The sequence below is a fragment of the Vulpes lagopus genome, chromosome 8, assembly GCF_018345385.1.
Source record: "Vulpes lagopus strain Blue_001 chromosome 8, ASM1834538v1, whole genome shotgun sequence".
Classification (NCBI taxonomy): domain Eukaryota; kingdom Metazoa; phylum Chordata; class Mammalia; order Carnivora; family Canidae; genus Vulpes; species Vulpes lagopus.
The window spans coordinates 5,241,791-5,376,387 of record NC_054831.1 but is presented as its reverse complement, the minus strand read 5'-3'; the positions used below and the strand labels follow the sequence as shown (position 1 = coordinate 5,376,387).

At 52.7% G+C, this 134,597-nt stretch overlaps 1 protein-coding gene across 3 annotated transcripts; it reads left to right on the top strand.

Annotated features, from left to right (window-relative positions):
- The first annotated feature begins 29,184 nt into the window (after positions 1-29,184).
- On the top strand, positions 29,185-110,122 carry SH3BP4 (SH3 domain binding protein 4). Of its 3 annotated transcripts, XM_041766917.1 has the most exons (7): positions 29,185-29,368; positions 40,583-40,726; positions 65,742-65,817; positions 96,350-96,595; positions 100,913-103,269; positions 106,755-106,943; positions 107,973-110,122. In XM_041766917.1, the coding sequence occupies exons 4-7, from the start codon at positions 96,478-96,480 to the stop codon at positions 108,195-108,197; spliced, it is 2,889 nt and encodes a 962-aa protein (XP_041622851.1). In that variant the 5' UTR covers positions 29,185-29,368; positions 40,583-40,726; positions 65,742-65,817; positions 96,350-96,477; the 3' UTR covers positions 108,198-110,122. The 3 variants fall into 3 exon arrangements, with proteins under 3 accessions (XP_041622851.1, XP_041622850.1, XP_041622852.1); XM_041766916.1 differs by lacking the exon at positions 40,583-40,726; XM_041766918.1 differs by lacking the exon at positions 29,185-29,368 and having other exon boundaries at positions 40,568-40,726.
- Positions 110,123-134,597: the final 24,475 nt, after the last annotated feature.

The following is a 134,597-nucleotide window of genomic DNA, read 5'->3' as shown; positions in this document are numbered from 1 at the left end:
TCTCTTAAATTTTCTCTTCATCGTCTTGGCTTTGTCTTTGTCTTAGCATTGGTACAGGTTGAATCGCACGTCTCCCTCGCCCCCCAACCAAATTCACGCATTAAAGTCCTAACTCCGCTATGTTGAAATGCCACCTTATCTGGAAGGAGGATCATTGCAGATGTAATGAGTTACCATGAGCTCATATCAGTGTAGGTTGGGTGCTAATCTGACATGACCGTGTTCTTATAAAAAAGAGAAATTGTGACACAGAGGCACACACAGGGAGAATGCCGGGTGAACATGAAGGCTGGGAATGCGTAGTGTTTCTCCAAGCCAAGGAGCACCAAGGATGGAAACCCGGGGAGAAGGACAGACTCTCCCTCACTGCATCAGAAGAAATCATTCCTCCTGCGATGCCTGGGCGGCTCAGCAGTTGAGCATCTGCCTTCAGCTCAGGGCATGATCCCAGATCCAGGGATCGAGTCCCGCATCAGGCTCCCTTCGAGAAGCCTGCTTTTCCTTCTGTCTGTGTCTCTGCCTCTCTCTGTGTGTCTCTTATAAATAAATAAAATCTTAAAAGAAGAGGAGGAGGAGGGGGGGAGGAGGAGGAGGAGGAGGAGGAGAAGAAGAAGAAGAAGAAGGAGGAGGAGGAGGAGGAGGAGGAGGAGGAGGAGGAGGAGGAGGAGGAAAAGAAGAAGAAACAACCAGCTCTCCTGACACCTTAATCATGGACTTCTGGACTCCACAGCTCAGACACCCAGTTTGTGACGCTTTGTTATGCAACACTAGCAAACTAATACAAACTAACACTAATAATTTCATAATTTTTTTCACCCTTTACTCTTACATTTAGTTGTCATTCTTATGTCACATTTATTTCTTCAGTTTGATTTTAGCTCTCTGAATATTTCAATCTTTTGATATTCAAACTTTATATCTGCTGTTTTCTTTTTTTATTCTTCGGGCCACCTACCATCAGGTGCCTCTGGTCCTCTTGATAATGGATCTTGATAATGGATCAGTTGACTTTTGTCTCTGTCATCAACATGATATATTTTTTAAGATTTTATTTGTTTATTCATGAGACACACACAGAGAGAGGCAGAGACACAGGCAGAGGGAGAACCAGGCTCCCTGCGGGGAGCCCAATGTGGGACTTGATCCCGGGACCCCGGGGTCACGCCCTGAGCCGAAGGCAGGCGCTCCACCACTGAGTTACCCAGATGTCCCAACATGATTTTTTCTCATTGTAGTTGGAGGACAATGGTACAACAGACCTGTGACCCCTACAAGCACCAGGGGTAGCTGGTGCTTTTTCTTTTTCTCTCTCTCTCCAATTTTCCTTAATGGATCTTCCAACTCTTTCAATATTGATCTTCTCAATATTTTCAACCTGTTTATCTTGAGACTCTCAAGCCAAAATATTTTCCCTACCACCATTATGATTTTCTTTGCACAGATTAAACACTGGATTATTGGAATACGTTGTTTTGTTAAGTCATGGTTATGTTGTACACCAGCAAGGCCCTTTTAGAGAGAAAGCCACTCCATGGCCACACAGGGGGCTGTGCTCTGATGGCCAATGCTAGGTTTAACGCTCCAAGCTTGCATCTTGAACTTTTAAGCTTCTGCACTGGGCCCTGTAATCATGCAGCTAGTTCTGTTTGGAGAGGAGCATTTTCTAAAAGCCATAACTTTGTATCTTTAACTGCTGGGTGCCAAGAAAGTTATACACGTTTTGTGTTATATGATAGCAGGTCCATCAAGAAAGGAGTATCCGTGTGAGGTGTGGGAAGGATGTCCTGAATTTCCCACTTGATTTTCATGGGAAAAAGCCCAAATGAGGCTCTGGGGTCAGCCTTTTCAAGCATTTCTAGGCAGCCTGCCTTGAAAGCAGCATGTTTCCAAGAGGACTGGAGCTCATCAATACACAAAAACATGTTTTTACAATCTTCAATGCCTAAAAGGGAAGATTGAACAAAAAAGATTTTTTTTTTAAGATTTTATCTTTAAGTACTCTCTACATCCAACATGGGGCTGGAACCCACAATCCTGAGTTCAAGTTGCATGCTCTACCAATTGAGCCAGCCAAGTGTCCCAAACAAAAAAGAATTCTACAGTAGGTTGAGGGGCTGTTGAGTGTCATTTCAACTCTTACTGGGTATTTGGAAAGATCACCAGGGCTGTAGACTTGGTAAATTTCAGGACCTCAAACCCCAGAGCACGCCCCGGAGCAGCCCTGGGTCCCCTGTGTACCCCATACTACAGTGCTTCTTCCCCCACTTCTCTCCACAGACACAGTCCCAGCCACCACCAGCAGTCTGAGCCCACCTTGGCTTACCTCCTGCCCTGTCGCCCCGGAGATTCAAAAGTCCATCTTGACCTGCTGGTTAGATCCCTCCTTCCCTCCTTATTCTTTCCAGACCCTTGCCCTATGTGCCCCTGCCATAGCCAGACTGACCTCTGGAAACACAGCAACATCCACTTTCTCATCAGTAGTGTCCTCAAAGAATGTCTCCTTGCTCTGCCGGGATTTTCAGAATGGGCTTCCCTGTCCACTGTCTTTCTCCCCTGGATTTCTCACCGCTGAACAAAGCCAGTCTCCCCAACCGGGTGAGGGGCCCTCTGCCCCAACACAGGCTTTGACCCCTGACACAGATTCCCAGCATGCTCTAGTTTCCTCTTATAAAGCAAAGCGGAAAGGAACTCATCAATATGCAAAAATGTGTTTTCATAGTCTCTAAAGCCTGAAAGAAAAGACTTTTTTTTAAAAAAAAAATAATGCTGTAAGAGCTGTTGGATAACTTTTCTTTCTCTTTTATCCTGAAAGTTTCCTAAATATTTTGGTTTTGTGTTAACAAACGAGAAAACTGTGTTTTACTTGCCAAACATTGAAAAGTTCATTTGGCAAATAAATTCTTAAGAACATCTAATACATTTTTGGGAAATAAAGATAATGAAGTGAGACATACCCAAAAGAATATCACAAAGCAAAACAACGATGGTAAAAAAAAAAAAAAAGAAGAATTAAAACAGTACAGTGATGGCCCAGAAATAGGGCAAAACACATTATAAATAAATGTAACATGTTATAAAGGTAAAGTTACAAATTAGTGAAGAAGTGAAAGATTTTTCAGCAAAACCATATGTGTGAAATTGACTAAGAATTTGGGAGACAGAATTAAGTTCTTACTTTTCATCTTAAACTAAAATGAACTCCAGACAGTTTAAGGATTTGTATAAGACAAAGCCTTAAAAGTAATTTTTTAAAAAGTAGCAAAAGATTTATATCACATCAAGGTGAAAAGGGGACTTAAAATCTCAACACCAAAGACAGATGTGCCAACAAGACCATTTTGACCAGGATTGCCAGACATTTACGAGGCCAGAAACACAGATTACAAATGGCAGCCCACGTATCACATGTGTAAATATCCAAAAGTTATGTCAAGCTAACACATTGTTAAGTGAAATCTGTTTTAGACTAATATGACAAATAAACTGTCATAACAAACAACAAAAACAAAAATTTGCATAAAGCTATGGTTTTCATATGATTGGAAGCTGGCAAAATATCAAAGATGGAGTTTAATAATCATTATGTTGTGTCTGGTGTTCTGTTGCTGAGCCAGCAATATTTGGATGAGTCATGCAACAAATATGTACATAACAAATAAAACATATTTTTTCTATAAAAATGATTTCCTTGCCTTCACTTCAGAAAAAAATCACGGTACTATTTTTTTTAATTTCTACATAATTTAGATTCCATTGACATTAATGATTGAAGGGATTAGAAAGTAAAATTTAGGGGATCCCTGGGTGGCTCAGCGGTTTGGCGCCTGCCTTTGGCCCAGGGTGCGATCCTGGAGACCCGGGATCGAGTCCCATGTCAGGCTCCTGGCATGGAGCCTGCTTCTCCCTCCTCCTGTGTCTCTGCCTCTCTCTCTCTCTCTCTCTCTCTTTCTCTCTGTCTATCATAAATAAATAAATCTTTTTTTAAAAAAGTAAAATTTAATTGCATTCCAAATGTATAAAATTTGAATTATTTTTGTAAGCTTTCAAATAATATTTTTCTTGTAAAACATCCAAGATTATCTATTAAAGGGCCAAATTTTAATTAATGCCTATCAGAATTTTAAATCCTAATTATTTATGTAGAACAGCATTTTGAAATTTATTTTCATTAAATCGTACTAAGTATTTTAATAAAAAAAAAACACTATTTGCAATTCCAGCATTCACTGTCTTTGTTGCCAACATTAAAAAATGGAATCATGCTTCACACTTGGTATGTTTACACGTGTGTATGAGCTACTAATCCTTACAGAGAGAATAATGTGTGTGTGCATATGTATATAGAGACAAGGAGACTGTGAATTATTTAGTATTGCAACATGTTCCTTGGCTGCCATGTGCAATAAAAAAATGTCATGCTAATTTGGAAATACCTCCAGATTCAAGAACTTGCACATGCAAAGAAGCAAAGAAATGGACACAATCCAACCAATAAATTGTACTTCAATATGCAAGAATGCATTTAATTCATACCCTACAAGATGCAGGTTTTGACCAATCTGTCTTTTTCTCCCCAAATGGCATATGTCCCCTACTGCTCCCTACTCAGGAGCAGAGGCTGTTCCCAACTTTAGCAATTGCCTGACACACATCATCAGGACATGATCACCTTTTGCTTCAAGAATGTAGGCAAGAGGTGAGAAATCTTTTCCTAGGAACATGAATAGTGTTGGTCACAACAGCTGTCATTTAGGATATGGACTCCTCTATACCAATGGCAGGCATTCCCACTACATAAGAGGAATTGGCTTTGACTACATTTTTAAAAATCACTCTCTTATAAAACAAACAATACAAAATATCCATGAATAAAATAAAAAAGCAAACTGAATCTACATGTGCAACATATACAACAAACCAAGGATTAGCATCATTACTACGTTAAAAAAAAAAAAACAAAATTTCTTTTTTTTTTTTTTTTTTTAATTTTTTTTTTTTTTTATTTATGATAGTCACAGAGAGAGAGAGAGAGAGGCAGAGACACAGGCTGAGGAAGAAGCAGGCTCCATGCACCGGGAGCCTGATGTGGGATTCGATCCCGGGTCTCCAGGATCACGCCCTGGGCCAAAGGCAGGCGCCAAACCTTTGCACCACCCAGGGATCCCTTTTTTTTTTTTTTTTTTTTTTTTAATTTTTTTTTTTTTTTTTTTTCAAAATTTCTTACAAATGATCTTGCACATTACACCCCCCACCCCCAAAGAAAAGCATACAAAGATAATAGCATCAAGGGGCACCTGGGTGGCTCAATCGATTAAGCATCAGACTCTTGGTTTCAGCTCAGGTCATGATCTCGGAGTCCTGGGATTGAGCCTCATGTTCTGCTCTGCACTTAGTGGGGAGTGTGTTTCAGGATTCTCTCTCTCCCTCTGCCCTTCCCCTCACTCGTGCACATTCTCTGTCATAAATAAATAAATAAATAAATAAATAAATAAATAAATCCTCAAAGATAATGGCATTAAACAGTTCACAAAAGGAAAATAATATATATATATATATATGTATATATGTCATTCAAACTTATTAATAGGCCTTACCTTCCAAGTAAAAGGGTCTTGATGGAGATCCTTAGTAGTCCAAGCGCCTGCTATTTGTAAGTCTGAGAGAAGTGGGAATGGGAGCCCACAAGGACAGGGGATTTAGGAGAGAACTGTGAAGACACCAGGGATTCAATCTCAGGGGGGCAGGGAAGTGCAGGTCACAGGCCACAGAGAGACCCAGAGAGGAGCAGCCTACCTACTTCACCCTTGGAGTCCAGAGATGAAGGAACAAAGAGGCTGCACTGTTCCCCAGGGTGTTTGCTGGAGCAGTGGATGACTAACCATCATCATAGTTGTTCTGATGGTCCATAAACTCTCAGGGGGGCACTTGTTCGAATCTTGACAGACTCTACTCATTTTCCCAGAGACAAAATATACTTCATGTCTCTTGGGAGGTCACCGGGGCCTCTGAAAGAGTGAGTCAGTAAACTGATGGCTTTGCCAAATGCACATTTGCAAATCAGGGACCCGATGCTATTTTAATTAGCCATGTCCTCTGCTAGCACAGAAATTAAAATCACCCGCTTTTCAGTTATTGGGCTCTACATCTAAAGTGTCACTTCTTTTTTTATAAAACACATAGCTAAAAATTTTCTGCTACCACTATTAATTTAAACTAGCAATAAACATTTAACTAGAATTTCAGGACAAATAGCTAGTGAACCTAAAAATAACTTATTTTTATTTGACATTAACTGTGCTAAGTACCTTTTTGTTTAACAAAGGACTTTAAAAGTCATTATTAAAAGGAAATATTACAAAAGCTAGTTCTTGGAAATCAGCCCATTTGTCACCATATAGATTTATATATTAAATAATAGCAGCCCAGATAAAATTATAACACACTTTTCTCTAAGTCATCCTCTACCTAGCCACATTCTCACTGGAATATTGTGCTAAAGAAAGTAGCATTAATTTTATACTACATTTTCCTAAACTAAGATAATTACAACCCTAGATTTTAGTTTAAAAAAAAACAACAAAAACTATTCTCCATTGATCCAGCAGATTATTGCACTTTGCTACTCTTCTCCCAGACCTCCCACCCACAGACTATCATCTGTACCTCATAAAGAAACACTCTGTGGAAGTAACATTTGATCTTGGAAATAACAGACAAATTGCAAAAAAAAAAAAGTGTTTATCACTTGCCACCTTCAGAAGTGGAAGACCAATCTATTAAAAACTACAAGACACTAATGAAAGCAATTGAAAAAGACATAAATAAATGGAAAGGTATTCCATGTTCGTGGGTTGAATTAATTAATATTGTTAAGATGTCCATACTACCCAAAACAGTATACAGATTCAGTGCAATCCATACCAAAATTCCAGTAGTATTTTTCACAGAAATAGAACAATCTTAAAATTTATATGGAACCATAAAAGACCCCAAATAGCCAAAGCATTCTTGAGAAAGAAAACCAAAGCTGGAGCCGTCAAGCTCCCTGATTTTAAACTATATTGCAAAGCTATAGTAAACAGTATGGTACTGCCATAAAAACAGACACATAGATCAATGGAGCAGAATAGAAAGCCCAGAAATAAACCCATGCATAGATGTTCAATTAATTTACAATAAATGAGCCAAGAATGTAAAGTCAGGAAAGGACAGTTTATTCAATTAGTATTGGGAAAATTGGACAGTCACGTGGAAAATAAAGAAACTAGATTATGATCTTACACCATATACAAGAGTTAACTCAAAATGAATTAAAGTCTTAAACATAAGACCTGCAACCATAAAACTCATGAGCTCCTTGACACAGGTCATGGCAATGATCTTTTGAATCCGGTGTGAAAAGAAAAAGCCACCAAAAAAAAAAAATAAATAAGTGAGACTACATCAAACTAAAAAGCTTCTGTGCAACAAAGGAAACAGTCAACAAGATGTAAAGGCAACTTACTGAATGGGTGAAAAGAATTGCAAATCATATATCTGATAAGGGACTGATACCTAATTAATGTATCATATATACAAAGCAAAAAAACAACTTAAAAATGTGCACAGAAGACCTGGATAGACCGTTTTCCAAGGAAGACATCCAGATGGTCAACAATTGAAACCACAATGAGATAACACCTCCCACTTGCTATAACAGCTAGTATCAAAAAGACAAGAAATTGACAAGTGTTGGTGAGGATGTGGAGAAAAGGGAACCGAGCGCACTGTTGGCAGTAATGCAAATTACTACAGCCATTGTGGAAAACAGTATGGAAGTTCTTCAAAAATTAAAAAGAGAAATACCATAAGATCCAGCAATTCAACTTCTAGGTATTTAACCAAAGAAAATGAAAATGCTAACTTAAAAAGATATCTGCACTCCCATGTTCATGGCAGCATTACTTATAATAGCCAAGGGATGAAAACAACCTAAGTGTCTATTGATGGATAAATGGGTAAAGAAATTATGGTATGCACACACACACACACACACACACACACACACTGGAATATTACTCAGCCATGAGAAAGATGACCTGTCTTTTGGGACAACATGGTTAAACCTAAAGAGCATTGTACTAAGTGAAATAGATCAGATAGAGAAAGACAAATACCATGTGATCTCTTCTACATGTGGAATGAAGAAGAAAGAAGAAGAAGAAGAAGAAGAAGAAGAAGAAGAAGAAGAAGAAGAAGAAAGAGAAAAGAGAAAAAAGAAAAGAAAAGAAGAAAAGAAAGAAAAGAAAAGAAGAAAAGAAAAGAAAGAAAAGAAAACAAAAGAAAAGAAAAGAAGAAAAGAAAAGAAAAGAAAAGAAAAGAAAAGAAAAGAAAAGAAAAGAAAAGAACCCAAGCTCATAGATACACAGAATAATGCATACAAGAGGCAGGAGATGGGGGTAGTAGAAATCAATGAGCTGTTTTGTTTTTAGTTTAAGTAAGCTGAAAAAAATAAATAAATACATACAGTCACTGAAATAACACACACACACAAAAGTCCCAAGATGCTGTTTCACCTTAGGTCACACTGCTGGTGCTGATACACGGCTGTCCTTCAGCAATTGGTCAAAATTCACATCACACCCAACACTTCTGTTTCCTAAGCGTTAAAGATAATAAGCCTCAGGTGCTGGCACATAGTAGGTGCTTGTTAAGTATCTGTTAATGACATGTGTGTTCACTAGACCTGTCGTTATGACTGTTTCTGAGAGATAACACAATACGTTTGTGAGACCTGGAACTGCTGATTTAGGACCAGTTCCACAGGAGAGAAGCCCGTCACCTTGTCACCAGACTGCACTGGGGTGGGGCAGATACCCAGGGAACCTGGGAGATGCTCATTCCAGTGGGAATGTGCCCTGTGTCGAAGGGATGCAAAGCTCTCCAGACATTGCTTGGGAAATCTCCGAGACCATAGAGGGAGGCCTGTTGATGTGTGATGGGAAAAGGTCAGACATCGGGCAGGAAGTGGACACTGGTCTGTGGATGGAGGGGACACAGGGATGTGTTAGGTTTTGCTTGCCGGGATGTACACACCCAGACCCATGAATAGGACAGGGCCATGAATGGACGTGGAACAGACAGACTCATTACAGAAATGAAAATAAGGCCCAAAGCCAAGGTCCAGATGGAATGGCTCAAACCTGCAATGGGCACAGGGTCTTGGGGTTCAGAAAGAAAGGAGGGGTCATTTGTAACAACCCACCTAGTCGGTCAGACTAGTTGCAAAGAGCAAACCTTGCTAAGCCTCTCAGGGTTGGTCTGGCCATGTTTAAATATCTGTCCAAGAAGTAAAATGAATGGGGGCAGAGGGTAGGGGGGCAGGGATGTCCTTGGGACCCAGGCTAAAGGAAGAAGAGGCTCTTTGAGGCTGGGCTACTGAAGTGGGAACTGACCCAGAAATTTACCATTAGACTGATGTCATCCCACCAAGGCTATCACATCATTTACTTTGACCCAACATGATTATAAAAACAGGGAGAAAGGGCAGGAGGCAGTAATTAGGCTTTGTTCCGTACTCGATTGCTTTTAAAATCAAATTTCTCAGTGTACTGCACAAATACACCAAGAGGAGACAATTACAAGGAGACTTTTTGTAAAAGTCTGTTATATAGATTCTCAATTCGCAAATTGCACCTATCACTTCCTACCACTGGTAGGGTAGAATTTTGGAAGACTTTGAAGTGGACAAAAAAAAAAAAAAACAAAAAACCCAAAAAACGACTGCTGTGTGTCCTCTCTAGCACACCTTTCCAAGGTCCCTGCTCACTGTCTTCGAGCTATCTTACAACTCTGTAAGCTGTAGAAATCAATAGCAATGTAAATTATTTTTCTGCCCATAAAAATGCAAATAAGTTGTGTCTCATGGAACGCAATTGATTGCTGACCCATATGCAACTCTGTAAAATCAGTTCTGCATCTTGCCCGCGTTTACCTGCGGGGTGGTCTGAATTCTCCTTCTAACGGGTTGTAACATCCTCCTGGTTCCCTCATTCACTAAGGAGTTGACTAAAACCTCGGGCATGCGTTCATTCTACAGCGGGATGGGAGTCATAATGAAAAGCTTTCCTTTGAAGATTCTGTTTTAATGCCACAAAAGGGGTGAGACTACTCAGTCAATTGGAAAGATGGAAGCTTGTATTTATGTGTCCTGGAACAGAAACAAATTAAATAAAAAGAAACAGCATTTGTGACAGAACTTCTCTGAACCAGTCATTGGGAAGACCTGGCCCCCATCACAGGGCTGACACGGATGGTGAGACCCTGGGCAAGTCCACTTAGCCTTTCCCTGGGCCTAAGTTCTCCCCTCTGGGGAAATGAAGGTGAACCACCCTAGCTCCAATTTCTGTGATCCCACACCATCAAATTCTACTCGATTTGGTTTTGAATACGTGCCTCATGATCAAACACAAACGTAAACCCCTTTCATATCCTAATGCATGAATCCAAACCATCAAATGTTGAGTTGAAATACAGCTTTCTAAATATAAAGCAAAAATCTCTGTTTCCCATCACTGAATGGGAGCGCAGAGTGCTGCCAACAGCCAGACTTCAGTGCAGGCTCTCCTGAGCAAGAGCTACTTCTACGGCTGAGAGATGCTCACAGGACTTTGGACAAAGGGGGCATGTGAGAAGGAGAGGCCCATGCAGGCCGTGCCACAGGCCCAGGGTTCTGTGGCTGTGGTTACCACATCCAGAAGAGAGGTTCTAACTCAATTATCCTACACTAGACCCACAAATTATCATTAGTCAATTATATAATCAACAGACATGACAGCCCTGGCCAATTTTGTTTTCAGAGAGAGAGAGAGAGAGAGAGAGAGCAAGCACATGTACTGCAACAGGAAGCAGAACAAGGGGGAAGAGAGGGGCAGAGGGAGAGGGACAGAGAGAAAATCTTCAGCACGGAGCCCAACACAGGACTCGATCTCATGACCCATAAAATCATGATCTGAGCCAACATCAAGAGTAGGATGTTTAACCGACTGAGCCCCCCCAGTGCCCAAATTTTAATTTGGGAAATTAAATGGCAAATTTTAATTTGCAATGAAAGAGAGGGTATGACTAAATTGTCAAACTGAAGTCCATTAACCTGGAATATATAAATATAAATATATATATATGTATATATATCTTTATATATATGTATAAATATTTGGAACTGCTAACAGTGAACTGTTCCAAATATCCATGAAATTTTTGAAAGTTACTCATTTGCGAATCTTTATTGAGTATTTATAGGCCTAGAATTCACTGGGCAGGAAGGAGGGAGTGGGTGTAGAGAGGAGTTACCAGCTGGCCGCCGCTTTGGGACAGGCTGCCTGTCTCACAGGACAGCTTTAGAGATGCTTTTAGAGGGACTACAGATCTGAACCGTCCACCCACAGGGAGGAGAGAATGGAGCTTCCAGTTTCCATCCCTATTAGCTAAAGCTCTCCCACCAGAACATGCTGCCCTGAACTTGGGGGTTGGGTATGCAGGCACCTGGTGGGTCCTATGTGGTCAATCCTTGGTGACAACAGGGATGCCAAAGGCAAGAGACACGTGGTCCTGCCCTCGGACCACAGGAAGGACTAGACAGCCACCTCGGTGGGTCCCTAAAGCGCCCATGGCCTGGTTCCCTGACCCTGCCAGTGCCACTCTGGTCAGAAATCAAGGCACGTACATAGATGGGGGAGGCACATACATGGTCCAAACACATGGTAACGTTCCCGTGGTCTTCATACATAATTCTATTTGGCTCTGTTTGCTCTCTTCCTTTTTCCATGAGAAAAATGTCCAATCACTCCCATATTCATGCCTCAGAGGAGAGGTCTCGATTTTTTATTCCTCACTTGGCTTCATGAATCAACATGAAATATATTTTAGAACAGTTCTGTAAGGAGAGTCACATTTCCAGCACATTCACAACCCTGGAAAAATCACCTCTTATACAGAAAAGTTCACTGTCATAAGTTTAAATTGTCCCTAGAGCCAGTAAAATCCTGTTCCTAGAACCTGTAGAGATTTTATGACTCGCTTCCTGTTACCGGGGCCCTAAATCTTCCATAAAGGAGTCATTAAAACAGAGGAATGCTAACCAGCAGATGGGCCTCATTCTCCAGCGTCTGGCACAGTGCACGTTTCTATTCGGATGAATGGCAGTGGTTCTTTCTCACCCCTTCCAGGTCCCCTTTGACATGAGTCTACAGCTGGGTGCAACAGAGGCCTGGCCTAATTTCCGAGTCGTTTCTTCAGCAACACTTCCCTCCTTCTTTGGATGTTGACCCTGGTCTCAAATTTTAGGTGTTATGCTTTTGGTACTTTTCGTTGATGCAAAAAATGTGGTGAAGAGCAAACATGAGCTTCCTGGCACATGTTCATCATGGTGGGGCAGATGACTCAGCATGACAAATGAAAAGTACCTTGTCAGTTTTAAAGAGCTGCACAGGGTCAATGGTCCAGGTAACACCACCCTGGAGATAAATTAAATTGCATGCAATAAATCATTCACAGTGATTTTTTTTGTTTGGCCACCAACTGCCACGTGAGCTCCCAGCCTTTCCTTGCACCCACCTCACCTCAGTCTTGGGTGTGTGTCTACCAGGGAAGCCTCATGTAGACCATGTGCAGGTTCTCCTTTCTGTGCTGACCTGCCGCTGAGTGTCTGGTTATGGGCAAACGAAGCTCAGATTCATATTTCCCGCTCCCAAGTAAAACTTTGCAATCTGTGCAAATTTTTCTTTTCTTGCTCCAGGATCCTTTTCTGCAAGGAGGCAAGGAATGATGAACAGTCTTTGCAATGGGTTCTCAGCAGCATTCCGGCACTGGCTCTTGGGTTTCCTAACTCTTGAACAAGGTTGGCTGAAGAGACCTTGATGAAGCGACTTGCATCCCCTTGCCTAAACCATGGCCCATACAGAAATTTGGCTCCTTACCCCAAAGTTCAATCTTACCCAGCTGTAAAGAACCTCAAGGTTGGAGTGTCCTGAGTCACACCTGGATGGCCAACAGTTCTGAGGATCCCTGGGGGAGGACTGAGCTTTGGGAGAACAAGGAGTTTCAGCCTGTAGCCTGGGTCTCCATGCAGATTGACCAATTTGTCCTGATTTGCTAGAGACATATCCAGAGAATTGACTTAGTCTAGGAAAAATGAGACAACTGGTCACCCTACCTGTATTTCATGTCTTCTTCCCTGCTTTAGAGACCATGGAAGGGTGGAAGATACCCTTCCAACCTATTTGCTCCAAAGTCATTAGAGTATTCCAGGGAAAAAATATCTCTTTTCTGAAACAACCTCATCCCTCATCCACAATCAATACGCATGTCCCTATGACCAAGCAAGTCTTAATAAATACAGAAGGGTTAAAATCATACAGTTAGTTTTATTTTCTGATGTGCAAAATATTTGAATGGGCTCTTCACAAAGGAAGATATGTGCATGAACAAAATAATCACGAAACATCCATTAATCATTATTCCACGGGAAAATGGAAATTAAAACCATCATGAAGTACCAATTACACTCACTGAAATACTTAAAAATTAAAAAGACCAACAATACCACATGCTGGAGAGATGGTGGGGCACTGGCATAGGGTCAGCTCTGCACCCTCTTTGGAAAACCAACCAGCAGTTTCTTGAGAAGTGAGACATACACCACACTACACCCTGCAGTTCCACAGCTGGGATTTGTCCAAAATCAAGAAAAGCATTCTTTGACAAAATGTGTGCAGGAGTGTTCATAGCCCCTTTCTTCACAGTTGCCAAACTGTGAACTACAAAACTCAAGTACCCATTAACAGGAGAACCTAAAAAGAGAACACTGTGGTGTATTTATACACTGACTCCTACTTAGAGATAATGTACTGATTCACATAATATGGACAAGTCTGACAAGCACGTGAACCCAGATATGCATTGTATGGCTCATTTGCATAAAGCTGGAGAACCGGCAAATAATCCACAGTTTCTAGGAATTGGCTCCATTAGTGCCTCTGTTAGGCAGAGCATTGACCAAAAGGTGGCAAGAGGAAAGCTTCCAGCTTGATTGAAATGTTATATATTTTGACTGGAATGTTCATTTTGCAACTGTCAAGCTCATGAAACCCAACACTTAGGATCTGAGCACTACATTCCACATAAATTTTTCCGGAGGATACTAAGCTATATTTTTAGGGATGCAAAAGTCAAAACAGAGAAGAGTTCATCACAGAATGAGGGTAGCCCATGTGTTAGAGGGGAGGTAAAGAGCTGTGCTGGGCCAGACACATATTTGGGGGGCAGCTGGGTGGCTCAGTCGGTAAAGCATCTGCCTTTAGGTCCGGTTGTGATCTCAGGGTCCTGGGATCGAGCCCCACATTGGGCTCCCTGCTCAGCGGGGAGTCAGTTTTTCCCTCTATCCCTCCCCTTTGCTCTGCTGTCCCTCCCTCTCTCAAATGAGTAAATAAAATCTTAAAAAACAAACCACAAAAGACACATTTGGGGGCCTTGGAATCCTGGAGCATCCTCCATTCCCCACCTTGGACAGGATTTTTGGTTTCATCATCATTTTAAAACACATATTCACATTTTATGCTGTTTTCTATATGTAGGTTGCATTTGATAATTTTAGACAATTTTTAAAAACTATAGTGGCTAACGCTCCAGTTCTTAGAGGTCCTGCATCTACTTCCACGACTCACACACTTCAGCAACACTGCCATCCCCTCTTACTGCTTACTCACTTCCTTGTACATTTTAACAGGAAGCCGATTAGCCACTAGCTTTTTGTTTCTTGTACTTTACCCTGCAACACCCTCAGGGTTTTAGATTTTCATCAAGTAGTTTATCAGTATTTTCTTAAAGAGTTCCCTAAGAAAATCTAGGCGTTGGGCTAATACAATTGACACATTCCCTCACATATGAACACCAGTAGACAGGTAGATGGGGGGGGGGTGGTAGATGGAGACAAATATAGACATTCCTTAAGGATACTGCGTTTTCAGGATTCCAGGATAATACAATCCTAATTATTTCACTCTGTTAAAAAATCCCAGTTTCTATGGCGATGTACTACCCCAGCCATAACTGCCTTTTCCTGAGATCCCTTATAATTGGACTATGACATTTGGTATCAAATCCGTGATTTGACTGAATAGTACGTCAACTTGACAATGGCTTTTATGGCGAAGTGCAAATGGCTATGCATTCAGATTGTACATCACACACACTTGTAGGGTGTTAAATACTCAGAAAATGGACGTGCTTGTTAGCACTCTCCGGAGCTCAGAGCTGTCCTCGGGAGAACAGAGATGGGTATAAGCAGCCTCCATCTCCAAGTCCAGTTTAGAGGCAGATTCCTGGAAGTACCAGGGGACCATAATTAAAACTTGCTTCCCGGCATAACCCGAAATCATAGAGTCTGTTACTAGTACATCAAGATTCGAAAACACGATGTTATGTTCAGCCTATTTTAGGACACAAAGTATGAGGAATCGTGAGCATTTCTACGTGTTCCTGATTTCTTTCCATCTCTCTAGAAATTGCATTCATCTGTATGTTTTTGATCCCTGAGGAATTAAACAAGAAAACAAGAAAAAGCACAAAGCATAGGTCTCCGCATCTGAAAGCAACCTCGGGACTTGTCAAAGCTAGTCCCCTGGGACTGAGCTGCGCACACGGAGGACCGGGCTCCGGGAGGGTCAGGCCAGATTTGGGAGGCCGTTCTAGCACAACACGATCTGCCATTCTCTGCAGAAATACCTTTGAGGTCCAGGTGGGAAGAGAGCCCCAGCACGGTTGACTTAAGAAAGCAGCCCTTGTTTCATTCAGCATTCACGGGCCAGATCGGCCCCATCTGCCTGGCCTTCCGTATCAAGGCCTAGAGGCACAGGCAAGTGAAGAGCCCATCATCCCAATGGTGCATCTTACAGTGAAACCCCATGGCTCCCTGTTGTTTAGAGACAAACCACGAAAGACAGAGAACAGAGCTGCTTGGGGTGAGCCAACAGGGAGCCACTGAGTAGAGGAGGGCGGTGTGGAGGGCCCAGTCCCCCCACTGCCCTGTGAACCATGAACACAACGTCATCCCAGTGGGCCAGGCTTCAAACAACAAGAGCAACAACACATCTCCACCATCCTGGCCCCATCCTATGGTCCATTCTCTGAGCACGAGGGCATGCTCTTGGCACCCCAGCTCCGGGCATGAGTCCTGTCTGTATAAAGAGTAGTGATGGTACTGACCTTTGCCTGAAATGTTTTCAGCACCCCAGGTGTGACTCCACACTCTCGATTATGACATTTGTGAGGGGCTGAAGTGTGTCCCGTCAAAATGCAGACATTGAATCCTGAGTACCACAGAACATGAGGATGAACCCCCACCCCCCCACCCCCCGCTGAGAGCTCTATGAATATAGGATCTTAAAATCTGTTCTGTCGCTCTGAGAGTAGCACATTGAATCAAAATTTCCGGATAGGCACAGTTCTTGGCCCACGAGAGGGGTGCACTTCGTAAAAGACATAGTCCTTATAATTGAAAAGATGAAGAACGATGATGCAAAAAATTGAATAATTAAATTTCTGAGTAACAGCTAAAGGTAGCAGTCGGGTAGACAGCATCCAAGTTTGCAGTTCAAGAACAATCTCCAGGTGACTTGAAAGAGAAAATTGTTATGGGAAGAATATCAAGTTTTAGAACAACTCCCCCAGACCTCGAGGAAACCTATTTTTCAGAGAATGAATAATTAGGACCAATAGGTTAGGTGATCAGTTTCGCAAAATTTTGGTGACACCAAGCCATTATTGGGAATTTGGTAAATTATGACATTTCTGTACCTGGACACAGCGTTGGTTTCTATGTTTTTAACCGACGTTCAACTCAGAGAATAGAGATTACCCAATTTGTGGATTTCTATTATAAATAGTAGGTTCCGGTTTTTCTTCCGGTTTTTCTTCTATGGCCACGTTGGGACTGTTTCCTGTGACTAGCTAGGGCTGGCTCAGCCCAAGAGGAATGAGCACTCAGCGTTAATGCCCACCTAAGAAAATACAACTGGGTGGGACAATTGGTTGGAGACACACGGAGACACACCCCAATGCTAAGAGTAAAGACCATTAAGGTTCGTGCCCCTTTTGCATTATCCTTTCATTACCTCCCCCATCAGCACAAACGTCTTAGATTTATAAAGTACATCAAAACTACTATGCAAGCATGAGTCTTATAATAAACTATCTCCTTAGCTCTGCTGAGAGGTTTCCATATCCCAATCCGACATCAAGTGCTTTTCCCAGAACTGCCTCTTTCACTTCAGGGAGAAAGGAACGAGCTGGAAGCATTGTTGGAAAACAAGTGACATAATGCAAGCCTTCTCGAGCTTGACTCCCCGGGTTACACTTGACCAGATGATGCTCACAGGCGTGACACAGCCTGGGGGCTTTGCAGGGGCAAAGGAGCAAGCCACTGCTTGCTGGCTGTCACTTCAATTCTTCTCTTTTTCCAATCAAGCAGAACAGACGCCAGTGAGCGAGGATGCCGTCCTGGAGGAAGCAGCTCGAATTTATTTTGAAGTAAATCATTAGCCAACTTTGGTCCTTTACGTATTGGTAGTCACAAATTACTTGGGGTACATCAAAGGTGTACGAACTCCCAGTGGGTTGCAACACCCCCAGTGGAAAGAGCCAACGTAGAGCATGGAATAAAACAGCCCCCCATCATGTGAAGAAACACACTCCAAAGAAAAGACAGGAGTGGCATTTATTTTGCAAACAACCGCATCCTCAAAACTTCAGTGCAAAGCCTCGGAGAGTTGGAGGTAGGCACGCTTTAAGAGGACACATTCTCTGTTACTGAGTAAAGTGCTGATGGCACCAGTTATGGAGGGTAGCAGTTTTCACACCAAAAATCAGAATACACCTGCTACACGCAGCCAGCAAACAAAGTATTAAAATTACAAACGGTCCTATAAGGTCTAAGAGAGGTCATGAAGCCAGACAAAGGAAGGGACAGGTTGTTTGGCCCATATGGGGACGAAGGTTGGACAATCATAATGGAAGACGTTCTGGAGAGGCAGCGAGGCCCTGAGGACCTGCCCTCGCCGTGTGGGCATGTGGAGTGTGCGCTGTGTGTCCTGGTGTCCAGCGCGGCCACTTTGGCTTGTGCGCACAGGCCGCAGCTGTGATCCAAGAATAGGAATCTCCATCTGTGATTTCCAGGTGCTTCTCTGTGGGACTCCGAGGAGGGCCCCTCCTGCAGATGTTTGCGTGCATCTATTCTTGGGTCAGCATTTCTCAACATAAGAACCACCGCACAACCCATGACAGCACCGGATCTCCTCATAAAATAGCCGGGATGCCGATGGCCAAACAAACTTTCATCACCCTCGTGAAAACCGTTCCAGGCCTGTGAAGTGATGCGGCCCTCATTTTCTCCTGGCAATTTTCTAAACTGAACTATGCAAGAGAGTTCCTGAAAAGTAAATATTTAGGAGGCACGTTCAGTGATAAAAATACTCCATTAATAAATATTTAGGGGAGTGGAAGTGTTTCTGTAAATGGTACCAAGACGAGGAATTTTTACAGCAAGAGGAAACAGGTCTTCGGTTAGTAATGAGTGGTGATGAGCCTATTTTCATTCTTTTCTTTCTTTCTTTTTTTTTTTTTGGGAATCCAAAGTTATTCGACAAGGTTGAAGAAATCCCAAAATATAGGAAACTGAAATGTATGCAAAGGTAAACCTCTGGGAGGCAAAACAAAGGGAGGCGGACAAACTGAAAGGCAGTGGCAGGGTTTTGAGGAGTGGAGGTGTTCCAGGATGGTCTCTGGAGAAGATGGCCAAATGGCACACACACACACACACACACACACACACACACACACAGTTGTGTTTTATCATTTCATACTAGTTTTCAAAATATATTTAAAGGAGCAAATTTTTGGAAGCTGCCTTGCGTTATCTGGTGCTGTTACACGACACAAGAAGGTTCCTGATGATTATGCCACCATCCGCATGTTCTTTCATTCAACCAAGAGTGATGAATGTGAGACAGCGTGGGAGGAGGTGTGATACAGACCACGCGAGTGCAGGCTTTGCCCTCCTGGGCGTGGAGACAGAGGGAACACACCCGGGCCTGGAGTTACAATCTGAGCCTCACGGGGGAAGTAGCAGGGTATCTCCCTTCTCCGGGACAGAGGGACCCTGGCGGACCACCCCTCCTGGTGTGCCCGGGACAGTCCAGTCCCAGCCTCGAACCAGAAGTCCCGGGAGCTGACCTCCAATCCCTGGAGATGTGTTTTACCTCCAATGATGATGCTAACACACCCCGCCTCCCTTTCCCGCTGTCTCCTAGCCGCAGGTGCACATTTATTTGCCTCTGCTTGTCCCTTGTTCACCACGTTTTAGGCCTGCCCTTTGGGAGGAGTATATCACTGGATTTTGTTTTTTTTTTTTTAATCCAATTTCTTTTCCTTTTACTTAGAAAATGAACCCATTAGTACTCATGGTCATCATTTCTTTCCATTGGGTGTTGTTTCTGCATCTTGTTTTATGTTCTCTGATCGTTTGTTTTCTGATCGTTTGCCTTCTATTCTATTTTGCTTGGGTAGGGGTGTTCCTCCCTTTTTTCTGTTGCTGTACAGAAGACTTCTTCGTGATTTATAGGGCAAATAGCCTTTTAATTCCGTGAATTGTTCCATCCTGGAGCTTAAAAATGCATTCTTAACCTTAAGGGAAACTGGCCCTCGAATTCAGCAAGAAAGCAGGCGTTGCAATGTCCTCAGGGGGAGACAGTGGGTTTGTTTTAAAAATGGCCTCGCTTTATCTCAATATGTTTAACTCTGCTCACTGCCTGCTCTTCCCAGCCATGATTTCCTCAGCTTTGAGGGCTCCTCGAGGGCGATTTGTATTTGAATGCCCTATTTTTTTCATTATTGGCTTTGGTCCATGTCCATTCTGGACTCTTGTCTCGGAAATGCCATGGTCCATAATCCCAAGAGCCGTCCCCCACAGGGTTGTTTTTCTCTTCCAGTCAGCTCGGCTGCGACCACAAACACCACAGACATGACTTCTCACAGTTCCGGGGAGCTGGGAGTCCTCGATGGCCTGGCTGGGTCCCCTCTAGTGAGAGCCTTCATCTGGGTTTGCAGCCTGCCCCTGCCCTCTGTGTCCTCATGTGGTGGGGAGCAGAGGGGCAAGGGAGCTCCCCCAGGGCTTCCCACTCAGCCACTAATCCCACCAGGAGGGCTCCACCCTCATGACCTAACTACCGCCCAAAGGCCCCACCTCCAAACACTGTCACGCGGCAGTGAGGGGTTATGATTTCAACATACAAATTTTGGGAAGACACAAACATATACTTACGTCCTCCTCTATCAGACAATGGGCTGTGGTCCTATTTGCTTCTATCAGCACTCTCCCTGGCAGAAAACAGATATTTACTGAAGCCAATTTTCTCAGGATACCACTTAATGGGAACCAGGAGCAGTGGAAGTGATGAGGCAAGAGGAGAATCTCTTCCAGACTTGACCTCAGACAGATGAATGGCTAAAGACTGAAGAAACAGAGAGAGGTAGAGCCACTGTGGTATCTCCCATCACCCCACCTTTATGGCCACACCGTGCATCCAGCTCTAAAATGGTACTCTCCAGACTGTCATCCAGGCTGCGCCCTCTCATTTATCTGAATGCACCCCAAACCAGCATACAGCAAGTTGGGGGGGAAAAAAAGTGGTCGCCCTCTAGCTATTGTCCTTTTTGCCTTCACACATTCATCGCCAAGTTCTTGAGAAAGTCCTGAACGCTGGTCATCCATCTTCACCTCCCACACCTTGCCCAGGCCCCTGGAGTGTGCCCACTGCCCCACTGCCCCTCCGCCAAGGCTATTGCTAAAGTGATCTATTTTCCTACTGCCAATCCAGTGGATTGGCACAGTATAGTGTTACACATTTTTAGTACGCTTCAGTTCTGGATCCATATTTTGAGAACAGTGCTTTTGCTCCTGTCAAAAAGAACCCCTCACATTTTACAGTCCAGAAACAGAAGGCTCCTCTCCCTCAGGCGAGGAGAGTTCAGATTCTGATGCTCAGACAGGAAAACAAGGTGGCCCCATTCATCCTCTTGCCAAGTGGATCCTCTCTGAACATGCTCAGTTAGCTGGAGGCGGAGCAGGGTTATCTCTGCAGGCTAACTGCCACCTGTCCTATGACCTTCTCGAACCCTAACGGGGCCTCGGGGTCTCGGGGCCTCATCCCGGGAGACCAGCTGGAGCCCCTCAGGCTGATAAAATGACTAATCAGTTTAAAGGGAGGCCACTGGAGAGAGAGGTCACCCCAAGGCCAAACCCAGAGCGGCCACCTCCTGACATTGTCCCCTCCTCCTGTGTAATGGCTGCAGTGGATGCTTGACACTCTGCTGACCAGAGCAGAAGGCCTGCCTGACAGCTTCTGGATTCATCTCTAGGACTGAGCTGTCAGCTTGCAGATAAGCAGTGAGGTCTGTTAGCAGCCAGGGAAGAATGAATCATGAGGGAAAGACCAAGACTGTCTTAGAGTCACACCAAACATGACCTCCCCTTGATGCCAAGTGGACTAGAGAAACAGGTCTCTGGGCACTGAACAGAGGCTGGAAATTCAGATTCTGGATTGTGGCCCACCTACAGCCGGGTTCTACCTCTGTTCTAGCTGTGGTCTTATCTGAGTCATTCAAATTCTCTGAGCCTTCTTTCTGTATTAACCACGTCTTTTATTTTCTGCATTCTGATGCTTTGACATTTCTATCCTCAAGATAGTGAACAACTTGCCTGCAAGCACATTTTCCAGTCAACCCAGAGCTCATACTCATCAACATCCTTTACCAGGCTATCCAGTGGCCCTGATCACTTCACAGCCAGGGACCAGACGGCTGGGGACAGCCCTTCACCCCAGAGCCTGCTGCAGTTATTCAAAATAGCTGATCCCAAGCCTGCTTGTCCTGTCTTGCCCCTTCCTTCCTGCTGTTTGCCCACATCTCCCCACTTCCTCTGCCTCCCAACCCTGGTGCTTCCCCACATGGCCCTGTGTGTCATGCCTCTTGTCTCTAGGGAACCGTATGATAAACTGCTTCCTTCGTGACAGTCCCTTCCATGTCCGTGTGTCTTACTATGCCTGATAGAAACAAATCCTGGGCATTTTTAAAACAGTTCCCATAACTTTGAAGTGGGGATGCTGAGGATTATGCCCACCTCAGAGAGTGTCTATGGAGATTGCGTATAGTTATGCACCTAAGGTACTTGGCACAAGGTCCCTGCCAGGACCCAATAAATGGTGATGATGATTATCATCATTATCACCTGGAAATTTCTATATCTCAGGGGGAGGGGGGGAAAGGGGAGCAGGAGGCGGAGGAGGGAAGGGGAGGAGGGAAGGGGAGAAGGGAAAGAGGAAGAGGGAAAGGAGGAAGGGAGAAGGGGAAGAGGGAAGAGGGAAGAAGGGAAGGGGGAGAAGGGAAAGGAGGAAGGAGGGAAGGGGAGGAGGGCAGGGGAGGAGAGAAGGGGTAGGAGAGGAGGGAGAAAGGAGGGAAGGGGAGGAGGGAGAGAGACAGAGAGAGAGAGAAAGGGAGAAGAATCTCCTTCCTAACATCTTATACATAGAAAAACCCGCTCCACCAGTGGACATAACAGCAAAACAGAAGAAAAGCTTGGAGGCCTTGCTAAGGAATCTCTGTCTACATCAGCGCTCTGTCATTATAGGAAGAGATTCAAATGCCACCTATGGCCATCTGTCTTCCATATAAATTTAAAAATTTATGTTGGTAGTTAGATTTTATATATATTCACCCTCTCTTAAAAGTCATTGCAATAAATGACTTGTAAATAATGATTTCTTCCTGTAAGGTAAGGCTGTAGATACCTAGGAGTCTAAGGGTCCCCCAGACTCTCCTTCCCACAGCATGGACTCACCTGCAAACCTCCTAGGTGTCTCTCCTAACTGGCTCTGAACAGGAGGGGTAAGCCTTATGTTTCGTGGTGAGGGCACTGCAAAAAGGAATTGGCAGCATTTTGATGGCTTTCGCAGGTTCTGGAAATTCTAACCCCAATTTAAACCCAGATTTAAGTACAATTTAAACCTATGTTGCCATGACTAGCAGTAACTGATTTTTTTTTTTTTTTTTGGTAAAGAAATAAAGCTACTCACCCCAGGCCATGTAGAAAAGCCATGTGCACACTGGAGAATAGGTCCAGGTAAATATCAGACCTCAGGGCAGACTTTTTTGCTGTTCATGCTCTTTCCTTCTCACAAAATTGGCCATGGGTTGCAAAACTGTCATCGCTCCCGTCTATTCCCAAACTAACTGAGCACTTTTATTAAATTCTCACAGTTTGACATTGAAATTCTCCCCGTGGGGAGGCCTGGCCTTGAGCACTTGGGGTTCCAGGCCCCGCAGGACTCCCCACAGGGTTGGAGCTGACCTGCAGGTTGGGCCCACAGACACATCCTGCCCATGCCACATGCGGCAAGGTGCTCCCTCCCTGCCCACAGCCCCCGAGGCCTCCAAGCTTGGCACCGGAGACCCGCCTGGGATGCCGCCCCTCCTCCTGTTTCTATGCCTGAAACAATAACACTCAGCCTTTGCCATCTAGCCATGAGGATGCCCACCCCACCTGCACCTAGGCTGGGTCAGGTGACAGTCCTGGCACTTACTTGACTACTAAACACTCTATAGCCCGATTGCTTCTTCCCCAGCTGGGTGCTTCTTAGATAGAAGGATCGAGAATGGACTCATTTTTTTTTTTATCCCCAGCGTCTAGCATACCACCTGATAGACAGGAAGCATTCCAGACATAATTGTTAAATGAGTAACTGAATAAACGACTGAGAAAATGAATATTCATTTAGAAGTATTTCTAGAAGTTTCCTGAAAGTCACAAAATTCCCTATTTTGTCCGCATCCCTCCTGGATGCTATGTGAGAGAATCGTGTGCTCCCGTGATGCTCTAGTTATGCCCCCGCCTGTATGGATTAATTAAGGACAACCAGCAAGATGGAGCGCTTGGTGTCTCAGCCTCTCAGGGTTGCAAGGATGGAGGCTTCCCAGAACGGCAAACGGGTCACCCAACATTTTCTGACAACAGACACTCTCTCTTGTAAAGCTAATGCCTTATAGAATTCTTGGCAAAGCAACTTTGTCCGAGCTGCTCCGGGATCTGCAGAGGATGGAGCAGCATCTGAACACCCCACATTCCTACATAGGCAATGGGCTTTGTAGGCCCAGCCCCCAGGATCTGTCCGTCCTCAGTGGTCCCTGTTCTTCACTTCACTTCCTCACCCCTTGGAGGGGTACATTTCAGTTTCCTGAAGTTTTTCTGACCTCGGAGTCTTCACATATGCTGTTCCTGCTGCCTGGCTGCCGTACATAAGGCAGGTGTCTCCTTGCTCATACCCTGGCGCTTGCCCTTTGAGCACGTACCACCAGCAGGAGGGCCCCCTCCTGCCTCAAATCACCGCTGCGCTCTGGGCTCCAAGACAGTGGAGGCGATTCCATCTCTACCTGCCTCATAGAGTCAGGGCCTGGCACACAGTAGCGGTCAATAAATACCTCTCAAATGCACAAATCTCATTCCTTAGGCTTATGTATCATGCAAGGCCCACCTCCTCCCTCAACTTACATCCACAGAAGGCATTTATCCAGGCTACGGTTTTTATATTCTGAGTCACAGACGACAAATAATGAAATTCCGTCCAGGCACGTTGATGATTCACTGTGTTTGATGGAGCCCACTGAAAAGCTACCCTACGCTCTATGCTCTCCTTTTCTCCCGTAGCTGTGCCTTGTACCTTTTTATTCTATCTTGCTCTCATCATGGGCATTTGGGTCATTACTAATGTCGCACTTCACCAAAAGAACGGTATTCTTTTTATCTCCTCGTTGAGAATGCCCTGGTCCACAGACAGATACTCTCATGATGGGTCTACATGTGATTTCAGAGTCATTGCACCCTCCTGGGAAGGGTGTTTTACAGGTGGTCACATTGCCATCACACGAGCAGGCTTTGGCAGAGTTCAGGACAGCAAGGAGCTTTCTCGTTTGAGCTGCTATCTCTGGGCCTGCTGTGTCTATTTTGAAAAGCCCGTGGCATGACTCTTCAGTGGTGGCAGCTGGGATGCATCCAGCTTAACCTATTGCTCGTCAAAATAACAGAGGTGCGGGGCACCTGGCCGGCTCAGGGTTTGAACGTCTGCTTTGGCTCAGGTCCTGATCCTGGGGTCCTGGGATTGAGTCCTGTTTCAGGCTTCCTGCATGGAGCCTGCTTCTTCCTCTGCCTGTGTCTCTGCCTCTTTCTCTGCGTCTCTTATGAATAAATAATAAAACCATTAAAAAAAAAAAAAGAAAAGAAAAGCAGAGGTGCATGCTGCAGTCCAAACCCATCCCACTCCCTTCCTCTAACCTACCTGCCTATTTTACCTTCCTACACATGAGAGACCTCCTAACATGGCATTTTTCCTGCACACAGAGTGCACGCCCTTATAAAGGAACCCACACTCAGAGAGAAACCTGGCAGGTGACCCTCCTTTTGTAAAGTTTGAAGTTCACATTCTGGGACAGTCCCTTCAACCCTTTCCCCTTGGAGCCACGTGGTTGCCCCCTCCATAACTACAGTGGCTTGAAAAAAAGGTATTTCTGCGTACAGCTGATGCAAAACTAGGATAATTCTTTCATGTTCTATGTGAATCATAGAACAAGTTGTAAGCCTGTATAGGCAATAATGACAATGGTGTATGTATCTAGATGATTTCTGCAGCACACCGAGCAATCTGCGCGCATTGTCTCACTTAGTTCTTTCTAGCAAGCATTGCTGTCACTGTCAGAGAGGACACACCCAGCCATGGGGTAGACATGGCGTTGGACCACAGGCAGCCTTCGTTCAGCGCCCATTACAGCCAGTCTGCCTCTCTCAATGCGTGTGAGCATGTGTCCCCACGTATGGGAGTGTATGTATACAGACATACATGTGAGATAGACACCTGTACAAACACATACAAGATACACGTACACACAGATAAGATAGATTCATGTACAAACAGGCTGACACACTGTAAATGCTTAGGAAAAGTGTCTGAACGGACACATGATAACATGCCGTTTGCTGTGGAGTCTTGGGAGAGGGTATAAAACTGGGGATTGATGCCCCTGGTTCCACCACACACCTCTCTAATTATTTGTATCCTTTGAAACAAACATGCATTAGTTCTGTACCTAAAAAAAACAAGTTATTGATTTTGCTGTGCGTGTTCCCACTAGAAATGCTTACCGAGTAATTGAATGTTATGAATATCTTACGTTTTTTTTCTTCTCTTTTTGTCTTTGGAAGGGCAAGTAATAAAAACTGGTGGAATGAGAAAGCATACATTCAACAGGAAGCAGCGCCTTGAGACCTCCTTGCCCTCCAGAACATGCAAGATGAACGATCCGCACACAACCTCCACCGAAACGTGTAATGTTGACACCCAGCAACAAGGCTCGAGGGCAATTCAAGCTATTGCAGTGACATCATGGGTAGTATGTTCACGCCTTTGCCGCCACTGCCTTCAGAAATTCGGACCTCTGAGAATTCCTCTCCTAGGATGTGGGGTGGTCTAAAGATGCTGATAGCACCATGAAAGCAAGTACCTTGGCACAGGTATGGACACCATCAGGCAGGCTCTCTGTAGGCCCCCAGGCAAAATGCCCAGGTATTTGTTGTTTTTTTTTTTTTTTTCACACACTGTCTCCTGCATGTCTGCAGCACTTTGTTCTTTGTGATTTTATTGTCTCTTTCTTAACCGCTCAATGAACTCAGCTTCTCCCAGACTGAACTCTGGCTTTCGTATTTTATTATTTTTGTGTGTTGCTCTTGCTCCCCATACTAGCAAGAGCTCTTCATGCTTTGGACCATTTGTGGCATTGTCTTTTCACACCTTTTGCTTATTTTCTAATTTTCTACTGCTCTGTCTTTTCCAGTGCATTACAGACATTTTTTTTACACGTAAGGATGTCATTTGGAATAGCGGTAATAACAGTAGCTACAACTTATTGAATGCTAATCTGCACTAATCTGCTAAATGCTTCACACACAGCACTGAATTTTCATACTCACTTAGGAAACTGAGTCACAGAGGTAAACTAACTCACCAGTTTGAAGCCTAGCAGGCTGGCTTCTGGGTCAGTGCTCCTCAAATGTCCCTCTACCATTGAGAGCCCCCATCATGCCCCTAGACGTCCTCTTCCTCTCTGAGGCTTCTCTACGTGCCCTTTCAGGGTGACTGCCTCCTTTCAAAGCCTGCAGCACACCTTCTAGGGCTAAATGTATTCCATTTGCAGGAATTCAATCGCCTACACCTAAATCAGAACACGGATTCCACCCTTCTTGAACCATGTCTATCTTCCTTTGTCTCCTGAAAATAGAACACGGACTGCAAATCAGGAAAACCAAATTCCTTAGATAAAGGGAGATCTCCAAGACAGAGGGAGCAGCAAAGGCTTGGGATTCGGAACACTCATGGGAATTTAGATTCACATGCCCCGTGAGATCATAATACAACCCATAAGGCCTAAAGTCACCTATAAAATGAGAAGAATGATGATATCTGCCTTGCTAGGTAATGGTGAGAAACGACTCCAGGGATGTCTAGCTCTGGACCTGGATCAATGAATGAGAGCTCTTGTCCCAGGAAAGACCCCCCATGCTTGCTCCAGGTTCCTGCACTGTAGGGGGCCTTCAGTCCTGCAGAGGGAACCCCCACGCCCACCCGCTGGCAGTCAGGCAGCTGGCAGTCCCCCCAAGTGGTTAGAGCCCAACCTCCAGAGTGGCCTCAGGTCAAATTCTGGTTCTACTACTTTCTTGCTGTCAAATCAGCCCTCGGAGCTTCAGTCCATTCATGTGTGAAATGCACTAAAAGAGTAGCCGAGTTCGGGATTTTTTGAGGATTAAGTGTATCACTCCGTGGAAAGTGCTTGCCTCCCAGTAAATGGTTGTTCGATTTACTGAGCATTTATTGAGCATCTACTGAGGGCTGACGAGGTGCCTGGCATGGGGACACAAGCTAGACCGCGCGTAAATGGTTATGATGCTGTGCAGGCCGCTTGCACCCCGCTCAGCAGGAAGTCCTCCTCCTTTGTCACGTTGCCTGTGACCGCCTTTCTTCTCGCCTTACTTCCAACTTTGCGCTGGCCCCCGCGGCCCCGCACCTGCCCTCCTTCCACCGTCCTTGACAAGTGTGATAGAAGCAGGAGTGTCACACCGCCCTCCGCGACCTGGCCGGCGCTCCCAGGGCCGCACCTCACCCCGGGGTTCCCGTCCGGAGTTCCCAGAGAAGAGGTGCGAGGAGCACAGGAGCGCGACCCAAAGGTAACGAGGAAGCTGCCGCACCTCGATCTGCGTGGTTCCAGGGACCACGACCCCGGGGGCGCCTGGCGGCCGGGACCCCATCGCCCTGGCTGGCGCCTGGAGGAGGAAAAGGAGGAGGCACCGAGGCGGGGTCCCAGCCCCGGGCTCCTGCAGACGCGGCGCCACCCCCTGCCTGCGCGCTCGCTCCCGGGCCCGGCCTCGCCCCTGCGCGCTCGCCCCGCCCCGGCCTCTGGGTGGCCCCAGCTCGGCCACGCCCCCTGAGCCAGCGCCCCGCCCCTGAAGCCACGCCCCCTGCGCGCTCGCCCCGCCCCCTGCAAGCCACACCCCGCTCCAGCCTCCGGGTGGTCCCGGCTCGGCCACGCCCCCTGCGCGCTCGCCCCGCCCCCAGCCTCCGGGCAACAACGGCCCGGCCCCGCCCCCTAATTGTCCACATTTCCCCCGGCCCCGCCCCGCCCGTCGGCGGCCTCCGCGAAGCCCCGCCCCCCGGCGCTACCCCCGCCCCCTACTTATCTCCACGCCGTCTCAGCCTATCAGGCGCCTTGGCTCCTCCCCGCCCCCTCCGGCCGCGGCATCTCCCCCCGCCCCCGCCCCGCCCCTGCCTCTGGGCCGGCCCGGATCGGCCACGCCCCCTTCCGCGCTTGCCCCGCCCCCGAGGCTCCGCTCGGCGCCCCCTCCCGGTCCCGCCCTCCCCCGCCCCCGGTCTCCCCAGCGGCCTCGGCCCAGGCTCCGCCCGGCCCCCGAGCTCCACCCCGGCGCGGAGACCCCCCCGCCCCGTCCTCCCGCCCGGGTCCCCGCCCCCCGCCCCCGCGCGCCCCGCCCCGGCGCGGGGACCACCCTCCGCCCGCGGAGGCGCGGGCTGAGCGCTCGGGGCACTCTCGGCGGTCCCGGCCGCTCGCCGCCGCCGCCGGAGGTTCGCGCGGAGATTCCCGCGGAGCCGCGCGCGCCCCCGGCCGGGCCGAGCTGCCAGCCCGCGAGCGGAGCCGCAGGAGCCGGCGGGGACGCGATGCGAGCCAGGTAGGCAGGCGGCGGCCCCTCGTGCGCACCGAGCGTTCCCCGCCGCCCGAGTTCGCGGCTCCGGGGGCCCGAGCTCGGCCGCCGCCCCGGGGGCGGGGGAGCGCCCAGGTCACGCCCGGGGCGGGCCGGGGATCCCGGAGCCCCCTCCCCCGGGTGCAGGCCCTGCGGGTGCACGCGACCCCGGGGCGCCCCCTCGCGCGGTTCCGGGGCGCACCGAGGGGCGCGCGGTCCCGGCTTAAACTTGTTGGTGACAATGCAAATTTGAACTTCGGAGGTCCCGGGCTTTCGGGTGGAAATGCACCCCCCGGGGTGCACCCTCCGGGCCGGCCGGAGAGCGAGCGGCGGCGAGCTGCCCGCGCGGGCTGCCGGCGGGCGGAGAGGCTCGCTGTGCTCCGGGGGAGGGTTCCCGGGAAGCCCGCTCGGCGCTGCGGATTGGTGGCGGCTCCTGGCCCGGGGCCGCTCCTGCAGCGCTGGCCCTTCCCGGGTGCGCTCAGGCCGGCGGAGCCTCCCCATCCGCGAGCAGTGGCAAGGGACGCCGGGCTGCATCCTCTGCACGCTCCCTCTTGGCAAGTTAGTGCAGCAGATTTGCACCGCGCCCTTTATCAGCCATAAGTTCCAGTAACTTTTGATCACAAAAGCAGTGTGTGCTTTGGGTAGAAAGCGTGGTAACAGCGCGCGAGAGAGAAGCAGCAGCAAAGCAGAAACCGTGCGTGACCCCCCCACCCTCCCCCGTTACCAACCGACCTTTAATATTTACATTCTTGGGGGTCACAGTCTCGCAGATTGAATGAGTAGGTCACAACTGCAGCCTCTCTTGCGGGAGAAATCAAAGCAATCCCTTTGTGCGACTCTCCCCTCCCCGCCCTTCCAAGCGTGGTGGTCTCTGGACCCCGGAGTTTTTAGCTTTATTGGCCTGGCTCCCTTCTCAGCGGGCCACCGGTCGGTCCCCTTTCTGTGGGCCTGAGATGCCCAGAGAAGGGAGCAGTCCCCCCAGAACATGGGGTGAGACTGCATTGGCCTGGTGCCTCTCCACCTTCCCCTGTGGTTTTCGTTCCTTGCCTCGTAAAAATGAAGGTAATGATTCTCAATCTGCTTCTCAGGCCGCCATAAACATTAATGGGTGGTTGGTGAAGCGTTTTGACATCCTCGGATGGACAGCGACTGTACTTTAAGGGGCTTGGGGAGCATTTTGCTGTTCCACGTTGTTGTCGTCATCGTATTAAACAGTCTGCCTCCTACCTGGCCGTCCTGACCAGGAAACAGACTCCAGGAATGTCCAGCGAAGCCTGAGGAACGTTCCTGGTTCCCTGCTCTGTGCCTTCCGTCCAGTAAACAGGGTGGCGGGAGGGGTGGGGGGAGGCCTGGAGGGACAGACCGCACTCCCCCGTCGGCCTCCCCCTCTGCTCTCTGCCTGCGGGCGGTCGTGGAGAGGGGAAGGGGACTCTGACGTGAGGGCAGGTCCCACTGTTGCCCAGGCCCGATGCTCGTCCATCTGCGGAATGCCAAGGCCATGCCGATCCTCGAGGGAACAGTTAGTTCTGGGAGGACTCAGAAAGTGAACAAACCTGGCTTCCGAGGGATTTGTCTTAGGGCTCACTTGTTTACTAAATGAACAATGAGCAGCTCAGATCTGCGGTGCCTGAGAAGCTTCTGTGCGCTTTATTTTTTTTCCTGTTGTTCTAGAACTCGGGCACCACACTCTGCGGCCTTTAAAAACAATTTACTAGGGACTCACACTATTTATTGACCTCAGGTATGCACGGCGGCCGTGGGGAGAGGCGCACACGGTGCCTTTTGTTCCCCTGGTGAAGAAACCCTGGTGGAAGAGTCTCCCGGTAGCAGGTCTGCAGGGCTCCAGTTTGTCATTTGATAGTTTCATTTTTTTTTTATCGTCGCTCTCACCAGCACTTTGATCTGCCCAAGGTCTAGTGGCTGATCACAGCTCAGAACACAGGGGGATTTCCAGAAGGACCCAGAAAGGGGGCTGGACAAGTTGCTGCTAAGTGTCCTTAACTGGGCTCTCTGCCAGTTAGCATTATGCTCTTAATTTTCTCGGTGGAGGGAGGAAGAGGGAGTCTTCCTGGATTTTCTCCTTTGCTGTTGTTTGCTAACTTGACTTCTGGTTACCCAGCAGCCTGGAAGCACTTTCCTGCGGCTGCGTGAATACTTTTCTCTTTATTCTAATGGTTCCTCGTCTGATGATAAGGAATGCTAATGTGAATGGGGTTTATACCCTTGGGTCCTGGGAGGCCACGCCCGCATTTAAATCTTCCAATCCCAGCCCGTTGCTTGTGGGAGGAGGCCACCTGGCTTCCCTCAGCTCCTTGGCCCAAAACAGGGTTAAGAGCCCAGAAGTTCGACCCCTGCTGACCTCATGCCTGGCTCCAGGCAGACCTCTATGCTCCCTGGTGGAGGTATCAGCCTTGTTTTGTCAGAGTAGAAGCTGCTATTTTAGCAAGTGGGCCTTGGGCCAGCCATGTGGGTTTTCCTTCGCTTTGTTATTGTCAAGTTCAGCACCTGAATTGGACCGTGTTGAGATTTCTCTTCTGAGAATTGGAGGCAGGCCTCTGGGATATTTTCGAAGGCTCTGGAGATGGGCACTAGGACTTCTTTGTCCTGAGGCCTTTGCCTGACGCCCTGGCACTGGGAAGGGTCACCAAACAGCTTACACAGACTTCACCCAGAGTGCGCGGGCCAGCCTCGCTCCTGGCCAGGAGGGGAGCCCAGGGCCATCCATCCACTGTTTACACTCAGCCCGTGCTCCGGGCCTCCTGCCTTCCCAGCTATTGGCACAATGGAGGCCCCACATTCCGCTGTCCCCCTCTGGGGGAGTGACAGAAAAATAATTCACGGGTCCCCAAACACCCAGGGAACAATCCTGTTCCTTATTCAGGATCTCTCAGGAAGCCTGAGCCTGCTTTTCAGTGGGCCCTGGGGGCATCCGTGTGTTACATAACAGCACCTGATGCCATCTGGCCAAGCGTCTTAAGGGAAAGGATGTCAGTATTCAGCCCTCCGAAGGCCGGAGAATGCAGAAGGTATTTTAGAAATAAAGGGGTGGGCGGTGTGTCTCCAGGAGGGAGGGCTGACTCCATGGAGTGCACCAGCCCCCGCCCTGTCCGCCAGGTGACCTGTGCCTGCTCGGACCGAACCATCAGTAAGCCAGTAGGACTTCAGGAAGGAGAGTGGTGTACTGAGTTCACCTAATCTGAGTTGAGATTTTGGGGTGTCTTTGTGGTAGAAAGGGGTATCATTTGCTGAGGGCTTCCGAAGCAGCAGGCCTGGCGTGCCCGCTTGAAGATCCTCACAAACACCACGAGGGGGTCCTTTATCCAGGGAAGCTATGGGAAGGTGAGTAGTCCCCCAGCACAGCGGCCCAGGCAGTGCTAGAGCAGGGAATCGAACTTGCACCTGCCTGAACCCAGAGCTCCTGCTCGCATTGCCCAGTGTGCTCTAGCTGGAGGCGTTGGGTAGCATGAAGACAGGTGCACGGGAGGAGCAGCTGCCTGCCTCCCTTCCGTGGTTTCAGAACTGGTACTCCGAAGGCGACGAAGTCTTGAAAGCCCGTGTAAGGTCTGCACCTTCACTCCCCGGGGGGGCTGTGTCCTCGCCCTGTCTGCCGGGTGAAGGTTGGTACCTTGGGAAGCCTTGAGGTTTTGCAGTTGGGCTCAGTCCTGCAGGAGCTGCTGGGAAGTCTGTCCGGGCAGCTGAGGTCACCAGAATAAGAGAAAGATTACGGGAAGCCTCTCAAGTAAGCGTAAGATAAGGATTCCAACCTTCCACTTCACAGTCAAATAAATGACACACTCATGAGATTATTCTTATCTGCTCATTAAAAGCTCAGTCTCGGGAGAAACTTCCCGTTGGTTCCTGTTAGCCTCACTCTTCTGAACAAATTGAAAAGAATACTTCCTGTGGAAGGACTTGCTGTGGTTCCAGATTCTTGTGATTCATCATCTCCTCTACTCCCTCTCCCTCCTTCCCCGGTCTGTGGGACTGAGGGAAACCCTGCCCCATCCGTGGGAACACGGAAACCTGCTCTGGCCCCAGGCCTGGAGGGAATACAGGGTCCTTCCCTGGCTTCTCAGCGTAGGGGGCCCTGCACCTGTGATCTGCTGGTAAACCCGCTCGGAGGGAACGAACACGGACCTTGACCGTGGCACCTGCTGGTTTCCGAGGTCCTGTGTAAACCTCCCCACTGAGGCCTACTTGAAGCTCCCAGGGCTGGTGCAGGCAGCAGCACTGAGTGTTGAACCACCGATGAGCGGGGAGAGCTGCCTGCAGGTCACCTTTCTGGCCCTGCGGCCGCCAGCCGGCCTCCTTACGGAATAGGCCAGTCGGTCGCCCAACGTCTGTGGGTACCGTGTCTGCCTGGCAGCTGGGTGGGGAGAGGGTTGGGTGTCATTGGGTGCCCTGATCTGGCCAGCTTCGGCACATACTACATGTTGAAATCACCTGGGGAGATTTTTTTTTTTTTTAAATCCACCTTTGCCAGCGTGATCCTCCGTGGAGTGCAAATATCTGATGCAGGGGCCCAGACATAGACACTTTCTAAAAACTCCCCATGAGAATCCACATTCTAAGATGTATCCGGGGTTGCTCGACACGGAGGTGGGGAATCTGTAGACAGGAAACAGGAGATGTGGTTTGGGACTAGACACGGTCGGCCCTATGAGTTGCAACTTTCCCCTGAGGGGCCAGGGAAGGTTTTTAGGGCTAGGTTGTTGGGAAGGCAGGCAGAGGCCCAGATCTTTCCAGTTGCCAGTTGGAGACCTTGCTCCATTGGCCTTTCTGTCCAGGCGTGGTGTGCAGCACACTTGTACTGCCTCAGTTGCCCTTGCTGGTCTAGAACAGAGAAGGGTCTTGGTGGAAGAAGGGGTTCAGGATGAAGCCTGGAGCTCTGTCCTTGGAGAGATCGCTCCTTGCGTGGGTTTGATGAGCTGATCTCCGAGGATGAAGCACAGAGCCAGAGTCTAGAGGAGCTCCCCGGGACCACCCAAGTGAAGGAAGGAGAAACATGCTGGTTAAGGGCTTTGTAAGTCTGAGCTCGCTTGCACACATAATCTGATTATTTTCTATTACAATTAGCAGGAAAATTATTTTAAAATGTGAGAGCTCCTTGGGAGGCAGCAAGCATGTGGCCAGGGGGGCGGGGAGTGTCTTTCGATGTCTGAGCCAGCCTCCTTAGCAGGTCTGACACTAGGAAGACGGATGCCAGGCCCCTGGGGTGCAGAATTTAAGGAGGCGTCCCTGGGGTCGTTCATAGGCAGGATCCGGGTGCGGTCCCTGGGGTTGTTCACATGCAGGATCCCCCTTGCTGATCAGAGGAGGATCGAGAACCCTTTCAGTGGGCCGATTTGGGCCTCCTTTCCTTAGGGTTGAGCCCATGGGTGTGGAAGAGCTGTCTGGAGATCTGGGCATGAGCCGGGGGCCCTGGGAGCACGCTTCTGGCTCACCTCATGAGGTTGGAGCGGGAAGGCCAAAGAGGAGTGAAGAAGCAGCCGGAGGAGGGAAAATTTGGGGTGCGTGTCCCTGAAGCAGGCAGGAGAAGGTAGGGGTGTAGAGGAAGGGGGTTGGGAGCCCCACGCAGACAGGACAGTTGTGGGGTTGATCAAAGAAGCAACGGCGGGAAGACGGGTGGCCCACTGGGCATGGCTTGTCAGAACTGTGTGATTGGGGTGGTTGGAAGCTTCTAGAATAAAAGAGACCATGGAGATGGACCACTGAGAAAAACGTTAGTGGTGAAAGAAATAGGGCTGTCATTTGATGGTGTCGAGACAGGAGGGACCCAGGGCGGGGTCGGAGGGCCCGGGATGCGGGGGGCCAGCCCACAGTGGGGCAGGGCAGTGAGTGCCTGAGTGGCCCCAGTTCCTGTGAAGGAAGGGGACAGATGTGGGTGGTTATCATGGCGAAGAACAGGTTAAAAGACTTCCCCAAATGCCTTTTCGGGCTCTGTGGCTGGGGGGACAAGTTGGTCCCTAAGACCCAGCTCAGGCCCCTTCTTCCGAAACCTTTCCTGCGCCCCCCGAGGCCGGGAGCTGACCGCTGCTTCCTGCATGTGCTGTCCCCCGAGGCCGGGCGCTGCTGGGCGCCGGTTACATTCTACTGATGGCCACATCCTCAGTGCCAGACAGCACGTCCCATGGATGAGCGAATGGACAGGCGGCGACCGGGGCTGCCCAAGGTGAGCGTGTCGTGTGACCATTCGGAGACAGCATGAACAGTCTCTTCTTAGACGTCTTAACAGTTCAAGACGCACAATATGTGACAAGTAATTTCTGGCTTTTAAGAATTCTGGCCTGTGAATAGTAATCAGCTTACTCACAAATGCTGTCAAGTGGCACTCCCCGTCACTCTGACATTTAACGTTTCATTCAGCTAGGCTCACCCCACCTGTTTACCCTTTTTACGCCGCTGCGCGCTTTGAAAGGATTTGAATTTTTAATGGGTTCTGGATACAAAAGTAGTAAGCGGAATGTTGTTAAAAGATGCACCGACTCTCAGATATTTTCTGTTGCCCCCAGAATCGTAGCCTTGAGAAGGAGTATCAGATATTTGCGTGTGTCCTTTGTGTGTGAATGGAACTTACGGGCACTGTGTTGAAATTTCGCTGGAAATAACTATTGGAGCTGATATAACACATATAAATAATTCACATAGAGGGCCGGGCCCGGGGCCTAAGACCAGAATCACTCAGGCGACGGTGGTGAGGCTGGTGGTAGTCGTAAACAGGGTTGTCTCCTCTGGGCCGGTCTCACTCTTTCTCCCCCGTCCCAGATACCCCTGGTGGAAATTGGGATTTTTTTTTTCCCCTTTACAATTTCAGAAATCAGTGTTCAGGACGTGTACAGGAGGAAAGCCCTATTCCTGAGTCCTGGTTTTGTGCTGGTAGGCAGCTGGGGGATGTTTTACCTCCGTGGTGCTGGACGAGGAGCCCAGAATTTCCCACGTTGCTCACATCTCAGGCCTTTGTCAGAGGACGCCAACTCGGGGTGATGTCACAGGAGATGGGACACCGGCCCTACGTCAAAAATGAGCTCCTTGGGGCTTTTGTAGCGCACATATTTTGCTTGTAGCTTATTAGAACCCCCTGTGATTTGAGGGAGAGGGTCTGTTGGTCACAGAGACAGATGTGCGAGGAACGGTCTCTGTTCTGGGGTGCTGGTGACCCCAGCAGCAGCATGTGGCACAGCCAGCCCTGGGGAAGGAGGGGAGGGGCCGCCAGGAGTTCGTTTTCTCTGGGAGGGAGCCTAGTCAGTTCCTTCACTTGGCATTGTTATTTATTTATTTTATTTCACTTTATTTTTAAATATTTTATTATTTATTTATTCATGAGAGACACAGAGAGGGGCAGAGACACAGGCAGAGGGAGAAGCAGGCTCCATGCAGGGAGCCCAATGTGGGACTCGATCCCGGGACCCCGGGATCACGCCCTGAGCCAAAGGCAGATGCTCAACCATTGAGGCACCCAGGTGTCCCTCAGTATTTTATTTATAAATAGTTTAAGAGCTTGAGAAATTGAGTTTCAGGTCATTTGGACACTGAGATGCTAATCTGTCAGGTGCTATTTGGGGATGTGTGCACGCAGACCCTTGAGATGCTCATCCCCAGCTTTTCACATGGGGATTTTTCTGTGGTTTGATGCATCTATTGGGCTTTCCCGCGGTGTCAGGCATGTGCTGGAGCCTTCTGTAAATGGCCCTTTCAATCAGTCAATGATGAAATTGTCCGATTTGCACCACCGAAGGCCCTATGTGCTTCGAGGAAAATCCTTAATAAGAATTAAGTGGCTAACCCTGGATCTTGCTCTTTTAGCATCGTTCTTGGTACCCAGGCCACTGCTGGGGAACAGAAATAGGTGAAATCTAAGTTTCCAGAGATGGGGATCCGATAAGTTCCTTTCTGCAGTGATGTCCTCAGTGGCCCCGGGGGACATCTGGGGCTTCTCAATCCCACACACCTGTCTGTGTTTGAATCTTGGGCTTCTGGTTACCTTCAGTTTTGACATGGGACCACTTTTTGGACTCCTTCGAGACCCGGCTTTGTGGTGGTGCTTCCTCCTGGGGAGCAGGGAGATGTCAACATGGAGATGTGGGTTTTACTGCATCATCCTCCTGTGTTGGGCTTTTGGTCCCCCCACCAATCCTGGGGAGTTGTGACTGTGGCTTCTTGAATCTTGTGTGCACTGCAGATTTTTCTTAAATACTGAGTAAACAGGTTTTCTGAGATGTTTCACCATCTGAATTAAACAGGAGTGCAGGGCTTTGATATTTTTAGCTGTTCAGTCTGACCTTTGAAATGTGTACAGGTGCACACTAGTGACATAAAGTATTGGTAAATGTCTAAATAAGGATTAGCTCCCCCATTCCTTAAATTTCTGGAAGCAGGAGGAAATGCAAGGGTTAGTGTCAACCGATTGTGACCCAGCCTCACACCTGAGCCGGAGTGTGGTTCTGGCCGGCAGTGTGCACGGACCAGGGGACCAGCAGCCAGTCGCCAGGGGCCACTGAACCCGGGCGTTCCAAGGCCTGACCGTGAGCTGGGGATGAGAAGCGTGTCGTGTTCAATACAAGTGCTTTCTGGATTAAAGGTGCCAGTGTTGTCACACGTAAGTCTAGAAACTTCCAAGCAAAACCAGGATCATAGAGTGGGGACGTGTTATGTGCACCACGCGTAGCAGTTCTTTTAATACATATCTTTCAAACGGATGCCATGCTTTTTAAACACTGCTTTTTACCTAAAATTGTTGACATATTTTCACGTCAGTAAACACAGATTTGGATCCTCAAATGACTGTCAGATGGTTCGGGGATGCACCCTATTTAACAAGTCGTTATTCACAGACAGCTGAAATTATAAATAGCACTGCACTGGACATCTTGAAGTTTTTCCTTTGAATGGGTTTTTTTTTTTTTTAAATCGCCATGGTGCTTAGAATCTACGAAGAACTTCTAATCAGATTAATAGTTGAATGAATGTGTAATCGCTACTCAGAAAAGTGTCTCCAGACACAGTGACCTCGGGAAGAGTCTTTGCATCTGTTGAGTACAACTGGGCGAACTTGGAGACCAGTCTTGGGCTTGCCCATACCCTGTTTGTGGGGCTTGATTCCTGACCGTCCAAATCTTCATGTTCAGCAGCGTGAGCTTTTGGGGTAGGGTTGGAAGAGCACAGCTCAGTTTTAGGATGTACACTTAGACACTGGCTTCAGAAACATTCACATCGGGGTTGGGGGTGGGGGGGATGTGTGTGCCTTAGAACACGGGAGGTGCTTCTGTCGGGAGGTCCTCAGGGCCCCCTCCCTCCTAGAAGCGAATGGCTGATGACTTCCCTGCGGTCAGCGTCTCGAGCTGTCACTGTAAAGCACCCCCGGGGGCGCGTCATTCTGGGTGTCACCGGTGCTCTGTGGGGCGGCCTCTCTGATCCGCTCGGGCGAGGTGGACTGCAGTTGTTGGATCCAGCTCAGGGCAGCGCCCCCGACTTGGTTTACACCTGCCAGGTTCATTAAGAGGAGAAAGTGGACCAGGGAGGCCATCATTTTGATTTCTGACTGCGGTCTGGTGTCACAGGACGTCATCCTGGCAGGAGAGGAGAGCTGACTGGTGGGTGGAATGTATTTTGGCCCGTCTCCTGAGCGTGGCTTTGCAAAGGGGCCTGGCGGCCTCCTCTGGTCTTGGCACTCAGCGCCGCGCCCATGAGTCACCGCTCACCTGTTGTAACATGAGGCAGCACTTTGGGGGCTGCCGGGAAGGATGGAGGAGGGCTCGTTCACTCCGGTTGTTGGTTTCGGGTGCCAGGTCCACGTCACGGAGTTCAGGGGGCACAGGGAGCCCCTAGATTGGGCCTGAGAGCTGAGCCTTTTGTAACTCTCTGGGATGCCGTCCCTGGCCCTCTTCTCCTGGTGATGAGCTGCTGTTGGACTCATTCACTTACACTGAGCCCACTGTATTCCAGGTGGGGTAGGGGGTGGGGTGGGGTGGAGACACCACTGGGCAAGGCCTCTGTCTAGGCCAGCGGCCACCAGTACACAGGAGGAGAGGTCAGGCTGGGGGGGTCGGCCCCTACAGGAGCCCCACTGAGTGAGAGATGAAAGAATTGGGCAGGCTCCTGCAGGGGGCGGGGGGCAGCAGGTGGTTGGGTGAGTGCCAGGTACCAAAGGAGGTGACCGCTCTCTGGGAGCACCTGGCCGGGGATGTGAGGGGCAGGTGGCCGGACGGAACAGTCCTTCTGGGCTTCATTCAGCTTTGAACTTTCAGACACTGTAAAAACTCAATTAGACGTGTAGGCATAGGGGCGCCTGGGTGGCTCAGTGGTTGAGCCTTTGGCTCAGGTTGTGATCCCGGGGTCCTGGGATCGAGTCCCATATCGGGCACAGGAGCCTGCTTCTCTCTGCCTGTGTCTCTGCCTCTCTCTCAATCTGTCTTTCATGAATAAATAAATAACATCTTAAAAAAAAAAAAGTGTAGGCATGACTTGAAAGGGGCCAGGGAGGTGCTCTGACACCCGCCCCTCATCCTGGACACCTCCTCACATCCTTCATCTTCCTCACTGCCCCTCCCCCCCCCCAGGCTCCTGTGACCCTGTGACCCACAGGGCTGCCTCTCCCTCCTGACTTACTAGGAGAGTCTCATAAAACCATCTGATTGAATGACCGCTCTGCACCGTGTCAGAGTTACCTTTGTTTAACAGAATGACACCGGAAACCAAGCCAACTGTCAGATTATTAAGAGAGCCACAGCAGTCGAATATTCCAGAAAGGAAAAGGTATTAAGAAGGGGAGGTTTTCCAGTGAAAGCAACATTAGAGGGACCCCAGATAGATGGGAGCACCTCTCGGGGGTGGGTTTCTCTGACCTGTGCACCCAGGCCACGGCAGGATGGTCCCTGGCTTTCCTGGTCGGGTCCTGAAGCCCCCCCGGCTGGGCCATCCTTCCCGTCCCGACGGCCCCCTTCTCGGGCTGCAGGAGCCGCGGGGACCGGGCGGGGGACTGGGCGGCTTTGCGGGCCATCCACGGGATTTCTGCGTTTAACCCACACTGACCGGGCTAATCCCGGTTCTACCTGGGGAGGAACTGCAGGGCGGCCCTCGGCCCCGGGAGGACAACCAGCTGTCCTCCGCGTGCTCGGACTAAAACCATGACTCTTTTTCAAGGTTAAAAGAACATATCTAAGAGCTGGAACATGATGTCATAAACGCCGCTTTTTTTGTCATTAGCGGAATTGTCAAGAAATTGGCCGCGTGCTAAATTGGGAGCCTGATTATTTTTCTGGGAAGAAGCCGGCTTATTTTGATGAGCGGGAGCACGGAGAGAAAGGCAGCGATCCCCGAGGGCAGAGCGGCGTTGGCCGGGAGTAACAGGTGAGCGAGGCGTGCGGGGCAAAAAATGCCGATTTCTGGCTTCGCAGAGGACTGTAAATTAGGCACTATGGGAAGACGCTGGGCGAGTGTGACTTTGAATGTGTCAGGTTGTTTGCGGTTGTCCTTTGCCTTCAGAGTTTACTGCCGGGAATTGCAAATAGGCAGCTCTGGGGAGCCCCGCAGACAGGCCCGGGAGGGAGTGCCCAGAAATCAGAGCTGTTTGGATGTGAAAATTGGAGGGCGGGGATGGGAGGTGTCGCCACCCGTCCGCCCCCAGCCCCCTCCATCGTCTTCGGCCAAACCAAGTCATCTGTACATTTAAAATGGGGAGAGAAGGGGAGAACCAGAGGCTAGTGCTGTAAGCATCTGCAGGCAGCCACTGCGCTGGGGCCTCTTGCCTGGTTGAGCCTCGTGGAAACCCAGAGGGCCAGTGGCATCGTTCCCATCTTACCCATGAAGACACCGAAGCCACGAGGCTCATGAATGTGTCCCCAGACCCAGGGAGTCCAGAGTTCTATGGGGTGCTGGTGCCTGGGTGCTAACCGATGGGTTTCCCCGAATACTCCAGCGCAAACGCGGGCCTTCCACTAGGCAGCTGTGGAAGGGCTGAGATCATTGAAAGTGACTCCACCCCGGACGTGTCAGCAAAGGGCATTTGCTCGTGAGCACTTCTCGGGTCAGCACCGCCACGGGCTTGACTCAGTTTGACCACCTGCCACATGCCGCGCGCTTCTCTCCCAGGCGGTGCCTGTGTTGGACACCGGTGTCTCATTTGCCCTCTTAGGGCCAACAGGGCCGCATCCCAACTGGGCCGCGTCTGCATCTTTGACTCCTGTGTCTTGCTTTGAACCGTAAGGATGCTCAGAAACGTCAGAAACAAAGTTATTTTCATCGACGGCAAATAGTCCTGGTGTGGAATCAATGTGAACATCGATCGCCTGGCAGAGAAAAGAGGAGCACTCTCTTTAATTAAATTATACTGGAGAACAGAAGGATTAAAAAACTGTGGAATGGGGGCGCCTGGGTGGCTCAGCAGTTGAGCGCCTGCCTTTGGCTCAGGGCGTGATCCTGGAGTCCTGGGATCGAGTCCTGCATCAGGGTCCCTGCAGGGAGCTGCTTCTCCCTCCGCCTGTGTCTCTGCCTCTCTCTCTGTGTCGCTCATGAATAAATAAATAAAATCTTAAAAAAATCCCCCAAACTATGGAATGCCCCTTTGCTAATAAATCGTGTTTATGTAGTCCCTCTCTTCTTCAGATTTTTCCTGGGCGTTCTTGTTTAACACAGATGTGTTATGCTTATAATAGTAGTAATTAGTTAATAGTAGTAGTTAAGACATCCCTAACATCTGCTCTGTGCCATCCCATGGCTTCAGCCCTTGCCTTGTAAACTCTTTGCCCTTACAACCCCGTGCGGGGAGGGACTCTCACCATCTTCATGGAACAGGGGACAGACAGCTAAGCCACCAGGTAGGTGGGTAGGGGACTTGTCTGAGTTGTGTGTGCAGAAGCCAGATTGGAGTCCAGGCTATCAAGGGCTACACTGCTGTGCCCCATGCTGGGCGCCCGGTCTTCCCGGGGTAGGGAAACCCCTGGGGTGCACCAGGTGCTAACCAGAAAAGCAGGCCAGGGAGCAGTGTGGGGGGTATGCTACGGGCAGGCAGGCAAGGTGGGGTCCCTGGTGAGATGGGAATGGGCAGATGACAGCCACGTGGGTCGTCCGATGATTCCAGTCCACCGGCAGGAGCCAAGGCTTGAGGATGGGGGTGAGGAGGAGACCCTAATGCCAGGAGGGTGGGCCCCTTGTTTCCATCGAAGCTGTCATTTGTCGTGATGTACACCACATCGGGCACCGTATGGCCCTCTTGCTTGAGATAATCTGGAATCATGGATCCTGACGACTCTGAGTGGTAGATGTTCAGAGATACGTCTTTATACCCAAGAAGTTTGCCCTCAAATATCTCCCATTTTGTGGTGCCTTCCTGATTAGCCTCTATGAATTGAACTAAGAATTAATACAATATGAGAACCCCCCCCCCCCAGATCAGTGAAGGCGCCTCCGCTTTTCCTGCTACCCATGGAGAAGCCCCACTGGGCCTTCCCTCCATGGGGTGGGGGCAACCACACCCAGGGCCACCTAGTCCTTCGTAAGGGGGCCACAGCTGATGGAATGAATGGTGGGCAGGATCACCCCCCACCCCGTCCCCAGGTCTGTGGTCTCCCAGAAGGTCTGGAACTCAGGTTCGCATTATGGTGAAGGTGATGACTGATGGAAAGTTCCAGAATACTTGAACCCAGAGGGACTAAACAGAAATGGCAGCACCGGTAGAACGGAGATGGGGATGCGTGGTTACAGTTGTGTTTTCATGGGGGGGGCGCCCCCAGAAATCATCACGTGGTGACTGCCTAGAGCCAGCAGTTAGGAAGGACCCTGAGCTCTTCTCCCTCTTTCCGAGGAGGAGTCTTTAGCTCTTACTTTAATATCCTCTTTAACCCAGGAGGTTTTCAAGAATTTAGTTTTTCTCCTTTTCCATTTTTCCCTCTTTCTTCCTCCTTGTTTCCTAGTTAACTTCTGGTGTGACCGCCTTAGGGCTCAGATAAGGCTTCAGGAATGCTTCCAGCGTTTTCGAGTATTCCTTGGACACTTGCACGGCGATTGCATTTTCTCCAGGACTGGAAGTTTGATGTAGGTCGATTAAATTAAGCTCGTCGACGATGTTGTGTTTTATGTTGGGTGCCATATGGTCCATCCGTGGGACTATCGGATTTCGGGAGCTGGGCTCACGTTCCCCCAGATGACTGTGGGGAGCATCCTTCTCTCTGGCTTACCGCTAACCGTTTCTTCCGCATGATAATCAGATCTGTTTGTCACTTTACAGTTTTTAACCTCTTTTGTGTGTGTTCAGCGTTTCCGGCCCCCCTTTTTCTGATACTCCGCTGTCCCCCTTCATGGGCCGTCTTAGTTTTTTAGACGGATTTCATGCCGTGGGTGAGCGATTCTTTTCACTGGGTTGAAAGCCTCCTTTCTGGAATGTTCGCCTTTGGGGTAATGGCGTTCCCGTTGGTTTTGTCACCACCTGATCTGAAGAGTCTGCTTCTCAGCCCTCTTGGTGAGCTCCTTCTCCTTGATTTGGGAGCCAGTAAAGGAGAACATGCCCGCTGGAGTCACCTGATGAGTGTTAAGGGTGTGCATGAGGTTGGTTCTCATGGAGACACTTGGCCAGGCTCCCGCCCCCCCATCCCCATCCCTCGCCTTCCTGGGGCCTGGTTTTTGCTGAGAAGTTTGACTTGTGTGTCTCTGTGTCTGCTGTACCCAATTTTTGTTGCATGGGGATATCTAATTAGTTGAGTTTTGCAGTCTTGCGTGCCTGTGGTTTTGATTGTGTATGGTTAATGCTTTCATCGGGGGATGATCCGCCCCAGGGCTCAACCCCCCCACTTCTCTGCACTGGGGATGTTATGTGATGCGTGTGCTGGTGGGTTTCTGTGGGACTCCACAGTCATGTCACGTCCCACATGTGCGGATGTCAGCTGTGAGCAGTGTGGCTCTGTGACCCAGGCCGCCGCCTCCTTCTTCCCATCCATTCATTCATTGATTCCTTCACGGGCATCGGTGGCTTCAGCCTGCTGGACATGGTTCTCCTGCGGCCTTTGATCTTTCCCAAGAACCAAAACCACGATGTGGCCTGCAGACTTCTGAGGCTGTCCTGGCTTCACAGAGTGAGCCTGGACTTCTCTGTGTGGCGTGCGTACGGGGCCTGGCAGGCTGGCCTCTGAGCAGTTGTCTTCAGCTTGCTCTGCCCTGCATCCTCCAGGCCAGTCGCTAGGAGTCCACAGTGGTCCCCTAAGGGATGTGTGTTTGTACACAACCGTGATCCTTGCTTTTGCTGCCTTCTACCCCGTGGGATCTCCTTCTGAGGCCTTAAGGCTAAATGTTTCCCCTCCCCCCCCCCTGTCTGTCTGTCTCTTTGTCTCACACACACACACACAGTAACCCTCGGCGTCCTGGTGTCTCAGTTCCAGCTGCTCTGGGCAGACTTCCTGGGCCACTGGCGTTAGCCCTGAGGCCTGATGCAGGCAGCCTCCTTACTTTTCTTATGACCATAAGGGAGGTCTTGGTGGATCTCTAAACCTCAGCAGGTTTAGAATACCACCTGTGAGGGTTAAAACTATTGCACAGGTCCCTCCCCTAGAGGGTCATTTGGACTGGAGCTGGGGTTTCTGCATCTCTAATTTTTTTAAAAAAAAATTATTCATTTGAGGGAGAGAGAGAGAGAGTGCGCACGAGCAGGGGAGGCTGCCGAGGGAGAGGACCCTGAGATCATGACCTGAGCCGAAGTCAGACACCCACCCATCTGAGCCACCTGGGTGCCCCTGCATCTCTAAATTCAAAAGCAACTTGAAGTGGCTCTGCCCAGCTGAGACGGAAAATCACCAGGTTAGAGTGACCTTCCCCCCCACCCCCACCCCCTGCAATACATGTCTTGGTTATCATTCCCAAGATGATGTTTTTTCTAAGCATTTGGTGTGCCTGAATCCGTATTAGAAGAGTAACACGTGCTTTTGTGCTTTTGTAACAGTTTCAAGTATTACAGACACATAGAGGGTGAAAAGTGAGTCTCTCTTCTCCCGCTGCAGTGGGCCCATCTCTCAGGGTCTAGAGCACTTTCCTCGGTCAAGTGACCTTGACTGACCTTGACTTCTGGGGCTGATTCCATCGGGCTGCCGTGGATTCTGCTGACCTGTACCTCTCATTTTCTGTGTTCCCAAGTGGCATTTGGGCACAGTTGTCTTTTTTGTATATTAGCTTTGGGGGACCGGGGACACTTTTTGCCACATAAAACAATTGGAGTAGAGATTTTTTTTTTTTTTTTTAACAGCTTCAGACCTGTCTTGGGTACCAGGCCCAAATCGAAAGAGTTTGGTATGTGTGTTGCTGTAGGATGTTGACAAACATTTGTTCAGAAACAACCCGAGCAAAGTAGGCTACTGAGACACCTCCCTCTTTCTCTTTTTAAAGATTTTATTTATTTATTTGAGAGAGAGAAAGAGACAGAGCGCAGAGTGGAGGGAGGGGCAGAGGGAGAGGGAGAAACAGACTACATGGTGAGTGCAGAGCCTGATGCAGGGCTTCATCCCAAGATCCTGAGATCATGACCTGAGCCGAAGACAGACGCTTAACCAACTGAGCCACCCAGGCGCCTCTATCATCTCCTTCTCTTTAAAAATCTTCTTTTTAATGATTTAAAAAAAAAAACCATATGAAATTCACCATGTTAATGGTTTTTAAGTGTACAGCTCAATAGTATATAGTATGTGCACGTTATTGCACAACATCCTACACCCTTTTTCATCTTGCAAAACCGAAAGACGGTTCCTACCTTCCCCCAGAGCCCGGTAACTGGCTTCCTACTTTCCAGCTCTATTATGGACTTGACTGCTATAGCTCCCTCCTATGGGTGTAGTCACGCAGCATTTGTCGCCTTGTGACTGGCTTATTTCACTTGGCGTAAAGTCCTCAAGGCTCTCGTCCGTGTTAGGGCATGTGACAGGATCCCCTTCCTTTCGAGGCAAAATAATATTCCATTTTCTTTATGCGTTCATCTACGCACAGACATTTAAGTTGCACTTCCTGGCTGTTGTGAATAATGCTGCTATGAACGTGAGTGTGCAAATATCTATTGAGACCTTCAATTATTTTGCATGTATACCCAGAGGTGAGATCGCCGGATCATATTGGTGGTTCAGTTTTTAATTTTTCGAGGCACTGCCGGACCGTTTGCGCAACGATTGCTCCTTTTTACATTCCCAGCAATGGGGCACCAGGGTTCTGGTTTCTCCACAGGGTCCCCAACACCTGCTGTTTCCTGTTGGTTTGATAGTAGCCACCCTAATGCAGGCGACGTGATGCCTCCTTGATTTGCATTTGGTGATTATTGCAGTGTCTTTTCATGCTTGTTGACTCTTCGGCTCCTTCTAAGTGGCATTTACTTAGGTTTTTCCATAGAGAGTTTCCGTGACAAGGCTTTTTCTTTATTAGATGGGTACAGACACTGCTTAGGGTAAAAAATGAAGACTCCATTGAATTGTTCTGGATGTCTGGGGTTTTCTCCCATCACACACAGTTGCTGGGGGGCTTATTTCTGAATAGACCATGTAGAAGGAGGAGTTTCTTTGTGAAAAGAGGGAACAAGCCCTCCCCCGACATTACTCCCAGAAAGCCACCTTCCCTCTTGCAGATTGCTTAAGGAACCCATCTAAGGGAAGTCCACTGTGACACATAACATCTCAAACACCCACATCGCCCTGGGGACCTGGAACCTGAGAGTCGCAGCTGCCCGGTGCCTGTGAAGGCCGGCCGGTCGCTGTCGGAGCTGTTTGTTTATGAGCGATCCGTGCTTATCAGAGACTTCGAAAAACGCAGCCTGCAGAAGAAATTAAGTCATCTGACTTGCCTATCGCTCCATCACCGTGAGATAAATCACTCGGACATTATTTCAGAAATGGGGTCATTTGCGCTCAGTTCTGCAAACCTGCTTTTTCACTCAGCGGTGGTGGAAACAGCGCTGGCCACATGGGAGTCACCTGTACGTCCTTGGGTGACGCAGCCATCGTGGCGTGAGGTGGGATGCTGTCTCCCGGGGGTGTTGTGGGAGGAACCTCTTCACGGCCCCCGTGTTTACTGGAAGCAGGAGCAGCTCACGCCCACCCCCCGCACCCCCTGAGGGTCCCCCTTGCTCTGGGCGAGCATCCCCAGCCAGACCGCAGCCTCGTCTGGCAGAAGCCGTCGGTGCTCTCTGTTCTGCGTACAGGGCGGCGAGGCCACCTTCGTGCGCCAGGTCCCAGCCTAGCAGCCATCCCAGCTTTGGGGGAACAAATACACACTTTGGGCCCGCGGGAGCGGACTGGATGCTTTGTGTCACTTCCCCCAGCCTTGCTCCCCTTTCTGCAGCCTGGGTTTGGGGGGCACTGCGGGTGGCACTGCCCACGTGGAATGTGAGCCCTTGCAAAGGGTTTTTCTGGGTCTGGCTTGGCAGGTGTGGTTGGGAAGCTTCTCCTGAACCCGAGAAGGAACGTTTTCCCTTATTGTGGGTCAGCTCCTCGCCAGCCGTGGGAACCCGCCTTGGGAGAGCCGTGAGAGGAGTGAACCTGACTCCACGTGCCCCCCCCGTAGGACACGGTGCCCAGCGGAGTGGGTGGGGTGGCTCGCCCTGGGACACAGGGCCCTTGGCTAATGGTGATCCTGAGTCACAGCTTTGAGGCGTCAGGATCCTGCAGCTTCAGCCCGACTCAGCCCTGGGGCCCCTGCTGTAGTGACAGGCTAGCCTCGCATGCTCAGGGGGACCCTCAGGGGCTCAGGTTAACCCGGGGTTGGGGGGGTGGCCTACCCTTGTCCCCATGGATGAGCTTTCCCAGCTCAGGAGAAACAAGGGGTTCATTGCTGGGCACAGCTTCCCCGGCTCCTTGCTACGTCCCCCCTCCCCGTGGCACCCCGTGTGTTCACCGGGTGGTGTTGGGGTGCTTTTTGGCCGTCAAGTGGGAGGAGGGAGAGAATGAGGTGGATCGGAGCCAGTCCGTGCGCCCACACCAGAGGGGGATACAGTTCGTCGTTAACCACGGCGGCCTTGCCTGGCTGGGACACGTGGCGATTTGTAATGGGGATAATCATAAAACTTCGCCCGATTACGGCGCGTGTGACATGCGCCTGGCACGCATCTTGGCCTCGCCTCTGGGAGCTGGCCGTGCGTGGCCCTGCCAGCAGCTGCCTCGCACTCTGCAGAGTTCGGGGCCTGAAGTGGAGGCTGGGGGTTGCGGTGCAGGAATTCAACTGTCACAGCCACGAGGAGCCTCGGGAGACCAGACTGAGTGTCTCGTGGTGTCCTGGATGGGATCCTGGGACCGAACAAGGGCGTCAGGGGAAGAAACCTAGGAAGTCTGGATAAAGCATGGACTTCAGTTCATTAAAACGTGGGTTCATCCTTGGGACAAATGAGGCACCCTGTGTAGGAGGCTAGTAGGAGGGAACTGGGTGTCGGGAGGTATGTGGCAACTCCCTGCGCTATCTTCGCAGCTTTTTTATGACTCTAAATCTATTCTAAAGAAAGCTTATCTTTAAGGATTGACAAAAGAGAGACACCTGGGTAGCTCAGCGGTTTAGCAGTTTAGCGTCTGCCTTCGACCTAGGGTGTGACCCTGGGGTCCCGGGATCGAGTCCTACATCGGGCTCCCTGCATGGAGCCTGCTTCTCCCTCTGCCTGTGTCTCTGCTTCTCTCTCTCTCTCCCTCTCTCTTTCTGTGTGCCTGAATAAATAATAATAAAATCTTAAAAAAAAAAAAAAGCATTGACAAAAGAGTGGCAGGCAAGTGAGTGGGCAGCAGGGGGTCCCTCAGTGGCTCTCATGCCCGACTGACCCTCTGCATGAGTGTCTGCGTCACGAGGCTGCACCACGGCTGGTGTCAGGGTGCGGGTGGACTGCCAGGGCCGCCAGTGGTACCAGGCACCCCCTGCCAGGAGGAGCCCGGGGCCCCCAGGCCCTGGCCAGAAACAGCCCTTCTCTGCAAAGCACAGTGCCGTGGGCCCGGTCCACCCCGGTCAGGCCGTGGCCCGTCTTTCTGCGTCAGCCCGTTCTTTGTTTGCTCCTGGACCAGACATTGAGAGGTGAGCCGCTCTCCCGGCCAATGAGGGAGCCGACTTCTGAACACAGACGCGGATCATCTTTTTGCCAGGTGAACTCGAGAAGGGGAGCAGGGCAGCGGAGACAATGGGCCCATTTATAAGCTGCTCTGACATTCAGAGTCGGGAACATTGGGCTTCAGAGCGGAGCAGCAGGTGTTGGGGTGGGAGCCCAGGGCCCCGCTCATCCTGTTAGCAACTCGAGGTGGACGCATGGACGACAGGATGGGATCGTCTCCTCCGAAGATGCCCGATTAAAACGCGTTCAGAGTACACACGGCTGCTTCCAGGCATCTGTTCCTTTACATGCTTTCCGTTTTTGAATCTGGGCACAGGGAGCAAGCCCTGCTAACACGCCTGGCACTGAGGAAGCCACCAAGCACGTTTGCACGCGTGCACATTTGCATGCACTGGCTCCCAGGCAGGGGTTTCAGAATCTCAGGCAAGAAGTCTTATGGGACCCGACTCGAGGGGAGCTTGGGAACCAATGCTGGTCTCCGGCTGCACCTGCTGTCCCCCAGTCTCAGATCTCAGGTGCTCGGGAATCACCCGGGACCTTGTTAAAATGAAGGTTCTGGCACAGACGGTGTGGAGTAGCTGCGTTTCTGACCGGAGACTGCACTTTGAGTGGCTGGGCCCCCGCGATGGGCAGAGTGCTGGGCGGGGCTGGCAGGGGTGTGCCCAGGGGAGGAGAGGGCTCGGGCTTCACAACTTGTCAGAAATATGGTCAGAAGGATGAATTGGGGCATAAGCCTGAGCGTGAGTAGAGGGAGGAGACTGAGCCTGGAAGAGACGAGGAGGTGGCGGCTGGGAGGAGCAGGAGACACGTGTGTGTGCACGTGGGGTCCGTCCCGTGAGCACCGAGGTGGCTCTGACGGCGGACCTGCCTCTGTTCTAAGTGCCTCACACACGTGGTTCGCTTCCACAACAGCCCCGTGGGGTGGACCCCGTTTTTACCCCTTTTCAGAGATGAGGGCGATTCTCCTGCTTGCTCAAGGCCCTGCAGGCCGGTGAGGGCGGGAGCTGGGTCCTGAACCCTGGGCCACCCCGAGTCTGTGCAGAAGCGCTCGGGTGGGATGGGTGCCATTGCCTGGCCCACCTGTTCGCACTCAGGTGCATCGAACCAGAGCATAGGGGTCCCACACTGGGTGAGCCCAAGCGACCTGTGTGCTTTGGGGGGTCCCGCATCTCAGAGGTGACCACTGGGGTCCTCAGGGCTCCAGTGAGGTGACACAGCCAGGATGGCCCCGTTAGGGTCCTGACTGCACTGGGGACCCCCTCATGGCTGGCCAGGCCCTCCAGGAGGTCCTCCCCCTGCCCCCCCTTCGCTTCTCACGCCCAATGGGTGTCTCTTCATCCCCAACCGAGACTCCCTGCACCTTTCAGGGAGAAGCTTCAACATTCCCTGTACGGTCACGGAAGAAACTCTTCGAGGTTCCTTACATGCTTAACGTATGTTAAAGAAAACACATTTTCTGGGTCCTTCTCCAAGAGGAACAGGCTGTGCGATTGGTAGAGGATTTTCCCAAGGAAGACCAGGCTTTAAGGGGGGTGGACTGCAGAGTTCGTTATTCCTTTGTGTCCCTTCCTCCCTTCCAAGATGTTGCCTGGCTGTGGGACAGGAGTCCGGAGAGCAGGGTGGCCGCCACCGCCGCCGTGGGCCTCCCGGTGTGGGGGGAGGTTTTGCTCTGCTCCCAGGAACCGTTTGGTCCTCAGCTACTCCAGTGAGAGCCTGCATTTCCTCACGCCGCCTGGAGAAGCGCTTTGCTCACTCATTCCCTCCACTACTACCCGAGAGCCTGCTGTGGGGGGGCCAGGGTGTGGAGGGCCGGGCAAGAGGCAAGGTCCCAGGCACTGCCTCCCCTCGCGGCCCCTGGGCCCAGGGACCGGGTGCTCAGGCCCTGCACCCCCCGTAAGCCTCGGAGGCCGAGCTGGCGTGTGCTCGGGCGGCTGGCGCCCGCTGACCGGTGCTGACCAGTGCTGACCAGTGCGGGGACGCTGGCCGGGCTGCTTCCCTGCCTCAGACATCACGTCCCTCTTCTGTAAGCCTGCGTAGCAAGTCCTTTTGTTCGCCAATATTGGCACGATTGAATCAATGCTGCAGCCAAACAGGATGTGGTCTGGGTGACTCCCAGCTCCCAGCCATCGATGGTTCTTGTTTTCAGTTATCTCAAGAAGTAACACCCGCCACCACCACCACCACCACCAAGCACGGGGCACTTTGAGGCCCTGGACGGAGCCCCTGGCCTGGTGAAGGGGGCCTGAGCTCTGAAGGGCCGCCGATCCCACCTTCAACTGCTGGGAAGGGAGTCGGGGAGGAGGTAGAGAGAACTGAGTCATACTCCAGTCCTTCCAGGTAAAGCTTGGAGGCCTTTGAACTTGGCTCGCTAGCTGGGGAGGGAAGGGTTTCCAGGAGGGCCCTGCTTCTGGCTCGAGGCTGGTCTATTTTGTTGCAGGGCAGGGCGAAGGGGAGGCGGCTGCGGCGTGCAGGACACTTGCCCTTGCTCCTCCATGAGGGGCCGGAAGGCCAGCCTTGTGGTCCCTAAACCTTGAGGAAATATAAAGAACATTGGGGGGGGGGGGGGCGATGAACAGAACATCACAAAAACGACAAACGCCTGTATAGACTTGTGTAGCCACCAGCCGTGCCAAGAAGTGGAACTTCACGTTTGAAGCCCTGAGGCCCTCCCCAACGCCAGGGTCCTCTCACCCCGCCCCCGGTGTGGTTTTTTTTTTTTTTTTCCAATCTAGTGTAAGCATTTAAGTAGCCCCTAACCTGAACTCTGTGGTTTTCCCCCTGCTATTTATAGTTTTTCCACGTAGCCAATAAACACTGGGTCCTTAAGCATTGTCCATTGTTTTCCACGTTTGTAACGTACACATACGTGGAAGCCTGTATTTCTGCCTGTGGCTGGCCAGACCCCATATGGCCCCCGGTGGTCCCCACCCTTGTGTCGTCCCTCCCCCTGCTGTGGCCGGCCTGGCAAGCCAGCCCTGATAGAGTTCGTCCAGGGATGGACGTCCCTTCATGGTGAGCTTACGTAGGAGATTAACTTCCCTCTGGATGACAGACTTTGTCTCCTGCCTGCCTCGACTGAGCACGATGCCACGCAGGCAGTCCAACTTGGCAAGGACCTGCGGTCCAGTAGCCAGCCGATGGCAGCTGAGCCTTCCGATGAGGCCCAGCGCTGGCCGAGGTCTTGACCGTGGCCGGAAGGAGAGGACCCAGCGGAGCCACATCTGGATCCCCCACCTGCAGAAACCGCGACGCAGGTGTGTTGCGTGTGGTCATTTGTGACGCGGGGCCGGGTAAGCGACGCGTAGCCCTCCCGGGGTTCCTGCACATCCTGTTCCTGCAGTTCACCGGGGTTGATGGGTAGAGCTGCAGGTTTTCCACTGTGCGCTAACACCTCCGTTTACTGCCCCGCCTCCTCTCGAGGACCAGAGCTGGTTTCCGACCCTTGCTGTTAGGGCCCGCCAGCACGCAGATGCCTCTCGGGGAGCCCTCTAGCAGGGGGCTGGTGGGTGTCCAGCATCACTTCCCACAGGCAGCGTTCCGGATCATTCCGGTTACTCTGCATCCCCACCACCGCTCCCTGTCGTCGGACTTTTTACTTTGGGAGGAGGCCCGATGGAAGGGAAAAGGCTATCGACTTGTTTTAGTGTATACTTTTTTCTCCTTCTTTTATTAAGATTTTATTTATTTATTTATTTATTTATTTATTTATTTATTTATTTAGAGAGATTGAGAAGCAGACTCCCCACTGAGCAGCCAGCCATCCCTGGGGCTTGATCTCAGGACCCGGAGATCATGACCCGAGCCGAAGCCAGATGCTTCCCGATGGAAGGGAAAAGGCTATCTGATTTGTTTTAGTGCATGCTTTCTTCTTCTTTTATTAAGATTTTATTTATTTTTTTTGAGAGAGATTGGAAGCAGACTCCCCACTGAGCAGCCAGCCAGCCAGCTCCGGGGCTCGATCTCAGGACCCGAGCCGAAGCCACATGCTTAACCGCCTGAGCCACCCAGGTGCCCCTATGCTTTCCTCTTGACTGATGGCCATAAACCCATGTTTATCAGCACTCTGGGTTCTTCCAAGGTGAAGGTCCTTTGTTCATGGCTTTTAACTCCTTTTCCTTATTGAACTGCAGGACTTCTTTGAATTTTATGGAAAAATGAGCCCTCCATGGCAGGCTGTCACTTGGCCACGCAGTCTTTCACGGCCCCCGAAAGTCCCATTCTGCATCCCGTCCCAGGCAGATTACTTTGGAGGGTTCCAGGTGTGGCCTTGTGGTCAAGTCTTTGGGTTGCGGCTGTCCCTGTGAAATTAGGCCCACACTCACCCTAATCGTTTGACCAGCCTGCCCCCTGGGTCTCCTTCTGTGGGGCACCCCCTGGCCTGGGATTACTTTCCTGTTCTGGGAGCCAGAGAGAGAGAGAGAGATAGAGAGTCAGCTGGGCCTGGGGCTCGAGTCCCGCCAGCAGCTCTCAACCTGCATTTTGCTCCGCGCCCTGGAGGTGATTGCTACTGCTGGAATGTGGGTCCGGGGAGACTGTGCCCTGCCTGTTTAGAACAAGTGCATTTCTAGAGAATGTTAAAATTAGAAAAAGCGGCTCCATTTCCTGCCATTCAGTGGCAGTTGGCTTGTGTTTGTTTGCACAAGGATTTTTCTGGTAACAATCTGTAGTCGGTTTCTGGTGGAATGTGAGGTGAAGTCATGATTTTCGGGATGGAGGTGATCCGTTTCCATGGCGATCTTTGTGGTTGGAGAGTGACTGCTTTGTTTGTGAGTTCTTGCGGATTATGCGGCAATGGAAAAAATATTACTGAAACAACCCTTTTCTCTAGGCAGCAAGACTCGTTTTTGATTTTTATTTTTTTAAAGTTCTTTAGTGGGAAGTTACTATCTTTGTTAGTGAGGTCCGGAAGGAGTGGACCACAGAGGGCTTGGCTGCTGATCCCCCCTCCTCCTCCCTGGGAGGCCACCCCCCTCCTCCCTGGAGGTGCACAACCTGGGGTGACCACCCCTGTAGATCCTTCCACCCCCTCACAGTGCTAGGTTCAGCAAACAAAAATGCACGGCATCCAGGTGTATTTGACTGGGACACATTTACACAAATAAAAGTATTCGTCATGGTTCAAAATTCAAATTTAACTGGGCGTCCTGTATTTTCTTTGGCAACACCCCCCAGCCTCCCCAGCCCCCCCCCCCCCCCCCAGCCCTCTATCCTTTGCAGCCTCAGTCTGAGTTTCTCTCGGTGCCTGGCTGTCTCTCCCAGCTGAGGAGGGGCATCGCCTGCTCTTGGCTGCCTGACTTGTGGCACCTGGGGGCCCACCTGTGGCTTCCCCAGTTTTGTTCCGTTCCATGCGTGGACACCCGCCCCAGGTGCCGGCCCCAGGCTGGCTGCTGGCAGCACCGAGGTGGGGCTCACAGCCTGCCCTGCAGCAGGTACGGCAGGTAACTGCTGAGTGGGGGCTTGGTTTATTGGTCTGTCCAAGGGAAGGCCCAGGAGCAGGACACTGGAGAGATGTAGCATCATCTTCTCTGGAGAGCCTAAGTGCCCATCAGAGACTCACCCCCGGGAACCGGAAGGAGCTCACCTGTGCTTAAATGGCCTGGAAGTGCCAGCCTCTAAGTAGGGGCAGCGGGCGGGGGTGGGGGTTGTTGCCAAGAGCCCAAGTCACAGGCTTTGTGAGAGGGGTGGGTAGGAGCTGGACCTTGAGTCCTTTTTGCAGGGGCAGGCGGATACCAAGGAGGCATTCCCTATAGGCGGAAGCAGGTGTGTGTGCAGGAGTTTTAGGGTGCAGGTGGCTGACGGGTCGGTGAAGGGAATTGGCAGTGGGTACTAAGGAGGGAGAGCCTTGAAATGGCTCGGGGAAGCCAGGCCCCAGATGGGCAGGTGGCAGGGCAAGCAGGGCACCTTGTGTTCATGAGCCAGGGGAAGCAGGTGAGTCAAGGGAAGCCGGGGACCCAGAGGAAGTAGGGGAGACAACGGGAGGGTAGGTTTGATGGAAGAACAGGGCAGCTGGGACCCCCTGGGAGTTGACAGTTTGCTCCAAAATAAAACTGCAGGTCTCAGGTACCCTGGGGGACTTTCTTTTACGTGTAGGCGACAGGTGCTAGTTAGTAATGGAGCATCTTACTCTGGGCTAGGTGCAGGCCTGGGGCTGGGGACAGCGAGACTGGCGGGTCCCTGCCCCCGAGCACGAGCAGGTTAGCCTGTTACAGTGTCGCCTGAGCACCTGCTGTGTTCCAGGTGAACAGGATGGAGTCCCTGCCTTCACGGAGCATTTCTTTCTAGTAGAAGGGAAAGGAAATAAAACCATCCTCGGAGAATGTGAGGAGTGAGAAGTGAGGTCAGCTGAGGGATGGGGGGTGAAAGCAAGCTGGTTTGGATGCAGTATGTGCTAATCTGAATAATCCCAGATATTCCCACCCTAATCCTAGAACCTATGCATGTTACTTTATACGGAAAAAGGACTTTGCAGATATGATTAGTGTAAGGAGAGATTACCCTGGGTTAGCCTACGTATAACGTAATGACAAGTGTCATTTTAAGAGAGAGGCAAAGGTGCCCTGACCTCAGGGAAGGCCTTGTGATGAGGGAGATGGATCAGGATGGAGGAGGGGCCACAGGCCGGGACCACTAAAAGCCAAAAAAGTTGGGGAAATGGATTCTCTCCCTAGAGCCTCCAGATGGAACCAGACCTCCTGGTACCTGGACTCTAGGACTGGCCTCCAGACTGAAAGAGAATTGAGTTGGTGTTTTGGGCCACCAAGATCTCTTGAAGGGTCGAGGAAGTGACATTTGAGCAGAGGCCCGAGTGCAGGGGACTGGAGGTCGTAGCTCCTGGTGCTTTCACAGGCGGGGGTGGGCGTCCCTGCTGACACGTGGTCTGGGACCTGAGCCGGGTTCCAGGCCTGACCTGGGCTCAGGAACTCCGTGGGAGTCACGAGCTCTCACGGCTTTGGTCTTCAGCCTGGACGTGAGCCTCAACGAATGTATTTATTTTTAATGTGAAATGTCAGTTGGAGCGTGAATACCATTTGCTATTCTCCAGTTTAGCGGAGTGTAAATGTATCTGATTATTTTTGAGAGAGAGAGAGTGCGTGCGAGGGAGCAGGGGGCCGGAGAGGGAGAGAGAGGATCTTAAGCAGGCTCCACGCCAAGGGCGAAGCCGGACACGGGCTCCATCTCCCAACCCTGAGGTCATGACCTGAGCCGAAATCAAGGGTGGGATGCTCAACCAACTGAGCCACCCAGACATCAGTGTATCTTATTAATGGAACAGAGTCTTTCCTTGGCTTTCTAAATTGGGAGTATCTAACACTATAGAATAGCCATCTGTTCTGGTTTGGCCCTGAATGCAGAGCCTGAGGTAAGGATTTGGGGACTGGTATGGAGAGGTGGGGGAGTGAGGGTTGGTCCCTGGAAGCAGGAGTGGGCGGCAGGGGGGGCGAGGGCAGGAGATGAGGAGGAGGAAGGCAAATGCAGGGTGACTTTCTGAGTTGAGGGCCACTGTGATCCTGGGAGCCATGTGGATATGCTTTGGTCGTCCCTCTGGAGGACGGGAGGCTGGGGCCCTGACCCCAGGGCCGCCCTGGGGAGTGTGTTCCGACAGGCAGAGTGAGGATGGGGGCCGCACCTGCCCATTTGGAGAGCAGCTGGACGGCACAGCGAGGGGACAACTGAGCCAATGCGGTGCTGCCTTCGCGAAGGCCAGGCTCGGTGACTGGTCTCGGGGAATGAGGACGGCCACTGTGTCAGCCCATCCAGCAGGAGCTGAGACAGTCGGCGGGGTCTGGCTTAATGACTCTCCACCAGTGTGGCAGGTGAGCGTTCGGGCACATGTGGCGCTCAAGGCGCACGGACACCCCGGGCCGCTCACCCGCCGAGGGCCTCCTGTCCCGTGCAGACCTCGAGACCTGCGGGGTGGCGCCTGCCCCATCGAGAGTCCTGGCACCGCGAGCATTTTCCCTCTCGGCGCCTGCTTTCTCCTCCTTCCAGTTCCAGAAGGCAGGAGCCCAGTGTCTTGCCGCCTTGCTGTCCCTCTGTGCTTTACGGGGAGCAGAGGCCCGGTGGGGAGGCCGCAGCCTGGCTCTCGCTGACCTCCTGTCGCCTGAACCCAACGAGCAGCGGCCACGGAAGCTGTGCTGAGAGGCCTGTTCACCTCTCATGCTTCGTTTTTGGTGGTTGATGACAAAAGGGAGCCTGAGTCGATATCCAGATCCAGAGCAGCCCCTCAGAGGGACGGATCGTGCCAAGCGTGCGTGCCGCTGCACGTGCTTGGCTGGAAACGAGAGACGCAGACGGAACCCGCCTTTGCGGCCCCGATAGTGCCCCCTGCACTGCTCTGTTCCGCCCAGGACCCGGCGCCACACGTTCGCCCCGCAGCGGGGACCCAAAGGGACGTGACCCCCCCACCCCATGCCCTTGGCCGGCCTTGCTGGCGGTCCCCGGAACCTTTCCCCAGGTGCGCACCGCTCTGAGAGTGGCTTTCTCGAGCCCGCAGGGGTTTGGTGACTTTTATTCACTTTTTGCAAGATTGCATTTTTTTAAAAAGGCCTCGTTTAAAAAGTAGGATATTCCCTGAGGTTGGGGACTCCTTCGCATTTCCGGATAACATTGTGCTTATCTCAACAAAGAGATTTAGAAACTGCAGATTCATTTCGGATGAAGAGTTTAAAAAAATACAGAATGGTCCCCTTTTTTTACTTTATTCAGGTCTTGGGCTTCAGAAAGTGTTTGTTCCAACGATTCCATCCCTGACCCAGTTTCTGTATGGGCTTTGTGGGTCTGGCTTGTTCTGGGAGGCTGGTTGGGGGGGGCCGGGGCGGGGAGTGGTCTGCGATGCGAAGTCAGATTAACGCATCAGGAATCATTTCATGCTCTTAGAATGTTCCGCATCCTCCCTTTGCTCTACAGCTGGGTTTTCTTTTTAAAGATTTTATTCATTTATTCATGAGAGACAGAGAGAGTGGCAGAGACACAGGCAGAGGGAGAAGCAGGCTCCCTGCGGGGAGAGCCTGATGCGGGACTCGATCCCAGGTCTCCAGGATCACCCCCTGGGCCGAAGGCGGCGCTAAACCGCAGGGCTGCCGGGGCTGCCCTGACAGTTGGGTTTTCTAAACCTCGAATGTCACCACCTTCCAGCAGGGAGGCTGGTGGGGGGCGGGGAGGGGCACCCCCCACACACCCCCTTTACAAAGCTGACTAGGGAGGGGGCTTTCGAGGGCCGGAGTTTGGGATCTGTTGGAAAAGCCGACCAGGGGTTGGGGGGTGCAGGGGGCTTCCAGCCACATTTCTCCCTCTCTTGCCTTTTAAACTGTTGCCCAGGTGACAGGCTGCCAGGGTGAAGATTTGACCCCAGGAAGGAGAACCCAAGAGTTCACACGGCTGGTGGCCCTGCCAGTGGGGAGGGCAGAGGTGGCCGTGGGGCTCTAGGCAAAGGCCCCCCCGGCATTCAGGCCCAGGCCCTGTGGTCCCCGCTCCGTGACCCCAATGAGGAAAGAGGGCAAGACTTTGCGGTGGGCCCAGCTGTCACACAGAGCCGGGACTCTCGAGTCCCCGTCCTAACCGGCTCTGAGCCTTCAACACACCACGTCGTCCTAAATATCTTCAGGCTTGTCGGCATTTGTGGGGTGGCTCTTGACTCTGCACCCTCTCCCCGGGACTCGCACCTGAACAGGGCAGGGTGACTCCCTCCTGCTTTAAAAGCCTTTAAAAAAGCCTGAGGAGGTTTTATAATTTATGTCTCGGAGGAAGGAAAGAAGGAAGAAGGGTGATGTTGGAGCCCAGTGTGGCGTCTTAGGGGCTCACTCCGGGACATCTGGTCTTGCTGCAGCCTTCTGTGGGGTCTCTGTTCACCTTGCATCGGTCACTGGTGCTGGGCCGCCACCATGCCTGGCGACCCCGGCTCTCCACTTCCTGACCTCAGGCCAGTGGCCGAGAGGGTCCGGTCTCAGTTGTCTCCTCAATACGTTCTTGACCATCACGCATCATACAGTGGTTCTCAGAGTGTGTGGGCCAGGGACCAGCAGCATCACCGTCACCCGGGAGCCAGCGAGAGGATCAGGGTTTTAGTAGGAGAACCACCCCCTGATACCCATGCTAGCACTTAGGTTCTCAACCTTTTATTCATTCCCTGAGCGTTTTGTGTTTTCTACTTGAAACCAAGGCCCAGATTCAATTTGGGTCCCTCAGCCAAGGCCGTCGAGCTTGCAAAGGGCAGAGTGACCTGTGAACCTGCAGAAGTCCTCCATGTACCTGGCTGCCTCCTGCCGTGCGGCTTGTTCCCACACACAGCTCCCTGACCGGGGTCATCTCCCATTTATTCGGGAGATGTTACAGGGTCAAAATCAAAGGGTTATAGGGTTAAAGGTATAGTTATAGGGTCAGAATCAAAGCCCCAGGGTACCGCCTGTGGGCAGCTCTCTCCTTCACTGTCTGGACGCTGGACTTGAACTTCCAGCCCCAAGGGGGAGGCTCAGGATTGGGAGCCGGGTCAGATGCCCCACATCCTTAAGTGACCACCCGCTAGTTGGAAAAGTTAGTCAAAGCCTGGAAAAATAATGTTCCTATGTTTTTCTGAGTTTTTTTAAGATTTTATTTACTTAATAATTTTAGAAAGAGAGAGTGTGGGAGTGGGGGGAGCAGAGGGAGAGGGAGAAGCAGACTCCGCGCCGAGCGTGGAGCCTGACCCGGGGCTCGATCCCACGACCCTGAGATCATGAGCCGAGCTGAAATCAAGAGTCAGATGATCAACCGACTGAGACACCCAGAGGCCCTAAAACTTTGCTTTTTTTTTTTTTTTTTTTTTAAATGCAACAAGCCATGTCTGTGACTCTTTGGTTGGGTGGAGGTCTTTTCTGAGTGTTCGAGAGCAGCGTCTGGCTTGAACCACAGCACGTCCTTCTGATTTCTACCTTAAAGTCAAGTAACAGCACAAAGATGCTGATGAGGCCGTCCGTGTTCAGGTTCTTAAAAAATCTCCCGCAACAGTGCAATGTTGTCCAATGCGGCGGCCCATTTTTAAGCGATTCTCCTCAATCGAGACTGCGCAAAACCCCCCGCTTGGTGGCTGGGGAAGCCGCTCTTGCCTCACATGTGACCACTTGTTCCTGCGTTAATTAAATACATAAAGAGTTCCGTATTCATAAATACCTAGATACATAAAAAGGAGTTCTGGAACAGGGCCCACTGGCTGCAACCAAAGGGGTCAGAAACCCAGGGGAGGAGCAGCCGCGTCTGGACGCAGGTGTGGGAGGGAGTCCGCGTGCCCAAGACAGGCAGGTGGCACCGAGTCCCTCTGTCACACACACAGGCAAACAGAAGCCTCCCCCCGGGGGGAAGGGCAGCCAGGAAGGCCGGCCAGCCGCACGCAGTGAGTAAAATCACCGGCTTATTCTGCATCAGGCACCCCACGGAACCCACAGACGGGGAGGGCACGTATATAAACCACCGTGGGTGCCTGCGTGTCCGTCTCAATAAGCCCTTTTCCCCTTGAGCTTCATTATCAACATAGGTGTGATACAGGAGAGGGGAAAGGATGTTCCTGACCGCATACGTAGTCTGTAAAATTCGAGATGTGTAATTCTGGAGAAGGTAAGTGCACCAGCTCTGCGTGTGTCCGGGCGGGGTGAGAAAATTTCGCCACCTCAATCAGGTGTGATTTCAGACACTTTCCCTTGGCTGTAATCGTCCACCACCTGCCGAAATAGGTTTGCAATTAACAGTGTTGTGTGTGTGGACTTTGATTAACACTCCAGATGAAGGCGATGGCCAGTCTACCAAAATACTAATTTATTTAATTAATTAATTAATTTATTTTTTAGTTTTATTAATTGGTTCTCTTAGAGTGGATTGATTTTTCTCTCGGAACAATGAAAAATGCAGGGTGAAGTCTGGGCATGAGATCCCATGAGATCAAGACTAATTAATGGTGCTCAGCTGCTCTTGGGGAGGGGTGGGGGGGGCACTGCTGCCTGGGCGAGGCCTCCCTTCCTGAGGGGTAGCATCTCGAGACAGCCATTGTGGCTTGACAGGCCTTGCCTCCCTGCCACCTGTCATCCTACCTGCCGTCTTGGCCGGCACGTCTGGCATTTACCCAGGCACCTGTGGCTACGTGCCCACTTCCCTGTGCCCCGACCCTACCACGCCTGGCCTTTTGCCCCATTGCATAAGTGGGCTGGTATAGAAATAGGGTCAGCAGACTCTCTCTGCAAAACGTCGGACTGCATATATCCGGCCTCGTGTGCTACTCTGTACTGGACACGCGTCCTATAGACAAGACGGAAACAGGTGGGCTCGGCTCTGTTCAACACGACTTACGGACACTGCGATTTGAATTTCGTATAATACTCATGTGACAAAATATTTTTACCCCCCTGCTCCCCGACTCTTTAAAAACATCAAAACATTCTTTGTTCATGGGCGCCGTGCAAAGACAGATGCGCACCAGGTTTGGCCCTGGTAGAGACAAGAATTTATCTGGTTCTACTTTCTACTCTTGTCCTACGCTTTTGGTGGCTTTCGGGGCAGGGGTGGGGCTGAGGGAGCCCCCTAGATCCTGCCACCGGGAGACTCTAGAGATTGGCAGACACAGCGTAGGAGGGATCCTTTGGCTGATGGATCCGTGCATGTCCATCATGGTGGCTTGGATTGATCATTGAAAATTGATCTGTCATCCCACAGCAGCCCCTGAGACGGGCGGGATCATGAGAATTCCTTTTCCCGTTTTGCAGATAGAGTGTAATAGTTTCCTAGGGCTGCCCTAGCAGAGTGCACGCTGGGTGGCTTAAGTCCAGAGGTGTGTCATCTCACAGGTCTAGAGGCCGGAAGTCTAAGATCGAGCGTCGGCGGGGCTGGTTCTCTCTGAGGCTCTGGGGAGCATCTGCTCCGTGTGCATCTCCTGCTCCTTGCTGGCGATCCCTGAGCCCCAATCTCTGCCTGCATCTTCACACGACATCCTTCCCCACGTGTACGTGTGCGCCTCCAGATTTCCCCCTTTTTAAAAAAAAATTTTTTTTTTTTTTAGATTTCCCCCTTTGTAAAGACACCAGTCGAATAGGATCGGGGCCCACCCTAAGGACCTCATTTTAATTCCATTACCTCAGGAAAGACCCCACTTCCTCACGTTCTGGGGTCCTGGGGGCTAGGGCAGGACTCTGACACTTTGTAACTGGGGATCTGGAAAGCCCGGCTGAGTGTCTTGTTGGTCGCTGTCCTGGAGCGGGAAAGTAGGACAAAGCTGTCACCTCTGTCTTCGTATGAATATAGTTACCTGTCTAAATGTCGGGAGCCTCTCCTTAGGATTTATGCACCCAGACTTCCAGGCCTCCTCAAGTAGGGTAAACCCTCCAGAGCTGTGTCTTCAGCTGAGACTATAAGCTGTTAAAACAGCTGGTGACAGATGCGCAGGGGACATTGGGCTGCAGGCAAAGACCCTTGTGTTCAGAGACTCCCAGAGACCACAGCATCGTGCCTTCTCCTAATTGCTCGTTGACAGCTTGGTGGTTCTTGAAGATTTCCCTTAATTTCGTCCAATGACACCACTGATGTTTCTGGAGACAAAAATCAGGGAGTTAGGCATCTTCCAGACTTTGGGACTTGATGCCAACCTTAATGTAATGAGCCTACTTTAAGTCCTGTGGTTTCTTCCGGGGGCCTTGGGGACTGGGGAGCCCACACCGGTGTATGGCCGCTCGCTGGGGACGACAGTGCTTGGCCAAAAGAACACATCTGCTCTCTTCTCAGGGAAGCTGGTCTTTGTACAGTTTTTGGAGATGTGGACCATGGAACTAGGAGGTTGGAGAGGGGCCAGCGGGTTATGTCCACCTAATCCACCCACCCTGGACCTCACCGGTGGGACCATTCACAGCCAGACCCCCTGTCCTCCTTGTACTTGCAACACTGAATTACCAAAGGGTTCGGGCTGTGCGTGCATGTGTGTGTGTGTGTGTGTGTGTGTGTGTGTGTGTGTACGTACCTGCCCAAAGTCCAGCATGGCCATGTCTAAGCTTGTTGGGCAACATTGGGTCATCCCATATTAGGTATGAGGTAGGAGTTGACCCAGTCACCCTCCCCACCCCCATCTGAGGAACCTGCCAGAGATTCACGTCATGAAATAAAAACTCCACCTAAATGATCCTCTGGAAGGAGCGAGTGACAAGCCCCAGAGAGCTTGCAAGGCCCTTTGCGAAAAATGCCAAGTTGACTCAGCCCTAAAGCAACAGTGATACGAGTGTTGTGCTAAGGTCTCCATAAAGGAAACCTGGCAACTTCTTGGAGTTCGGACGAGGTAGCGGTCTGCGCTTTCTCAGCAAACATCTATTTCATGCCCCGGGAGATGGGTTTGGGGAGCCTGGGGTGGGGTGAGCGGCAGCAAGGGTGTAGGAGGTGCTCTTCTAGGGAACTCTGACGTCTCCAGCTCCCCCACCACCTGGCCCGGCGTGAGGGGCCCACGCGGACCAGAGCAAGGGGGAGCACGCCCAGCAGAGGAGAGAGTCCCACCACCCCAGCCGACATTTGGATGGGGGTGGGACGGGGAGAAGGAGGCACCCCAGTTTCACAGAGGCTGGTGTTGTGACTTGGGAAGAGTGACTTTTTACAATCAAAAAGCAAAAAAAAAAAAGAAGTGCGGGCCACACTCACCGCAGAACAGATTAGAAAGAGTAGGGAGATAGTGCAGAGGCAGCAGCCCCACCAGCCCGCTGCTGAGGGGCCACGTCTGCAACACTGTCACCGCCTCCTGCCCCTTTGCAGCCCATTTCCCCCTCTGTACTCGTGACGAGGGCCCTCGGTGACAGCAGCCTCTGGATCACCAGGAGCACCCCGACGGCTGTCCCGGAGTCCCCGAGTCCCCGAGAGACGTGCCCACGATCTCGCGCCCGGTGGACCGCGGCCTCTTGTTTCCTGCGCCTCGAACATCCGGTCTGCAGCCTTTTCTGTCTCCTTTGGGATCTGAGTCTTTTGTCGTGTTCGCGTCTATCTTGTCACGCTGTTGCCTTGTTCCTGGCGTCCGTTGACTTCGATGCAGCTTTTGGCCTCTGCCGGTTGGCGCCGTGCACGTCTCGGAGCCGCGTCCACCCAGACGGTAACTGCGTCCGGGCCGCGTTTTCTCTTTGCTTCGGGATGATTGCCGTCCCGACCTCACGCCTTTCTGTGCATCTGGAGTTCGTTTTACTGTTGAGGCCCCAGGTGGGGGCTGCGGGAGGGGGTACGGGGGGGGGCGGTCAGCGTCCTGAAAACCAGCCAGCGGCCCCGGCGTCCCAGGGACTGATGCTTCACGGTGCTCCTTCCCATCGCATGTGAAGTATTCACGCGGAGGAGGGTCTGTGGTCTGTACGGGGCTGTGTGTCCCCTGGGAGGGGAGGGGGCGGGAGTGTCGCAGGCCGGGTGGCCTTGCCCTCAGGAGGGCATCCAGAAGGCAGTTTCAGCCGCACATTTCACGATGTGAAGGGCCCAGGATGCCCGGAAAGCCCCAGAGCTGCAGATCCTCCTGTCCACACCAGGGGCCGGGATCTGGTGGCCGAGGGGGCGTCACGCGGTGGTGACCTTCAGTCCCCTTCCTCTGTGGTGCCATCCTGGCTTATGGACTCCTTCAGGGGTGTGGCCTCTGTAGTGTCACGTTCCTTAAGTGGGACCCGAACCCCCACCCGAGTCACGGCGTGTGGTGTGCAAGGAGGAAGCCCCACTGCTGGCGGGGAGACTGGAATGTGTGTCTGGGGGTTTAGCTGATAAGATTGTTCTGTTGAACTAAGACTGCTGGTCTCTGCAGCAGAGGTAACAGCAGGTGAGGGAAGACACAGACTTGGGGGAAAAAAATAGTAAAAAAAAAAAAAAAAAGCTTTAGGGGCAGGCTGGGCTGCCCAGGGAGCTGACTGTGACACTGGTCTCTGTGTGAGACACTTATTGGGGTGCATGCTTGGGGCCAGCGCCCTTGGAAGGCCTGGGCAGGCCTCTGAGACCTGCAGGAGCTCCGGATCTAACCTTAACCCTGAAGGCCTGTGGCCCTGCATGTTATCAGCAGGGTGGGGTGGGGACAGTGGCCTGCCTGGGGAGGGAGGGGGGGGAAGGGTTTGGGGAATGGAGAGACGAGCTGGGGACTGACGATCCAGACAGGTCTCCAGGGGGTGGTTCCAGACCCGGGCCCTTCTGCAGGCCTCGCTCCAGCAGCTGGGATGGGAGGTGCATCTGGGGCCGCATCACAGCACCCAGGTCCCCACCTTACTGTGACAACGTGGCTCGGGGCGCGGTTCACTCTAGACGTGGAAGCGGGGAGGCACCCACGTGAGGTGTTGCTGACCGAGGCTCTGAAGCCTATGTTCCCCTTTCTTCTTGCAGCCTCTGCCTTCTGTGGACGGGAGGCCAGGTCCTGGGACTTGCGCTCTGACGTCAGGAAGCCGGTGGCCTGTCGTAGGTAAGCCATGCGGGCTGGGTGTTGGCTTCAGTAGCTGCCCTCGGCCTGTTGCGTGGGGACCGCTGTGTCGTGGCCGATGTGCACAGACCGGAGTGGGGAGATGGACCCCATACGCCTGCACAGTGGCTCAGAAGGGAGGAGTCCCTTCCAGAAGCTTCTTGGCCTCTTAGGGCACTGCAACCATCTCCCTCATGGCTCTGTCTTCATATCCTCGTCAGCTCTCAAATGTCCCCAACTCGGAAAGGTCAGATGGTACCAGTGACTTCCCTTTCTGGTGCCACCAATGGAACATTCTGGCTTTACCCAGAAACCAGACGGGCAGCTTGTTCTGAGCCCCAACTGCCATGGGGCAGAGCCCAGGTTGGCTGTCCCTTTTGTGTTTGCACAAAGGAGTTATTCTTACAACCCGAGGGGTTACGAGCTCCCGAACAATGGCCACCAGTGACGAGGTGCAGGTCGACAAGCTCACCCACCCCGGGGCCCTGGGAGGACGTCTGTCCCGGGAACACAGCAGCAGAACAGACTTTGTGCAGCGGCCCCGAAGAGTGAATGGTGTCCTCCTGGGATGTTGTCGCGGATTTTCTTGGCTGTTCCCCACCCCCCTTTTATGATTGAAGGGCAGTTGACCTACGTTCCGTTGGTTTCGGGTGTACAACCTAGTGACGGGACAAGTCTGTACGTGGCCCCGTGGCCCGGACTTCCCCCACAGGTGAGATCGTAGCGGCTCTTGATTCTTATTCTGACCCCCTTGGTCAGCAATAGAACCCTCACCTCAGTGGGGTCGTCTACACAGCCTTCCTGGGTTGAAAAGCCACACACCTGCATCCTCACTGGGTGAAAGGATCAGATAAAATTAAATGGATCCTCTGCACAGACTGGGTAGAGGAGGGGCAGTTCACGGGGAACAGCTCAGTTGCCCCTTCCTTCCGCATCAAGTTTGAGTAATAACAGCCCTTCAAATAACGTGAGCGGGGCTTGGATTGTTCCAGGCTTCTCTTTAAGTCTCCTGCATCCTCTGTTCCCCTTGACAGACAGATGACTGGGATCCTATTCTGGCTTCTTCCCCTCCCCACCTTTTCTAGTAGGTCTCATTGTTTTCTGGGATCTGCATGAGCTTTAGGATGGAATGTTTGGGATGCCTGCGCCTCTGGCCCTGGGGGCTTTCCATATAGTGATGTGAGGAATTCAGGAGCTCTCTGGTCCCGGGTCACTCCTCCCTGCCCTGCACTGAGGTCTCAGGACTTAAAATACTTCTGTCCTTGCCTTATAAGTACAGCCCCTTGCCCTGAAGGCAAACCCAGCCGAAAGGCATCCAAATTCCTCGCATTCTTTTGGCCTGGCACTGGCCGGAGTGCCAGGGTTTCTGAGATCCACCAGCAGATTGGCGCCTGGTTCCTTTTCTCTAGATAAACTTGATCGACACCAGGGGGTTGTACAACATGACTCGCTGCCCGACCCCCATGTGGTCTCCCCACTGGGTCTGGATTTAGGGCACAGCTTGGCAATGCAGGCCACCCCGTCCCGAGTCAGGCCTGGAGGAGGTTGATGGGGGCGTCTGCCTGGGACGCGTCGCCTGCTCCAGCAGTAACCTGAGCGGTATTTATGTGGCTGGTTTTTTCTGGCACTGAACCAGGGTTGCCGGGGTGGCAAGATGCCTGGGAAGAGGAAGAGGTTGGTGGGACAGGGCCTCCTCTCTGGAGATGAGCCCGAGTGGTGCCCATTGTCTCCATCCCGGTGTAAAGGGCTCCCAGGAGCCGGGGCGGGGGGGGTGGCGGTCCACCCTTTCTTGTTTGGGGGTAGCAGATGTGCCATCAGGCTGAAATCTTATGGACATAGACATGTGTCCTCCAGTGCTTAAAGAAATCGTCCACTGACTGTGGCAAAAAAAGAGATCTCGTCTCGACACATGTGACATGTGGCCAGTTTTTGTGGCCCCCCCCCCGGCCCGACCAAGAACATAAATGCAGTTTTCTCTGTGCATCCTTAATAGTCAAGATCTGATTTATCTCAAGTTCACTGTGAGGTGGGTGAGGCTTCCCAGGGTTTCAACGTGTGCGTCCCAAGTTGTGCTGGTGCCTGATTTTGTGATTTGCATGTACTTCCAGCAAATTCTGGGTTAGAGCGTCCACGTTAGTGACCTCCTTGTTACCACCACCAGAAATAGTTTATTAAAACACCTGAAAAAAAAATAAAAAAACACCTGCTTTAAGGCCGCTGCTAAAAACATTAAAAACGGACCACGTGAGGCAGCTGGAAGGAGCCCTGAGTCTTCCTCTCAGCTTGAAGACCAGTGCGAGTGACTGGGTGAGCGGCAAATACCAGCGCTCGGGCCTGCAGCTCCTCGGGGAGTGTGCCAGCCAAGGCCACAGCCCGGGTCCTCCTCCCTAGGGGAGGCCGAGGCTCCTTCCCACAGTTTTGCCACTGCCAGGGGAGGAAGCTTCTGTCCTGCCCATTTCACAGAGAAGAGGTGAGGCTCCAGGGAGCACCTCATTCAAGTTCAGGGCGTTATTTCTAAGAAGAGTCACGGGGAAGTAGAGAATCCCCGTCCTGGAGCCCACGTTGGATGCCCAAAGCCACCACCTCTGCTGGTTTCCCACTTTTCAGCACCCCAGAAGGATACCCTGTACCCGTGAGGCAATTATTCCCAGGGCCCCTGCGCCCGTCCCCCAGGCAACTACGGAGCGGTGACTTTTGAGGATGGAACTGGCCCCTGGGCTGTACGTGGGACGTGGGGAGATCCTGCTTGCGGATGTCCCCGACTCCGGGCAGCTCAGTCCAGCATCCCTCATGGCATGACCCCCAGGCCTGCTTGCACCGTCACTGGCCAGATGACCCAGAGGTTCCAAGTCTGCACCTGCTGAGGCCTGCGTGGATGCCCCCGGGGGCAAGGTCTGACCTCACATCGTCCCAGGGTCACCCAGTAGCCGACAGAGGGCAGCCCCCCAGCCAGGCGTCGAACCTGAGACGTTGCCCGGCCTCTTTGAAAACCTCTGCCTGAAAATATCTGCCATCAGCGCCACCTCATTAAGCGGCGAGTGCAGTTGACTGTGAGCGAGGTCACGGGGCAGCTACGTGGAGCCTGGGGAATGCGGACAGGTGACAAGGCCCGGCTCGCCCGGGCGGGCGCTGAGCTGCCCTGGCCATGGGGGCTGCGTTCTCGGAGGCCCCGTGTGTCAGCCTCGTCCCCTATCCCCCCCATCCCTGCCATGTGTCAGCCTCGTCCTCCATCTCCCCCCCATCCCCCCCATGTGTCAGCCTCGTCCCCTATCCCCCCCATCCCCCCATGTGTCAGCACCCCCCCCACCTGCCCTCCTCAGCTGCCCTCAAGCAGGGAGGGCTTAGGGACAGATGAGAAATTTTTGACATACTTGAGGGTTTGGAGATAAAAGTGTGAGTGAAGGGAGCCTCCACCAATTGTTTATTTCAAGCGCCTCCCAGCCTCTTGCTGAAACCGGCTCCGTCTACAAAGAGCTCCCCGGGTCTAATCAGAAAGCCCCAATTTGCCTATCTCTCCGCCTGGATCTTTCCCCATTATTTAACGCCGATGGGGCCTTGGGAAGGGCAGAGCGATTGTATTTTATTCTTGGGTCAGAAAAGTGTGCAAAGAGCTTAGCCCTTTGGTCTTTTCTAAGTGTGGACGAATTTCGAGTCCATGAGCGTATTTTGCATAAATTAATTTCCCTGGACCTCAGTTTCCTTGTCTGTAAAAACGGCACCCGTGTCTAGAAAGTTCTTAAAGATCCATAGGAATTAAATAGGCTCTCGGATCTCGCTCAAGAGAAAGTGAAGTGATTGGAAGGATCCAGACTGAGCACAGCAGGTCCCAGAGGACCTGAGAACCAGGATTTTATTTTATTTTATTTTATTTTATTTTATTTTATTTTATTTTATTTTATTTGTTTGTTTGTTTATTTATTTATTTATTTATTTATTTATTTATTTATTTATTTATTTATTTTTAAAGATTTCATTCATGAGAGACACCGAAAGAGAGGCAGAGACACAGGCAGAGGGAGAAGCAGGCTCCCTGGGGGAGCCCGATGCGGGACTCCGTCCTGGGACCCCGGGGTCACACCCTGAGCCGAAGGCAGACGCTCAACCGCTGAGCCACCCAGGCGTCCAGAGAACCAGGATTTGAGCAGTGCAGCTGCTTTTCAAGAATTGCACGTCCCAGTCTCCTCCTCCACCCGCCCCCCTCCACACACACACCTATGCACCTGGCCCAGGAATGGCTGCCAGCCAACGCGTAGCAGTCCTTTGTGGGACTTGCCCCCCACAAGGGGGTGAGTGAGGTGACCCTCACCCCTGCCACAGCTGAAAGTTCACTTTTGCATTTCCTGGGCTCCCAGCACTCAGAGGCGGCTGGGGCCAGGTTACCCTTTTGAGCCCCGTCCTCTGGGGTTGGGTCAGCAGGTGGGCTGTGGATTGGCTCCCCTGGAGGGGTGTCCATTGCTGATCTAGGGCTGCGGGGGTGTCCTGGAGCCAGGCCGTGACAGCTGATGGTACTGTCTGGTACTCCCGGGCACCGAGCTGGTGACCTGCATTCATCCTCACCTGGGCTTGTGTGCAGCTTCCTTCCCTCCCCTCCTCCCTCCGCCCCTCCTTCCTTGGGAATTTGGTACCTCCCCATCATTTTGGGGGCCATTTAGTGTCTCTGGAAATTCCTTCTCATGTTTCTTGATTGAGGGCCCCCTGAGCATCAGCATCAATCCTCTGAACATGTGGATGATGTGGTCAGGAGGACGGCCCTCCACTGACGTTCGGTTCGTGCCATATGCCAAGCACCCTGCCTTCCCCACCTCACGTCGTCCTGGGGGGTCCCAAAGGTCAGAAGACGGATTAACATGCCCCGTTGGCCAGAGTGAATAACTTGGGGCCCCTCTTTCCAAGAGGTGAGCAGCTGCCTGCGAGATGGCTGCGTGGAGGGACCAGCCTGCGTCTTCCCGGTGCACTCCGGCCGTGTTTTGTAGGGTGCCAGGCTGAGAAGCTCCCACTTGTGATGCACCCAGAACCCTGTTTCCATTCTATCAAGAGAGGCAAAGCTTTGCACTGGGCAGAAGGAGAAGCAGAGACTTAAAAAGCCAGCATGTGTCCAAGCTCAGCGTCTTCCCAAGGTCACAGCGTCTTCCCAAGGTCACAGCATCTTCCCATCACAACCTGGCCATCATCTGTCCCTGAAGGTCAGGGGGCTGCCCCCTCGGCTGTCCACCCCGGTGAGAGCCTGCCGTGCTCCGCACCTTTGTGGTGTGCTTGTCGCCCTGGCTGCTTGTGAACAGGGAGCCCACACCCCCACCCCCATCCACCCCTGGGCTGCCCTGGACTCTGCTCGGTAAACACAACTTGATCCTTTTTCCTTTTGTCCTTGTCGTCACCATAAATACTATTTACCGTCCCTCTTCCCCGTAGGAGCTGGAATGTGCAGCCCTCTCTCTGCCTTCGGTTGTGGGCGAAATTAATGGTCATTGATTGATGCCTTAGGTTGGCCGGGGTGTCCTCGGATCGTGTCCACCCTCTGTGTGGCACCTTGTCCTGCCGAACGTCATTTTTTTTGTCAAGAACGAGCAGGTGTAGTTACCCAGGAGCCCGGGGCCTCCTAGCAAGGTCCTCCTGGAGGGTCCCAGCAGAACGTCACAGGTGCGGGTGGTTTTCTGCAAAGAAAATGTAGCTCTTACTGCATCTCTCAGAGTATCTGCACCCTCCCAGGAGGCGGTAGCTCCTGACTGGGAAGAAGGCCCGAGACAGGCTTGCAAATAAGTGGGCGGTAAGAGCAGCGGGGTAGGGCCCAACGGGGGCACCGAATGTCGCCCGGGGGTGCAGTGCTCAGCTGAAACCCACGTAGAACTGGACAGGAACCAGTAAAATCTCTTCTTTCCATGTCCTTCTCATAGATTCTTTGGCTTTTTGTGAAACCCAGAGGTCGTTTGCCCGTTGACAGAATGAGGGAGCCTTGGCTTCTGGAAACTTTTTAGATTTTAGTTGAACTTGGGCTTACTGCACGCCCAAGGCGCTCCACGGGTGGTCAGTGGGAACCCAGCACCCAGGCCAAGGCGCGGCGTCCACATTACCTAACAGGCCGTCCCCGGGGCCCCCCGAGTTGTTCAGGCCACACGGTGTTGAGGTCTCGAAGCCTCGAAGCGGCGTAGTTCTTGAAGCTGCTTTCAGAGGAGGCTGGCTTTTTAACGGAGGGTGCCTGAGGTTCTGGGGCCCGGGGCAGATCCCGGAGAGAAATGTCCTCGCGCAGCGTTTGAAGAGCTCCTCTCCGTAGCTTCGTGTTCTGTCTAAATTTGGCGCAGCGCTTTACAGTTTGCAAGTGCTCTCGGGAGATTTGTCCTTGATCTTCTCGGGGAGAGGTGGGGCGAGCCAGCCCTTAGTCGCCAACTTCATGGCTCAGGGGAGGGAGCTTGGGGCCTCGGAGAAGCCGAAGAGTGATCAAAGCCAGGTCAGACAAAGTTCTGACCCCAGTACCCCCACGCAGGGGCCCCCAGCAGGCCATCTGGGGTCGGATGGTGCCGGGCTGAACAGGGTTCTAGAATCGTCCCATCAGTAGAAGTGACCCAAGCGTAGCAGAGTCCACTGGCGCCTGGTTGGACCTGACAGAGATGTTGCTCACCAGGCCCCACCTGCCTTGGATCCCTTGACCTCAGAGGGATTCGGCGGAGGGGCTTGAGGATCCAGCCTCCGCCGGCCCACGTATTCGTCGCGGGCAGGTGTGGGTAGAGGTCACCAGGAATCCGTCCGCCCACCTTGGGATGCCAGGTTACGGTGGAAACTCCTCTGGGTACCACACGTGAGCAGGCATCAGGGTGAATGTGAACGAGCGTGGGGGTGGCCCGGCCCGTGGCGGGGAGGGGCGGGCGGCAGGAGCCAGCAGCACCCCGACTTGGCAGCTCCCCAGTGAGCCCGGGCCAGCGGGCCCCCTATGGTGTCTCCCGGCCCCGGCCTGGCCCGCAGGTGCTGGCTCAGGCCGGGCTGAGATCCTACAGACCCAGCCCTGGTTGCCTGCCGGGAGGCACACGGTGAGCAGTAAGCGCACCCCAGGGTTGCACACGGGGGTGGGCGGGGGGATGCAGCAGCTAGGTGTCGCTTTAGAGGGTTGGACAAGGACCCTCTTGGGGGAGAACCTGTCAGAGTGCCTCACAGCCGTGCAGCCCCCACCAGGCGGCCCTCGGTGGTGCCTCAGTTTGCTCCTCCATAAAATGGGAACGAGAAGCTGCAGTTGCACGTGGGTGGCGCCTTCACAGTTATGCTTGTGCTCCCACGCTGTGCACAAGTGCGCTGTTGCCTCGGGCCCAACCCGCGGGGACGGTGACCTGGGCTGGAGCCGGGAGGCGTTGAGCGTCTGCGTCCAGGGGGCTCCAGGGCCGGTGCACCCTGTCCTCCCTCGGCTTGCCTGGGGTAGCGCCCAGTCTGTTCTGGTTTTGCTTAGGGAGCTGGAGTTGGGTCTTTAGAGCCCTAAAAAGTGCCCAGGGTGGTCCCACCCCGACCCTCCCCTGGGTGCCCTGCTGCAGCAGGAGTGCCTGCCCGGGGCCCTCGGTCCCTGCCTCTGACCAGCACTGCCTCCCTCCTCCTCCCCCTTCCTTCCTCCCTCCTGCTCACTCATCCCTCCCTCCTCCTCCCTCCCTCCTCCTCCCTCCTCCTTCCCCTTCCTTCCTCCCTCCTTCTCCCCCATCCCTCCCTCCTGCTCACCCATCCCTCCCTCCTCCTCACCCTTCCTCCCTCCCTCCTCCTCACCCTTCCTCCCTCCCTCCTGCTCACCCATCCCTCCTGCTCACAGCTTCTTCCATGGGCTTCTTCCATCGCCCCCTCTTCCTCCGACTCCTCCTCTCCTTTCCCTGACTGCACATAGGTCCCTTTGGTCCTCTAGGGGTTCACTCCTGCTTGTACCTGAAGTACAGCGTGTACCAGCTTTTTAGTGAAGGTGTCTCTTCCCGACTCCTCACTGTGCCCCGTAACACAGCCCGTTAGCCCAGCCGGGATTCCGATGGGCACGATTTAAAGTGTCCCCGATTCCGTGATATTTAGTAGATTCACGACGTTGTGCAACCACCACCACCTCTATCTGGTTCCAGAGCATTTTACCCAAAAAAAGAGACCTGTGGGCAGTCCCTTGACGCCCCTCCGTGCCTCCGGCTGCCGCGACCCCTGTGCTGCCCTCCGGGGTGGCCCGTCCTGGAACCCTGCCATGTGTGACTTCTGTGACGGTCGTCTCCCACTTACCGTGATGTTCTCAGGGGTCACATGTGGCGTGGGTCAGAATTTCCTCCTCCGTATGGAGAGGACGACTCCGTTGTGTGGCTAGACCACGTGGCGCTGGCCGCTCCTCTGTTCCCGGACACTGGACCGTGTCTGCCTCTTGGCGACAACCCACCGGATGTTGCTGTTCCAACTAAATTCTACGAGCTGTCTTCTCTGGTCTCCCAGTTCTCGGGGGGGACCCCTGGCTTTGGGCTCCAGCTCCCCCCAGCCCCCTGGCCAGTCCCTAGTATTTATAAAACCTCCAAGAGCCAGGATGGACCCAGTTGCGTCTTTATTAACATTCCCTAAGATGATGCTGATCGGAGCCTACCGGCCCCTCTGGCTGGACTCTTGAGTGACAGCTCAGCCTGTCCCCACCCAGTGAGACCCCAGGGCCGGCCCAGGACCCTGCGCTCCGCAGACCCTACTGCCCGACCTGGCCGTCCGCTGCCGTTGTCGGCTGCCTGTGTCCACGCGTGTCCTGACCCCACCTCTTGGAGGACCGGAGAGAAGCAGCAGGTGTGGACCGAACCCTTGCTGACAACCAGGTTTTGCAGGTTTAACACACATCTCACTGGCCGAACAGGAAGGGAGAAGGGGGAGCCAGGGCCTGTTGGCTTTCGGAACGATGTGCCACTCGGGGTCCCCGAGCGTCTGAGCACTTAGCTTCCGGTAAGCAGCCGCACTCGGCATCCTAGGGGTGCATCCCGGTGTCCGGGGGCTTTGCCCCCTGGGTGGGCGGGGAGCAGGCAAGGCCCCTGCAGCCGTCCAGCTCTCCCCAGCCTGGCTCCAGGCACCGATCCCATCCCGGGCTGGCCCGAGTGGGGAGGCGAGGATGCTGCCTGCCCTGGACTGGGTGGCGCTGGGCAGGTGACGCAGGTACAGATGGAAACGGGACAGCAGGTAGGCCACGTGGCCCTGGACTTGGCCTCCTTTGTCTTGTCCTGCTTCGTGCCAGCAGCGATTTTTCCTTCTCTTCTCTTTCCTCTCCCCTCCTCTCCCCTCCCCTCCTCTCCCCTCCCCTCCTCTCCCCTCCTCCCTTCTCCTCTCCTGTCCTCCCCCTTCCTCTCCCCTCCTGTCCCCTCCTCTCTTCTCCTCTCCTGTCCTCCCCCTCCTCTCCCCACCTCTCTCCTCCTCTCCCCTCCTCCCCTCCCCCCCCCCCCCCCCCCCCCGTCCCCTCCCCTGCCGTCCGGTCCTCTCCTCTCCTCCTTTGGAGATGCTGTGTCCACAGAAATCTCGGAAGGGCTCCTTGCTGCTCTAGGCAGTATCCTGACATTCTCAGGTTTGGGTAAAGAATAGATCAATCAGAAATCTGCGGAGCAGCATTTTTATGGGAAATGACGTGTATTCCTTTTCATTTTTAACGGATTTTTAAGTGTGATACAGAAAGGAACCTGTGGGATGAAGGCAGCCAGTCCTGTAGGATCCTCAGGACCAGTGGTCTCTGTTTCCAAGCTCACCTCCCTCCACTTTGCCCCCTGGGGCTGTCAGCCTGGATTCCTGCTCAGCCAGTGCACAGACCTCCGAGGACGGGTGGGCCGGTCTGTGCTGCCCGAGGCGTCCAGGGCCACCTCTCCATCCTGCGACTGTGCCCAGGGGCCCAGAGAAAGGGCAGAGACGGAAGTAGTGGGGGAGGGCTCTGGGCAGGTGCAGTGTCGACGGCAAGTGGCCTGTGTGCTACCAAGGTGAAGGCGAAGGCTCGGGGTACCACGCACACCTGCGTGACCTGGGACGAGTTGCTGGTCCGAATCAGTTTCATCATCTCTACTCATCGAACCTGCTTGGGAAATTTAAATTAGTTGTTAAAGCACTGGGCACAGGGCCTGACCAGAGATACAGCCCTCCCAGTTAGAGCTGACGTGAGCTCTGCTTTTCTGGGCACGGGGTGAAGCCATACCTAAGAAATCACGTGTTGGGGCGGCCAGGCGAGGGTGGAGGTCCAGCTGAGACGAGGGGATGCCTGAAGGAAGGCCAGAGGCAGGGCAAGGAGGGGGAGCTGGCCAGGGAGCGGGTGCAGTCCAGAGCAGCAGCCAGTGAAGTATGGCCCTGGGACGGGGTACACCAAACCCTGCGTGCACCCTGGTTTTGTAAAGGTTTGGGGACCCTGCCGCGCCCACTTGCTTGGTGTCTGCGCGGTCTCAGCCTTTCAAGGCACAGTTGAGCCCACCAAGCTTGGAAACCTCACCACCTGGCCCTTGACGGCGGTGCTGGCACAAGGACGCGTGGCTGGGCCCAGAGGCATGACCGGTGGTCGCAGCTGGGCTCGGGGCTGCTGTGGGCATCCAGGGGCAGAGGCCTGCGATGCTGCCAGCCGGCCCACGATCCGCGGAGCAGCCTCGCCGCAAAAATGGCCAGGCCCCAAGTGGCCGTGGTGCCGAGCTTGAGAAACACTGCTTTCCAGAAACAGTTTTCTGTTCCAACTGGGGAATCGGCTGGTTTGGAGGGAGGAGGAGTCTAGGATGGGTGATTTCTGGGCGGTGCCCGTTGCCAGGATGGGGATGCGGGGGTGCGGGGTGGGCCCACTGGGTGGGGGGAGGTGAGCGTCTGCCTTCGGCTCAGGGCATGATCCCGGGGTCCTGGGATCGAGTCCCCCATCGGGCTCCCTGCATGGAGCCTGCTTCTCCCTCTGCCTGTGTCTCTGCCTCTCTCTGCGTGTGTCGCTCATGAATAAATAAATAAAATTTTTTTTGAAAAAATGAGAATAAAAAAAATAGGAGCAGCGACCTGAGCATCCTGTTAGCTGTGCCACAGCAGCACAGCATTGGGGATCCCGTTCTGGTCACCAGGGGCTGGGCTGCTGTTTGCCCAGTGGGACAGGTGGAGAGGCAGCTCGTGTTCTTGGAATTGTCTAAAAATGAGCTGATCCCTCCGGTCCTTGTGCTCAGCTCATGCCGGCCTCGGGAGGAGGGCATCAGGCTCCCACCCTGGGCCCTGGAACCCCCGGTGCTGCCTCTCGGGAGCTGGACCAGTTGCTTAGCTTCTCTGAACCTCAGTTTCCCGACTGTACAGTGGAGGCAGTAGTCGTCTGTCCGAGGAACGCGTACACGGAAAGCCCCTAGGAGAGTGCCTGACACACGCGCAGGGTCCGCCGTGTGTGTGCCACTTCCCAGGGCCGTGGAACGGTGACCAAGGACTGCACGGCCTAAAACAACAGAAATCCACTCTCCCAGCCTGGAGGCTGCGGGGCCGCCGTCCCGGGGAAGAACCCATCCTTGCCTCGTCCACGTTTTCCCCCCAGTCTTCCCGGTCGGCGGCCGGGGGCTGGGTCTCCGATCTGTCCCCGTCTTCACTTGGCCATCTTCCCTGTGTGTGTCCGGGTCTCTACATCCAGATTTCCCTCCTGGGCTTGGATCTAGGGCCCACCCCAATCCAGAAAAACCTCATTTTAACTTGCCGACATCTGCCAAGAGCCTGTTTCCACATGTCAAGTTCACGGACATTGGGAGTCCGGCCGGATTTAGTGGATCTTTCCAGGGGAGACCTCCCGGCTGCCGACGGTGGCTGTGGGTGTGCTGTCACCTGCGTCACGGCTTCTGCTGTAGCTCACGTCCTTGTCCTCAGCACTTCGGTGAGCTGGCTCGGAGCAGGAAGGGTCTGGCCTCTCGCTGTGCATTTGCAGCCGCTGCCCTGGAACGTGGCAGGTCTCCATACCTACGCAGTTGACTTAGGGAAGACTCCCCCTCCGAGAACCTCCGTTGTTTCCAGAACAGCAGTCTGGGCCGGACAGACCTCAGGAAGGCTGTGAACATAAGTCTGGCTTTGAAAGGGCAAACACGGCATTTACATCGGCGTGGGTGGAACTGGAGGGTATTGCACGCCGAGCGAAATAAGTCTGAGAAGGACCGTTATGAGGGGAAGCTCCATGGGAAGTCACCAGAGAGGGAGACAAACCATGAGAGACTCAGCTCTAGGAAGAAACGGAGGGTCACTCGAGGGGAGGTGGGTGGGAGACGGGGTCACTGGGAGGGTGGGCATTAGGGAGACAGGGATGTGATGAGCACTGGGGGTTATAGGCAACTGATGGATTAGGAACACTGATGATGTACCATGTGTTGGCTGATTGAATTTAAAGAAAAAAAAAGGGGTGTCTTATTTTGGAGAGGCAGCCACGGTCCTGGACGGTGAGCCTGGGACCACCCATGGGCCCTCCGCTGGTTCCTGTATCTACCGAGGGACGGTTTCCGTGAGCCGGGCACTGCAGGGGCTGCCGAAGGACACCGTCCTTGCCGGCCCAGGGTGACAGCCTGGCGGGAGAGACACGCAATTAAATATAGTCACAGTCCAGGGATTAGGTCCTATTGTAGGGGAGCCACGGGCGCCAGGGCTGGTGACCGCAGAGGGGGCGGTGACTCAGAGCGACGCCTCCTGGCTTAAGGAGCCGGGCCAGCCCCTGGCAGCTGCTCGGAGCCCCCCGAGGGACACCCGGCCGAAGGAGACAGCAAGGACGGTGACCGGGACGGGAACGTTCCCCGGCCTCTGCAGACGGGTCCCGAGCTGTCCCCTGCATCGCAGCATGTGCCCTGTGGTGGGTGACCCAGTTAGGTCGTCAGAAGGGGCTCCCGTTTGCACCGGTTGAGAAGGTGCCAGCTAGGAGCGGGCTCCCCAAAGTTCCTCCTGCGGGAGCTGCAGGAGAAACCAGAGCTCCCTGTCAGGTCTCACCTACTATATTCTCACCTAAATGCTACAGGAGGGTGACCCCGCTCCTCCAGGAACGTGGGCTCTTGCTTTTACCCCCTGTGGGTGCAAGGCCGGGCCTGCTGGACCCAGGAGCCCACGCGGCTGCTCGGACAGGAGCCAACCTGAGGCCTCCCCCTACCTGCATGGACAAGGCGCACTAGGGTCCTTCAGAAGTCACGTCCACCAGGAACCTCGAAACGTGAACTTAGTTGGAAGCAGGGTCTCCGTTCAGTTACGCCGAGGGCCTGTGGGAGTGGAGGAGGCCCCGACCCCGCGAGTGGTGTCCTTCGAAGGCAGCCGTGTGAAGTCGGGGAAGAAGGCCGTGTGGAGCACAAGCACCCACCAGCCGCGGAGAGACAGGGATTGCCCGTGACCCCACAAGCTGAGAGGGGGGCCTGGAAAGAATCTTCCCTAGAGCTTTTGGGAGGACGTGGCCCCGTGACGCCTTGCCTTCAGGCTGCCAGCGTCCAGGATGGGAGAGGGCAGCGCCTTCGTTTAAAGCCGCCCTGTTTGTGGTGATTGTTCTAGACGCACCCACCGTGTCCCAGCCTCGCCGAGCCCAGGGTGGTGCCGCCCACGGGACAGCGTGGGCCGTGTGGGGTGTGGGGTGCTAACCGTGCTGGCCAGGTAAGCCCCTGTCTGAGGTTAGGGAGCCTTCACCCCTCAACCTGGACCGCTGCCCTTGATGGATGTGGCAAGTCGGGCCGGGCTCGGGCCATCAGCCGCAGGTGAGTCTAGGTGATACCGGAGGACCCTGTCGACTGCAGGGGAACTCTCCTGGCATGGGAGGTGCCATGCTGGGGCTTAGCTCCCTCTGAAGGAGCCCCAGGCTGGGCCCCGGAGCCCCGTGTCCTCAGCCCAGCTCTGCGTGTGATTAGTTAGTGACTTTGGGCAAAGCTCCGTGTTTCTGCTCTCGTTGCTTCCTCATATGCTGGTCTTGTACCCACACGTGTGGGTAGGTCCTAGGCGCGTGAGCTTGGACACATGCTTCCACCTGCGTGATGCGCTCCCATCAGGCTGTATTCTCGTCCCCGGGGAAGCTTCACCCCCCACCTCACCCCCCACCACCACCAATCCCACCTTCCCCCCTCAACCGCTCTTCTGGTCTCTGGAGGTCCATTTCACCTGCTCTTGCACGTCATGTGACGTGTGTCCTCTCTTGTGCTTGGCTTCTGTCCCCCCACGATGCCTGTGGGGTTCCTCTGTGCTGTTGCATGGATGAGCATTTCCTGTCAGTGGTACCACCGTTCGTGCATCCTCCTGTTGGTGGACACAAGGGTCGTCCCCAGTTTGGGGCTATTATGAATAAAACCAGCACAGACACCCTTGTACGCACCTCCTTATGGACAGACCCATCCTTTCTCTTGGGCGTGTGTGCCAGGGGGTGGAACTGCCCCACGTGGTGCACGTGAAGTGTTCCAGAGGGGTGGCTCTGCCTCATGCTTCCAGTGCGTGGATCTTTTTTTTTTTTTTAATTTTATTTATTCATGAGAGACACACAGAGAGAGGCAGAGACACAGGCAGAGGGAGAAGCAGGCTCCCTCCTGGGACCCCAATGCGGGACTCAATCCCAGGATCCCAGGATCGCACCCTGAGCCCAAGGCAGATGTCCAACCACTGAGCCACCCAGGTGCCCCCAGTCAGGTGGCTCTTAAGTGGTTCCTCCCTCCGTGGTGGGAGTGGGAGGCACTGGGCAGGTGGGCGAGTGGGTGGGACCCGACTCTTCCTGCAGGCCCGTCCGTGTGCCCCCTTCCCACCTTCAAGGAGATCTGAATTTCTTCGTATTTACCTCGCCTTTGCTCTGGGTTTCTGCAGAGCCCTGAAGAGCGGGTTCTGCTTCTCAAAATGAAAGGCTTGTGTGCTGCTGGGCCCTCCGGGCCCCGTGATACACAGTTTTCCCACCTGCTTGATTGTGTGTTTTCTACAGTGTGGTTCGGCTCACACTCACACCCTGGGAAGTGTGGCTCGCGCTGTTCTGCAGGCAGATGGCAGGCTCATCTGAGCACCGCAGTCACCACCCCAGGAGAGGGGCCTGGGGTTCCCGAGGCCACTTGGGCTGCTCCGCGGGGGCCCGCCGTGTCCCTTAGCTCTCAGGACACACACCGATCTTTTCAAGACAGGGTCACAGAGCTCACGTCACCTGGGCGGTCGGGGTCTGCGGCCCCTGGGGGGACCAGTCGTTTCAAGAGTCCTTCTGTGTGTGTCTTGTGCAAAACTGCAAAAGAAATCCCCCTCCAAGAGTTGAGGGTGGCGGGTGTGTAGACTCAGGGCCAGTGTCTAACACCGGGAAGGTGCTGCTTTTGGGTGCCTTTGTGATGGGGGGGGGGTCTGGGGGGAGGTGGTCAGTGACAGCAGAGCAGCTTGGGAGGCATTGCTTGAAGGGTTTGGCCATCAGAGGCAGGGGGGAGAGCCTTCCAGACAAGGGAAGCAGCACGCCCCATGGAGGATCAGAGGGTAGACTGAGGCAGGCAGGGCCAGTCATGAGAACTGTCACACTTGGGGGATGGTGCGGATGGAGGATGGTATCTTGGGGTTGAACTAGTGAGGATTTTTCCCAGTAATGAGGCCGTGCAGGTGGTGGCGGGGTTAGAGGGTGCTGGAGAGGAGCCGGGTTCTTACAGGTCGAGTTTGTTTCCGTCTCGGGGAGGCCAGGCGGGGGCCCTGCAGCCTGCCATTTGCAGTCAAGGGGAAGGGAATGGGATCGGGGCTCTACGGAGGGACTGCAGGCGATTCTTTGGCCGGTGGCAGTAGGCCTGGGCTGTGCGGTGATCCTGTCCTGTCCGTGCATCAGGGTTTTGTGAGAGCCCTGACCCGTCTCTGGATTGGGACATATTGTCCCAACGCCTCCAGAGGTGCCTGTCATCAGCATCAGGGTGGAGAAGCTGCTGCGGGGAGCCCTTGGAGGCACAGGCGCATGGGTATGGCGCGATGCCTCTGGTTCTTAGTGGGGAGATGCCAGGGATGCGTCCTCCAGGGCACGCGACTAGGATGATCCCGTCCAGGGGTTCACGTGCCAGGAGGGGGACCCCGACCCAGGGTGCAGAGGTGGGTAGCATTATCCCCGTTTTATAGAAAGGAGCTGGAGGCAGGGGCACCGCTGATTAAACGGGAGGTCATCCAAGGTGAGGGAGTGGTGAGTAAATGATGTTTCCGAGTGGAAATGCAGAGAGTTTGTGGTTTGTGGTTTGTGGGAGACCATGAATCGAGTCCCCGGTACAGAGCGGTTGGGGGGACCCAACCCACGTGTCTGCACTCTGCAGGGAAGACGGTGAGGGACGGTGGTCATTGAGCGCCTGCCGTGTGCTCATCTGGCAGGGCAGGGGACAGAGGCTCAGAGAGGCTAAGTAACTGGGCCCGGAGCGCGCAGCGAGAGCTGGCCTTTACACTCAGGTCGGCCCCAGGGCCCCGTGCCGTGGCCCCAGTGCAGTCCCCACCGTGGTCCGAGGGGGGAGGAGGAAGACACGAGTGATCACCTAATGGTGCAGCTGCAGCACGTGTGCAAGAGCGAGCAAGGGCCCCGTGGGCTGGTGCATGGCGTGGGGCTGGAGGCAGGTTGCTGAGCGTGCAGACGGCAGCCTTGCTCCGAGAGAGGGGGGAGGGGGGCCCCGCTGGCGTGCCAGGCCGCAGAGAGGGGCCTCCGCGGGGAGGCGAGGGCCCATCCCCTCACCAGAACAGCAGATGTTCCCGGAGAGCCCTTTCTTCCCTGGTCTTTTTCCAGAATCACTGTTTCTTGATGCATCAGTGAAGGCGAGCTCCAGTTTGGGCCAGAAGACATTGAAGCCCTAAATGCCGAGTCGGGGGGGCCTCGGCTCCCAGCAGCTGCTGGAAGTTTCTGTCTGGGCTTTTGCCTGTGCGTTTGACCTCAGCCACCGTGAGCCCCTGGGGTGTTGATTCGTATTCCTGAATGTTGTGTCAGGTGGTGTGGACGGCTCCAGCCTGCTCAGGCCCACCTGGAGGCACCTGACACTGGCCACCAGCTCCAGAGGTGGCGCCCTGGGTGACAAGAGGAGCCACCATTCTATCCGTCCTCCCATTTCTGCCTTCGCCTCCTATTTTCGAAGGGTCCGAGCATGTTCTCCGTTAACCCCGATGCCCAGGCACCTCCAGCTTCCTAGTGAGAGCAGCTCGTTGCAAAGCCCCAGTTACTTGGACGCCACTAGGAAAAGCCTTTGCAAGGGCCCTGAGGTGACTTGGCAAGAATTTTATAGGAACGCTCAGGATGTACAAGTCCAGCTACCCATGCGTCACCTGCCAGCATCAGACTCCTTCAGGAGTGTGAGATGAGCGGCCATCAGTGCTGGCCTGGTGGTTTGGGAGCCTAGGATGGAATGTTCCAGAAGTGTGGAAACAAGGTCACACTTTTCAGTAGCGGCCGTGGCTCTCTGTGTTGGGAGCCTGACTTTTGTGTCTTGGCGTTCCAGTCTTAATGAGACGTGCCGGATCGAGAGACACACACACACACGGAGGAGAGGCACGCCGGGTGTGTGTATTTTCCTGGGGCCGCCGTAACAAAGTATTAACAACCCGAGCGGCCGAAAAGAATAGAAATTCGCTCTCATGGTTCCGGACGCCGCAAGTCCGAGATCTTGGTTGTCTACAGGCTGGTTCCCTCTGGGGCTGTGAGGGGGAAGCTGTTGCAGGCCTCTCTCCTTGGCGTGTGGACGGACGGCCACCTCCTCTTGTGTCCTTATGTGATCTCCCTCTGTGTCCAAATTTGCCCTTTTTATAAGGACACCAGCCATAGTGGACGAGCCCCACCCACCCACACCCACCCACCACCCACCCAATCACTTCATCCGACCTCGATCATCCACGAAGATCCTATTTCCAAATAAGGTCATATTTGCAGGTAGGAGAGGTGGGTCCATCTCAAGGGGGCCCTCGCTCAGTGCAACCTCTTTACAGGGGGTATTAGAAAAATGGGGACATATCGATAGGGCTTCACGGTGTCATCCCCTCCCTGGCCTGGTGGCATTTAGGTTTTTGTCAAAAGGTGCTTATTGCTGTGCACGACTGGCGGTGTCCTCCCCAAGCCTGAACTCCCTGCTGGGCCTCCGGTAGCTCCAGCCGGGGAAGTAAGGTGCATGGAGCACTGTCAAACCGTCACTCTGCGGAACCCGGGGTTAGAGCAGCGGAGGTAGACCTCAGGAAGCCGTTAGTGGCTGATAGACAAAGGATCCCAGCTCCTTTAATAAAGCACCTGTGAACCCAACTAGATGCAATTCTTTGCCGCGGCAAAATCTCAGCGTTCCGGACCACAGTGGTGCAGTTGGGAAGCAGCGAGGCCGTGTTAAAAAAAAAAGAAAAAAAAAAGAAAAAAAAAGATGTGTTTTGCACAAACTCAGAGCACTTGCTGTGCAAACACGGGGCTTGTGTGGGCGCTGGGTCATGGTAACAGCATCGCTTCTTGCCTCTGTGGACCGTTTCCTGTGCCCCAAGGCCCTGCGCACGGTGTGTGTGGGCATCATCTGTTGTGCAAGCCCTCAATACTCTTGTCCCTTCCTCTTGTGGGTGGAGACAGCCAGGCACAGAGAGATCCGGCTGAGTGTGGCCGCGGTGGTGAGCGAGCGGTTAGCTGGGGCCTTCCCGAAGCACTGAGCAAGACCAGAGTGGCAAAAGCTGTCAGCAAAGTGAAGTTTGCAGGGACAGAGCTTGCCAGCCAGCGGGAACTGCCAGTGCCAAGGTCCTGGGGCAGAAATGAGTTACACGTGGAAAATGAATATACTCAGAAGGAAAAGAGGTCATGGAGGGCTGGGTGGGGCCAGATCCGTCAGTCCAGGGCGTGAGGCTAGATTTAAGGGACTCCCAATTGGCCGGATAGATTTATTCTAAGCGCAGGGAGATGGGGAGATGCCGCTGGAGAGACTTAACTTGTTAAAAGGCCCCCCCAGCTGTTCGAAGGAGAGGGCTTAGCCGTGTGTGTTTGGGGCTGGGGGGTGAGGGGAATGGGAGGTGGGAGACCAGGGGGGAGAGAAGGTGCTCAGCTAGAGGCCGACAATAGAGAGAGGGGGTCAGATGAGCTCACTCTGGAGGCAGGATTGCCTGGACTTGAGGGCGGAATTGAGTCCTCGTGACAAGGGAATGTGTGGCTCCCCAAAGTCCAACTTCTTCTCTGTTCCTTTACAGAAAGAGTTTGCCAGTCTTTGCTCTACACCCACCGCCCTGGGGCCCGTTTTTAAATAGATGAGACCTACCATGTTTCTGGAAGAAAAGAATAAAGTATATAACGGTGGGTGTCCCTTCTCACCAGGGCCCGGCCGACGGGGTTGCTTGCCTCTGGGGGTGGGGGGGAAGATGTTTTATTCAATTACTTTAATTTTCAATTATTTTAAAGGTCATGGAGAAGGGGGAAAAAAGAGGTGAAAATAGCTGATAAGAGACTTTGAGATAAAGGTGCTAGTCCTACCAGGGAAGCAGATGTGGTCAAACCACCACGGGAACTGGGCCCCTGTGGTTCTCAGAGCATGCAGACCAGTGACACAGAAGAGGCCCGATTCAAACCCGCACGGCTGCCCACGTCCCGCGTGCAGAAGGCATCGGGGCGACGTCCCCACAGTCGGGCCCCGGCGGAGGGCAGGACTGCTTCGCCCCGTGGTAAGGAACTTCGTGAAGTTCCTCGCTGAGCAGCGAAATAAGTTCTGCACGTTCATGTCGGCATACAGGACCCCCCCCCCTTTTTTTTTTTAGATAAAGCAAAATAGATGTGAATGTTTATCCGATTTTTCATGGAGGTGGGCCTCTCTGTGTTTCGAGGCAAAATCACGAAGGAAAGATTCACGGGGCTGCGTAATGGAGACGTGATCGAGTTAGCAGATGGATCTCTGTGTGCGCGGGCAGCGGAGTGGGGCAGGTGTTTGCAGCGGGGACCGTGAAATTGTAGACTCGTAATGGAGCAAAAGATACGAAATCATGGTCCTAAAACAGGAAATAAGAAGTAGGAGGGGGGCGCCTGGGTGGGCTCAGCGGTTGAGCATCTGCCTTTGACTCAGGGTGTGACCCTGGGGTCCTGGGATCGAGTCCCGCGTCGGGAGCCTGCTTCTCCCTCTACCTGTGTCTCTGCCTCTCTCTCTCTGTGTCTCTGATGAATAAATAAATAAGATCTTTGAAAAAATAAAATCATGATTTTCATTAAAAAGAAAAAAGTAGCAGTAGGTGTCTGAGAAATTTCTGAGTGTCACAGCCAGAGGATATGACTTGGAACTTCGGGATTCTGTTCCCCGCTGGTCCCGTGAGCAGGGCTTTTCTGGAACTGCCGATGACCCCGTGACGGAGCAGGGGCCAGGCACCCACGGCTGCCGAGAGTCTGTATTGCTGGAACTTTCCAGGAACGCGTTTGGCAACGCTCCGTCCTCTACTAGAAAGCTGTCCTAAGAGGATAATGCAGAACGCCGAGGAAGTCGGGTTAGGAGGATGGTCTCTACCGCCGGCCCGGCCCTGTGTTTATAGCAGCCACGATCTGGCTCCCGCGGGGAGCGGGGTCAGGGCGCTCTCGGGGCGAGCCCGGTCACGAGGCTGGGCTGGCTTTCCCTTCTCACGCTCCCCCCGTCAGGCAGCCTGCATTTCTGGGTTACTTGGAGCATAAAGGCCGGCGGGGGGGGGGGGCGGGGGTGAGCACTGGCTCTGTCCACCCCCGGACACATGGGTCTGAGCCTCAGGCACATGGCACGCGTGTGTGTCATCAACGAGAGCGGTCGGGGGCGGCGGCGGCGGGCGGCGGAGAACCCTGGAAGCTGCGCCCCGTCCCTTCCTTGTCTCTGTCTGGCCTTTGAATCTGAGTCTCAGAAACAGACCTCAGGGGAACACTCCTCTCGCTAAAACCAGACAAGCCTCAGTTTACTCATCTGTGACATGGGTGGCACCAGCCAAGCGTTGGCTTCCCAGAGTGCTACCTAAGAGGACCTCTTTTTAAAATTTTTACTTATTTGAGAAAGAGCATGAGAGGACGGGGAGGGAGAAGAGGGAGAAGCTGAGCAGGGAGCCGGACGCGGGGCTCGGTCCCGGGACCCCGAGATCACGACCCGAGCCGAAGGCAGACAGACGCTCAACCGGCTGAGCCACCCAGGTGTCCCTAACGTGAACTTTTAAAAGGCATTTTTAAGTTAACATATACTCGCAAAGGTCTCCACGTATCTAAGGAAGGTTTTTTTTTTTTTTAAAAGTATAGACTGGCTTCCTCTTTAAAGCAATAGAAAGCTGCTTCATTTAAAAGAACTTCCTTAAATAAACTTCAGTTTAAAAAAAATGTGTTGATCTAAAGAGAAGTATCTATTTGGGTTGAGTTTAGGCTTTTTTTTTTCTTTTTTCTTTTTTTTTTTGGAAGACAGTAAATCGATGACTAACATCTACAAGTCACAGCTGCTTTTTAGTGCGGGTGTTTCGCCGTTTCGATGAGGGTGTGGGAGGGGAGTCCCGTCCCCCCCCCCCCTCCGGAGCAGCAGCCCCGGTCCAGCGACTGGACCTCCCTTCTCGTTGCCGTTAGACCATTTCAGAGATAATGACCCTCGGTCTTTCCCGAGGTCACTGGCGGGGGACCAGGGTTGGTAAGCCTTTCTCGCCGGGCTGATCACAAGGCCCCACCTCACAGCCTGTCTGCCGCCAGCCCGGTCACACGGAGGGGCTGGCCTTCCCGTGTGACTCAGTGGGGCAGACCACAAACCGCCCGGCCTCCTGAACCCCGTGCCGGAGGCGTGACCTCCCCACCGCCTTCAGCCGCGGGTAATGGGACAGATGAAGAGCAGCCGTCGGAGCACACACGGTATGACGGGCGGAGCGAGGTGTCCGCGGGCTCCCGTCTCGTCGCGCCAGGGACCCACGAGGGGGACCCACCTCGCTCTCCTCGCCGTGGCAGGGTCCTGTACGCGCCCGACGCCGCACGGCAAGCAAGAGAGGGAAGGGACGAGCTCCTCCATCCGCTTGCACCATTGGTGGTCCCCGGTGCCCCGCGGTGCCAAATAATTGCTCGGGTGAGACGTTTGTCCGTTCAGCAGGTGGCGCTGGACAGCGTGGGCCAAGTGCTGGGCCGCGAGAGAAGCCGCGTATCCAGCTCTCCGGGAAGTGAGTGTAGCACCTGTTAGGGACCCAAGAAACAGCGTGCGTCGTGACAGCTGTGGCGAGGGGGATCAGAGCCCTCGGTGCCCAGAGGTGCCCAGAGGAGACAGTGGGTGGATCCCCGCGGGGCTAGGAACAGAGATGGGGTTCCCTTGGCAAAGGCGCCGTGGGACGGGGTCCCTTGCAGATGTGCGGGTTTTAATGGGCGAGAAAGTAGGAGCCCTGTTGGGTCTTCGAGATCAAGGTCGGGGTGGGGGGCGGCAGGGTTCAGGAGGTGGCTGGGAGGGAGACCAAGGGCACAGCAGCCGGGTTTGGCCAGAGTCCGGGGAAGACAAGGGACGTGGGATGCGGTGTGCACGGGGGTGCGTGTGCGGAGCGTCTGGAAGCATGAGCCGGGGGGTCTGGATGGTCCTCTGCGGCCTGGAGAGAGGAGCCGAGACTGTGGGGCTGGACCCAGCTGGCCGGGAGGGGGCCGGGCCCTGGGACGTCCCGCACCAGAGGGTCCTCCGATGTCCCTGGCCCGTGAAACCTCCCGCGGTGTTGCTGGCTCCCCCGGCCCTCGCCCCTCGGGGGGTGGAAACAGCGAGTCAGAAGTGCCGACCCGTGTGGGCACGCCACACCCACGGGACCCCCGCCGCCCCTGGGGCCCTGGGTGGTGGCTCTTGAGCTTTGGATGAACAGATTAGGACTTGAGTGCGTCCCAGCCCAGTGTCCGGTGCACAGAACCTTCTCTCTCCTCCAAGCTTTAGGCTCCGCGTTGCCTCGGGCCTGGCCTCCCTGGACGCATCTGCTGCTTCCTTCTGCTGTGTGCAGAGCCTTGCTCCTGGACGCTGGGCTCCGAGGGTCTTCACGGAGACGACGGGGCCCCCTGCCTGGGGGATGCCCATGTTCCTCGGACAGGCTCGGGACTGGGGTGCGTGATCCTCACAGCCGGCCTGCTGGGGGCTCTGAATGGCAGCAGGCCACCGCCCGAAACTAAAACTCGGTCGTCAGACTTGAAGCTCACTCCAGACCCTGGTGAATGAAGCAGATTCCCCTGGAGGGGGCCATGCCCTTTGCCCCCCAGAAGGAGGCAGCCCTCCTTGGAGGCCGCAGGGCAACGTTTCCATCTCGAGCTACAGGGGCACCCAGCGGGTTCTAGAGATGAGACTCCCGAGGTAGGAAGCCTCCTGCCACGGTGGGTGGTGGGGAAGGTTCGGGTTTCTCTGGGCCCTGCTGGGGCTGGTCCTCGTAACGGGAGCCAGGGCCGTCCCTGCCAACAGGGGGTGGGCCTGGAAAGGGGACACCAGTCACGTGCTGGCTGTCCTCTTGGGGTATTGCCCAGACCGGTCCGGGGCAAGGGTCAGGATGCAGAGAGCTGGGAGTTTGCAGGCTGAGGAATCGGCCTCCGAGGGAAGGGATGTCGGAGACGTTGGCAGCACACAGAGGCGCCCTCTGGCCTGGCCGGGTCGCAGCGGGCTCCCCCTGCGGGGTCCTCAGTGTGATTGCTGAGAGCTGGGAGTCCCCACGGGCCTGCAGGCTGGCGGGCATGTGGCCGGCTTCTCTGCGGCTGGCCCCGGGGGTCCGGGCCCGGGGTCGGTGGGCTCTTGGTCGCTGCTTACGGGGGTGCAGGCGGGGGGACAGGCCAGCGGGGAGGGCGTCTTTGAATTATTTTGATTCTCTGAGCTCGCTGCTGTTTGGGGAGCGAGCCAGGTGAGCAGACGGGATGGAGCCTCTGTCGACAGTCTGGTGATCGGAATCACCCAGAGCGGGTTGAAACCCATGCTCGCTTCTCAACCCGGAGGAAATCTGATGCAATCAACGCGATACTCGTACTCCAGAAATTAAAATCAAATGCGGAGATGAGTCATCTCCAGTGAGGCACGGACAGACCTCGCCGGGGAGGAGCCCGGAGCGGTCTGCGGGCCCCGTGCTTCCTGCACGCGGGGCCCAGACCCAGCAGCTTTCCCCCTGCCCCCCGGCTCGGGGGCCCCCGGGGAACCTGGCACCCCACAGACGCTCAGGTTCTTTGGTTTCTTCCTTGGTGCCTTTGTCTTTGGAAACGTTCTCGGGTGGAACGTCGGCAGAGCCACCCGAGTCCGAGGCGAGGGGCGGGCGGGCCCAGGTGGCCCAGGGCTGTGTAGCGGCTCCCGAGGTGGCCACCGGAGTCCGTGAACAATTCTGTGCGCGTCCAACGATGTCGCGTGTGCGGAGGCCAGCCTCTGGTTCCCGGGGAGGAGCTGGGAGCGGGCTCTTTTCTCCGCGCATGAATCAGCCTTTATACTAAGGAAAAGAAAAACTCATTAGTTGTGAGTCAGGCACAAGCAAGCTTTAATGCCCCTTCCTGTCTTCCCAGACCTGACTTCTAGGGAGGGGGTGGAGGGGGGCTTCCCGCGGGCAGGCGTGGCCTGGGGAGGATGGGGGGGGTGTGCAGGGGCTGCCCCCCGCCCTTCGGAGAGCAGCAGTGGAGGGCGGCTGGACTTGTAGGCCCCCACCCGGGGAACCCATCAGCCGTTAGGAACGTGTAACTTAGATTCCCACCAGAGGCTACGGTTCCGGAATCCATCCTGCTTTGTCTCATCAAGTCATGAGGCCATCTGGGGGGCACTAGACATTCACTGGGGATTTTGGCTCTTCAGAGGAGAATATCGCAGCGATACCTGTTAAAATACCTCCGAAGCTTTTATCCTTTTTTTTTTTTTTTAATATTTTATTTCTTGGGAGAGAGAGACACAGAGAGAGAATCTCAACCAGACTCCACGATGAGCGTGGACCCCGATGCGAGGCTTGATCCCACGGCCCTGAAGTCATGACCTGAGCCAAAATCAACAGTCACATGCTTAACTGATTGCACCACCCAGGCGCCCCACCTTTGTCTTTTTTTTTTTTTTTTTAGGATCTTATTTATTTATTTGTGGGATTACAGGCAGAGGGAGAAGCAGGCTCCCCGCAAGGAGCCCAATGCGGGACTCGATCCCAGGACCCTGGGATCACGCCCTGAGCCGAAAGCAGACGCTCAACCGCTGAGCCACTCAGGTGCCCCCCCCCCCCCCCGCCGCCTTTGTCTTTATTAAAATAGAATTCTTAGGGTGCGGGGGTGGTTCAATCTGTTAAGCATCTGCCTTCAGCTCAGGTCGTGATCTCAGGGTCCTGGGATCGAGCCCCACGTCGGGCTCCCTGCTCAGCAGGGAACCTGCTTCTCCTTCTCCCCCCTGCTCATGTGCACTCACTCGTGCTCTCTCTCTCTCAAATAAATAAATAAATAAATAAATAAATAAATAAATAAATATTAAAAAAAATAGACTTCCATCCTTCATGGTCCGTGTAGGTCTCACAGCAGAAGAGGAACAGAAGCAGAGTGAGTCCTGTGGCTCTCAGAGCTTACACTCTCTTGGAGAAATCCGGCTGGTGACAGGAAAGCACGTGATCTGTCATGTTGATAAGGGAAGTAGGGAAAGAGGGTGGAATCAGGGATGTCGGTGGAGCAGACGCCTGTCCCTGCCAATTAGGTGACATTTGAGCAGGCCCTAGATAGAGATGGGGCATCGTGTCTGGGAAACATGTAGGCATGGGCCTCCCAGGTGTGGGAATAGCAGGTGCAAAGGCCCTGAGGAAGCACTTCAGAAGGGTCCACAGAGCCAGCAGGGACCCACAGTGTGGGGCCTCAAGGTCACCATAAGCTTGCTAAGCACTAAGCAGCTTTCAGAGGGTTTTGAACGGTCGGGACTTTTAAAAACATTCTGATTGCTGAGGGGTGGGCTCCCGGGGGGCAGAGTCAGGCACGGTGGACTTGCGGGGAGGAGCTGATGCCTGCGACCGTGGGGGTGCCGAGGTCAGGCGGAGGTCAGGTCCTGACCGGGGTGTGTGTGGTGGGGCAGGGGCGGGGGGGGGGTGCTTTTGCCTGGTTTCATGTGACCTTCAGAGTTGGTGAAGCCTGGCAGGGGCTCGAGCTGGTTTTGGACCCAGGACGTTCAGGACAGACGCCTGTCAGCCCTGAAGGGCCCCTCGGTGACCTGGGTCTGGGGTCCGGGGGTCACTTGTCAACTGAGCAAGAACCGGGCCGTGTCTCCTTGTGCTGCTCGGGCGTGTGACCCTGTGGCTCCTTAGAGCTTCCCTAGTCAGAGGGAGACGCCTGCACGTCATTCCTGATCCGTGTCTGGGAAGGCAGGTGACAGATGTTCCTTGATATTACTCTCCTAGGGTCTCTTTGATTGCAGGCATTTTTGAACCATGTACGTAATTAGGAGAAGAGTAAAAATAAAGTAGTAAATAATCTAAAAATATTAAAATAGGGAAGAGGGTAGAAAATGCAGAGGGAAGGCAGCCTGACGTGCAGCAAATATAGTAACAGAGAGCAGTCGAATCAGGTACCACCAGATACAGTCTCGAACCTTCACACACTCATTGTAAAGCAAGTCAGAGCGTCGCTGTCACTTACCCCACCGTGGCTTTTCGGACACGGCAGGGACCCATTCAAGGGGCCGTGCTCCTCGAGCCCCGGCGACTCGAATTTGGAGCTCGAGGACACGGACTGCAGATGTGGGCCCAGCACATGAGTCACCCGGGAGGCGGCAGGCCGATGGGGAGGCGGGTGGGGCGGGAAGGGTGGAGGGAGAGGACCGTTTCCCTGGAGGCGCAGGTGGGGGGGTGTGTGTTCAGGGTGCGGACGCCCGGCTGCCCCGGGCATGCTCGAGAGGCAGCAGGCCCACGTGCGGTCACCGACTCGCGTGGGTGTGGAGGTGAGTGACAAGCCTGGAAGGGCAGGTGGGAACCGAGTCGCACGGGGGCTCCGAAGGCCGGGGCAGGGAAATCGAACCTCACTGATTTGAAAGCTGTGAGCAAGGGTGTGCCCGGGGTGGGGGGCTCAGGGGTTGAGGTCAGGTTCGGCTCTGGCCGTGATCTGGGGTCCCGGGTTCAAGTCCCGCATCGGGCTCCCTGCAGGGAGCCTGCTTCTCCCTCTGCCTGTGCCTCTTTCTCTGTGTCTCTCATGAATAAGTAAATAAAATCTTAAAAAAAAAAAAAAGCAGTGAGCGACCCTGCCCAGTTTGGAGCTGGGCAGTGACCTGACCTGGAAGGGCAGCTTTGAGAGGAGAGGGCCCCGTGGACGGGGCGGCGGGAGGAATCAGGCCTGCTGCACTCGGGCTTTGGAAAGAAGCGCTTAGCAGGGTGCTCGAGCACGGAGCGTGGTGTTGGCCGCCGCCTCCCGGGCGAGTTAACCTCCCGAGATCTCTCGGCGCCTGGCTCTGGGGTGGGTGGAGGTGCCCAGCTGCTCTGTGAGCCATCCCCCTGATGGTATCTCCTCAGGGAAGCTTCCAGGTTCCAGGAGGAGAGTCTGCCCTCTTTGCTGTAAAATAGCATCCCCAAGGGGCAGTGGTGAGTGTCAGGACTTGTCTGAGGACCGTCCCCCACTGTCCCAGAAGAAAGATTGCCATTCTGGGCTTCACACGGGGCATTGAGCACCAGGGACAAACGTCCCCCGTCCCGCGGAAGAGGCGGCATGAATGAGCGTGTTGATGCTCGGCGGCCCGGTGCCTCGGCTTCTGTCTGGCTGATGATAACGTGAGGCTGTCAGAACCGTACAGTTGGTGGCTTATCTGCTCCTTGAACGGCACCCCCTGGGGGGGAATCTGTGTTTCTAAAAGGACTGCAGATCTCTTTGTGGAACTGCTAACACGCCTTTTGGCTCTGCCCTGGCTCGGGGTAAAAACTACGTCCCCATCAACAGTAAACAACTTTTAAACAGTGATCCAGATGCAGAGGATGCTTTCTCCTTGCCCTCCCCTGAGGCCCTGGTTCACCCCAAGCTACCTTCTTGGTCATGGCAGGGAATGCAAGAATCACATCGCTCTGAGCGTGTTTATCTGCTGGTCTATCTGCCAGCCTCCAGATTCTTGCAGGTGCTCGTTGGAGAGCCCTGGCATGTTCTGTAGGTGTCTCAGGTGCACAACTGGCTCCCACTGTCCACCCCTCCTCCCCCATCCCCGGATCACATCAGCCTCATCCGACCTCACCAACCTACCCTACAGGACGTTGAGGGAGTTGGGGCTCGCCCAGGGGCCTCTTGCCCATCGCCACCTGCACCTGCATCCCGCGCCTTCCCCGCACCGGCTCCCACGGCCTCTCCTGCCCGGTTGGTACCAGCACGGCTGCTCCTCTTTCCCTCTGGCAATAGCCAGGCTCTCCAGCCCCTCCGTGTTGCAGCACGGGGCTCCCCCAGCTGGCCTCGGGGTCCCCGGGGCCCCACCAGTGTGGGAGTGAAGCCACCTCTGGCAGTATGCTATGCCTCATGATGATGCCCATCTCGGCTTTTCTCTTAAACCCTCCATGAAATCATTTCATCCTGCTGTGAGTGGGAAATCAGATAACATGCGTTGAAGAGGAGGTGGGATGGCAGGTGCTGCCCCTGCTTTTTTGTTCTGGGTCATTCTTGAAGCTTGGGCAGAATGGTTTCTCCTGGGAAACTCCTGGACCCCTTTTCCCAAAGCACACGTGTGCTGGGGTCCGTGTGTCCTTAACCGGGACACCAGCCCGAGGCGTGCACGTGGGTGGAGGGCTGTGGGGTGGATTTGGTAGGAAGAGCATCCTTTGGCCTGAGCACGACCCGGATCCTTGGCCTCGTGCTCACGAGTCCTCGGAGCAGCTCTGCACTAGGTGGGGAGCCTCTCATGGGATGGGCAGGGGGTGCCAGCCAGATTTCACAGCACCCTCCCCACCCCCTGTGCCCCCCGTTTCTTTGGCTGTGTCTGTCTGCTGCTTCCCTGGGAGGCACAGTCTGACCTAGAATCTGGGGTAAGGAATCATCATTAAATTTGAAAGTCCACTCTGCACACACAGGTTATGGGCTCAGGACCATCCTAAAGGCCCCCTCCCCGCAGCCTGTCCTCCCCGCCCCCCGCTCCCCATCTACGAGTCCCATTTTCTCTGTGTTGGTTCTCTCCAGAAAGTGGGACTCGTCTTTCAGATCCAAAGGGTTTTCTCATTCTCTCATCTCAGTGACGGAGCTTAACATCACGGCTCCTTTTTGAAGCCGGGCTGCCCGGCAGGTGGGCTTGGGTTGCGTTCCGGTGCCGGCGGGCTCCCACCCTGGGCCTCAGGCTTGCCTGGCTCTGCGTCCAGCTCCACGCCCCCTTCTCTCCAAGAGCATCCCAGTGAGGAATGTGGTGGCGTGTGGCAGAGAAGGAAAGAAATCCTGCCTGGAGCCATTGCCAGTGGGTCGCTCGGAGCCAGGACCGGGGCTGCTTGGTGGGCTCTGGCTGGGGTGGCCAAGGTGCGGGGATCCACAGTCGTTGATCTTACATCGACGTACGTCTTACATGGATCATCCTATTGATTCACACACATCAATCGGGACAGGGCTGTCCTCGCCACTGGGTGGGCGTGGAGGTGAGGGCGTTGGACTCAGACATTGAACCCAAGACCTCCCTGCGAATGGTGGAGCACGGGTGCAAAGCTGGGGGTGCTCACTACACAGTGGGTGCTCCGCCGGGAAGCTGCATGCGGAGCCCGGGGGAAGGGCAGCAGTGTACGAGCTAAGCCACCCCCCACTCCCCCCCCACCTACCCCCCCCCCCCCAGTGCAGAAGGCCATGGTAGGGCCCCCAGGTGCCTCTGAGGAGTGAAGGCGGCGCAGCTGGGCCAGCACTTTCCAGCTGTCTCTGGAGAGCACAGTGAAGGAAGGCACAAGGGACCTGAGCCACGATGGGGGAGTGAGGGTCGCCTGGCCTCGGGCTGCTCTCTGCCCCTGCCGGCCGGGCTGTGTCTCCCCGTTTCCCTCGAAGAGCGTGGAGGACTCACTGCTCTTGGCTCCTGGCTGCTCCTTTTCCTGCCCACAGCCAGTCATGTCTCAATCTCCAGAACCCCCCAAATGCCTCCGGAAAGAAACAGGCCTTGGAGTCATGATTCTTGTGCTCTGTCCCCAGGACCTTCTTGCGCCAGCTTGGTAACACCGGGTGCGTATATCACGGCTTCATCTGCACACGGGACGCAGGGATGACTTAGAGGCAGAAAGCAGCCTGTGTATTTTATCCAGGATGGTCGTTTGTTGGGGAGCCAGGGAGGATTTCAGGGGAGCATGGGCATGGAGCGCTCCCCTCTCACCCCACCGAGGCGGGGTTCCAAGGGGCGCGCACTGAGCGCCGCTCTCCTGGGTGTCGCAGCCGCAGCTGGGGCCGTGCCTATAAGGGACCAGCCGTTGCCTGGGCAGACAGATTCATTTCTCCTTTCCTGAACCCCGAAACTGGCTACGTGGGCTGTGCAGATCCTGTTGGTCCTCCTCGTTCACTGTAATGAACAGGCTGGCCAGGTGCTAGAACAAATTTCACAAATTTCACAAACCCCGTCGTGCCCCAGGACGAAGGGGTGCAGACACCAGGCCCTGCGCAGCAGCAGAACTGAGGAGGAGATAGGCTGTCGGTGCACAGAGGCTCCAGGTGAGCCCTACTCTGCTCTCCTGGGCCGGGAAAGGTCACGTGGGTCTGTCTTTATTGGCGCGGCCTCTGGAAGAAAGAGGATTCCCACTTCCCCTAAAATCACTCTTCAGCCCATGTTTCACTTGCTCAAGGGAGATTCTCGTGTTTTCTTCCCCCCGCCTGCAGGAAGAAGCACATTGCCGAGTCGACCCCATCGGGCAGCATGGTTGCCTGAGAAGAGCTTCAGCCAGCGCTGGGACACCCGGAGGAGGAGATGAAACCTTAGCCGTCCTCCCAGGAAGAGCGTTTTCGAGATGGCAGCTCAACGGATCCGAGCTGCCAACTCCAGCGGCCTCCCTCGGTGCAAGTCCGAGGGGACCCTGATTGACCTGAGCGAGGGGTTTTCAGAAGCGAGCTTTAATGATGTCAAAGGTGAGCTCACGGGGCGCCTGGGGGCTCAGCTGGTTCAGCGTCTGCCTTCAGCTCAGGCGGTGATCTCAGGGTCCTGGGATCCAGCCTTGCGTCGGGCTCCCTGCTCAGCGGGGAGCCTGCTTCTCCCTCTCCCGCTGCCCCTCCCCCTGCTCGTGCTCCCCGCCCCAAATAAATAAATAAAATCTTAGGAAAAAAAAAAAGGGTGAGCTCATGGCGACACAACCATGGCTGGGCGCAGGGAGCACAGATTTGCAAGTGCTCTGAGACCCAACGACTCCTCCGCCTTAAAGGCTGCCAAGCTCCCATCCAGATAATTCAAGTTTAGCTCTCTAAACTTCGTCAACGGTAAATCCAATCCTAAAGCAATAACCACTTGTTTGGGGGGTTTTGGGGGGAGGGGGGTTGGTGTATTGGGAGGTTTTGAATGTTCCCCTTGGTAATGCAACTTTTTCATACAGGATGTGTTTGTGTTTCCTGTTTTTGAGAGTTTTGGTGACATTGAGGTAGGGCGCTGGGGGGCGAGGAGAGAGAGTGGTCAGCCGAGGGGAATAGTGAGAACTGCTGGAGAGGAAAAGGTGCTCTGGGGCCAGGGTCAGCAAGCTTCTCCTGTAAGGGGTCACACAGGAAATATTTTAACCCTTGCAGGCCCTAAGGGTCCCATCACAGCTATTATGTGCTGTTGCAACTCGAGGAGGGAGAGGATAGTAAGCAACGGGCATGGCTGTGTTCCAATAAAACTTTATTAAAACAACAATAAAGGGGCCGTTGTTTGCTGGCCCCTACTTTAGAGGTGAACCTGGGGTTAATCGCCCTGAGCCTCGGAGTCAGTGAGAATGGGTACCAGTGGGTCATTTTCTTCTTAGAAGTCTATTCTGACCGTGGTAGGTGCTTCCTGGTGCCACGCGATACAGCATCGTCGTCATTAGGCGCCTTCCCTATGGCATTTACCCCAAGAGGTCACAGTTCCCCGCTGGGCCATCCCAGGTATACTGAGCAGCGGGAGCTGATCTTGACCTTTATGTTTTTAGCCCCGGCACAATGTCAGTGCTAAATAAATAGTTCTTGAACCAAACCGCAGTCTCCCAGGAGATGATGTGACCCTCTTCCCGGATGTCCTAAAAACCACACGTACCACGTTTCTCTCTCTTCCTAATCTCTTCTCCCTTCACTTTATCCTCAACCTCTCCCTTCCCGTCTGTGCTGTATGCTCGGAGCCCTGAGCATCGCTCTAAATGTTCTTCACACGAACAGATCGGAGAAGGAAGTTGTGAGATTTTATTAATAAGAGGGGCGGCGTTACCAGGTATTGCTGTAAATGGTGGGACCATTCATTTCTCACTGTTCAGTCATGGGCATTGTCCTCTTACTTTATAGACGAGCTAATTATGGGGAAAGCTGGGACACGTGAGCATCATTTGTGGGATTTGGGCTGGGCTCTTGAATTGAGAGAGCTGAATTTTTTAAATAATCACGATAACCCGAGAGGTGTTAGGGTCCTAACAGAACACCCCAGTTGTGGGGGGAAGACAAACAGGACAATCCGGGATGCGAGCTGGGGCTGGTGAGCCGAGGCCTCGATGCCCACGGAGACCCTGGACCCACTTCCCCAGGCAGCACTGCAGCCGGGCGTCAAGGTGGTGATTTATTCCAGCCAAAACATCTGCTGCAAAGTCCTCTGCCCCTTGATTAACCAGAACTGAGGCAAAGGGGTAAAAATTAGATTACTCAGTGCACTGAACTCCCTGACATGCAGGTATTTTTTTATTTTTTTTATTTTTATTTTTTTTTGCTATTAAAATCAAGGATAGCTGTGAGTCTGGGCAGTGCTCCCCAGAATTCATTAAGATGGGATTTGATACGGGTTCTCCTGCCTTTGAGGGGGTGGACGCCCCTCCGGGGGTCCCCGGGTGCTCTGTGACAGTGACTGATGGAGGGACCCGTCTGGCAGGAGCTCACACCAGACCCACTTCCACGGGCGGCCCGGCAGGGAGCAGCGCCGTTTCCCATCGCAGGAGCCTGATGCTCGGGGTGCAGTACGTTACCGCTTCTCTGCTGAGGAGAGTGCCTGGAATTTTAAGTGAAACCATTTTTATTCCTCAGTCTGGTGAAACTAAAGCGATAATTTGCATTGATACATTTTCTTAGGCTATCTACAAAGCCCGCTTAATAGCTTTTGGTTTTTAATTTTAAAAATATCACTCTAAGGGGATTGTTCTGGGGAACATAATAGGGATATAACTTCTGAGGGATTCTAACAAGATTTTAATAGCTGGCAAGCTCTCTGACTTTCATTTGGTTTTAATTTTTATGTGACATTTTCATTAGAGGTGTCAAAGAAACAAAAAAAAAGGGGGGGGGGCTTATATTTCTGGAGCCCATGGCTCAAAAACAAAGGGAGAGAGATCTTTTGTTGTCCCCTGACCCCAGCCTGACCCATCGTCCTGCCCACCCCTTGCTCAAAAGGCATTCCCTGTGACTTGGCTGTTTTTATTCACTCCCCTGCCTTCACTGTTGAGAGATTTCTCTTTGGGGTAATTGTATAGCACGGTACAGCCAAGGGAAACACCCTGACCCCGTTACACAGATATGGCCTCTCTGTCGTGTGCATGGGACATGAGCATTCGTTCTCCGAGTATTGGCTGAACACCTGCCATGTGACAGGCTGTCTTCCCGGATTACCGCTGTGAGCAAAACAGACCCTAAGGGAGCTTCCACCCTAAAGGGGTGACACAGCCCCCTCCCAACAAATAAATAAGTAAACCTATCATTTATATCTATATGTGATATATTGATTAATGATAAGTGCCACCGGGAAATTAACATCAGGAGGAGGGGGGTGGAGATGTCCACTTTAGCATCACCCTTTGTGAGTCCTTATTACCTTGGGCTGAGTAAGCATCATTATGCTAAGGACGTGATCAGAGAACCTCATCTTCACCAGAGCCCGTTGGGGAAAGAGTCTCAGGCTCCGGAAGCCACACGGCTTCCAAAGGCCCGGATTGCGTCCCAGGCCCAGTGACCCCGAGCCACATTCCCTCCCCGCAACACCCCGCACGGAGGGTGGGGCCTTCAGCGCCCCGGTGAGCGTCCTACCAAGCATCTCTCTCTAACCTGGTTCGTGGAAATAAAATAGACACGTCCTGCTTTCTTCTCCAAGACTTTGCAAAGGAAATCCAGTTCAGTTTTCGTCGTTTCTCTTCAAAGGAAGAGGACGCTGGCAGACGGTGTGTTTGGAGGACGAGTGTCATAGGCTAGAATGTGTATTGCCTTAATCCTACAGCAGAGAAGATGTGGGTGTAGTTCCACTCAAAACACGGTCCTTTCTTCCAGGCACTGGTTACAGGAAGCCAAAGTATCTGCAAACTCCATGAGACAAGGCGCAGTTGGGGTCGGGGCTTATTTAGTCCTTTCCGAAGGAACTTTCTTCATCCCCTGGATGTACGTTGTCGTGTATGGGAGGGAGAGAAAACACTTAGGTATTAATTACCCGTGACTTTTCAAAACACACACACACACACCTTAATTCGCTGCTCCATGTGCCGTCTACGCCGGCAACGTACGTAATTCAACGCCACGGACCATACATTAGTTTGAGTCCCTGTTTAAAATGTTGGGGTTTCTCAGACTTCAACATTTGCTCGGAAACGACATGAACGACACCAGACATAAGCCTCTGTTCTTCGAGGCACGCGGGAGAGGGCGCTCCTGGGTTGTCCTGAGTGAGCCTTTAGAGGAGGCTGGAAGAGATTGGCCTCAAAAGTCTGATTTCGATGAAGAACGGGTTCGGCTTGTCTAGGGAACCCTCCCCACCCCGTTCTCGTGTTCTGCGTTGAAGGCCAGAGCATGGCACCGGCGCGCAAACATGGGGAGCTGCTTTGAGGCTCTTCGTTTCCCCGTCCCTGGCTGCAGGCAGTGGGTCACTCTGCTCAGGACGTCGCTGTTTCTAAATCCGCCCACATCCAGCTTCTCTCCCTACCCAGGGGCCGCTCCGGTCAGCTGGGTACGTGAGAGAACCCGGGGCAGAACGAGACGGTATCTGGGGCACCCGGCGGGCTCGGTCTGCGGAGCGTGAGACTCTCGATCTCAGGGTTGTGAGTTCGAGCCCCACGTTGGGTGTAGCGATTACTTAAAAATCAAATCTTTAAAGATTAAAAGACATTTTAAAAGTGGGACGGCAGTTTAGTGATCCCGGGGAGACAGGGTCGGGCCAGCTGTCCCCGCGGCGCCGAGCGAGCTAGAGTCCACGCCGGCGTTGGCCTTGGCTGGTTTCTGCTAACTGCCTCGCGCTCACCACCTGTGTCTTTGTGTTTTGTGCAGTGCCTTCTCCCAGTGCCTTGCTAGTAGACAATCCCACGCCCTTTGGAAATGCAAAGGAAGTGATCGCAATCAAGGACTACTGCCCAACCAACTTCACCACCCTGAAGTTCTCCAAGGGGGACCACCTGTACGTCCTGGACACGTCGGGCGGGGAGTGGTGGTACGCGCACAACACCACGGAGATGGGCTACATCCCCTCGTCCTACGTGCAGCCCCTGAACTACCGGAACTCCACTCTGAGCGACAGCGGGGTGATTGACAACCTTCCCGACAGCCCGGATGAGGTGGCCAAGGAGCTGGACCTGCTCGGGGTGGGGATGGATGACAAGGGACCGAGCAAAACCTACAGTAACAACCCTTTCTGGAACGGGGCCCAGACGAACCCGTTTCTGAATGGGAACGTGACGGCGATGCCCAGCGTGGATGAGCTGATGCCCAAAAGTGCCGTGGACCTGCTCCTCTTTGACACGGGCACGTCGTCGTTCACGGAATCCAGCTCCGCGACCACGAACAGCACAGGCAACATCTTTGACGAGCTGCCGGCCGCCAACCGGCTCCAGGCGGAGGCGCCGGGCAAGCGGGACAACCCGTTCTTCAGGAGCAAGCGCTCCTACAGTCTGTCCGAGCTGTCGGTGCTCCAGGCCAAGTCCGACGCCCCCGACTCATCGGGGTTCTTCACGGGCCTGAAGTCGCCGGCCCCGGAGCAGTTCCAGAGCCGGGAGGACTTCCGCGCCGCCTGGCTGAGCCACCGGAAGCTGGCGCGCTCGTGCCACGATCTGGACTTGCTGGGCCAGAGCCCCGGCTGGGGCCAGACCCAGGCGGTGGAGACGAGCATCGCGTGCAAGCTGGACAGTTCCGGGGGCGCCGTGCAGCTGCCCGACACCAACATCAGCATCCACGTGCCCGAGGGCCACGTGGCCCCCGGCGAGACGCAGCAAATCTCCATGAAAGCCCTGCTGGACCCCCCGCTGGAGCTCAACAGTGACAGGTGTAGCAGCGTCAGCCCGGTGCTGGAGGTGAAGCTGAGCACCCTGGAGGTGAAGACCTACATCATCTTGGAGATGAAAGTTTCGGCCGAGGTGAAAAACGACATTTTTAGCAAAAGCACGGTGGGTCTCCAGTGCCTGAGGAGCGACTTGAAGGAAGGGCCCTATATCCCCATCCCACTGACCTACAGCTACGGGGACACGGTCCAGGTGCAGCTAGACAACCTGGAGCCCTGCATGTACCTGGCCATCGTTGCCCACGGCCCGAACATTCTCTACCCTTCCACGGTGTGGGACTTCATCAATAAAAAGATCACGGTGGGGCTCTATGGCCCCAAACACATCCACCCCTCCTTCAAGACAGTGGTGACCATCTTTGGGCATGATTGTGCCCCAAAGACGCTCCTGGTCAGCGAGGTCACCCGCCAGGCGCCCAGCCCTGCCCCCGTGGCCCTACAGCTCTGGGGTAAGCACCAGTTCGTCTTGTCCAGGCCCCAGGATCTCCACGTCTGCATGTTCTCCAACATGACCAATTACGAGGTCAAAGCCAGCGAGCAGGCCAAGGTGGTGAGGGGGTTCCAGATGAAGCTGGGCAAAGTGAGCCGCCTCATCTTCCCCATCGCCTGTCAGAACCCCGGCGAGCTGTCCGACTTCACCCTGAGGGTTCAGGTGAAAGGCGACCAGGAGGCCATCCTGACCCAGTTTTGCGTCCAGACTCCCCAGCCACCCCCTAAAAGTGCCATCAAGCCTTCCGGGCAGAGACGGTTTCTCAAGAAGAACGAGGTCGGGAAGATCATCTTGTCCCCGTTTGCTGCCACCACCAAGTACCCGACTTTTCAGGACCGCCCCGTGTCCAGCCTCAAGTTTGGCAAACTGCTCAAGACCGTGGTGCGGCAGAGCAAGAACCACTACCTGCTGGAGTACAAGAAGGGCGATGCCATCGCTCTCCTCAGCGAGGAGAAGATCCGCCTGAAGGGGCAGCTGTGGACCAAGGAGTGGTACATCGGCTACCACCAGGGCAGGGTCGGCCTCGTGCACGCCAAGAACGTGCTGGTGGTGGGCAAGGCCAGGCCCAGCCTCCTCGCGGGGCCCGAGCTGAGCACCTCGGTGCTGCTCGAGCAGATCCTGCGACCGTGTAAGTTCCTCACCTACATCTACGCCTCCGTCAGGACTCTGCTCATGGAGAACATCAGCAGCTGGCGCTCCTTCGCCGACGCCCTGGGCTACGGGAACCTGCCGCTCACCTTCTTCTGCCGGGCGGAGCTGGACAGTGAGCCCGAGCGGGTGGCGTCCGTTCTGGAAAAGCTGAAGGAGGATTGCAACAACACGGAGAACAAAGACCGAAAGTCCTTCCAGAAGGAGCTCATGATGGTAAGTGCTCCCCAGGGTTCCGGGGCCCAGTCCAGGCTCCCCGCTGCTCCCTGGGCATCGGGCGTGGGTCCGGCTGGCGAGTCACTGGGCCGGCGTCTGGGTGCGTCTTCGCTCCCCGAAATACTCAGGCAGGGTTTCGGCGTGCACTTGGGCCTGGAGGTGGGCGTTTGTGGGGGGCCCCTGGGGGGACCCCGAGGCAGGTCAGGTTGCAGCATGGAGGGTGCCCACCATTCAGGTGGCTTCTGGCTGGATTTGCAAGCTCCTGGGGGGTCTCCGGTGGATCCCCGGGCACAGCGACACTCACGCTCCAGCTGCCTCTGTTTTGATCTCTTGGGAGAAGATCCCTGGTCCATCAGATTCCCGACAGGATCTGCGACTCTGAAGTGTTCAGAGCTGCTGGCCCAAAGTCTAGCTTTATTTTGATGAGCGTTTTTCTCTCCCTGAGATTCACTCGTTTCTCCTCTGCCTCCTTTTTTGGCACGTGTGAGTAGGGATTAAGGGCGGCCTCTGTTTCTCTGGCACGACTGGGAATCGCGATCGTGAGAGGTGGAATGGGGGACGTCAGTGTCACACTACAGGGCACACCCGGGCCGATAGCCAACAGGGAAAGCATTCGCTGGACCCTGCACAGCCTCCCGTGACCCGGGCTCTCCACCCTCTCAGCTGCCCACCTGCCTCCGCTGGCCTGTCTTGGCCCGGTTGGCTCCGAGAAGCCCCATAACGTCCTCTTGGCATCCCGCCTCGCGTCTGGGGACGGCGCTCAGAGCTGGTGCTGGTGCTGGAGCCGCCAGGGTGACGCCACCGGGCTTGGCGACCAGGGGTCACCGTTGGCAGCTGTGGCCGGGATTGTTGGGGTCCGGGGCCAGGCTCTTTGGAGAAGGTTCTCTGAGAGTTACTCTAGGATACGAATCAGGGGAAGGGCAGCTGTTTTTGGGAGTGAAGCAGGAGGGGAATAAACCCCTGGAGCCTTGGAAGGTGATGGAAAGAGGGGCGGCCTGGGAGATTCGGGGAGGGGAGGTGGGGCTGGAGAGGGTGGTGTGGAGGGATTCTCAGGGTCGGGAGAAAAGCCTCTGCACCCCGCAGAGAGGGGCATTAGTTGGCGTTGAGGCAGCTCCTGGGGTTCCTGCCGGGTGGCCCCGGAGCAGGAGGCTCTGCTGCGCTCGCCCATGTGGGGGGACGGCCCTCGGGACGTCTGCACACCTTGGGAATAGAAGCGCGGGTGGGATTCACAGCAAAACTGGAATTGTACCTCCCCGGCTTTTCACGAGAACATCTCCTGCAACAGGGCTTGGCAGACTGGCTCCTGGGCCGCCTGCTTTTGGCAGTGACGTTGGGCCGGACTGAGCCGTGCCCGTGGGCTCAAGCACCATCTACGCTGCCTTCAGTCCGCAGCGGTGGACTCGGGGGGGCGGGCGGGGGGTGCAGAGACTGCGTGGCCCGCAGGGCCAAGACCTCTTCCCTGCCTGGCCCTTGGTCGAGAGCAGGTTTGGTCACCTGGCTCCAACTCCAGGCCACTGGGCGAGCGAACTCGCTGCTGGAATCAGCATCGTCTCAAACGGGATTTTCTGGGATTACCCGTGTGTGTGTGTGTGTGTGTGTGTGTGTGTGTGCACAGGCACGCGAAAGTGAAGGAGGAAGCTACGGGGAAAGGAGCCAGAGCCTCCTGCTAGGAAGCTTTCTACTGCCAGGACCCGGTGGCACCCAGGCTACGTCCTTTAAAAAAAAGACGCGTAAACTGCCCTTTGGTGACGGTCCCTTCAGCAGACCTGAAGTTAGCAGGGAACCGCGCGCCTCAATCCCTGCGTTCACCCCACGCCGCGCCCCGCGATCCCGGCCCTTGCCCGGTGCTCCTGGGGACAGAGCCGCCCTCGTCGCTCCTGCCGGGGCAACCCGAATCAAAAGCGTGATTCTGGGACGTTCTGTTGCCTAGAAAACGAGGCTGCCCCCGGAGCCCGGCGGCCGAGCACACGGACGCACGTTGGCCTGTGTGCGCTGGGAAGCCGCGGGCCAGTGCTGAGCGGGGACACAGAGGGACCGACCATCCCCACCCTGTGGCGACCACGTGCCTCCCTGGGACGGCGGGTGGCGGGGGGGCACCACTACACAGAAACTTAAATCCGGAATTCTACCGATTTATCCCGACGTCCCCCTGCCATGCACGCGGACCTAGACGGTGTTCTGTCTTCTGAAACACAGATCTGTTACGTATTTATTCCTTAAACAGTTTCACCGGAGCGCGTCAAAATTCAAGTAAGAACAGACCGTTTTGTGAAATAACGTAAATAGCTGACGTGTCAGCCTAACCCAGATCCCTGTTTTATTTGAGTCCGTTCCTGACGCCGGGCAGTGAGTGCCCTCGGAACTGCAGAGCCCCCCCCCCCCCCAGCTGCGGACCCCGAATGGGCCACCTGTGCAGACCCAGGACGGGCCACCTGTGCCTGCAGGTGCCGCAGCCTCTCCCTCACTCTGCAAAATGGGGGAGCTCAGCACCTGCCTGCTGGGGCTTGTGAGCAGTGCATGAGCCCAGGCCCGGCTCCCCGTATCTCCCCACCTGCAGCAGCTTCTTTCAGACCACACAGAGCAAACCAGACAAGGACCACGAGGTCACCCTCCGGCTCCCTTCCGGCTGCCCGTCCCCAGGCCCGGGGCAGCACCACCGTGACCTGTCGTCACCCCTGTTCTGAATTGCAGAGAGTGCCCCGCTGGGGCGTCCAGCTGTGCAGTCGGCACATTGCTGGAAGAGCCCCCATTGCTCCCTCTCGTCAGGTGTGCGCCCCAGGCCCCAGTCTGAGCCCTCTTGCCCGTGGAGCTCCTGGTCTGGTCCTCTGAGCCCTGGGCATGTGGCCCGACTCCGTGAAGCATCACCGTCTCCAGCTGCTCCCACGGGAGTCAGGACAGGGCAGAGGGTAGCGTCCACCCTCGCCCCGTCGGTCAGCATCCCCAGGCTGCCGAGGCAACGCGCCCCGGACTGGGTGGCCCAGCACAGCAGAGGCGTGTTCGCGGGCCTGCTTCCTCCTCTGGGAGGCACGGCCTGGCCAGGCCTCGCCTCTGGCTCCCGGTTCCTCCGACAGTCCTTGACGCTACTTGTCTTGGGGCCGCCTCACCCCCACCTCTGCCCCTGTCCTTGTGTGGACTTCTTCCCTCTGTCTCTGTCTCCCTCCTTATAAAGACCACCAGGCACGGGATGAGGTGCTGCCCTAACCCGCCAGGACAGGTGGCTTTAACTAAGGACACCTGCAAACACCCTATTTCCAAATACAGTCGTTCTGACTTTGCAGGTGGACGTGAATTTGGGGAGAGAGCGCAGTCGAACCCAGTCCACCCTGCAAAAATCATTGCTCTCCCTCCATCCTGTGGGCCTCGGCCATGCTGGGGCCCAAGGGGCACATTTCTAGGCCTCTGAACTTTGGAGGTAAAGCGTGTGTGGCCTCTGAAAGCAGAGCCTGCCCTCTGACCTGCCTCGTGCTCTGCTCCTTCCTCCCCAGGCCTTACTGAAGATGGACTGCCAGGGCCTGGTGGTCAGACTCATCCAGGACTTTGTGCTCCTGACCACGGCGGTGGAGGTGGCGCAGCGCTGGCGGGAGCTGGCCGAGAAGCTCGCCAAGGTGTCCAAGCAGCAGATGGACGCCTACGAGTCTCCGCACCGGGACAGGAACGGGGTCGTGGACAGTGAGGTGAGCCTGGGCTGTGGAATTCACTCACGACTGTGTCTGCTTTCCAGCGTGTCGACGGGGGTGAGGTTGAGATAAGTGTGCATCCAGCACCTGGTGGGCTCTCCCGGGTGGGACGCGCCTCCTCCTCCTCAAGGCCATTGGCTGGGAGTCCGGCCCTGCCGCTGACAAGGCCGCTGGGCATGAGGTGTCCGCAGAACCGCCCGCGCCTGATTGTCCCGTTCTTAAGTGACCATCCGTCAGACAGAGCAGAGTGCCAAGGGAGCCCTTGGTGGCCACTCCTGCTCGGTCACTGGCCAGGTCTGTGTTGGTGACATTCCAGGGCTCTGTTGGATAACGTTGGCCGGAGCCGGTTGGGTTCCTCCTCAGAGATTCTTTGTCTTCTCTCTTGTTGGCGAGGGTGGCCGGAAGCTTCTGGAAAGCTGGGTTTGGCCTGAGATTCCTAGGAAGGAGGATGTCCCAGAATAAGGGCGTCCTTTATTAGCACAGTGAATTTCTAAAGAAATGGCCCACCTAGAAAATGCAGCAGGGATTGTTAGGTATTTTCCTTTTTTTTTTCATATTATTGATTATATGTTTATATATATTTAAATATATATTTCATGATATATTTATTTATTAATGAGAGGCAGAGACATAGAGGGAGGAGCAGGTTCCCTGTGGGGATCCTGATGTAGGATTTGATCCCAGGACCCCGGGATCATGAGCTGAAGGCAGGCGCTCAACCACTGAGCCACCCAGGCACCCTGCAGCGGGGATTGTAAGGAGAGAAGCCCTTCGTGTTTGCTCAGACACTCTCTCCTGCCTTCCTGCACTTGCACAAAACACGTTCTTCCCTCAGAAACGTGCTGGCTCTGGACAGAGTCGGTTCCACCTGTTTCTCTGGGTTTGTCCCACTCTCCAATGAGAAACATAAATAATGAGCAAAGGGATTGGAGTTAATAGGATCGAATAATAGGATCACGTCTCTTACTGTCCCCTCATCTTTTCTTCCCCTTCCCTCCTTTTCTTTGGGATGACTCCACCATCCAGGCCATGTGGAAACCCGCCTATGACTTTTTGTTAACCTGGAGCCACCAGATCGGGGACAGCTACCGGGACGTCATCCAGGAGCTACACATAGGCCTGGACAAGATGAAGAACCCCATCACCAAGCGCTGGAAACACCTCACAGGGACTCTGATCCTTGTGAACTCGCTGGACATTCTGAGAGCAGCTGCCTTCAGCCCAGTGGACCACGACGACTTTGTGATTTGAGCGGGTACATGCCCACCCGCTGCTGCTCCGGGGCACCAGCCCTCTGCCTGTCCTGGAGGCCCGTGTGGTCACCTGGCTCATGGTCACCTGGAGCTGGGGAGGGAGGAAGGGCCGGCTGCTCTGACACATCCGGGATCCCTCGAGGCTGGACCCACACCCAAGGACCAAGCACACACAATGCTCCACGGTCCTCCTCCATCACGGGGGGGCCTGAAGGGAATTTCTACTGCAGGTTGTTGCCAATCAGATAGCTTTCTATTTGTTAGGTATAAATTTAAATTTAAAAGTCACTTTTTTTAAAGTATGAGGGGAGGTATATGAGAAGGGTGGTATCTAATTTTTTTAATGGACCATAAAGGTTAAAAAAAAAAAAAAAGAAACCCACCTTAATAGGGACGGATGCTGTTGAGGTTTTTATGTTATATAAAGACCTTTTTAAATTATGTTACAGATGTATATATGTATTTAAAGGTCACTGGGGGCATTTGTGATTCCCAGCCACCCTTTGCATTTCAACACTTAGCACGGAGAGACGCTTGTTCAAGTGTTGGACCTCTTTTGCTCTCTACTTGTAAAAAGGGTAAATCAAATAGGAACGTGGTTTTTCAGTAGATGAGTCCAGCTCTTGTCCATCCTTTCTGAGAATGTCCCAGGTCCTGCTGTCCCTTTTCACCTGCATTCTTTTCTGTACCTCCGCCTCATGTTACAGTAACCGGTCAGCGAGAGCACATGAAGCTTCTCTGAGCTTTATTTGGCAAAGTAAAATCATACACGAGCAAGCAGGTGCCCTTGAGATGAAAAGACAGCTGGGAGCTGGCATTCTTGGTGGCCCCCACCAGCATGAAGGTTGTTCAAGAAAACTGTGTGCCATTTGCAGTGTGGTAGTCCCTGCAGGCTTCAGCCACCGCCGGTCCTGTTTCTTCGTGGGGGCACAGCTCAGGGCTCTCCTCCCCGTGGCCACTAGGGAGACTTCACCACGAGGGGTGCCCTGCGCTAATGTGTGTGCAGCAGTGCCTGCCACCACTGGCCAACTCTCCACTTCATTCTATATGAAATCCACCCCTCTCCCTTTCTGGTCATACCCACGTGTCCTAGGAAATAATAGCGGAGGGGACTCCGTCTTTTTTAATGTACAACATAAAGGTTTTCTGAGCAGGATGGACGTTTTCTAAAATAACGTTCCCCAACCTAAAGTCAGGGATTTGCCAGAGCATTGCATTGATGACCTCTACGGTTGTAGATCGGCGTGGCTGTGTGTGGGCACGCAGTGTTGGCTTCCACGATCGCACTGTGGTTGCGGCAGCTCCGAGGGGAGGAAGGGGCAGGATTGAAGAATAATTATTTGGCAAATCAAGAGTTGATTCCCGGGAATGTGCCGGGACATGCAGTGGGCTTGTGTGAAGTGATTGTGGGCCATTGGGATTCCCGGACCTCATGCTCGAAATCTGCTGTCTTGAAACATGTTATGTTAATTACTTACTGTAATCAATGTATGATCCCTCTTGGGCTGAAACATTCTTATATATCTATTGATTCAGATCCTGAAGACCAACCAGCTAGGGGGAAAAAAAAATCAACAGAGAAAAACACTACTTTTTTTTTTTTTTTTATGCTGCAAGAACCAGGACACACAATTCCCCAATCATCACACGAAATAACCTTAAATTCTGCTTCTCGTTTCCACCTTCATTCTTTCCAGAGATCATCTCTCGCCTTCTCCCCAAAGAAGAAACAAAACCAGTTGCACCTTAAACCATGGATATTTTTCCTCAGGGGCTTTAAATAGTTTCCTATGCAACATGTCTTGTAGCACAAATTAAATTCTACAAAAGTTGCAGTAAATTTTATTTGGATATTTTAACCTATTAAGTGTGCGTGTGTTTTTCTGTACCCAACGAAACTTTAAATAAAACAAGTAAAACCTAGTTTAAGTATCTGTGCATAGAATAATGGAGGCTCCCTCCCCTCAAGAGCCACCCCCTAGATGACAAGGTGACCATTGGTTTAGCAGATGACTTTTATATTTTTACTGAATATTCCATAGACCAGGATCCAAGAAGCTCAATTAAAATCTCTACTTATTGGAGCACCTGGGTGACTCAATGGGTTAAGCATCTAACTCTTGATCTCAGCTCAGGTCTTGATCTCAGGGTGGTGAGTTCAGGCTCAGCATTGAATCTCCAGTTCCTTGTTGATGTTAATTTTGACATTTGAAACAATAGTAATTTGCATATAAAGTTATGGTATTCGCAGGTGTTTTTGAGGACCAAATATTCAAAAAAAGATTCTGTTGAGAAAAAAAAGAAAACAGTTTCCCAAGAAGATAATTTTGTCCATAATAAATTCCTGCCTTGGTTCTCACTTGACCGTCATATATCCATGTCACATGGGGCATGTGCCAAATTGCTTGTGATCACCAAGCCCCCACCCCCTGTGTCACCTGACACCACAGCCAAGCCCAGACTTGGCCCCAGGACCTTCCCCACAATTGGTCACCAGATCCAGCACCCTGGTATCTCCCAACCGTGGCTGGACCTTTGCCTTCTCTCCCTGTGCTCTCCTTACTACTCACTACTCAACATCCTCCCACCTGGGCCACTGGCCACTCTCCCCTCCTGCTTCCCACTGTACGGTCACATCCGGGCTCATGCTCCCCCTTGGCTGCACCTCCCATGCACATCAGCTGCAGAGCTCCCTTGCTCATCCGCCACACTCATACCTTTGAGCTCTTCCCCCACACTGAAACACCACCTGGAGCTCCTTGAGGTCATCAAGTCTAAACTCATCGCTGAATCCCCAGAGCCTGGTGCCACGAATGTATCACAGGAGGGAATCGACCATGACTGAGAGAGAAATGCATCCCTGAATGCCTATAGCTTGGCTATGGAAGAGGTAGATAGAATGGGCTTCCTCCTGGGTTTGCAAATCAATGTAAAACATGCGGCCAGCAGTGAGGGCATCAGAGCCAGCTCAGTGTTTGGAGTGTTTGAAGGGTAAAACATGGCAGAGATGGAACTCAAGTGTACACACACCAAAGCAATTTTCCCATTTCTGGGCACGAGGGAAACACTGTCAGTTGGGTCCATGATTTGTGCTTTAATAAAATTCAACTTCATGTAAAATGGATTGAAATTGCATCACCCTAAACAGTAACCTGGATTTGGGGGGGAAAGAATGCAGCCAAGTGCCCAGGCTTTGCTTCACACCTGTGGTCTATGAAAGATTTGCTCCAATTAATGATGACCTTGGTTTCAGTTTCAAAGATGAGGAAGACAGCTGGGGGTGGGGGTGGGGGCAGACAGTAAACAGGCCCGGCCGATGCAGTGGCCAGTACGAGCTCTGTGCACCCCCGGCTGTGCCCTCCTGCTGCATCAGAAGCAGAGAGAAACCTGACAACACACAGGCCATTGCCTGAGAAGCCAGGAGCCAGGGGTGCCACTGAGGGTGGGCACTGGGGAGGAGGCTGGGTGCAGCGAGCAAGCCGGGTTGTCCCTCTATCCCTCACAGACCTCTGCTGGAAAGTGTGTGCACAGTAGGTAAACCTTACTAGTTCGTGTCCATTTCCCTAAAACTTTAAGTATATAAAATATTTGCACTTAGCCCCAATTTTTCTTTGTTAAAAAAAATTCCAGTTTTATGGAGGTGGACTTGACATATAAATAGAAGTCTTCTTCCACTTTTAAGACCCAGTCATTTTCATCAAAGAGCTCATCTTAGGTGGGTTGCACAATAACATAAACGTGCCTCACTACTGAACTGTATTGAACCACTTAAAAATGGTTAAGCTGATAGGCTTTGTTGTGTGTTTTTTGCCACAATTTTTTTGTAAGTGAAGAAAAGAGCCTCTGTTGCCTGCAAGCCTGTCATCCTGTTACGGAAACCAGGGAGTGGGATGGGGCGGTGTGATGCAAGGCTTTAACCCCTTCTGTGCCATGGACCCCTCTGGCAGTCGGATAAAGCTGTAGAGTCCTCGCAATTAGGTAAATGCATAAAATAAAGAAACCCGGTGCTCACAGATGAAAGCAGCTATGTTTACATACAGGTAGCAAAAGGCTTTTTAAATTGTCATGGGAATAATGATGCTATTTTATGCCCTAAATACCAACCTAGTAGCAGGCCTCATCCACCATAAACTCACAGAATAGTGATGAGCATTTCATGTATCTGAGATTGAGAAATTGTTGGCAAAATCACAGGGATTTCCGATAGAGGTCCCTTGCCTGCATGCATGCCCGAAGGAAATGCTAATGCTCAGTTAGAGGTTAATGAAAATGAAGATGTAATCTTTCTTCCTTATTTAAAAAAGCAGGGAGCTCCTCCTAAGGTAACTGAAATCAGATTTGCTCTACCAGTTGTTCCCAATGGCCGGTATGACAGTTTCTGCTCCAGATTGGCCAGAAGAGTATTTCTTAAAGCTTTGCCCCCCGAGCCAATGTTCCACCTACTGAGGGAGAAGAGAACCTTGAGGAGGTGAACTGGTCATGTCTGTGACTTTTTAAATATCTGAAGCCCTTTTTCTTAATTTCCCAGTTCAGTTGGTTTGCTTTTGAGAAGAATATCTGTATAGGCATGTCCTGTGCATACAGCACCACTTTCTCTGGGGTCTTCACGTCGGGGCTCAGCAGAAGACCACCGGGACAGAGGTGTGTGCAGCATAAGCCTCGTGTGGGGTGGGCAGCGTGGCGGGAGGGCTGGTGGGCTGCTCGCCTGCTGTGTGTCTCCTGGAAGCCAATCTTGGGCACATGGAGCATCAGCCTGGCCCTTCAGCCTCTGTATTCCAGTACGGAAGATACAGACCTTTAAAATGGAAGCATTATTATCAGAGCAGACCAAGAAAGGATGTGAGAAGCCACACACCCACTCCTGTCAAAATGATTGTTAATGAGGCTTTTCTTTTTTTAAAGGTTTTATTTATTTATTCATGAGAGACACACACAGAGAGAGGCAGAGACACAGGCAGAGGAGAAGCGGGACCCTGGGATCACACCTTGTGCTGAAGACAGATGCTCAACCATTGAGCCACCCAGGTGCCCCTTAAGGAAGGCTTCTGATTCGACCCCTTCCATTTCCCTCCGGGGGCTTCTCCTCCCATCCTGGCCACCATCTCTCCCCGTGGCCCGCAACTCCAGGCTGGTCCCCCAAGTAGTCCTCCACGTGGCCACCAGGATGGTCCTTCTAAAATAGGAGCCATGCCCCTTTCTGCTTAACCCCGACCTGCAGCGGCCCCGTGTTTAAAGCAGATGAATGGGAAGGGGGGCTCCCACACGCCTACCCATGGCCCTGATGAGCTTCCACCTGTCCACACAAAATGAGAGAAATAAGCACAGTGCACTGAGGATTTCCATCCAGCCAAACGTATGCGAATCCAACCGTCACTCCCGGTCCCAAGATCAAGCCCACCATTCCTTTTTGGTGTTAAAATATCCTTTAGTTTGGCAACTGATCACAACAGTAAAGTGTAGGAGTTGTGGTTCTAATACCTTTCTTGGCAAAGCAAAATGTTGGCCGATGACAAATATCCATGCTTATTTTTTTTTTTAAGACTTGAATTTTTGCACAAAGAAGGGAGAAGCAACACGAAACAGTCTATTTCCGTGGCCCTTTGCCCTGGTGGCTGTTTCTCCTAGACCACCCTCCTCGCTGCCGTAATGGCTTTATCACGTTTTCTGGGTGCTTGGCCTCTGTGGAACACTTTTGCTATATTTGGAACCACAGGCTCGCAGCTTCTCTTGCAGCTAAATGCAGGCGTGTGACTATTGGATCTCTGACTCAGAGACCAGCAACTTGAAGAAGGAGGCGAGGGTGGTGGTGGGGCATCCAGGGCAGGGGTGGCGGCAGGGCAAGGGCCCTGCCCAGCCATGTCATGAGTGGCAGTTTCCGTGGTTGGTGTGCCCGATGCAGGGGCACATTCCTCATCAGGCCGGTTCTGAACATCAGCGTTGAGTGTGGCTCCTCCCCCAACCCTCTAGCGAATGACCCAATTATCTTTTAATAATCTCCTTTCCGGAAGAATCGGCCGGTGCCAATTTCCGTTGCTTGCACACAAGCACCTGGGCTTCTGACGAGTTTTAGTCCTTCAGGGTTCTGCTCTTATGATAATCAGACTCCCCTGGGAAGTCGTCTTGGATGCACCAAGAAAAGCCCTTCCTCTGTTTCCCTGCAGCCCTCTGCCCTTAGCACAAATATAATCGGAATCTTTCCATGTCAGAGCCGTGCATTTGCGTGATGTGACCCACAGACCATAAATTGGGCAAGGAAGATGCCACGGTGCCCGGCTCACACTCGATATGTTCAAGCTCACGCTCAGGAAATTCTCGGATGCGTGGTTGACCGAATGAAGAGCTCCCCAGGGACCACTGCAGACCGATTCGTCCAGGGAGATGGAGGCTACGCACTAGTGCCTGAGGAGCTTAGTGTGTAATTGCAGGGGTTTCTTTTTATCAAACAAATATAAGTTTTATAGGGAGTCCATTCTGGATTATTTTTCCAGAAATTTTTGTCTCCATTCGTTTTAGTTCACTGGTCTTCCCACTATAATATCACATGTGTTCAGCTCCACAGAAGCTCACACTTGGAATAACAAGTGTTTGCTTTATTGTTCGCACATCCACGTCTTTTTCTGCATTCCAAATACAAAGTCATTTCACACCCGAGGTGTGGATGATCACACCTGGGTGAGAATAGCAGACGTGGATACACTTGGTGAACATCTCTAGCCCCAGGGAGCGGGCTTGTCAGGCCTCCCTGGACACCTGAGCAAGCAGGAGGCTGGAGGACGATGGGCAGGCAGGGCGGTTGCCTGGCAACTCCAGCAATCCCAGGGCCATCCGACTTGGGAAGAGAAGGATCTGGAGAAGTGACGCACATTCATTTTTGACTCTGAGCCTGGTTAGAACCAACGTCTACAGAATGAAGACTTCATAGTAAGATCCAAGCTGACAAGTCAGCTTCATGGCAGGACACCCTGAAAAATACAAATACAATCCCACGCGTGGACAGACGTGCTGGGCGCGGGCGCATTCTTTGTACAACTAGTAAATTCAAAAGGATACATTGATGTGTTAAAAAAAAATAAAAATAAAATCTCTTTGGAAAATCAGATTCCAGTTCTCCAAGTCATTTTGCAGAACACCTTTACGTATACCTAATTATCACGTTTTCCATGTGAGAGATGAGTTGAGAAATTAAAGACGGAAAAGGTAATGGTTAGGAGAGAGGGACGCGGGCACTTGACCCAGTTAGAAATAATTTATACAGACCTTGGAGATTTATGTATTTCTCCCAGGCCCTGGGAGATAGCTCTCATTTTTCAAATATTAGATTTGTGCAAAATACATAGAGAGGTACCGATGGCCGGTGTTACGATGCCATGCACAGGATATCCGGAGCTATCAAAACAAAATTAAATCTGTTTTGCATTCAGAAGTTCATACCCGAGTAAAAGGAACTCCATTTTCTGTTTGCGATGTGTAATATATTCCAAAATTATGCTTACAATATTACTGGGTATCTTTGACGCCGTCAGGCAGCACTTCTTCCTGAATGAAAGAGCCTTGCATGGCACCCACACTGCACTTCCAACAAAGCAGATGATTAGCATCATTGTTTTTGGAATGTCTTCAAAACATAAAACCTTACTTTGTGTTATTCAAGTGTTTTTAATATTCACTCCTATTTCAGTGAATTTTGCAAGTCAATCAGATTACAACAGAGATCTAGTTAAAATACCGTTAATGTCTTGGATTCCCATATGTCTTCTTCAACCCTGAGCTCTGGGAGGAGGTGAAGTGGGTTCCAGCCTAGCGATCTTGAGAAAGAATTCATCTATTTAACATCATTTTTTAAACCGTAGTTGCCCGGAAGCCCGGGTGGCTCAGCGGTTTAGCACTGCCTTTGGCCCAGGACCTGATCTTGGAGACCCAGGATCAAGTACCATATCGGGCTCCCTGCATGGAGCCTGCTTCTCCCTCTGCCTGTGTCTATTTATAAAAAAAATAATAAGATCTTAAAAAAGAAAGAACTGTAATTACTGTGACCACTCTCCTGATTTTTTTTAAGTGACCACCTAAAGGAGACTCATTGGGAGGAAGCATATTTTTAAATGCAGATTCCAAGGCCTTCCAGGACCTTTAGAATCAGGTGCTTGTGGGGGCCCAGGAATCTGCATTTTACCAGGCTTTCCTTCAGTCTAAGGTGTACTGACGTGTGAGGACAGGCTCGATTTTTAATTCTGTGTTAGGTGATTTCTGTTTCTGGATAGGAGGGGGTGGGCGCAGATTCCGTTTTGTGATTTCCACATATTTCTGCAGCCACAGCTCTGGACTCCTGAGCCACCTGGACTCCACACACTGTCCCACTTTCATCGGTCTCCTGCTGAACTTTAATTAAAATCCAGGCAATTTTTTTCAGGGAGTCTTCTAGGATACGAACCCTGTCACAGGCCCTTGTTGGCCTGTCCCCACCGAGAGGCATAAAGCGGCCGCCTGCTGGTACTGAGCAAGCAGGCCCTCCCTGCCCTGTGCCTTCTTGGGCTTCCTGTTTGGAAGCCTGCTGGGCTGTCCCCTGCTGGGGACTGTGCTGCACAACCCAGGCCAAGGTTGGGGCCTCACTCAGAGCTCGGCTAGACACGGGGATTTATAGCTGCCTCCCACCTCCACTGGAAGCCCCATGTGGGCAGAAGCAAGTCCTCTCATTTGGTTAATGCTGGTCCTGAGGCAAGGAGTCTGGAGAAGCCCCACCTGCTGGCCAGTGCAGGCTCAATGGGCTCAGATATACCTGGGAGGTGTGTGTGGTGGGGGTGAGGTTCTTATATGTGTGCACCTGTACATGAGTGCGTGAGCGTGTGTGTTGTATCTGCATAGATGTCCGGAAGGACTCTGAGGCCGGCCTCCTGGCATTGCTTGCCTGCCTGCCATCACCTCTACAGAACAACTGGCCCCTTCCGCTTTACACCAAGGCCACCTAGGCCACAGCTGACACTTAGCCCTTGCTTTGTGCCTGTCATCGTCCTAAGAGCTTTAGAGATTTTTTTTTAAAGATTTTATTTATTTATTCATGAGAGACACACAGAGAGAGGCACAGGCACAGGCAGAGGGAGAAGCAGGCTCCCTGATGCAGGACGTGATCCCAGGACCCCGGGATCATGACCTGAGCCAAAGGCAGATGCTCAACCACTGAGCTACCCGGGTGCCCCAGAACTTTAGAGATTTTAACTCATTTGATCCTCACCACATCCCTGTGAGATGGGTACAATTATTAGCCACAGTTTACGGATGCGAAAGCAAGGCACAGAGAGGCTAAGTAACTTCCCCAAGGTCACATCGCCCTGAAGTGTGGAGCTGAGATTCAAAACCCAGGCAGTTAGGCCCCCAACGTCCTTCTGTCTGTCCCTCATTCCTGCCACACCCAGGGGATGTTCTTCGGAGAGCCAAAAACCCTAGCCAGAGACCAAAACTGTACATAACTGAAAGTGGTAAATAGCAAAAATTGTATTTCTGACTTCAGAATGTTTTACGTGGAGATGGTAAGAGGTAGAGAGGGTTTGCAATAGGCTCTATGTTTTTCATTTCCTTTGGTCAAGCAGACATAATTAGTTTGCATTCTGTCCGCGTACATCTGTGGCTGGCATGAGGACAGCTCAGAGGCTGGATGAAGGAAGAGTGACTTTAAAATTTGCCTCAATATCAATGTCCATCAATAATGGGGCAGTTGGATGAATTGCGATACATTTTACACCGTGGAATACTGTTCAACCATTAAAAGGAAAAGGCAAATCTATAATTACTGGTGTGAAAGGGTCTCCAAGATACAGTAAGTGAAACAGAAATCTCTCATTTATGTTAAAAGTAACACATAGGGCCGCATGCAAAGCACTCCTAGAATGACACCCAAGAGGTACGGCCGGAGGGGCGGGGGCCGGGGGAGGCTGGAGAACTGCATTTGGGGGAAGAATTTTCTGTTGCGTATCTTTTTTTGTGCCTTTTGATTTCTTACTCTGTAATGGTGATATTTTCATAATTCCATACATTTTTTTGCCACAGATATTAATGTATGAAATGAGAGTAATTTCGAATTGGCTCTGGGGATAGAACGGATACCTCAATTTGCAAAATTAAAAGTCAAACAAGTACCTCATTTGCATACCGTTCATCAGCAAAGTTGGGTATAGATAGGCAGATAATCAAGATTGATTTATATGCCGAGAACTGGATGTTTTCAGGCAGGATACCTGGCTGGGTTTCGGGACGTCTGGGAGACCCTCAAATGGGGTGCTGATCTTGTGTTCATTTTGCTCTGTGCCTCCTCTGAGGAGGGCATCTGGAGTGTTTAATAGATTGTTCTACAGGTTGGTTCCGCCAAAGTGTAACAAGCATGAGCCTACGAGCCATGGAAAAAGACCATGTCCGTGTAAAAGACCCTATTATTTAGAGTTTTAATGAGTATCCCAGAGGGATCCAACAGCGTAAAGCTAAGGAAAAGGAAGTGGGGAGAGACCAGCACACCATGTGGCCCTGGTCACCCAGCTGGCCTGCACCCAGGGCACACCCCCTGGAGGCCCTCAGCCACCACACGTCATGCACATCACATGCATCATTCTCCCAAGCTGCCGGACTGCAGACTGCGTTTGCCTGCATGCCACAGGGCCCTTAGAGCGGCTGTGTCGAGGAAGGACTTCGTTTCCCTGTCCTGACAAGAGGTCCGGGACAGGCGAGCGCCTGGGGGCTGATCCACTTGCTCCAGGAGCCAGCTTCCTTCTCCCCCTGCCACCCTGCACAGCCATGCTTCATGGGCCTTTGTCCCCTGCTCAAGTCTGCTCTCGAATCTCTAGGCGCCAGGTCCATTTTCCAGGTAGATGTAAAGGGAGAGGGCCAAGGGCACGGGGTCATCCGGCTAAGCGTGCCTGTGTGGGTGATGGACCAGTTTTCTGCCGTGAGCTGGCGAGCATGGTTTAGTGGGTCAGTCAGCCCTAAAACCTGGCCTAATACACACATTGTGAAGGTGCCTCTGGGGTGATAACTTAGGGACCTGCATGTACTACTGCCATTGGAATCAAAGATGAATATCATTACGTGATTTTTAACTAGTCAGTGTAATTTCTGTAAAAGTGAATCACCCAGCAGGAGCACCGTAAAGGATTCCTGATGAAAGCAAAATGCTCTTTTTTTTTTTAAGTTTTAATTGAGATGCAATTGGCATACAGCACTGTCCACATCAAAGGCTCATGAGTTTAATGAGTTAAGTTTTTAAATTTAAAGCAAAACACATTTTAATAAAACCAACATGCAATGAAACACCTGACAGCAGGGTTTGGGTCACTTGGCGTCACAACCAGAGCTCAGATTGGCAGTAGACTTAGGGCACCTGTTAGCAACCAAACATTCTAGGAGCCTGGCCCCTTTGCAGACTCAGCTCGCATTCTTCACCGTGAAGAAAAGCAAGGATGCCTGTGTCTGGGCTCTTTTCCTGGACGACACCACCAGGCACAGAGCTCTTCCTAACTGAGGACAGGAGGCCTGGGGGTGGGGTTGCAGCAAGGACCGAGCCTGTGAACAGGGAGGTGCTTTGGCAGGAGAAAGCAGGAGTCGGAACTGATGGGATGTAGAGTCTTGAACCAAATGACCTAACAGGTCTCAAAGGTACAGGGGCACCTGGGAGACTCAGTCTGTGAAGCATCTGCCTTTGGCTCAGGTCATGATCTCAGGGTCCTGGGATCGAGCCCTGCAATGGGGCTCTCCACTCAGCGGGGAATCTGCCTCTCACTCTCCCTCTGCCGCCCCCCTGCTTGTGCGCTCTCTCTCTCTGTCAAATAAAAAATAAATAAAAATTCTTTAAAAAAAAAAAAAAAGGTACAGTGACTGTCCATAGAAGCAGTAGCTCAGTGTTCACACAGAATTGGAGCCTACTGAAGTGGCACTGACTTATCATCACCGTGATGTGGGCCTGAGTTCTAACTAGAAGCATCCTCCTTGTGGACTAGCAGCCGGCCTCCTGGGAGCACACCTCCCACTCCCATCCCTCTCCCGACCCCAGACACCCACAGTCCAGGCTGCACCGGCAAACAGCCGGAGAACTTCTCAGCTGAGCTGCCTGTTGGGGGATGTTTTGCTAAGAAATTTTGCCCCGTGGTATTTCTCCAGTGGCCCAGAACCCACTGATGAGCACTAACATCTCACCAGAAACTAAGTAAGACTATACACTTGAAGTCCTCCTCCCTCTTGGAAACCTTCCATCTTCTTTATAGTAACTCTGAAGCTTGCAGTTGAAAACCTTGTATTTTAAAGAGATGCGACTCATAACGGAAGCAAAGTCTTCAAATTTTCCCTCCCGTCCGCTACAATATAATATTTGTGCTAAATGTGAAGGGTTTGCCTGGATCTGGATTTAATACGCGAGGAAAAATCGTTTGGGTCTCTTGGCCAAAATACCTACAGTTTAGGGGAAAGAGCAAGATTTTTATTCTCAAAAAAAAAAAAAAAATGCTCTCAAACGCATGGCATTTGCTCCGCCTTTTAGAGAAATGATTGGAGAATGAGTTCAGATAGAGCTTCTCTTTCATGGTTACACATGATGCTATTTGTAAAAATCATACAAAGCACCTTTGATTTATGTTTTCCACACACCCAAAGGAATAACAGTGAAGTGATTCAAAAGCTGTAATTTGGGGGGAATATCAGGTCTTTCCTTTAGTTTCGTTTAGTTTCAGCTTCTGGAGATAAATTTAAATCTGTGTTTCTCTAGCATAAATATTCCTTGTTTATCACAGCTCTAAAATATTTTAAAGAGGTAGATTTCATGTAGTCTGATTCTTTAGAGTATTTTGAAACATTCTCTGACAGCTTGTGAATCTTTAAAATGTCCCTGTGGGAGCTGCATAAAAAATTAAAGAGAGAACCAATAAAAAAAAATGTAGGGAGCTGTAAGTGTTCTTGTCGGGGCCGCCCACAAACATTCACAGGGTGTCTGCACAACCCCTCCTCACGGGCTCCGATGGCTCTGAGAAGAGGTGGCCGGATCTCTTCTCCAGATAGACGTGGGGAGGACCGAAATGGCATCTTGTCGACCCCAGGGAAGACTCAACCCTAGCAGAGACCACCCTCCCTCAAACAAGAGGGATAGGAGCTGCTCTCAGTTCTCGACCCCTCCTAGGCACAAGCGGGGTCCCCTCTTTGGAGTTGGCTCTCTCCCTTGTGCCCCCCACCCCAGGCCCTCCCCTCTGGGAGGCCCCCCCTCCAGCCTGCCCAGGCTGTCCCTCCAATCCCCGGCCTCAGCCAAGTTCCTTCATGAACCCCTCGTAGATCCATGCCCCTTTCCTCCCGAGAACTCACCCCACTTTGTAATCTCCACATCTTTAATGTGACCACTTCCTTGACATCTGTCTCTCCTACGGAATCAGGGCAGGTGCCTTGTCTGGCTCTGCTCCCTGTTGCACCCCCCGTGGCCAGTGTTAGGCAGCATAATAAATACTGGCCGTAGGAAGGGGAGGGTTGGGGACCAGAGGGTCTCACTGCTGGGTGGCTCAAATTCTCTACAGAGCCTGAAACTGAAGCTGAGCACAGTATTTCCTTGGCTGGTTACTGATTATATCCACACACAAACGGTGAGACTCTCCTTCATTTGAGGAACTCAGCCAACCTCCTTGCTGCTCATTCGCTTTTTAGCGGCATCCTCTGTTGTACTTAGAATTGCTTAAAGGAACAAAACTGCCATCATATTTCATAAAGCCATTCCATACCCAGAGATCTGAATGTACGGCAGGTTCCCGAAAGCTGCCTGCAGGCGTCTGGTTCATTACCTGTGGCTTTATAGCTCAGCTTTGTCAAAATGAAGGGCTGCCATCCACAAACAGGAGCTCGGGAGAAGTTCCTTTTAAGTCTCCTGGGAAAACTTATGGCCTTTAGCGGCGCTTAACCACCTTTGGCTCTGCAGCACTCATTTCCCACTGCTGCTTTTGCTTCCCGAGTTACCCATACATTACCCAGAGTTAAATGAAGAAAGACAACATAATGTCTAACCTCTGCAAAGTCAACCTAAACCTCACACCGAGGGAAATATGATCTTTTGTGTTGCAAGGCCAGCTCCGAATGCTGGAGACACAGCTCCATCGGTGAACGTGAGTGGCTGTCGCTGGCTCGCATCCTGCCTGCCCACCCTGCAGTCCAGGATGCCCCCCTTGCACCGAAGAAGGTGCCCCCTTGCACCGAGGAAGGTGCCCCCGTGCACCAAAGTCAGATGTGTCTTCGACCAGGCCACCCATTCCACCAGCCCACGGAGAAGCCTCCCTCCACTGCCCTGGACCTGAGGGCCTGAGAGAGCAGGGGTGGTGGGCAATTCTGAAGAGAAAATGTGTGGGGATTCTACTCCCCCTCCTCTCCAACCTTGTTTTTGAACAGGCTCATTTGTTTTGAATTCACACTCATAATAAAAGTGGATTATACCAACATCTGTCCACTCGGTTAATGGAAATTCGAAGCTTTCTGCATGCCACTGAGACCAGGGCATGTTTATAACGTGTTGGATCCAGACACTATCATAAGTGGGTAGTACATGTGTCCTGTGGGGGAGGAGGGAGGCCTCTGGGTATTTGTAGGTTAGTTTGTTCATTATTTATTCTAATGATCAGGTTTCCTTAAAAGTCTTTGAGGCCCCTAGGAACTGGTTCCCTTTTCTATTCTGGATTATGGTTGTTTTGTTTTTCTATTTGTCCCCCCACCCCCACCCCCTTTCTGCAAAGGTAACAAATGCAATATAAGAATAAGACAATATAACGAGTCATGGTCATTGCGCCCTTTAGGTATATACTATACTGGCCATAAAACAGTAATCATGTTTTATTTAGACCTCATCTCTGCCTTAGTTCATTTAGCAGAAGAAGTTTCTAGACTGGCTAAATGTTTTGTTTTGTTTTATTTTAAATGGCATAGTGAGACTCTTGCTTCTAGCCATGAGTATAACCAGTATGGAACTTGCCCACCTACCATAAACCAAACAACTATAAAACTGGGCAAAATGTAGGAGACAACAGTATTCAGACATTGGACCAAAGCCAGTTCTTCTTTCAGAGAAGAAAAACAAGAGTCAATAAGATCAATTTGATGCAAAAATAATTTAACTGCCTGCCAACAAACAAACAAACAACCCTTGCAATACTATTTAAAGGAAAACAACAAAATACTATTTAAAGGAAAAAAACAAAAACAATGCTATTTAAAGGAAAACAACAAAATCATTATTGACGTTCAATAATGTAATATTCACACTGTCCAATACCCACACAAAACTTACTAGCCATGTGAAGATGTGAGAACATGTGACACATGGTCAGGATAAAATCAGGCGTAGAGACAGACCCAGAAATGCTACAGATGATGGAGAGATGATGGACTTAGCAGAGAGGAACTTTAAGACATTATAAATATGCCCCAACATCTTAAGGAAAGTAAGAATATAATGAGGACAGAAGTAGAATATACAATCATAGGAAACCGTTAGGCTGGATAATACAATATCTGAAATAAAAAATTCTCTACACCTTTGCTAATCCAGGGAATATTTTTTTTTAATCTTTTAATGTGAAAACATTTCAAACACTCAAAAATAGGGAAAATACAGTGGACTTCAGCACCCATCACCTATGTCAACAATCACCCACACTCTGTTCTTTGTGTTTTTCTGTCTTCCCAAAAACCTTTTTTTTCTTTTTTCTGGAGCAATTAAAAATAAATCCCAGGTATCATATCATTTCACTCATAGATACTCCATCATTTATGTCTAACAAATAAATGATCGAAGCTTAAATGTACGTACAATACCGTTACCCTACTGAAAAGATTACCAGTAATTTGTTCATATTACCTAATAACTAATCTCCCTTTAACTTTCCCGATTGTCTTAGGAAATTGGAATTGGCCTTTATGGTTCATTTGCTCTATTTATTGCTTTCAGCTGATGTGTCTCTTAATTCTCTTGTAATCTTAATAATTTCACCTCCTCCTCTGGTTTTTCCATGCCAGTTATTTGTTGGAAACAAGCTGATCATTTTCCAGGTCATTTGCCCGACAGAATGTCTCACTTCCTGATTTGGCTGGCTGAATCATTGGAGCACCATTTAAATTTATGCTAAACCTCATATTTTCTGTGAATGGGTAGATGTAGAGGCTTGATTAGGTTCAAGTTCAATTTATGGATAATATTGCACAGGTGGTGCTGCAAACTTCTTATTGCAGAGCTTTGAGAGGCACAGGACGTCTGGCTGTCTCTCCTTTGGTGACATTAAGATAGACGAGAGGGAGCAGCTGTTGCCAGCCTGATCCATCCATTATAAAGTTCCCTGTTGACTCTGGTTTTAGATCTTCCTTGGAATTACAATTTTAAAATATCTTTGACATTTTGATAGCCGAGAAATTGGACCTGTTCTAGTTGCTCATTGTTGATTCATTGCCTGTTTTTTTTTGACTCAGAGAACTCCTCCTTGATTCAGCTCCCCACTCCCTGGCCCAGCCCTCTCACTGGGTCTTCATCATCTCCGGGCCACTCTTTTTCTTGCCCATCTCATCAGGCCCTCTGGACTGCTTGATGCACAAATCATTCTGGGCTCAGCTTCTAAGAATTATCTCCACATTCCAGGCCACAAGTAGGTATGAGATGCCCGGCCCAGATTCCAGTTGTGCACGTGGAGGTCAGTGATGTCTTAGAAGCCAGTGGTGCTGCAAGAGAACCATTGAGGTCACCATGAAATGTCCATGGGCTGGCTGCCAAGCCACCGACTACACACCCTTTCCCCACCATGGTCAATACTGCAGAGTAGGGGAAGTTTAGTGAAGCAGCAAGTCTGTTCATTCCTATCCACTTTTTAATTTCCAGATCCTCTTCCTGAGATACCGCTATGAGTCTGCATAGGCTGGGCCACTGATCAGTTTGTGGGACAGACCCTGTCCTGAACCAGAATGGGCTGCCTCTTCCCAGTTGGGTCATTGGCTTTGGGCCATTCTGTGTTCTTCCACTCTCCTTTGTCTTAAGATGAGTTATTTCCAAGTATTTCCTTGGTGGGCTCACCCCAGAGGCCATATACATGGGCCACAGAGACATGCCAAGCTCTAACAGAATCCTAGGATGATGGGGCCCCTTGGGGCTCAGTGGTTGAGCATCTGCCTTTGGCTCAGGGTGTGATCCTGGGACCCTGGGTTCGAGTCCCATATCAGGCTCCCCGCAGGGAGCCTGCTTCTCCCTCTGCCTGTGTCTCTGCCTCTCTGTGTCTCTCATGAATAAAATAAATTAAATCTTGAAAAGAAGAAAGAAAGAAAGAAAGAAAGAAAGAAAGAAAGAAAGAAAGAAAGAAAGAAAGAAAGAAAGAACCCTAGCATGAGCACAGGTTAGGCCGGCCTGTGGGAACCCTACTTTTGCCTCCACAGTAACAGGAAGCAATGAGGCCACTACCCACAGAGTGCAATGTGCTGCCAAAAGAATGCTTTCCCAAAAGGTGTTTGGTTTTTGTTTGTTTGTTTGTTTGTTTGTTTTTTGTTGAAAAGCTCCCCTAGGAATTCCTCTGAATCTCCCCAGGAAGCCTGCAAGACTTGAGGAGCTCTCCTCTCTGGGACCAGGCGGGACCTGCACAAGGCAGTGCTTTTCTTGCCCGTGGGAAACTCAGGCTTCAGGTCCTGATCAAAGACATGCTGCGAGTTTGGTGTAATTTTGACCCATTTGTGTCATCCGCTGCTTTGCGGGAATTCCAATGCAGAGTCCCTGCTGGAATGGTGAGGGGCGCCGGGATGGACCTAAGGTCGCTTGCTGCCTCGTGATCATGGTCACAATGACATTTAAGCATTCGCAGAGCTCATCGGAGATAGTGGCCAGATCAGCACGCCCTTCAGCCAGAATTTTGTCCCAGCCCAGCCTTGGGTCATGGACACGTCTCTCAAAAAGGAATGGGATGCCAGGCCCTGATTCCAGCCACCTTGCTCCAAGGGGGAGATGTTCACACCTTGGAAACCCCTAAAATGAAGAATATGGGACTCTCTTACTAGTCATTCACGTAACCTTTTGTTTTCTCTTTGGAAGAGTGGAGACATTCCTTTCCATTTCAGCAACAAAGAGGCCATCAGTTCCCACAGTGCATCTGGCCCCATGGCCTCATCAAGACCACTGGACACCCTGTTCTTAGTCTGACTTACCTGCTGCCAGGGCCCCGGCTGCTTCCTTTCTCCAACCAAAATGCCAACAGATCCCAAACACTATTTTACTATATCTGGCAAAGAGTCTCCTCTTCCTCATTAGCATGCATTTATTCCAGTTGAATCTCAGCTCATTTTATCTCAGGAAAGAGCTGCCAAGCCCGAATGACAGTTGGTGAGGACATCTGAAGAGTGTGAGCCCTGGACCGCCGAGCAGTTTTGTGTCTGGACGGTCGGCCCTCCGCCACTTGTGGCTGGATCGGGGCGCTAGGCAGCTCCCCAGCTCTCATCTCCCGGGACAGCGTGACCACGGGTGCCAAGTCTTCAAATTCCCCGGGGTCGGGCTACTATCACCCACCCCCATCCCACTGCGGCTCTCCCCTGGAACTCCCAGGAGGCCCGTGCACCCCGTCTTCCACGTTGTTTCCTCCCCTTCCTTGCTCTCTGCGGTTTGTAACGTGGCGCTTCGCCGCTGCTCCCGTGCAGAAGTGCATCCTCTGCACCTGCCCCTGGAGCTGGAAGGGCCGTGACTGCTTCGACCGGGAGGCCATGGCAAAATCGGGGCTGCACGGCGTCTGAAACCAGGACAAGAGACCACATGGTTTCTGGAACATTCGTTCTTGAAGTTCTGACTGCCGTGTAAACACTCCTATGATTCTGAGGCCCTCGTGCTCTGAGTGGGCCCACGTCACTGGGAGGCCACGCGGAAGGGCTCTGGTCAACCGTCCCAGCTCAGCCCAGCCTGCGGGTCACCCCAGCCCAGGCACCAGACAGGTGAGAGAACACTCCAGAAGGTCCCAGCCACTCGAGCCTTTCTCATTGCAGAACAGGGACAAGCCATCCCGACTGCGCCCCGCATCAATTCCTGACCCACACAATCCGTGAACGTCATAACAGTGGCTGTTGTTTTCCACCTCGACGATTTGGGAGTTTCGTCTCTTCGGCGCCCAATACCTAGAGCACCGCTTTGCGGCCCTGCTCCTTGGCCGCCACACATGTGGGGACAGTCATTGCCTTTATCTTCTCCTCCTGTGTCTTCCGTCCCTTTCACCCAGCATCCATTACATCTGGAGAAATCCTGAAATCTTCCAGTCCCTTCTAGAAAACCCAAAGGAGCATATCTCAGTTGTTTAACAATAAGCAGTCAATCTTTTACAAATCTACAGAAATAAGCCAAAGAGAGAGCTCACGGGGGCTCATGTAGTTGAGACGGAGGGAGGGTCCACGTGTGGCCATTTGCTTCACTGACCCTAGTTTTCAATTATCGGAGATGATAGAGAAGAAAAGAAGAAATGGATCTGAATACGAAGGGGGTTATGCCATCGAGATGCTTGTGGTGGGTTTATCCGCAGCCCCCCGAGTCGGGCATAAAGGCAGCTGTCAGGGAAATGGCTTCGTCCGCTCAATGGTGTTTGTGACCCCTTAAGATGACAGACTGGGGACAGCAGAGGCTATGACAATGTGCCACAGTGTGCACTTCCTGAGCAAAACAGCCATGTGGGTGTTGAAAATCGTTCTAAGAACAATTTTTTTTTAAAGATTTTATTTATTTATTCATCAGAGATACACAGAGCGAGAGAGAGAGGTGGAGACACAGGCAGAGGGAGAGGGAGAAGCAGGCTCCATGCACCGGGAGCCCGACGTGGGACTCGATTCCGGGTCTCCAGGATCCGCCCTGGGCCAAAGGCAGGCGCCAAACCGCTGCGCCACCCAGGGATCCCCTAAGAACAATTTTAAGAGAAGAGACAAACCTAGGACCTAGAGGTGACGTAACGTGAGAAACTGGGACAAGAATGTTCACTGCAGCCCTGGGGGCCTCAGCAGAGCCGTGGAAAGAACGCAGGGCCAGCCCGGGGAAGAGTGGGCAAGGGGCCTCTATTAGCCTGCGGCACCGTGGAAACACGCAGAAAGCAAAGCAGGGTTCGGTGATGATAGGCCTCCGGTGGACGAAGGCCGCGGGATGTGAAGGGAAGCAAACCACAGGCCACATGTGGGTCATTGCTAACTCGCCAGCCCTTGTTTTGGGTGGTGAGCTCGCAGGTGCTAACAAATACCTAAATCGGGGACACCCGGGTGGCTCAGTGGTTGAGCATCTGCCTTTGGCTCAGGTCGTGATCCCCGGGGTCCTGGGATCGAGTCCCACATTGGACTCACCTCTGTCTGTGTCTCTCATGAATAAATAAATAAAATATTTAAAAACGAAACAAAACCAAATACCTAAATAAGTGAATAAACGAGGGCAAGCCACCCATGGGCCCAGGTGAGTGTGTCACAGAGCAAGGACTGGACTTTATGCACCTCTGCGTGCGTGAGGCCCCGCACAGCAGCGAGAGAGCACGAACGTGGCAGGAGGGCAGCTGGCAAGCAGGTCGAGACAACTCTTTCTGAGCCGTGAAGGGGGCAGTAAAGCCATCACGTGGTGGTTCTGCATGTGTCCGTTTCCAGTTTGCTGGAATAATCGAGTAGCTGGAAAAATGGATGGTGCAGGAGAGAGGGAGGCTCTAGACCCACATCCTTGAGGAGGTGAGAGGGACTGTGACCTGGTGCCAGGTGAGTGTCCCTCTCTGGAGTGAATTCTTTCCCTTTCTGTGCACCTGCCTCAGAGGCTCCTCCCCACCTGGCAGGAGGGATGTCACCTGAGACTCTTGTGCCCACGCAGCAGCTCACCTTACAACCTGTTCTCACAGGAGGCACTTTCTCCTTTGCAGGGATCTGAAGAGCCACAGACCCAAACGATCCCCCTCCATCTCCTCAAGATCCTGCCTTTGTCCGCATCCTCCTGGGACAAGGAAGATATGCCACCTTTCCCAGGGGAGCACACTCAGCAGCCATTCAGCCACCACTGGGTTCGTGGGCTCCCCGATCTAGGCCTGGAGGGGCACCCAGGCTCCCTGCACCTGCGCGGACCCACCTGCAGCTCCCCCCCCTCCCCCCTCACAAACCCTGAGCCCCGGACAGCTGGGCCCCCAACGATCTCCACCTTGCTGCTCCTGGACGGTCTTTCTTCCTTCTCATTTGTAAGAAGCGGTACCTTCCATTTAAGGCCTAGTTGAGAACTGCCTCCCCCCGCCCCGAAGCAGCCCCAGCCTCCCCGCCCGGCCGCCCTGCCTCTCCCCTGCCACCCGTGGCTGTGTCCTGGCCAGCAGCCAGACCCCAAGGCCCTCTTCGGCCCTCCCAAGAAGCGGGGGGCCCTGATGCTCCCGCTCACAGAGAGGCTGGGGGACCCAGGAATCAGGCCTGACCCCGAGTCAAAGTCATCACAAGAGTTAAGCCTGAGTGACACACAGTTCTACTTCCCTGAAAATCTCCGTCCTTTAAAAAGTGGGCTTCTCTGTTTGTGAGGCGGTTCCTAACCCGAAGCTGGAAACAGATACCTCCCACTCCTTCTGGAACATTCCTCCACGGCTCATCTTGGGAACGCCCTCCTCAGCTCCTTCTCCCGCCGCCTCCCCCATGGAGCCTCCTGCCAGTGGAGGCTGGACTCCTCGACTTCAGGCCTCCCCCAGCCCTGGCCCAGCGCCCAATTGCACCCATGCCTGGATGCCAGGTGGGTGTCCCCACAATTCCCTGCACTTCCTCCCTGTCCACCCCTCCCTGTGAGAGGTACCCCCCACCCAGCCCAGCAGCCTCCCCACACATGCCCAGACCAGGGTGGAGGCTGACTCCGGCACTCGGCTCCCTTCTGCTCCCAGGGAGCTGGCTGGAAGGGATAGGAGAAGCTCTAATTGATTTTTCCCCTCTCCAGGCCAGCTTCTAGTTCCTCCCTGCGACGTTAACCACCCCCTGCCTCCCACCCCAGACCCTCTCCCACGACCGGGAAGGCGGGCTGGAGCAGCGGGAGAAGGTGGGACCTGGTTTTGCACGCTTGCTTTCCATTAATGATCTGGAGAGCGGCAAGACACCCAGCAGAGGGACCGACCACACCCCACACTGCCTGTACGTTTCCCCAAAGTTTGCATCTCCAGCTCTTGCAGGTGGAGTTGAGGAAGCAGGGCCGGGGCCTTCAGACTGGAGGTCTCTCCCAGTGCTCCCAGCCTGGGGAACGTGCGTGGGCGCCCCTGTGGGAGGTCAGGGGACCACATCTAGTGGGCGGAGGGTGGAAACATCTGAGGGCCCTCGTTCTCAGGGCTGGTCCTCCTTTCAGGAATCTTCAGATACCGTTCTGCTCCCAGCACAGGAATCTCCCTTCTTTCCACTCCCGAGCCAAAAGAAGAGGTGGGTTTCCTCAGCAACCGAGGAAACATCTCAAGAGAGCGGTTAGGTTGTTTTGAAGTGTTTTGAAATCTTATCAATGGTTTCCAGGGCAACCCAGGATGAGGAATTGAGGCTTTGCTTAGTTAGGTAAGTTTAAGACGAGGCGCAGGCAAACGTATCTGAACCCACGGTATGCCAGAACTCGGCTGTTTATTAAGGCCGAAAACTATAGATCTCGCTCATATCTGACATTTTAGTTGTATTGCCAGTTCGGGCTTATGGGAAGTAACTCCCTGGGGAGGTTAGCATCATCTGGACCACGATTTAAGAAATTATGCAAAGTTTAAAAGTTATGAAATTTGTGAGTCACGTGAGACTTGGAATTATGATTAATGGCACTTTGGGGAAGTAAAAATCGAAAGTTAGCAATTCAGCTGCCAAATTTTGGGCAAAAGACTCTTTAAATCAAACGGTGCAATGACAAATTAGCTCAGTGCAAAACGACCACCACGCTGGATGTTTCCTATCAGCCCGTCCTGGCCGTGACTCTGTCTCACCAGTCCCCCCCTACCCTACTCACCAGGCAAAACCATGTCTGGCAAGTCTGGCTCCCTCATGGACGCTGAGTTTTAATGCATTTTTGGTCTCGGTTTTGCATCCAGTGAGATCACTGGGTGCTTTTGCGTTTTTGCAGGAAGCAACCTCCCTCCCTTGGTCCATGATCATCTCTCATATCATCCGACACCCACATCTCAAATTCACCTTTGCCCTCATTTACCCTGTGGACATTAAGGAAGTCTCCCTTGCTCTCTGAAGGCTGCTCAGAGGAACAGCAAAACACCAACGTCATAGCTCCACCTCTCTTGGGGAATTATCTTCTGTTTAATTAAAATTAAAATTTATATTTTAATTTGTTTAAGTAGCATCTTTAATTGTCATGGCGCTATGTACAGTCTTTATATAAAGCGACCTCCTTCTATCTTCTCTGGCTTTTCTTATCGAAGCCAAAGTCAATGACTATGAGAAGAAACGGATGAATCTAACTAAGTATCAAATTAATATCATAACCATGTAGACAAATAACAATTCAAGTAATTTTTGAAAAATTTACTCTGGCTATCCACCCTCCAGTGGGATATATTTTGAGGACAAAAGAGCTGCAAAGAAATCTTAAAATTTACTTAATAGGTTTGTTTTCAGTACTAATAGGGGTGTAGTAATTACAAAATACTATTTCATGTGTATTCTAGGATTGGGCAAAAGAGTCAATATGCAAAATGTTGGAAACAGTGAATCTTGCTGTGAGAGGGGATAGACTAATAGGAGTTGTGGGGATGTGAGCGAGAACCTCTGATGTTGGGCAAGAGGTAAAGGCACAAACTCATAATTTAAACTCATAATTAAAAAAATATATATATTTTGAATCTCTCCCCACTGACAAGATCTGGAAACGACAGCACTCAGCTGCAATGAGCACTCAACGCCCAGAACTTGGCTTCTAAATTCCTTTCTCAACCAACGGGAAAGATGACTGACTCTAGGCCTGGAGCAAGGAAACTATAAAGTCAACCTGAAATATCTTACAGGGTCAGAAAGAAGAAGGTGCCCAAACATTGATGTGGGTGTGAAAAAACAGCTTTCTTGAGGGGCCTCCCTCTGTTCACATTTGGGATGATTTGAGTTTTTTTAAAAATGCGCTAATAAATAGAGAAGAAACATAAATTAGAAAGGTCACAGATTTAATTATTCAGGGAAAGATCACACTTGATGTTTAAACATCAAAAAAAAATGTGATTGTAACACAGTGAATGTTTTAGAAAGGTATTCATGAACCCAAAATAAAGCTTTATTTTTTAAAAAAGATTTCATTTATTTATTCATGAGAGACACCAAGGGAGAGAGAGAGAGGTTGAGAGAGAGAGAGAGAGAGAGAGAGGGAAGCTGAGGGAAAAGCAGACTCCAAGCAGGGAGCTTGATGTGGGATTCGATGCCGGGACTCTGGGATCCCTCCCTGACGGAAGGTAAGCGCCCTAATGGGCCAGTTCCTCCAAGGCTGGAAGAAGGTCCACTGAAGCTAATACACAAGTGCAAGTGCCCGAGGTTGAGCCAAGGCCAAGACGAAGATGAACACACTTTCTTTCACCTTTATTTCAACCTTTTCCCTTAACACACTGGCTCTCTCTGTGCCTCGGTCTACACACCGTGTAGAGAATGACTGTCCCCTGGCGCCCAAGTTCATGTGTGCTAATTCCAGCCTGCGGGACAAACTGACCTCTTGCTATTGGCCTTGCTCCCAGTCCTCGGGGGAGAAAGCTCTGAGTGGGTCTCATGGGGCCGGGGGCTGTCGCCACCGTGGCCAGCACCCACAGCGAGGGGAACACCGGGAGCTGGGCGGGCGTCTCGAAATGTACCGGTCACAAAAGTCCTTAGAGCGCCTTATGATCTGTCCAGCGACCTTATTAGAGCCGTAGAATTAACCACGTTTTCTTTTTCTCTGTTTTCCAATATTACATTTTAGAAACACTTTCAGCAACGGGAGCTGAAGCAAGCGTTTAGATTGGCTTTTATGCAACCAGAAAATTAAATGAACCCGAGCAGCCAATCCCCACGTCTTCTGAGAAGCAGAGTATTATTTTATTAAGAAATCCTGATCTAGACAAATAAAAGTCATTCTTTCATGGATTTACAGCGATTGCTCCCTTACAATCCCTTAAACTCGCTACAGAGCATTACTTACTATTCTGACCAAGTTTATCTGGCAATAGCTTGCGGTAGGGGAGCCTTCCAGCGCCAGGCCTGTTTTCTTTAGTGGAAAAACGTGGCTTCCTCGAGGGGATGGACACAGACGTGAGGGGCCGGTGGCGATCCTCGGGAAGTGTGCTGGGACAGGCTGGGTGGGCAGCCTGCAGGTCACGGGGCACCAGCACCTGGGGCAGGGGACAGGTGCTCAGCATCAAAGGGACGCCTACGAAGCCGGGGCAGGGAAGTCGGCTTGTCTTTCCTTCTCTTGTTTGAAAGAACAAGCAGACCTTCTGGGAGAAGGATTTCCCCTCCTTATGGAGCCGAGTCCCAAACACCACACATCTGAATAAATAAATAGGTCGGCTTCCTACATTTGGGATTTGTTGGTTTAATCCCAGAGTTGGGCCTCCTGGTGATGCTTCATTAATTACACGCTCTAGGAACAAAAGAACTTTGTATTCTTTAATCACGGAATTTCCAAAACATCAAAGTGGACCAAGAAGTTTGCAGCAGCTCTCGGGTTCCACCCACCTTCCTCCCCTTCCGGGTGTCCACCCGTGAGGGGGGCTGAAGGTCAACCCCAGGCATTGGGGGGGCTCCCCGCGAGCAGGGAGGACTCTCTAGAGCTTTCGGGAATGGTGGCTCAGGCAAATGTGATTAAAAGGAGTTTTTGTATTTTTTACTTTTATTATTTTTTAGAGATTTTATTTATTTATTCATAAGAGACACAGAGAGAGAGAGAATGAGAAAGAGACACAGGCAGAGGGGGAAGCAGGCTCCCTGCTGGGGCCTCCATGGGGGACTCGATCCTGGGACTCCGGGATCACACCCTGGGTTGAAGGCAGACGCTCAACCCCTGAGCCACCTAGGCATCGAAAGGGTTGTTTTTTATTGTTTGTTTGGTTTTTTTGTTTTTTTTTTAAATAGGGCTCTGAGCAGCCCTGAGAGCTGCCCGGGCTGGCAGCTGGGGCCCTGGAGGATATAAAACGAAATCACATTCCAAACATGCCGTTTCTGATGGGGAGTGAATACGGGCAGTAAAACCGGGTTCAGAGAAGGGTCTGCAGAGTATCTGCATGAAATATCGCTAGAGAGCAGGGGACGCTCTTGACGGTGATTTGGAGGGTTTTGCACATACGCGAGCAGAAGCTTCTCTCCAAATTCATGTAAGAATCGAACGAAAAAGAATCGCAGTGAAACACAGTGGAGAAGAGTGGGTAGGACAGGTGTGTGGGAGCAGAATTCCAAGGTGCCCCCTGCGACTGCAGCTTCCCTCCTCCCCCGGGGTGGGCGCCGG

Bases quoted from the DNA above. Each gene is read 5' to 3' on its own strand.
- SH3BP4 (XM_041766916.1), top strand. From the start codon at position 96,478: ATGGCAGCTCAACGGATCCGAGCTGCCAACTCCAGCGGCCTCCCTCGG. The intron at 96,596-100,912 runs GTGAGCTCACGG...TGTTTTGTGCAG, and splicing joins GAGCTTTAATGATGTCAAAG to TGCCTTCTCCCAGTGCCTTG. The intron at 106,944-107,972 runs GTGAGCCTGGGC...TCCACCATCCAG, and splicing joins ACGGGGTCGTGGACAGTGAG to GCCATGTGGAAACCCGCCTA.